The sequence below is a fragment of the Pleurodeles waltl genome, chromosome 3_1 (genome assembly GCF_031143425.1).
Source record: "Pleurodeles waltl isolate 20211129_DDA chromosome 3_1, aPleWal1.hap1.20221129, whole genome shotgun sequence".
Taxonomy (NCBI): Eukaryota; Metazoa; Chordata; class Amphibia; order Caudata; family Salamandridae; genus Pleurodeles; species Pleurodeles waltl.
In genome coordinates, this window is record NC_090440.1 from 678,700,487 (window position 1) to 678,844,665 (window position 144,179).

Sequence of the window (144,179 nt, forward strand, 5' to 3'; positions counted from 1 at the left end):
TGACAACTAACTCCAGTACACATGCAGATAGTGTGAGGAAAGCGAGGAAGCTATCCCTGAGTCAACAAAAGGAAGGGCTTTTATTTATTATTAAAGCAGTGGGGTGTGCCTCGACATTTTCTATTTAACTTTAAATACTTTAATTGCGCTAAATCCTCACTGACCTAAGTTCACATATGAAATTAAAATGTACTGCAAACAATTATCTAAAGTTCCGCATTCTCCGCCCTCTACACTACCTACATTGATTAGTAGGCAGGTGACGTTTACATTTCTGTGCATCACGAATTAATTTCACATCATTTTCCACATACTGGCACTGCCCATATCCCGACGTTTAAATGCAGGACCATGTTTTTCACCTATATCACACCCTAAACATTATTTTCTTATTACAGTTTAATAGGAGCCTTTAATTAAAATATATGAATACCAGGTGCAGTTCAAATAACAAATCATAGAAACGCCAAGAACCTAATGTTGTGCTCCTGCCTCTCCTTAGTTCGCAAGGCAACCCAACTAATAGCGATGCCCCCAAATGCCTGCTCACACCCACTGGAACCCCCATTCATGAGCAGCCCATCTTTCTACAGTCCATGCCATGAAGTTAATTAACCGTTTCCTAGTCCGAGGTGCTGTTACAGGAGGTGAGAACCTGCCTGCAATACATGCTTAGCTAACATGCCTAAAAATAGACAACTCTGCAGGATGTGTTCACAGCCATAGCAGTACAGATCCAATCAGGGTCCGACTGGCCTGTAGGCCAACCGGGCAGAGCCAGAAGGGCTGGTCTAACTGGTCAGAGTGAGGGCCGGTGTTTGGTCTTATGTTGCCTTGTTTTATGGTCTGCTGGACCGGTTTTTAATGTTTATTTTCCGGATATTACTACAAACGTTGGCTGCAGCATGCATGCATTTATGCAGTCTTCCATTCCTCGTAAAACAGCTATACCGAGTGTCTTTACACATTGAAACTGCCTCGTTTAGCAATTGTGAGCCCCATTTTTGCTATCCAATTCGCCAACGGAGGTAACTTTCATTTTGGTGCCCAGGGCTATTTTTGTCCCAGCCCGGTCTTGGACCCAAGCCATTTTTGCTTTGGCTTCATAAGAATGTTGCAATACGTGCTCAACTGCATCCCTTTAACTCTTGCCTCGCAGACGGTAATTGTCTGAGAAGCCTGTTCGTCTGCACATTACAGAAGAAGACGTACGAGAAGTGCAGGCGTGAATGGATATTCTGCTAGAGCCAACTGAGGCTCATTTCGAAAAGAATATCTGTTTTCAAGAAATCGTAACAAAGATGGTTTAGATTCGTTTAGTGAGCTTAATTAAACATGATTTATTTTCTTATAATGCATGTGGCTTCCCTAGGCGGGTTTACCGCTCTCAGTCAGTACTACATCTCAGGGCAATGAAGATGTACCCAACAATGTCCAGCAGGGTAAGAGTCCGTACTGAATCTGAGCACATGATACTTCCGAGCCCTTTGGAGAAACCCGCATTCAAGCTTGGCCACATGCAAACAAAAGACGCAAGGTCAGCCAGTCTCCCCACCTGCATCACGGTGAGGAATCTAAGCTCAAGGTGACTCAGGCCAAGGCATAGATGGCCTTGAAGCAGACTTTTTAATCAATAACTCTTCTTCATTTAGGACTGCACCTTCTTACTAAAATCTGTGGCTCCTGCTTCACATTTAGCTGCACCAATGCCATCGGTCTGTAAGTCAACTGTGCAGCACCCACAACACCGCCCCAAAGCTGGGTGATGATGAACCTCAGCACACCCTGTCAGAACTGTGCCAAAGAGGGTGCAGCATCAAAAGAGATCTGGACAAGTAACAGAGAACAAATGCAAATAAAAAACGAGTTGGAATAAAAGGGAGATCACAGAATTTCCTTCCCCACGTCAACATTCTAGTAAATACTGAACCAAGGTATGTATGTATGCCGTTTTTGTAAAGCGCATTCCGACTCACGCAGAGCATCGAAGTGCTAATGTAGAGGAGCAAAGGAAAAAAATACCCAGAATCCGCAGAACCCATCCCAAATATAGATAAAAACACTAAAAGAATTACTTAAATATCTGGACCAGGATCCTAAGTAGCTACTAACGGGGGAAGAGCCTTGTTTTAACCAATTTCCTGAATCTTAAATAGCAAGGTTCTTGCCGACTATTCAGGGGGAGTGAGTTCCAACTTTTGGCAGCAGCCACGGTGAAAGCTTTTTCCCCCCATTTGAACCTGAATTCGATAGGCATTCAAAGACCTCAGATTTCTTTTGGGAACATGCCAGCAAAGCTTGGTGGTAAGGTAGCGAGGACCAATCCCATGAGCAGCCTTATACATCAGGCAGAGTGATTTAAAAATAATACACTGAGCCACCGGAAGCCAGTGCAATTGTTTGAGACTCTCTCTAACCGATACCCGCCGTGAGAGGTTAAAAACCGCTCTAGCGGCTGCATTCTGTACCAATTGCAGTTTATTGATCGAGACCTTACCCAAATCCAGAAATAAGTCATTGCAATAATCTACCTTAGACATCAACAACGCTAGAATGGCCGAAACTCTGCAGTCATGCTGAAGATATGGGAAAAAATTCCTGAGCATTTTAATAAACCAGAGGCAAGTCTTTAAGATATGATTTACATGTTTTTTAAAGGATAGGCAGTCACCAAATAGAATGCCTAAATTTCTACTGACCGTAGAAGGGACAGGGAGCGTGCCGCATTCTGAGGGCCACAAGCGTGAGCTCCATAACTCTTTTCCTAATCCAAAACAGAGGATTTCAGTTTTGGTGGCATTCATTTTCAGCCAATTGGTCTGCATCCAGTTGCTAACCGCTTGCATACAGTTATTAAACCGATCCGTGACCTCCTCCCAAGGTTTTTTAATAGGGATGATAAGCGGAGTGTCATCTGCATATGAGGACGGGATGAAACCAAAGGAGCGGATCAGACTGGCAAATAAATCCAAACTCAAGGCCTAATTTTATTGATAATTTCAAAATAAAACAGAGTTTGAGGTTATGGGTTTGGTACTATAGACCCTAGTTAGCACAGTTTTCCAGTTAGCATGTAGCACAGCCACTGATTCACAGTAATGATGAAATCTATATTCTTTCGTGGCCAGTGAAAGCACACCATTAGCAAACATTAAAATTGTCACCTTGGTGCCTGCTATTCTTGGCATATTTTTTGACAACTCTTTTTATGGTATTTATCAACTCATTAAACCCCAACTTTTACAAAAGACTTGCAGACCATCAAAATGTCTTGCTTCCCTTGTTATTGAAAAGGGTCCTGTGAGATTGCCCTAAAAAACAAATCTCATCCCAATGTGCATGAATGCAGGTCTGCCAAGAGAAGAGCTGTATCAGCTGACGTGTAGAACATATGAAAGATAACTCCAGAAGTTCTGACTGTGTACCAGATTTTGGTCGCAAGACATTAATACATACATTAAAGATTCTTTATCTGGAAGGGATTGCCTTAACAGGTCCCTTCCAAATACCTACTTGTTATTTATTCCTAAGCCCCATAAGCGATTCAGTTAAGATTCGGTAACATTTTACCCAATCACAAACTGGGTTTGGTGAATAAAATATTACATTTTGCAGTCTGAATGGCTCTGATTTCACAAATTGGAGCCATACCGACCGCAAACTGATTTTATAAATAAGGGCCCTAGTCTAACAGTTTCTCCCTACAACCCCAGCATTTCAGCTCTCTCTTCCAAATCAAGAGTAGGCCCGGGCGAAATTTATAATTATTCCGGCATCATTTGCGTCATTTCAGCAATTGCTGAGCCCATTGTTACTAGAATTTCCGGAAATCACGCCGTTACACACTGTTCGTTGCAACTATTTACCATAACTGTACAAGAGTAACACACACGGTGAAAGTGTGACAGGCTTTTGCTCGTGCCACTGTGCGTTTTTTGTGCCGTTTTTGATGCAAATGTGTCTTTGTGTCCATAACTGACACAAGGATGCATGCTGTGCTAAAGTATAGCATTACATAACAGATTTGCATTACATGTAATTATGCACAATTTTGCATATGTTTCTTGACGTTTTACGTAATTACACAAAACCAAATTATACTAATTACGCACATCCCAAAGAGTCATCAGAGGATTCCTTAGAAGTAATGTGGATTTTATTGCGAGGCTACCACAGTAATTGGAATTGGATTCTAGATTCTGGCCAGTATCCCTTCACCAAACTCAGGCTATTACAAGCAAGCAGACAAGGAATGCGGAAGAAACTGAAGAATGGGATTTGCTAGGACCTTTTTTTCCAGATATTCCTGACTCCCGGCCATTTAACGGTCCCTGTTTCATTGCAATTTAGCTTCTGTTGGCAGCTGAAGCAGTTGAAGGTTTGGTATGCATAACGTGCATTTATTGTGCACTCGGAAGCAAAACAATAACAAAATCCACTTATGTAAATATATACGGGACGGCTCCTCCGCAATGGTGGAAGAGTGTCGTCCACATGACCAAGAGCCAGGAGATGAAAAATAAAATGATAGCTACACTATTGTTTTATTTTTCATCTGCTGGCTCAGGCAGCCGTACAGGGAGGGGTGGGGCTGGGCCATGGGAGGTGGGAGGGTGGAGGATTGGAGAGTGCACCTAAGTGCGCATGTGTGTTTGGCCGGCTGTCTGAGGGTGGCCAAACACAGATGTGCACTTAGGTTTCTCCAGCTCAGCTGTGTTTAACAGCTGGGTTGGAGAAACTGCACAGGCCCCAGGGCTGTGTCTGAGCAGCAGTCACTGTTGCTCAGACCAGTCCTGATTCTGTTTTCATGCTTGGTTTTGCACTAAAGCAGCACCAGGATAGCTGGGGAGCCTGTGCTGGTGTCCCAGTGAATGTTGGGACACCAGAAGAGGAGCGAGATGGCAGGGGGCAACAGAAGTCGGAGGAATAGTGAAAAGGCGAAGAAGGTAAGTTTTTGAATTTTTTCTTTCTTTAATTTTTTTGTTTACCCCCTCCTTGTCACCTCTCCCCACCATCTCCGCTTGACATTTGCGGCGGCCACTGCTGAGTCTAAGTAGCCTCGCCACAAAATGGCAAGATTGTGGAATCAAAATAAACTCTGCACCCAGTCCACCTGTTGCTCTCATCAACCCCTAAATAAAAGTTCCTAAGTAGGAGCAAACCGTATGTACACTTCCAAGCCTTGTTTTTGAAGGTAAACATTTCCCTTTATTGTGAAATATGCATGGTCAAACGTCAAGTAAACTTTTTTCCTAGGAGCATACCCCTGTGATCTGGGAGACATATAGATGTCACATTCAACACTAAGTCAAAACTTCCATGCTGTTCGAATGTGTTACACTTGCAAAGGCTTAGGATATGAGTTATGAGTCTGCATTAAGTCTCATAGGGACGTGATTCAGTATGGACAGAATATTCAGGTATGAGGGAAGTAACTGTATTATCCTAGCTTTTTCATTGTCCAACATAGATTTAAAATGCCCAGATAGAGCTTTCTTAAAGAATACAATAGGTCTTCCAGATGATTTCTAAGGAGCCAAGAAAAAGGAATTAGATGTCTGAATTACCCCCATATCAGCAGCCTGCTTCGACTCAACATAACCTCAATTGCTGCTTTGAATTTTACAGTTCGTAGATCTCCATGCGTCTTTACAGAATAAAAATATAGTGCATTTCAGTTTGGTCTTTACACTGAGAAATGCATTAAATGACTGTTTTCTGCAATTCTAGAAAAGTCAGAACCGTCACGTAAACAAGTACTTACAGTAAAAATGTAACTAGCTATGGGAGTTAAGTAACAAACTTATACTTTCAGCTTAGGAAATGATGACATACACGCCGAATCAAAGAACGCTTACCCTGAGGCATTTCAGTCTTGGTGTTGTTCAAAGTCTTCATCGACCATCATCATTATTATGTTTTTTATTCTTGATTTTTAAAACCATGTTATTGTAATACAAGAACAGTTTGCATCAAGAATTGCACCTTGATCAGGATTTGTCTCAAAGTGTTGTCAACTGAACAATGATCGAAATGTGATTGTAATTAGTGTGCTTGAGTGCAGTGATAAGGCTCAAATTCCCCCTTCAACGTCAGCCATTTTTATTTGGAATGATTGGAAAATATTATCCTTATCTTTATAGATTGCAAACACATTTACCTTTACCTTTGTAGGTGATGAAGTGGTGCAGATTTAGAAAACGTGTGAGATCATAAAATCAATGTTTTTTCAGCTCTGATATAAAGCTTGGAAATGTACCAACATTCACATTTAAACAGAAGTAAGAAGTAAGAAAGGGTTCAACTTCAGCCCACCTCTATTTAACTTTTACTTTTATGATCTGTCAGCCCCCTTCCATTCCGAGACAGCGGTGGAATGCATTGCGCGTACAGCTGACCTGCTTATTTCTTTCTATGTCAAAATTTGCCTTGAAAAGAAAACCTGGACCGCAACAGCCTTGATGCAACAAATTTAAAAATATAGGGGGTCATTACAACCCTGGCGGACTTTTTTTTTGGGGGATTTATGACCATGGCGCTTACCGCGTGTTTAAGTAATTTTTTAGAAGGGAATGCCTTCCTTGCATCTCATTGACGCAAGGCGGGTTCACGCATCCAGAAAATGGCTCACACTGTGATATTTTGACGTTAGACGGGTCTAGCGTCAAAGTATAAATATGGTGTTAAAGTTGCGCCAAATTAGCGTAAAAAAAATTACGTTAATCCGGCGCAAATGGAGTATAAGTATGGGCCTTAGAGTGACACTGAGAGGATCAGGTAATTTAGTTCATTTCTCCACAGCTATGACTACGGTCATTGGAATAATGCGGCATTAGGCCCAAATTATGCAGCAGGGTTGACTATTTTATGACACAAGGAAAGGCAAATTATGCTAAATAATGCAGCACATTTTTTCACAGTATTTCTTCATTATTTTGTCATTTTTTAGGTCGAGCATAGCAGCGTGCAAGTCCTGCTTTTCCTACCTGTTGTTATCTAGCTATGGCAGTGGTCTTCAAACTGGGGGGGTGGCATAGGAGGGGCTTCAACTGATCCCAGGGGGGGGTGCCAGACTGTGGCTAAAGGAAGCATTATTCAGATAAAGTGCATATTTTCAGCAGAAGCATGTTATTGCATTTTCAAAAAGGTACCAGCACTTAACTGCAATGTTTAAATAGGTCTACACATATTTAAAGATTGCCATCTTTATAAAATAATTGTGAAAAATTCTGAGGGGGCCCAATGATTTTTATTTTTCAACTGAGTGGGCGCGGCATTAAAAAGTTTGGATACCACTGCTCTATCAGCATTAACCACAAGCACCTCACGCCCATCATTTTCATTCATTAGTGGGCTTGCCTTTCAAAAGTCTCTTGACGTCACTGGTAAAAGCATTACGGTTGTCCCTCCTTGGGGCGGTTGTGTTACCCAGTTGGGGACCGACCCTGTTATATGGATAATTGCACAATTGTCGATATACTTCAGTGTGGGCAAACTCTTTATTTTTTCTTTTGTCTCACTGCTTCGTGCTCCATGGCGCTTACAGCGAAAACAATGCAAACTCTATCAGCAGTATTGGAGCGCTCGTGAAATTATTCACACTCTCTGAAGCAGTTGTAGTGTCCCCCAAAGAGGACAGCACTGTTACCTCATCTTGGCATTTATTCAGTGAAGACTACAGCTCCCTGACTGTCTGAAGACTGCCGGGCTGAAAAGATTTTGTGCTTTTTAGTCGGAGGGCGGAGTCGCAATAATGTAAACATAACAGTCTCTGCCTCTTGTGAGGCGATGCTGAAATGTAACACACAGAAAGGTAGGACAGAAACAAGATCCAGCTGTATCCCAAAACCAAACAGCTTGGTTGTTCTTTAACACAAGAGTGAGACTCTGCTTTCATAATACTTACCTTTAAAAAAAAATGTTTTAGTATGCCTATGTTTGCATGAAACGTTTGCACTTCCTGCACGTACAGCAATAGTGCAATAAATAGAACACAACCGACACATTAACATGCTGACTGGCACACACCGTGGAAGGTGGTTGACTCATATTAGCATTTAAATATTTAAATTGCAGGTTGTGCTCTCTACTTCATTGAATTTGTAATTTTCGTTGGTTATTTGCAAGATACTACTTTTTGACCCACTGCACCATATTCATTGTTAACATACCTTATATCACTTGTTGTGGAGCTTCAAAGTAATCTAAATACAAGCATGTGTGAAGAACACCCACCACAAGATCTCTATGTTTTTCCAGACAATTTGCCATGGTTACTTTTAGGACTTGACTGAGACACTGAGGGGCATATTTACACACTCTTTGTGCTGAATTATCGTAATTTTTTAAAGCTAATTCAGCGCAAGCTTAACTCCATATTTATATTTTGGCGCTACGCATGTCTAGCTCAAAAATAAAGGAGTTAAAGTCATTTTTTGCTTGCGTAAAACTACCTTGTGTTAATGAGACGCAAGGTAGGCGTTACCGGGCTAAAAATAACTCAAAGGCCCTAGCGCCTCATTTATCCTCCAGTGTAAAAATGGTGCACGGGACGGAGGGAGGTGGGCCTAAATAATGGCGATGAGCTTGCTTAGCGCCATTATTTAACACCTAGGTCAGGGCAGATGTTAGGGGACCTGTGGGCCCATTTCCATGGTGGAACACCATGGAATAAGGCCACACACAGGTGCCCGCCCCAGGGATACCCCCACCCACACCAAAGGGACAGTGAGGATGGGGTACCCCATACCCGGTAAGTACAGGTAACTAAAGGTAAGTATTTACCTTTTTTTAAAACTAAAAACTTGAGCCCCCCTACATGGCACTGCACCCAATGGCCATGACCAGGAGACTTAAGTCCCCTGGGTATGGCCATTGGGCTGGGGGGCATGCCTCCTTTCTTTTCTTAGACAGGAGTCATGACCATGGGGGTTGTGCGTCTAACAATGGTGCTAGTCAGGTTGGAGTCATTATTTTGACTCTAACCTGACTTGTGCCATTCTTTCACGCACAACTTCCATTTCCCTACGCCTCCCCCACCCGGTTAGCGTCATGTATCTTGACACTAACTGGGCCTTAGCGCCGGCTTGCGCCATTCCTTAGATATGGCGCCCGGCTGGCACTCTGGAATGGTGCAAACCGGCACTATACTTTTGTATGCAAACCTGCGCTAACGCAGGTTTGCGTCAAAAAGCATAAATCAGGGCCTGAGTAGTAGTTCTGGCTAATGCCATCATGTCAAACTTTCTGCTGAGCACTGCTATTTCTAGTTACATTTCTACCAAATAAGAGAAGGTCCCAATCTGAGATCAGACAAGAGTTGCCATGAGAAAAATGAAACGTTGTTCACTTCTCCATCGTAGTTGGTAAAACCTGAGAGTATAGTAGTAGATTTTTGAGGTCTGTGAGTTGTTCCTACCTCTTCTAGTATCAATGATTCCTATGTTCAGCCGAATTGGTGTATCAGTCCTAGCACCAGCAGAGACATCTGAGTAAGAAGGAGCCCACAATGGTCATATCTTGATGAGAGAAATGGAAAGACTGCTATTTACATATGAAGTCTATGCTTACTGTTCGTTTTCTATTAAATGAATGACGATCTGCCTGTTAGGTTTTAGGTCTGAAAGATCACACCTTACTTTTTTATTGTTGCCCACTTGCTTCAGGATATTACTCAGTTGAAGTTGAATCAATCTTAAAGCTGTGAATGTCAAGTGGAGTACATGAATACTCTGTCTTTCATGACAGGAAACCGGGATAAATTCGAGTGACCTGTCACCATAGGGATGATTACCTTACTGTTTCTCCCTTCAAAGAGAGATATTTGCCATGTTCTTTTCTATATTGCCTGTCTTTCTAACCCTCATGCTGCATTAATTCCTTAAGTACTTTTAACTCCATGAACAAAGCTATCCCTAGCTATCAAATCTAACATTTTATTGTATGACAGACAATTGCAAATTGAACCCTCCTAAACAATGGCTGTGCTTATATAGAAACACTGGGCGCTACATCAGTTACTTCAATATCTCTTCCCTCTCTTTCTGTCCTGATAATGACCCCCTGTATTAATATTACTAATGGTTTGGAACACTAGATGTTTATAACATGTATTGCTTCAGGCTGCTTGGCAGACTACACAATCTATGAATAATTTAATCTGGGTTTCATTGTAATTTCACTCAATAACACTCAAAACATTCTGTTGCTTCTCTTCCATGTTATACATAACTAAGCCTTATTCAGTGGTTTTCATCACGTAAATGTACAGTGCAGGTAGTCCCAATAATGGTGTTGTACCATTTGGTTTCTTTTAACATTTTGAATTTCATATAAATTTCATATAAAACTGTGCGTAGCCTGTTGTCCCAGCATAGTTTTGTGTAATATATTTGATTGCTCTTCTTGTCATGAACGTCTTCTCTGTTCAGGACATCCAACATCTCAAATACTGGCTGCAGCTTGTGACGGCCTGGATGTCCAGTGCCTACTTAAAGATCAACACAGCCAAAGCAGAATTCCTGTCATTTGTCATGAATGACAATGAAGAAATAGTATGAAACTGTCTAAGTGACATGAACTTTGATGGCCTCGAACCTCAACTTTCACCAAATGCCAAATCACATGGATTCACCTTGGACACCAACCCCAAAAACCGCATTGCCAAAAAAACAAAGCCGGTCTGCTAGCATCTCTCTCTGCTAAGGCACAGTGACACCATTTCTTTCTAAAAGTGGTTTCAGGACTGCTCTTCGAGAGTTCGTCCTCTCACTTCTAGATGGTGGTAAAGCTCTGCTCCATGTCTCTCACTAGCTTCAGACCAATGTAATTTCACAGGGATGAGAATGGAGAGTTGGAGTTAATCAAATTTTTTCAAAAATTAGACATCATGAATTCTCAAGACACAAGCTTCATAGTCCTGAGGAAACCTTCCAATATATTGCCATCCTGTCAATAAAGTTTCAATGGATGCCATAGACTTTGAAAAAACAGTCCTCAGGGAAGTAGACAAATTGGACTGCACAAGAAGTGCATTCAGTTGAATATTACTAAGTGTGAGTCTGAGGCCCGGTGTGGCTTAAGGCAACTAGATGAGATTATAATAAACTTGGCAGATAAGGGGGGTGCTATTGTGGTACAGGATAGACAGGAATATGAAGCTGAGGTAATGGATCAACTAAACAACACGTCATATTATCCTAAAATTACCTACCACACAAAAGCCAAACAAGAGGAGATAAAAACCATAATTGACAATGCACGTAAAGAAGGATGGATTCCAAATAATGAAGCTCAATACTTAAATGCTATACACATTGCCATAATTGCATAAGGACTCCAATAAACCAGCCGGTAATACCAATCAAATTAGGAGTAAATTCAATCCTGGAGCCCCTTGATAAGTATATTGACATTTTTAAAGGCGTTCATGAAGGAAGTTATATCATACATGAAAGACACAACAGATATCATCAACAAAATTGACACCCTGGGGTACGGTGGGGAATGGGATGCTTTGGTAATCATGGATGTGAAAAGTTTATACATTAACATACCACAAGAAACGGCTTTGGGACATTGAATTTTTTTCTGGATATGAGGGTATGTCGCCACCCGGTCCCCACCAAATTAATATTATATCTGGTAAAAATATGTGTAAAAAAATATTTTTTTCAGATTCAATCAAGTGTATTACATTCAGATCAAGGGGACAGTGATGGGATGCCTCTTCACAACAAGCTTGCAGTGCTCTTCATCGTACAGTATGTAGAAAAAATGGGCATATAACAACAACCAATACAGAGAGAAGATCTGCTTGTGGAAAAGATATATCGACAATGTTTGCAAATCTGGAGAGGAATTAATAAATTTCCATGACTGATCAATGCACCAACCCCTGACATTACATATTAAATTATGTGCAGCAAACGTGAAATAAATGTTTTGGACCTGTCCGTAAAACACCAGGATGGAAAAAAAATTAACACTGTATATAAAAAAGCTACTGGCAGGAATTCAATTCTCCTCTTCTCAAGCTTTCACCCACACAACCCTCCAACACAACCTGACATACCGTCAGTTTTCAAGAATCTGCAATGTCTTTCCTGGAATGTGAAGGGTCTCCGGGTTAAGCCCAGGAGGGACTATATTTTTCAGTATATAAGGGAATCTTCAGCCCAGATTATAATGTTGCAGGAATCTCATTTAGCAGGTATTGAGGTCCATGAAATTATTAAGTCTCAGAGGTGGGTGAAATATATGATTTGTTCAGGTAATACATTTCACTCTAGAGGAGTTATGATTTTGATTAAGACGCAGTTAAATGCTCAAGTTTTGCGGCAGAAGGTAGATGCCATGGGGAGATGGATTGTAGCAGATATTAAAATGAATGACAATATTTACACACTGGTTTGTTATTATGGTCCCAATATGGATGATATAGGTCCCCTACAGGAGTTATGCTCTAAGTTGTTAGATGCTCGATACTGTATTATAATGTCTGGGGATTTTAATGTGGTGTTAAATGATTTATTGGATAAATCAACTGGGAGTAGTTGTTTGGGGCATCAAAAGTCGCAAGGGTATGTTAAGGTCATTATGAAACAACTTTCTTTAATTGTTATATGGAGAGAGGCCCATGGTTGAAGTTGCGGTTTTACTTTCCATAACAAGAAGTATAAACAGCACTCAAGGATAGACTACTTCTTAATAGAAAGATCTCTTAAAGAATCTGTTCTCGATATTGAGCACATTCCTGCACACCTATCTGATCACGCAAAAGTGCTGTTAACATGGAAGTGTGCCCCAGATTGTGTTATTAGGAGATGGACATTGGATAGAGTACTTCTAAATGGCCCTAAAGTGCTGAGCCAATTGAGGTTGGAAACTGAGTCCTTCTTTGAGTCAAATCTGAGTTTGGCCCCCTCTTTCTGTAGTTTGGGATTCATATAAGGCCTTTATGATGGGGATTCTGATCAGCATTTCTGCTCGGAAGAACCGGGATTTTAAGGAGGAAATTCAGAATCTCAAACATTATATAGCTCGCTTAGAACAGGAACTGTTAGAACTACAGAGGATGGGTAGAGATGAGGAGTCTATTTTACTCAACTTGACGTCCAAGCGAGCCTCCCTACTAGCTGTAATTGAAGCCAGAGTAAAGGGTAGGTAGGCGGCAAGCAGATTAGCACATTTTAAATATGGTGAGGCAGCAGGGAAACTGCTGGCATGGAAGACAAAGTCAGATTTAGCAAGAAATGAGATCAGAGAAATAAAATGTTCTGCCTCTGGGGAGGTACTGAGGGAAACTGTAGAGATTCAGAAAACTTGTGTAAGTTTCTTTGAGGCTCTTTATACTGAAGTCTTACCAACTACACCGGCAAGCATATACCAGGGGTTAGAAGATTTGCGGATGAAGAAACTGGGCGACACTGATAAAATTTAATACGAAGATGAAATTTGAGTAGGAGAAATCGCTCAGGTCATTTCTAAAGGAAAAAAGGGGAAGTCTGCAGGACCGGATGGTTTACCACTTGAGTTTTATGTATGTTTAAAAGAAGTAGTAACTCCGATTTTAGTTATTCTGTTTAACAGTATACTTAAAGGTGAGAACTCCTTGCCTAAATCTTGGCATGAAGCAATAATCACTCTTATTTTGAAACCAGGGAAGGATCCTTTATTATGTGAATCTTACAGGCCAATCTCTTTGTTAAATAATGACTATAAACTTTTTGCTAACATTTTGGCTAACAGGTTGAGTTTAGTATTAGGCAGATTGATTCATGAGGATCAGAAGGGCTTTTTAAGGGGCAGATATATGCATGAGTTGTCTCATGAGTTGATTGGAACAATGGATTTAGCAACCACGTATAACTTACCGTTGGCAGTGATAATGTTGGATGCTACAAAAGCCTTTGATAGAGTGAATTGGGGCTTTGTAAATTCTATCTTAAAATATCTTAATTTTGGGGAGAATTTCTGTAGAGCTGTGAAGAACATCTATAGTACCCCTGTAGCTAGACTACTGCTAAATGGTGTTTTGACTGTACCATTTTGTATTACAAGAGGAACTAGACAGGGTTGCCCCTTTTCCCCGTTACTATTTAACTTACATATTGAACCTTTGGCTCTCATGATTAAGAGAGACCATCTGATTAAACCTTTTGCTTTTAATGGTTGGAAGAAGAAGATCTCTCTATACGCGGATGATATTATGATTTATACTGATAATCTGCCCCTTACATTGGAAAGGCTTGAAATATTAACATAAAAATTTGCTCAAATTTCGGGTTATGCAGTAAATATGGCTAAAACAGAAATTATGATTTGGAATTTAAGTAATAGGCATGGTTTAATAAAAAATAAGATAAAATATTTGGGGGTTAAGGTCTATAGTAAGCTGGAGGATATTCTGGTTAAGAATTTAAGACATATTTTACGAGAGATAAATAAATTACTGTTGAATTGGTCACACTTGCCATTAACATTATAAGGTAGAGCGAATCTGGTTAAAATGTATATCCTCCCTAAGATCTCTTTTCTTTTCAATATGATCCCGCTATCTTTTGATAAGATAGGAATAAAAAAACCTCGAGCTAAGATAGATAGTTTTATTTGGGCCTCCAAGGGGATTGGGATAGCCAGGAAAAAGCTTAGAAGAAAATATGATAAAGGAGGGATTACATTACCTGATTTTCAGTTATATGCTTGGGCTTTTCAATAAAAAAATGATAAGGGCCTATTGTCAGAGAACGGGTTGAGTTTGCTAGAGAGAGCTATGCTAATTTCTGAACGGGAAGATGGACAGAAATGTATGTATAAATTTGGTCACCCTAAATTCTTTAAAAAAATTAGATTAAAAGTGTTACAAGCCGCTGCTTGGCTTTGGGTACAGATAAGGAGAATCACAGGTCTGTTTTACTATAGTGTTTATGCTCCCATTTGGGACTCTCCAGGTACACCAGACTGTTTTAAAGATTCTCTTTCTTGACCTCTGAAAGAATCAGGTATAGTGGATTGGGGTCAGATATTTTATGAAGGTAAATTAAAATCTTGGAGGAATTTCTGTTCATGACAAGTGGATCTTTATCTAGATTTAAGTATCTTCAATTACAAAGTTGGTCACACTCCCTGCAAGAAGTGGGAACCCATACAAACGAGTTGGAGGAGGTACTGATTGATGGTTCTATTAGTAGGAAAGAAGTGGCGGTTTATTATGGTCTGTTCTTAAACATTCTGGAGCAGGACCAGGATTTTCCTAGCTCACTATGGGCCGATTTGATTTGCAGGGAAGAGATTAATATTTTATGGTCAACTTCATGGCAGCTGCTGTATAAGGTAGTAAAACCTGCTTCACTGAGGAAAAACCATCTCTTTATTCTACATAGGGTGTATAATACCCCTAGGAAGATAGGTAAATTTACTTTAAAAGGAAGCCCGGCTTGTAAGAAATTTGATGTTGTGGAGGCTGATGATCTTCATATGTTTTTGTTTTGTCCCAAGATCTTAAGTTTTTGGAGAGAGGTTTTTTAAATTATAAAGAAAGTATTTTCTGTACAGGTTGCCTGCTCGCCAGAACTAGTATTATTTGGTTGGTCCCCTAAGATAGGTTGTCTGAGGGGTTACAAGAGAAGTCTACTGTTCTATCTTATCTTGTTGGGTAGGAGGGAGATTTGTAAACATTGGTTATCTTTAATACCCCCGTCTCGGTTTAATTGGTTGTTATCTGTAACAAAAATATGTAAGTTAGATCTTAGCCGCCTTCATATTAAAGGAGTTGTGGATTTATGGAAGCCTTGGTTGGATTGGATGGATCATGGCATTTGAGTTATGATAAGAGGTATATAGGTAAAAGACGGTCCGATGATTAAGGCATACGAGCAGGACACCCCTCTCCTGTTGAAAGGGGCATTCCTATTGTTCTCGACTTCCCACTATGAAAAACGTGGCACTCTCTAGGGTAAATACTGGAATGCGGGCCTTGTTTTTTTTCTTCTTTTGAATGGAAGTTTATAAAAGAATATGAGGACCAAAAAAAAAAAAAGAATCTGCTGAAACAGCAACAGAACAGATGATTATTTTAAGCATGGAAATTAACTCCTTGAGAAATTAAGGGCTAGAAGTTACCCAAAAATCTCCTACACAAATCGTTCGAAAGAGCATGAGAGAGAGGCCCTATTGGAGGAGACGAATGAACAAAAAATGAATGATTGATTGGTGTGCATGACAATGTATCATTTTCATACCAATCAGATCGAGAAAATCATCAGAAAGAAATGGCACATAATGAAGAATTATTGACTCACAATGGGAGATCCCTTATATGCGTAATAAGAACATCCAAGCCGTGATTGCACATTCCAGTATGGAAATTAAAATTGAACCAACCACTCTAGCACAATGCTTAACCTGACAGCCATTAAGGGAGATAATAAGCGTGACAACTGTTCAGTATGCCAATTGAACATAGAAGCAACAGAAATGGTGCACAAACAATATACAATTTGACATCCACAGTTCAATGTCTCTGTAATAAGCCATATGTTGGGAAGATCTCACGGAAACCAATGATGCTCATTATCCAACACAAATCTTGACTTTGTAAGAAAGTATTGAGTGCTTCATTAGTCCAGCATTATATTGACCAAAACCACATTGTAAATGGCATAGCATTAAGTATTCCCAAATATATAACTTCTAGAAACAATTAAAATATAGAGGTGGAGAGTGGAAGCAAGAATGATCTTGAAGTAACATACAGCAGGGACAAATCATAAAAAGATATTTAAATAAAGAATTAATTTACCATCATCTCCACATAGCATTGTTGCCAAACTTCAATATTTTAGGGAGGGATGACAACACCAAAGAAATATGTTCAAAATATTCACAATTATGTTCACAAAACCCAACCCTTTGACCAAATGTTCAACAATAATTCTTTGTGGAATAAGACACTTTATCCACTGGTAAACTTGGAGATTTGTCATCAGAATACAAAGGGTTCTCCCTAGAACACCAAGTCATTATTGAACTAGACATTGGCTGAAGAATTGCCATACTTTTCTGAAAAATCTATTTATGAGGGAAATCAGCATGATAAAACGACATATACCAGGATCCTAATTGTCACTGTGTACAAAGAACGCTCAACTGCATCACCCGTGATTACATCCATTCTGGCCGCCACTTGAAGTGAACGCCAGATGGGTTTCAACAAGTCCATGGCAAAGCGACACAGGTTTGCCAACCACAAAAGACACATAAGCGTCCAGACGAAAGTGGAGCCACTTGTAATGCTCCATAACTACTGGATGGAATCTTGATATGTGAGGCAAAGATATTATGGATATTTGCAAATTAAGAACAACAGCGTCACAGTGATTTGAAAAGTAATCGAACCCTTTGCTACTCAAATTCTCTCTTTGTCATTTCTTTGTATAGTTTCTCCCCACAGTGAAAACTGCCAAACCACTAGGTGAGAGCCTCACCAATTTATCAACATGGCATGTTAGGTGAAAGAGGTCACAATTTTTAAAACATTATTTAGTGACTCAAGCCCTTTTTTAATACTGCTTTCTGTCTACCCACACTGAGGGGAATGCATAGGTACACATTACTGCAAAAAGGAATCACTAACGTTATGTTTTCTTTAAAAACAATCCCATTAATGACTGTTGCATTGATCGCTTTCATGCATTTCCAACTTATCCTGGATTTAAAACGTAACAGTCCTGATGAAGATCTTGAAAACCAATTGTCCCCAGAGAGATCGAAACACATTGGGTTAGCCCAAGGAGTGCTTTGGTGCCTCATTATTAAGAGACTCAACTATGATATGCTTAAGGAAACCATACAGCACCAGGGCAGGGGGCCGACTTCAAGAACTGGTTTACGATGAATACGATTATCTTATCACCATTGCAAATGGATGGGGAATTGTTCCCACATGAACTTTGTTAAACATTTTAAGAAATGATCTCTATAAGTGAAAATATTGTCCTCCTCTTGTGCACACAACAATGTTTTTGTTGTTTTGTCATTTTGTTGAATGTCAAATCTATCTAATGTGCTAAACACATACATTTATTCTAAAATAATTCTTCATTTTTTAGCCTCATTTCACTTTGGAAATATGACTTATTCCTTAGAAATTTTCAAAAGTTTGCTTTAATTCAAAGATTTTGACATGGTGAAAATGGTCTGCATGTCACCCCTATTTCAGAATGTGTAATAATCTATGGTGAATGAGGGTTACTTCTTCTATTAATGGCTAAGGGCCTGATTTAGTGTTTGAAGGAGGGGGCTACTCCATCACAATCATGACGGATATCCCGTCTGCTGCATTGCAGTTCCATTATAGCCTATGGACCTTGTAATACGGATATCTCTCACTTTTGTGACGGAGTAACTCCTCTATCAGACTCTAAATCAGGCCCTTGGTACCCACACCCTCATTCTCCTGAATGGGTCTACACGTACATTAGGAATACTGGGAAAGACGGTGACACTACAGTGGTTCTTTAGCCTTCATTCTATGGTTTGGCAGAATACCAGCTTACCTTTTTCTGAAAAATGGCTTTTAGCTCTTGTAGTTCAACAGGCAGAAAGAGTTCACCTATCCTTCCTCAGGTACTACAGTTGCTGCGCCACAGCAGCGTGCAAGGGCCACTGCAGCGCAATATGCTGGGAACGTGGCAGCCCACGGGCAGACTGCGGGGAAAGCCGCGGCTCGGATTCAGGGTCGCGACACACGCCGCGTCCCATTTCTCCGGCTGCCAGTTCCAGGGAAGGCACAGCAGGATAGGAGACCCCGAGTCGGGTCTCGATCCTTGCCGCGCTCAGATGAAACACATCAGGGATTCCCGGGAAACCCTCCTTGCCACCACTTACCTTTTACACGGCCAAAAGCAGTATACCTGCACATGACTCATTTTTATGCATGCTTTTCCCCTTCCCAGCATGCTGTTCACTTCCTCTCTTTCCTGCATGCATTATTTCTCTTTTCTTAGGAGCATGTTTTCTATTCTAGTTATGGTCTTTTCCCCAAACCAAGATGGTGGTTTTACTACTTCCTGTTTTCCACTTCCTATCTAGGGGTATATATGGGGAATCTATTTTTCTTCTCATTGCGTTGCAACACTCCTGTGGTGGTAGTCACGCTCCGGCTGGTTTCCTCCTGTGGCGCCAGTTGTTCTTGATCTGTCTTCCATCTCCAGAATTCCTGAATTCCAGAATCTTAAGTCCTAACGTCCTTGTGTCCTCCTTCTGTTTCAGGGAGTTCCTGTTGGAGGTTTTTTACCCTTTTGGGGTTTTTCCTCTGGGACTCCTTCTGGAGGGCACGAACTGTAGTGGCTTACTATTGTCAAACAGCACGGTGGCTACCGGAAGGGGTCGCCCCTACCTTGGCCAGAGCAGGACTTGCAGGAACCGGGGCCGCTCACCACCTCTCTCCAACCTCGACGGTAAGCTCAGGGTGAATCGTGAGAGATTGCAACGCCCAAAACTCCAGTTGCTGTCCAGAACCATGGAGTCCCGTGATGAGTAAAGAACCAACAAGCCAAACCCTGCTCTTGACTATACAACAACAGGCCCAAGAACTCCAACAGCTACGTACCGAAAACAGTCTACTGACAAGCCTTCGCCTCTAGAACCACTGATGTTCGTACGGTCTCCGCCACTACGCTTCACTTCTCCGGGGATCCTAACAAATTAAGAGAGTTCCTGGATGCCTTGACGGCCTATTTCGCATTCCGCCCCTCACAGTTTATGCAAGACAAGACCAAGGTGGGGTATTTGATTAGCGCCCTATCTGGCCCAGCTTTAGCATGGGCAACTCCTTTAGTGACAAGCAACGACCCTAGCTTGTCTAATTATTCCAGCTTTGTCACTGCCTTTAAGCAGCTGTTTGAGCGCCCTGGACTTGAGTCTTCAGCAGAAGAAGCTCTCTGCGATATTCAACAAGGAAATCAAGACGTATTACAATGCATCACTCGTTTCAGACAATTAGCAGCAGAGACTTCCTGGGTGGAGCGAACTTTGGTGACCCTGTTTCGCATCAGTCTCAGAGAGGACATTGAGGACGAACTGGTGCACTCTGCCAGAATAGAGAATCTTAAGGGGTTAATGGATCAGACCCTGACGATAGAATATCGGTTAAATGAGCGAAGAATGGAGAGAAAGAAGAGTCGCATACCATCACACTCGGTGACGTCCCGCACTCTTCCTCATCATTCCGAGGAGGTTCGTTCTGAAACTAAGGGTGCTACCGATGAAGAGCCTATGCAAATCAATATGGCTCGAGGGCTGTTATCATCTAGTGAGAGGGAAAACAAACTAAGGAATGGACTTTGTCTGTATTGTGGTGATGCTGGTCATCTAATTCGCACATGTCCTGTCCGTCCAGCCATGCCCTTGGGAAACGCCAATTCCCGTCCTCAGTGAGAAGGGTGAGGACGGGATATTGCGAAATACCTTCCATTTGTTCCTCAAGGGAGGAAGGAACTGCTCTTTTCCTTTTACCCGTTTACTCCACTTAACAGATGGCTGGGAAGAAAGGGCTCTGACCTTGCTGGACTGTGGAGCCAGTGGTATCTACCTAGACGAAGCATGGGCCAGGAAAAGACAGATTTTGCAGATACCTAAGGAAGTACCAGAACAAGTCCACACGGTGGATGGATCACTCTTGGCCTCAGGACCAGTACAGTATACCACCCCTACCCTATGTCTCCAGTTCAGGAAACATCAAGAAAACCTTTCTTTTGATTTGATTTCTTCACCACATCACGTTATGATCCTGGGAATTCCATGGCTCACTCGGCATAACCCTTACATTAACTGGGAAACAAGAACCATTTCTTTATCCTCTCACTTCTGCCAACACCACTGCTACTTAGCAGGAGACTATTGGTCCCCAAAGAGTCTCTTAACGGCACCCCCAAAGGTGGGATGTTCTATTAACGTCTTACAGGGAGTACCCAGACATTATCAAGAATATGTCGATGTATTCCAGAAACCAGAAAGACCTGAACTGCCACCCCATAGAGAATACGATTGCGCCATTCCTTTGGAACCAGATGCCGTTGTTCCTTTTGGGCGAAGGTACTCTCTAACAGAACCTGAGAAGCAGATCCTCAAGGAATACCTAGAGGAGAACATACAGAGTTGATTGATTGCTCCCTCCTCTTCACCTGCAGGGGCTCCTCTCTTCTTTGTGCCAAAGAAGATGAAAGATTTGCGTCCCTGTATTGATTTTAAAGGATTAAACAAGATCACTACGAAAGATCGGTACCCGCTACCTCTTATTAAGGACATCTTAGAAGCTATCAGAGGGGCAAAGAGATTCACAAAGTTGGATCTTAGAGGAGCATATCATCTTTTAAGGATAAAGGAAGTGGATGAGTGGAAGACCGCCTTCAGAACACCTTTCGGTCACTATGAATACCGAGTAATGCCATTTGGGATCACCAATGCCCCCTCCATTTTTCAAAGATTCATGGACTCTATTTTTTCCGATCTTCTACATTAAACAGTGGTTGTTTATCTAGACGACATTTTAATATTTTCTGTCCACCCAGAACAACACACTAAGCATGTTCTCCAAGTCCTAGAGAGGCTCAGACAACACCATTTATTCTGCAAACCAGAAAAATGCGAGTTTGATCGAACAGAGGTAAAATACCTGGGATATTGCTTTAACCAAACAGGTGTTGCCATGGATTCAGATAAGGTTCAAGCTATACTGGATTGGCCGTCCCCCTCTTCCATCAAACAAACTCAGGGTTTTTTGGGATTGGCCAATTTCTATCGACAATTTATAGCGGACTTTGCCCAGAGAACCAGTTATATTACTCCAACCCTTAAGAAAGACAATCTAAGGAAGGGTTTTTGTTGGACACAAGACGCAGAGTTGGGTTTTCAAGAATTGAAGAAAGCCTTCATTCAAGCTCCCATTTTACGGCACCCAGACACCAACAAACAGTTCATCGTTGTCGCAGACGCCTCAGAAAGAGCCATAGGAGCTGCATTACTACAGAAACAAGACGATGATGAGTTAGAGCATCCTGTATTCTACCTTTCACACATATTATCCGATTCAGAGCGGAATTATTCAGTGTTAGAGCGAGAGTTACTCGCCTTGATGACCGCTTGCACGGAATGGGGACACTTCCTGATGGGCTCGAAAGAACCTTTTGAAGCCTGGACAGATCACCAAAACTTACAATGCTTGAGAAACTTTCAGTGTCAGAATAGCCGGCAAGCTCGATGGGCTTTCTTTTTCAGTCAATATGATTTTTACATGACATACATCCCTGGTTCTCAGAATATCTTGGCTGATGCCTTGTCTCGGCGTTACCCTGAGTGTAGTGATTCTCCTGTACAGAACCTATTCGAAAGTAACAAGATCATTGGTTTAGTACAGACATTTCTAGACCAGGTCAAGTCCGAATATTCCCATCTGGAAACTACAGAAATGAACAAGTTGCGCCCGCAACTTTATATAGATCAAGGATACTATTACCATAACAAAGCCCTGTTCTTACCCACTAAGTCAGTTCAGACAGAAGCCCTACGTATGTGTCACGATTCCCCCATCGCAGGTCATCGCGGAGTGAAAGCCACCCAAGAGCTTCTGCTTCTCTCCTTCTGGTGGCCCACTCTCAAGACGGATACTGAAGTCTATGTGTCATCCTGTCCCATATGTGCACAAGCCAAGACACCCTGTATTAAACCAGTAGGATTACTTTGCCCATTATCTGTTCCCCCAGGTCCATGGCACACTATCTCCACTGATTTTATGTGCTCTTTACCGTCTTCAGTTGGAAATCGAGTGATAATGGTGACCGTTGATTCCTTCACTAAGATGGCACATTTCACGGCGTTAAGAAAACTACCAACGGCTAAGGAACTAAGCCAAATCTTTACGCAGGAGATCTTCCGGTTTCATGGTCTACCTCAGGTCATTATCTCAGATCAGGGTCCTCAATAAATCTCCCGGTTCTGGAAACAATTCTGTAAAACCTTGGGAATAGAAGTGGCCTTATCATCAGGGTTCCATCCTCAAACTAATGGACAGACGGAACGACTAAATCAAGGCCTCGAGCAATATTTGCGCAGCTTCTGCAATGCTACGCAGAGTAATTGGTCTACCTATTTACCACTTGCAGAATTCTCTTACAACAACTCAGTACACAGTGCCTCAAAAGTCTCCCCTTTCTATGGTTCTTATGGTTTCCATCCTAAGGCTTTTCCAACTCCTCTGAAAGATACTTCTAATCTTCCTGCCATTTCCTCATATGTTCGGCAACTACGGGGTGTCCAACGTGTTATCCATTCTAACCTTGTAGCCACTAAGACACGCATGAAAAGGATGGCTGATAAAAAGTGTTGTGAGGGTCCACAGTATCAGGTCCACGATAAAGTTTGGCTTTCTTCTAGATTTTTGCCTCTCCGACTTACCCAGAACAAATTTAAACCTCATTATTATGGTCCATTCCTGATTCTCCAGAAGATCAATCCGGTGTCTGTGCGCCTTCGTCTGCCCCTGACTTGGAAAATAATTCCTGTGTTCCATGTCTCACAACTCAAACCTTACCTTCCTGATCCTTTTCACAGACAATTCTCCTGTCCTCCCCCTCTGTTGATTGATAATGTGCCTGAATACGAGGTCCAGGAAATCTGTGACTCTCCGTTTTTCCATGGGCGCCTCCAATATCTTGTACATTGGAAGGGCTACCCTATGGGTGAGGGTTCCTGGGAAGATGCCCTTTCGGTTCATGCCCCTCATTTGGTCCGTCGTTTTTTCCGGCTTTTTCCTCACAAGCCTGGGGCCTCGGTGGGGGGGGGCCTACCGTTGCGCCGCGGCAGCGTGCAAAGGCCGCTGCAGCACAATATGCTGGGAACCCGGGAGCCCACTGGCAGACCGCGGGAAAGCCGCAGCTCGGCTTCAGGGTCGCAACACACGCCGCGGCCCATTTCTCCGGCCGCCAGTTCCAGGGAAGGCGCGGCAGGATAGGAGACCCCGAGTCGGGTCTCGATCCTTGCCACACTCAGCGCGCTGAGCGCGCGCATCACTTTTTACTTAATTAAAACACATCAGGGATTCCCGGGAAACCCTCCTTGCCACCACTTACCTTTTACACGGCCAAAAGCCGTATACCTGCACATAACTAATTTTTATGCATGCTTTTCCCCTTCCCAGCATGCTGTTCACTTCCTCTCTTCCCTGCATGCATTATTTCTCTTTTCTTAGGAGCATGTTTTCTATTCTAGTTATGATCTTTTCCCCAAACCAAGATGGTGGTTTTACTACTTCCTGTTTTCCATTTCCTGTCTAGGGGTATATAAGGGGAATCTATTTTTCTTCTCAGTGCGTTGCAACACTCCTGTGGTGGTAGTCATGCTCCAGCTGGTTTCCTCTTGTGGCGCCAGTTGTTCTTGATCTGTCTTCCGTCTCCAGAATTCCTGAATTCCAGAATCTTAAGTCCTAACGTCCTTGTGTCCTCCTTCTGTTTCAGGGAGTTCCTGTTGGAGGTTTTTCACCCTTTTGGGGTTTTTCCTCTGGGACTCCTTCTGGAGGGCACAAACTGTAGTGGCTTACTATTGTCAAACAGCACCGTGGCTACCGGAAGGGGTCGCCCCTACCTTGGCCAGAGCAGGACTTGCAGGAACCGGGGCCGCTCACCACCTCTCTCCAACCTCGACAGTAAGCCCAGGGTGAATCATGACAGATTGCTACGCCCAAAACTCCAGTTGCTGTCCGGAACCATGGAATCCTGTGATGAGTACAGAACCAACAAGCCAAACCCTGCTCTTGACTATACAACAACAGGCCCAAGAACTCCAACAGCTACGTCGGCCAGAGCAGGGCTTGCAGGAACCGGGGCCACGCACCACCTCTCTCCAACCTCGACGGTAAGCCCAGGGTGAATCGTGACAACAGTATACTTACACAGTCTACTCTGTACTTCTTCAGGAGCAAGCATAATCTTTATTTCTAGGTGGGTAATAGCCTATTTGGTAGTAGGAACCCAGTAGTGTTTGGTGATGCCTTGTGAGCCTATCAATGTGATAGCCCCTTTTGTCCACACCCCTAGTTTTCAAAGCTTTCTTTGCTTGTTTTTTTAATCAAAAATATTCTAGAAAGCATTATTATTCAACTATGGTAAGAAGCCTATAGAATGTTCAGTTCACTGGCCCTAAGGCTGATAAAATTCTAATTAGGTGCCTTCCTATCTGCTTCAAAGAGCACCTCTCTAAATGATCACCCTCTCTATTATTCCTAATTGGGTGCAAGGAACTGAGTTTCCCAAAGAACAGTGTACCACAAAAGGCACTTTTCAATCGGATCTCATAAGAGATGGGATACAAGGTCTTTCTGTTTGTCTTTGGGTGATAGATGCCCACTTTTCCACTTCCCATTCTCTCATAACAAGATTGTTATCTTCCTAACAGGACCCTTCTAAGTCTGTCCATGTAATGATAGGTGACCATCGCTCTGGGATGAGGCTCCAAACATAATGCAGGAACCTCCTTGGCTTCACAAATTCAGCTAGCAACTTTCAGTGAAGTGAAATGCCTTTCTAGAAATCATATTTGTCATATTGGAAATATAAATCTAACTCTAATAGATTCGAATTGTGCCGTATAGGAGAATATTTCAAAAAGCGCAGATTCTACTAGCAAGTGGTGAATGAGAGTCTTGATTTTATTCAAGACAAGGAGATCATTATTATTCCATACTCTTTTCTCACTGTTTATTCACAGCTTTTAAATGAAACAAGTACAGAACCCATAATGCATTTAGGTTCATAGAACAAAGAATGGCAACTAACAACCAAAAAAGGATCCGGTATAAATGGGCCCTGACTGTTGGCTCAGCATCTTTTCTTGATGTGAAAAAAGAAAAGTTGATCCTGAAAAAAGTAAATAATAATAAACGTCAAACAAAAATCCAAATAACATCATCCTATGATCCAAGGGGCCTGAAATAATCGCTTGAATTGAGACTGCTAGTAGCCCTTCTATCTTTGCTAAGTGGCAGAGGGAGACTAGTTGAAACTTTAACGTATTCTTGAGTTCTCCCCTGTTGGGCTTCAACTTCTTTTCAGGGAACTTTAATACTCCTTTTCTAAATCCACTAAAAAGTATTTAACGTCCTATTCCTAGAATTGACTATTTTGGATTTTTCTTGATTTATAAACTCCAGCCTTGGAATTTCCTGCTTTCTGAATGTGTTGTAGCAAAAGGATCATATCTTGACCCAATAAGATGGTGCTGTTTAAATAAACTATCATCCCTAGGGCGGGTGCCAATTTCATAAGCACCTTTGTAAAGCACCATGTAGCCAGCAACAAACTGAATGGGAGGGACTTGAATCTATACATCTGACTAAGCCATAGAAATTGAAGAACTTTCCTGTGTTGATGGCAGATAAGAATTGTTAAATAAGCACCCTTCAAGTACAATCTTACCATCCAATAAACTAAAACCCTTAAGGACACTAATGTCTCCATCTTGAAATGCCTGTTGTTTACAAAAATATTTAGGCCTTTCACATTTATGACCAGATTGAACTTTTGGTTCTTTTTCACAACTAAGCAAAGATATTGCTGGCAAAGCCTTTTGAATGCCTAGAATATTTTTCTGTTGCCCCTGTGTGAAGGAGCTATTTGACCTCTTCAGCAGTAAGAAGGGATACCTTTCCTCATCAACCGGAAAGTGACAGTTGTCCCGCCCCCTTGGAAATGATGTCATATCGGTTACCGGGACTTCCGGTGCCCCTGAGAGCCTGACCCAGAACTGACATAGGTGTAGGGGTTGTCACGTGGGTTGTGACATCATGGGGTCACGTATTAGTCATGTGCCAGGATCCTAGCCCCTGTGCTATGCAACCTGTTTCAGAGCCTAAGAGTACAAGTCTGGACATGCCAGACATTCAGGACCAAGTGGCTGCTTGGGGTCCTCCTCACAGGGTGGAGCATTGGGAATGTAAGGCCAAACCTCCACACTGCTGGCTAATCCAAAAAGAGGGACTGGGCGAATGTGGCATGGGTCCTGACATATGGTTAGCTTTACATGTAACCCCTCAACGTATCAGAGCCATCAAGAAGAGCATGTGACCGCTATGTGTGGTAGAGGCGTATGCCCTTTTTCAACCATTGAATACATATAAGGAGCCGGCTAGAGCAGCATGCCAAACCGTGAACCATCACTGAAATAGGTTGTCAAGGCATTATGAAGAGATACAATCCTCTCACCAGAAAAGACGCCTCCTCAGGGGCCCAGAACACTATCAATAGATCTTATAGGACCCTAAAACCTCTGGTGTTGGATGAGAATGCACAGCCGGCTTCCACTCAAGATGGGAGTTCTGACGTAACCGGTTTTCAAGAGGAACTTTGCCAGCGGCTTGAAAAGCTCAGCCTCAAGGATCTGCCGCAACTGATATCCCCTATTAAGGCTGACAGCAGCGCCAGCAAAGCCTTGAAAGACGAATTAAATGATGCAATCAACTTAATCGACACTGAAGATGATGAAGCAGGTATAGCACCATGGAATTTGCCAGTCTATGAAGATATGGGCTTTCAGGAGGACCCTGATCCAGAGGCAGTCGTCGTACAGCCGGCAAGTGTAAACTCTGAAGCCGCTTCTACACCAATGGTCCTATGCTAAACGTGACTCGCAAGATTTCAGAGCAGCTGCTGAGTCTAGCGAAAATGCTGAGGTTAGTAAAAAAAAAAAAACTCTATAGACAAATATCATGTATACGCTGATATCATACTTTTAACTAATAGTTTGTCTTTTGCTTTCTGTTTGAACCGTAGAAAACAACTGCAAAAAGAGATGCTCGAGAGGGGTCTACGCCAAAGGTTAACAACGTAAATTTTTACTGCTTATGCTGTTCCAGACAGTCTGAAAGTATTATAAGCCAGAACAAAGAGCCACGTAAGAAATGTGTTTGCACCTACAATAGCACTGATTTTGAAAAGGAAACTCCGGGCGTACCCTATGACAACATATGGCCTGTTAAAGGTTTTGGGGCGACAGTTGTGAACACGTGACCATTAAAACCTATGTTATGGGCATAAAATTAACAAGCCACAGCAGGAGGCTCACATGTCTATACGAGTCGTACACTGCAAGAACAATTCGACAAGTATGTAGCCGGTTATAGCCTTACAATGTATATAAGATGTTAAGGGTGGTGTACAGGTTGTCAGCTGTGAAGAAATGTGTCCACGCTGGTATGATTAAGGTCTTGGCAGCAGCGGTCAAATGAGAGCCGGTACGCGATTGAGCCCTGCTCAAAACTCGCACATATGCAGGGGCTGTGTACTTCTGACAAAAGATTGATAGAAAGGGTCATAGAAAGACAAATGTGTGATATTTATTATAAAAATAGAAGAATGAGGTCTTTAGCCCCACGAAAAGTGTTTAAAAAAATGCAGAGTGTCATGGTGCAAGATGTCTATGAGTTACACCCTGGATACATATCCATTGCCAGAATGGTATATGTGCTGCTTAAAGAAAGAATAGCTGAAATACACCCTGTAACTCTGCAGTATCTGAACATTTCTGAGCAGTCAACTACGGGTCTGTGCGACATTCCTGAATGTATAACCAAATGGTGTATCAATGCGTGGATGCCTACAATGGATAAATACTGGAGCATGTAGAAAGGGTGTATGTGCGAGTTAAGACTCTTGCCGACGACCGTGTTACGCACAGCTTTGGAACTTCTGACCGACGATTATTTAGCAAATAAGGGTTTTGTATTGTCAGATCTAGAACTGTACGAGCTTATAAATTCTATCAGTATCCTGAGTGTACAAAGTTATAGGAGGGGTGTGCGGGAAGTCATGTCTAGAACTATCAAGCTGCAGTAAGACCTATTAATGTATGTTGCACGTGTCATACTATGTAGGCGTAGTGAAATGTCAACATGGTGTACGGCAATGCCGCCCATAAGGCCAATAGCTAGAAACTGTAAAGTATGTTGTGTTTATGCTGTGCTAAGATTCTTTATTTTTAATAAAATGGCATTACACAAAACATTTGTCTTTTTTATTTCATGGCTTGTAACAGCTGATAACATGTCAGCTGGCGATGGGTTAAGGAAGCTTTATTACGATACAAGTGGTGTCGGTAGCTTCAGGGGTACCGAAGCAATGTTTAAAAGGACTCTAGTTGAAAAGGAGCCGGTAAGGAGAACCCAGGCGAAGACGTGGTTATCTGGGGAAGAGGCGTATTCACTCCATAAACCCACCCTGAAGCGGTTTAAGAGAAGACCTACAATCGTTAATGCTCAAGTAGATTATCAATGGCAGGCGGACATAATCAGTCTTCAAGATTTAGCAAAACACAATAACGTAGCTTGATATATGTTAACGGTCATAGATGTCTTATCTAAGTCCGCCTATGCAGAAGCCTTATTCAATAAATTTGGGAGCAGTGTGACCGACGCCTTCAAAGCCATCTGCAGGAAAGGCCAAACACCTCAAAACAACAAACAGATGCTGGAAAAGAGTTTTTAAACAGAACGCTTCAGAAATTACTAAAACAGCACAATGCTAAACATTTTGTAATGCACACTGAGGTAAAAGCTGCCGTTATAGAACGTTTTAACAGAACCTTAAAGTCTAAGATGTAGAGATATTTTACGGCCTATAATGCTTACAGATATGTGGATGTTCCACAGGCTTCTATAGACGTTTATAACGCCACTTACCACAGAACCATCAAAATGGCACCCATAAATGTAACAGCAGATAACTCATTAGAGGTGTGGAGAACCATGTACGGGACTCAGATAGCAGCAGGTATAAAGAAGCCGTTTCTAAAAGACGGCGACCATGTTAGGGATTCAAAATTAAAAGAGGTCTTAACGAAGGGTTACCAACAGACTTTTAGTGACAAGATATTTATAGTGGAAAGTCTGGAGCTTAAAGAGGATGTATATATTTACAGGCTAAAGGACTATGATGGGGAAAAAGTATTGGGCGTCTTTTACAAGGAGGAGCTATGAAGGTACCTAATGATCAACACAGGGTGTATAGGGTTGAAAAGATTCTAAATAGAAAAGGTTGCGGTGCTAATCATCAATTTTTGTCATATGGCGTGGGTGGCCAGAGAAATTTAACAGTTCGGTGTGGGCCAGTTCTGTGCAGGTTGTGTGAGTACGACAGTGTGTTGTAGACACCCAGATGGAGACATCATCGTTTTAAATTATGCTTCCGTCCAACGCCTCAAAGGACATGTTCCCTGACAATCACATTTTTAATTATACAGTGAAGTTGGCTAAACTAGTACACCTGAAAGGGGATTGGGAGGTTGCCCTAACTGAGATCCAATACTCAGGGCAACCTCCCAATGTTCCCGAACATGGAATACTTTTTCAGTGCTCGAGGCCAGATTTAATATAAAGCATGAGCAGTACGCTTTGAGCATCCACACAGTATTTCCTCAAGGCTATTACCTAACCATTGCATCAGTGGTCGACGCCATCAACAAATCTATAGGCAACATTGAAACGTATACAAATATTCATCTAGTAGATGATGTTAGACGGAAGGTGATTCTTAAATCTCCAAGTCGCGAGACTGTGAATAACTGTTCAGGTAAATTAAGAAGGGTTTTAGGGACAGTACAACATAACCGAAGTCAAATAGAACTGGACCAGTTGTACCCCGATATTAGCAGCGACTTCTATACACTCTACGTGTATAGCGACATTGTAGAGTCGCAGAGGATAGGGGATAGTTATTCGCTGTTGCTAAGATGGGTCCAAGTGCAGGGTAAAAATAACACAAAGGTTAATATACAATACTGTACACCAAACCCGACTACGTGTAAGTTTCTAAAAAACATTTTGACACCATTACAATCATGATCTACAACGATCAGTCTGAGCCGGTGTCCTTTAAATACGGGAACGTTATTGTTAAGCTTCATGTAAGACCGCAACACAACTATTATCAAGTCATCATGGTGATTATGAAAACATATGGTGAGCCCTCTATATATTGGGATTATTACAGAAACCAGGCTGGCTATGGAGCCCCACCGCCATACTTTTAAGAGGCCCCTGTTGTGTACAGGGCTGGTGTGGGGAGTTTCTTCTGCAGTTTGTTCAGAAGAGGCATGCCATTCTTGAGAAGAGGCTATGAAATTCCAAAACCGCACGTCAAAGCGGCGGCTTCAAACATTGCGCAGGATGTTGTGGGGTCCATGACGTCTGTGGTTGTCGAACATATCAAGAAACAGACTCAAGAAGGAGTGGGTTTGGTGCACAAATCTCGCACAAGCGTTAAAAGGAAGCGTATTGTTTTAAAGCGCAGGGGTCCGCCAGCCCCCTATAAAAAAAGACACCGTTCTTCAAAAACACTCACAAATGAAGATCTGTAAGTCAGAAGAAAGCTATAAAGAAGAGGAAGAGAAGGGACCCTAGCGTAAAAAAAAAATTAAATGCTGAATGCTGTGAAAACATGGCCTTTGTACACTATGCATCAGGTGAATGCGCTAAATCAAAGTTAGACATGTTTTCCCTCAATCCCACGCAGACTAGCATTGAAAACAGTTTTTTAATGGAGGTATCACCGCTAGCCGCTTTACGGCCTTTGGCGCCAATAGAGTTTTATGTGTCAGGGTCCATAGATATGTATCTGGATCTCAACAATACACTGCTGCACCTCATCTGTAAAATTGTAAAAGCGGATGGTTCCAACATAGTGAACAATGCTAAAATAGCGACGAACGGTTACCCCATAGCAACCATGTTTAATAAGGTGGACATCACCCTCAGGGATCGGCTTATCACGCAGAGTGATAACATGTATGCGCATAGGGCATACATTGAGAGTATTCTGAATTACAGCCTTGACACTCAATTTTCAGCATGACTCTTTGACAAAGATACTTACTCATTTCTAAGCTACGGCGTTGAATGGGCACAATTAGGGTTTTGTAAAAAGAGCAAACTTTGCCGCCGGCAGTATACAGTTTGACCTCTTAAGGCGCATATATCCAGACCTCTTCTACCAGGATAAGCTACTAGTCAACGGCATCAATCTTAAGATCAAACTAACCCGCAACAAGGACTCGTTCTGTCTCATCAGTGGGGATGCGGAACAGTATAAACTTGTTATACTGTCCGCCAGTTTGTTTGTAAAGAAAGTGAAAGTATCACCAAGCGTCAGACTGGCTTATGCAGAGGCCCTACAGCTATCAAACGATGGAAAGAGTGGCTCTGAAGATATTCAGCAAACCCACAGGTACCCCCTTAACTCAACAGCAACATTTATTTCTGGGTCAACTGGCAAAACTTGTTATCATAGGGTCTGTGGACAACACCGCTTTTAGTGGGCTGTATACCTCAAACCCTTTCAATTTCAAACACTAGGACAGCAACTATGCGGCACTGGTACAAGAGGGTGCTGTGATTTCTGCAAAGCCGTACACACTGAGTTTTAGAACATTCAATTTTATCAGGGAATATCTTGTCCTGGTGTCGATAACAGAAAAACACCTGAGGGACTCTGGAGTCGTCGTATCAAGAGAAAGGTATCAGGCAGGTTACATCCTTTTTGCTTTTGATTTGGTGCCCAACATGGAAGATGGGGATCACTATAATCTGATAAAAAAACGGAAATCTAAAAGCTGAATTACATTTTAGTCAACCCTTGGTTACCAATGTGAACATGGTTGTATTTGCGGTGTTATTATGTTTGACTATCTTTAAAACATTGAACAATGGACACTGTACAGATACGTGAGTTCTTAAGCAGGCATAAATATGTGAATAAATATTTCTAGATGTTTTCTCAAGCAATGGGCTACCCACGGAGATGGGCGTAGTAAGACCATGATCGTTAGTCTTTAACAGAGTTTCACATTACAAGGGTGGAACACACTGGGTGGGAGTGTTTCTGGATAACAACATGGTTACAGTATTTGACAGTTCAGCAGCATTCCCAAGGCATAGAATTTATACAAAACATGTATTCAAGTATCTAACAAAAGTGGCAGTTAGGGTCGAGTATAACAAGATGCAGGTGCAGGATCCACTAGCTATCACATGTGGGGAGCACTGTATATATTTTATTGGAAAAATGTATGAGGGTATGACATTTCGAAATTTTCAAAATTTGTATTCGAACGATTTAGTAAACAATGATAGTATTGTTGTGAAATATGTAAAAGAAAACACTAGGGTTATGTTGCACTCTGTCCAAATTACTTTTTAGCCACAGAAGGTAGGGGTTTGGTGCTTCATGAAGGGTGTAGTTGGGGGGTAGACGAGGGTTTCAAAACAGACGCTGATGGTGTACTTGGAGGGCTGTAAGTCGGATCTTTCAAACTTTCAAACAGCCTCCGGTGTTTGGTATTACCAACAAGCCTAGAAAGAATGTTGAGTTCAGCAGCGGCCTGTAGAAACTGGACCCATCCTCTAGGCACTTTCTGGGGTGGTAGGGTTTTGGGGTGTGTGAAACCTCTGACGAGGTCATACATATGAGACCCTGCAATTGGTTGCCCCTTGTAGAGGAATTCTCCCCATTCATTCCAAGAGGTTAGGTCTTTAGAAGCAGCCATTGTACTTAGTAACATTTGCGTTGCACCTCTGTTACTCTGACTTATATTTTATAAAATGTCCTCAACAGAGACGTCTGAGGCTGGGAGTGTTGGGACCAACAGCCGTTAGTGCTGTTGATCCTGAAGCGTTACAGGGGCTGGGTGCAGTGGCTCAGAGTCTTGGGAATATAGATTTAAGGTTTTTTTCAGACGTCCATTGATTATAGGTCTGTAGGAAGTTTTGAAGAGCTCTGGAGTAAAGATCGGCTTTGTCGTAAGGTTTTAAATCAGTCCTGTTTAAAACGTTTTTTATTTCGGCATCTAGGTGTAGTGTTTCATTTTTTCGTATACCCCAAGCATCGCTCGTAGATGGGCCCAACTGCTCAAGTTGCAGACATGGCATCAGGTACATCTTTTGGGCATAATCCATCAGTTCCCAGTTAGGATGTTTGTAATTAAATGTAGTGCTATGCCCAGGAGTGCTCCTATGAAGTCACTGGACTGTTTTACAAGTTTCTTCCTACAAATGAGCGACGTCCTTTTATTACTAAGATTTTTGATGAGGGCAGGCCTCTTCTTCAGCACGTGGAACTGACTCTCGAATATAGGGATGTTGCCTTTTAGGGTGTTTAGGGCTATTTCTGAAAGGGCTGACACTAAGTCGTCTGAAGCTGAGCAAAGGATGACTTTTCTTTGTTGGGGGCTAGCTGTGACCAGCATTTTTAGGAGTGTTAAATTAAGGTGTACATGTGCAGACATGGCCAATACCTTATATTATAAGGTTTAGAAAGTAAATGTTAGAAAAGTCTTTTTAACGAGTCTTTTTATACAACTTAGGTCTGGTTTTAGGGATGTAAGCTACAGGGAGATCTGGGGGGAAAATATCAGCACGTAGTCTGTATTCTTCTAGAGTCTTGGTTTTTAAGTCTACCAACAGGTACCTGTGAGGTCTAGCAGTGGCATGTTAAGGGCTTCTAGAAAAACTGTTTCCAGTGTACATCTGCTTAGCGATGATTGATATTGTCTAGGGCTTTTAAATAAAACAAGGTATGAGGTATTCAGAGTTATAGAACGACTGCTCTTACCCTTGTAAAACAAGTTCTGCACAATATAACATATGCTCAGGTTATGATGGTGTGAATATTGGGTAAAGCTTTTTCTATCTCTGGATGATCCCCACCCTCACGCATGAGATCGTCTGCAATCACCATGTTTACGAGGTGTGTAGGTAACAGTGCATCATTGTTGAGATTACCAGGTATGCCTTCCATAAATTTGATGTGCGGGAACCTTAGGGATAGTTCTGTATAAAGATCTTGCCAGCATGAATAAAGCCATACAATATTGTTTGGGTTTTGGGATAGAACATGGTGGGCATTTTCTAGCAACTTGTTTATAAAATAACTTTTACCACAATTTGAGGGGCCTGCTAGAACACAGTGGAACGGATGTTGCAAACAGGTGTCCATAGTTGTGGGAATTTTAGAGTCTAATGTCCTTTTAATAACCATACATTAGTGTTTTGTAGTCCTTAGTCAGGACCCTTTTATCAAACACTACACGTAAGGTTTTATGTAAAGGCTGGGTTGTGATTTCCCACCATTTTTTGGACCGCACTATGTTCAGCTGATGGCGTTGTTTGCTGATTTGTAGGAATAGGTCTTGGGGCCCTATGAAGTGTATTCTACTATGTAGTCATCATTATCTAATTCGCTGGTCAAATCTCCAAGATAGTCACCTAGAGGTGGGTCTTTGTCACCATCCATACTCACAAAAATAACAGAGTCTGTATCATGATACAGACACCTGTCCTGCAGTTTATCTAACACTCTGTGAAGCTCTAAACGGGCATGAGCAGTTGTAAAACATGCTATGAAGATGTTTATATTTTTACACACTGTAGGGTACTCTTTAGTGTACTTCCAACACAGAGCGGCTGTCTCATCATCGATAAACTCACAACCAGACACCTCATAACTGGAGGCAAAAAGGTTCTCAAACAACTCATCAGGACCTGTTATTATGGTCGGGTTTGACAAGTTTGTAAGCTGTGCGAATTTCTCCCATAATTAGTTTAGGCATAGTTTGGCTAACTGGTTGCAGGCAGGGTTGACCTTGATCAATTCAGGTCTCAAGCGTATACCTTTTTGAGTGTAGTAGTCATCTATGTACTTTTGTCTAGAAGCTTTATCAACACACCACTCTGGAAACCCCAAAGCCTCCCGTTTTTCTCTTAGAAACAGGTTGATATAGTTGGAAAAGAGCTGTGTAGTTGTCCTTTCAAAGTGCCATATTTACACTATTTTACCAAGCCTGTATCTTTTCTCTAGAGCCTTGTGTACCTCAATGCTACACCACGTTCTGGTCAGCATCCTTTTTTCTTCACTGTGACTACACACACTAGTCTCTTTAAATTCAGCGCATGTACTGTATAGTGGGAGCATCAGCTTACCGTTGACTCTGTTTAGTAGTACAGGGAAGTAAAGATGACGGGGTGGGTAGATTTGGCATTTAATGAGCCCAAAGTTTTCGCCAATGGGCTTAAAGTCCCGGTATATGATGGTTGGGTGGCCTAGAGGGTATAACTTATGCTTGTTCACAAACGGATACAGACTTGTGAAGTCATAATAGTGTATTTTCTCACCAGCGCCCACAGCCCTGTACAGCTGTGTAGCGTTTGTACGCCTCCCAAATAAGGCGCTGCAGGGTTCCAGAGGCTCTGGTAACTGGCGACTCTTAATGAAAGACACAAGCTCAACATTTGTTGTTAACATATCTAACCATTCATGCTCCCAAAGGGTTCTTATGACAAAGCTGCGGCTTTTAACATATTGCGCCTTCATCAGAGTGCGACGGTGTAGGTGCTCAAACTTGGTGCCCAACAGCCTGTTAAACTCATTGAGTTTGTAACAACGAGGACAACCATGGTAAAAACACCTGTTACATTCAAAGGCGGTTGGCATGCCATTAATCATGGCATAACCGTCAAGATAATAAGGCCCGAATCGGTATTCACCACCCTGTAATGCGTGTTGAATGGCTATGTTTTCTATGTCCGAGATATACAAGAGCCACTGGATTGAGGGGGTTGAATAGCACTTCTGTTTATCATTATACAGGTCTGGCGGTACTAGGGCGATGCTGTACAGTTTCAAAAACATGTGTTTGTAGATAGACATACACACGAAGCCAGAGTGATATTCTGGAAGGGGTCTTTGTATTCTACAGTCTTTGTCATCTGGAGCGTGTTGGGGTTTCATAACCTTCACCTTTTTGGTCATCTCCACCACTACATCTCTGAAAAGGTTACAGGCTTTTCGCAAGGTCATTACATCGGCCTGACAGTACGCTTTAAACTCGGTTTGAAAATGAAAGTTATTTTTATGGTTTTCATTGTACCATTGTAGAAAGCTCTCTTTCTCAGCAGGCATCATATACTCGACACCGTAGCTGAAGGGTGGAGGCATGGGACCCTCATAATTCTGGTTGGCCCATGTGTTGAAAAAGTGGGGAAAATAACATTTACAGCCTGTGAAACCAAAGGCTTTGGGTAATTTACTTAATTTAGTGGGTAGAGATTTAAGGTATCGATCAACCTCATTTGAAAAGGCACCGCCGTTAACAGCATTAATTTGGAGCCCTGGGTTATGAGTTCTGCAGCAATCTTTTCACCAATCATGGTCTGTAGCATAAAGAAGGAGTTGTACGCTTTAGAGTTATGAGCCAGCATAGAATACCCTTTGAATTTAGGCTGCATGAAAGTGGTGAGGAAGTCACTCACGCATGTGTGTCCTTCAAACTACCAGTTGTCGTTGGAAGTTAGATGATGAGCATAAATATAATTAGGCAGGTGGACACCTGTCTCCTGCGTACACTCCAAATCCAACACAATCTAGTCTTCAGTTTTGGTCAGAGGGAGCCCTTTAACCATGTCACACTTGTGCGCTGTCCCCGCCTGAAAATACACCTTACACCGGGGATATTTCATGCCTTCGCATTTATGCTCATAGGGGGTGTAAAGCCCGCAAGCCCCACAGTCTGTTTTAGGTAAGCAACACACAAGTCTGGTATGTATGCTCAATCAAGTTTGCGAGCGACAAAACAGATTACACGTGCAACACCGGACCTTCTGCTCAGCAACATCAATACAACCATCCCTCTGACACATTTTATAGTGCATTTCACACTGATGGGTTTTCTGTGTGTTGTAGACATGGTCACAGTGGGGGCATACGTACTTGGCTCCTAGAAAACCCCTCAGGTTCAAAACACCATACTGGAGAACTTAAACTGTCTTGTTTTTCACACGCTCCCCTGTTGTGAAGTACTTCCAGGAACCGTTGTGGGAAATAACTTTCACTGTAACAGCAAAATAGTTCTCAAATCTCAAAAAGCCCTAGGTCCCCGAAAACGACCATTCTGTCATGAGGTATTTCAAGAGCCCTGTGGGCTTCAACAGCTCCTGGCATAGTATGTGATTCGGCTTAGTTCGGTCCAACAGTAACCCCACTATGGTGGCTGCCGGACAGGTGTTAGTTGCTCCTGTGTTAAAATTGAGCAACCATTGTTTCTTATCAATGATCTAGCTAAACAAGATACTCTTTAAAGGTCTGGAAACACCACCTTCGCATCCCCTGACAATGAGGGCAATAACTCTAAAGGCATCTTATGCTAATATTTCTGGCTTAATCTGCAGCAGTTTACAGAGATTCTCTACAAATTCTACAGCATCAAACACATCCATGGGAGTTCTACGTGGAAACAAAGGACTGTCAATACCCTGCCCCTGAAAACAGAGTTGGAAGTAATCATTAGGGCCCACATTGTGTAACAACCTTTCTATTAGTGTTTGTACAGCTTGGTGGATGAATAAACCACCATGATCAGAGGAATTTATATGGTCTAGGTTAACAAACCGAAATTCCTTGTAGTGTTCTGTAGTGCTAAACCATTCTATAGTACGACTGTACCTTCTAACACTTTCTAAAAACACAGGTTCTGAATCCTCAGCTTGAGGATCACTACTAGCAGGTATGGCATCTTGAGTATCGTTCTGAGGTAGCGGACTAAGGCCCATATTTATGCTTTTTGACGCACAACTGCGCCAACGCAGTTGGACGTCAAAAATTTTACCGCCGGCTAACGCCATTCCAACGCGCCATGCGGGCGCCTTATTTATGGAATGACGTTAGCCGGCGCTGCGGACTGTTGTGCGTCAAAAAAAATGACTCACACCAGGCAGCGCCGGCGTATGGTAAAATGGGGGTTGTGTGTCAAAAAATGGGGCAGGTCAGGTCTGAGGCAAAATTCAGGCCTCAAACCGGATTTGCCCCATTTTTTTTCACTTCCAACCTCCATTGACATGACTCCTGTCTTAGCAAAGACAGGAGTCATGATGTCCCCTGGGCATGGTCATTGGGCATAGTGGCATGTAGGGGGGCCCAAATCAGGCCCCCCTATGCCACAAAAAAAAATCTGAAAAAATACTTATCAGAACTTACCTTTCCTTTCCTGGGATGGGTCCCTCCATCCTTGGGTGTCCTCCTGGGGTGGGCAAGGGTGGCAGGGGGTGTCCTTGGGGGCAGGGGAGGGCACCTCTGGGCTCCTTCCGAGCCCACAGGTCCCTTAACGCCTGCCCTGACCCAGGCGTTAAAAAACGGCGCCCATCAGGCTGTGCGTCGTTTTTTAAGGCCCACCCCCTCCTGCCCGTCAAAATGATGTCAGAGTATAAATATGGGGCACAGGCCTTAAAGTCATTTTTTGGAAGGGAACGCCTACCTGGCATATAATTAACGCAAGGCTGGTACCCCCTTCCAAAAAATGATGCACAGGGTGGTATTTTGACACCCGCGGGGTCGGACGTCAAAGTATAAATATGGAGCAGGGTTTGCGCAGATTGTGCGTCAAAATTTTTGACGCACATTCGGCGCAAACAGAGTATAAATATGCCCCTAAGGCTCTGTGCTGGAGTGTTTTTAAGCCTCCTTGTTACACATAGGCCCTTATTATGATCATGGCGGTTCAGACCCCCATGCTGGTGGTGGCGGAAATCACCGCCATTGGCATGGAAGTCTGGAGTGTTTTTAAGACTCCCTGTTACACAGAGGCCCTTATTATGAACATGATGGTTCAGACCGCCATGCTGGTGGTGGTGGAAATCACCGCCATCGGCATGGCGGTTTGGACCGCCATATTCTGAACAAGGGAGGGCCTCCACAGGTGGCCAGCTGCCACCACCAGGCTACCACCGACAGGCAGCCTGACGTGGCAGATTACTTTATCTGACAGGGCAGCGCTGCCCTCCGGATAAAGAACCCTTATTCCTCCAGCCTTTACCTGGCGGGTTCCCCCACCAGAGAAAGGCTGGTGGAAGGGGTGCTCTGGGGCCCTCCTGGGGGCCCTTGCACTTGGCATGGACAGTGCAGAGGCCCCCGGGCAGTGCCCCATCGCACAGGCCACTGCCAGATTTACAGGCAGGGATCTGCGCGACGGGTGCTGCTGCACCCGCCACACGGCAATGTCCCGGCCCAGCAGACTGTATATTATTCGGCCTGCGGAGTCTCAAAGGGGCTGGCGGTCTGTGATGAGGCCGCCAGCATGACCACAGAGGGGAATCCCGCTTTGTTCATAATGACCCCCCATAGTTTGGTTTTCTTTAATTGCCTTACTAGACACCTACGCTGTCTAGCGCTTTTAGCCCACTTCTGCTTATCACAAGACCACTTGCTTATAGGTAAGCGGCCATAGCCTATTTGATCAGCAGTTGGTATATATTCATGGGCTATGTGCCAGCAAATTTACCTGCGGCAATCATTGATAAGGACCCATCAGGGTGCTGGGGTACTACCGGGCTCTGAACAACAACCCTTGAGGTCCTAAAACAACCGATGTTTGGGTTGGTCCCTACGGTCTTTATGTCTTGAGACCTACCGGGGAACATTTTATACATCAAGGTATTGGATTTTGCGGATTTTAAGGATTCGTTGGAGGGTTCCACCACCCTTTTACTTTTGAGTGCCTTAGTGAGCATGTTTAGGGTTCTGTCTTTATATTTAGACCTTTGGACACCCTTTTTACAAAAAGCAGATCTTGCACTCCTACATGGTTGCCTAGTCACGCCAATATATGGTCTACGTCTGCCATAGCTGATTCACGAGCTATGACCACACCTCCCTTCTACACCTTGCTAACCGCAGGATTAACGATCTGTGGGATGGTCTGGAGAACTCAGTATCGACCCCCAACTTCCCCAGTTTTGAAGTCTTGAGGTTCAGGCGTGATTTTAGTTTCCTAACAGCCTGTTGTATTTCTTTCAGATATGTTTTCAAAACCCTGTTGGGGGTCAAGGTGCAACATTTTGTTCCGCTACGTGTGTCATTAGCTGTATGCTGCATATTACCCATAGTCACCCCAGGGTCTGATCACTGTTAACCGCAATAAGCCCTTTTTGAACGGGTGGGTCGGTACAGGTCAAAAGAACAGGGCCCCAGTGTGAACATCCCGGTGCTTGGGAGGCCTGATCATCGCCAGAGGGAGTTCCAAAACTCTGATTTTGTGAACCGCTACAGCCTGTACTGCTGGCAGGGTATATTGAGGAGGAGCGTGAAGACCATTGTGCGCAGGCACTTGGTGTCGGGCTGGTTGAGTCGTACACTCCAGGGGGTGTAATTGGTGACATTAGACATGGGGAAGTTAAATGCTGATCATAATAACTCAAGGCCTTGCATGCATAGAAAGCACTGTGGCTGGGTGTGGGTGATTGAGACCTTGGTGATTGCAACCCTGGGGTATGCACGTTAGAAGGGTCCCAGGGCATTGCTGTGGCTTTAGAACGCTCTACCAGACCAGCTAGTGCCTTTAGAAGTCCTATACACCCAGAATATGGATCCTCTATGGGACGATCATTTTCCAATTGTGTGTCCCAAAGACTAGGAGGGCTAGTTACACAGGCTGGTGGTACTAGGGCATTGACAGGTCCTGCTATTGTAGACCCCTCAAATGTTGAGCATTTAGAAAGCTGGGGGCTAGGTGGAACAGTCTGAGCCTTAACAACATTTTTAAAAGACAGGTCTAAAGGCAAGGCTTGTAACTCAGTGGTCTGCAGCTTCTTCTTACGGTTCTTTAAGGACAACTGATTTATTTTAGGCTTGTTTCACTGATTAGGGTCCCAACCATAGGTTCTACAATGTACAGGATGGAGTGTGTCTGAGGCTGTAAGCGCTACATTGTCAGATTGTCCAAATCCTTGTACATAGATAGTTACTGTAGAAGTGTTCGCTGTACAGGGCATAGCCTTTATTACTGTTGATGTGGTGTAGTTAAAGGCTGTACCTGGGCCATGACATCTGTATGTAGAGCCGATGCACGGTTTGTCCTGGTGCCCTGCGTTGTTCACGGATGCTGCTGGTGCCATGGGGTTTTGAAGGGTCGCTTTGTTGTCCTTTAAAGACAATGCCGTCCACTTAGCCTGATGGCTGACTCCTTCAGAGCTCTTTTGTGATAACTCTAGGATTTAAAGCTAACAAAATACATACTAGGTGTTGCTATAGCTGCTATATCATAGAGGTGAGAGAGGTTTGAGACACACTAAGGATTGAATTCATCTGGCTCTACAGTTTCTAAAAACTCACCTGATGTGTTCCGATGTGAGGGGCCTTTCTTTATAGGTGGACCTTCCTTAGATGCTGGGGCCTTCCTTTTGCGGACGGGGCGGGGGATTAAAAAAAAAGAATAAAATGTTACATTTAGAATATAATACACTTTTTACAGGGGCTTTTCAGTTTTTTTAGGTTTTCACAGCATTTACACAAGGACTCCTTTTATTTACCAGCAAAAGCTGCTCCTGAGACACTGTGCTTGGACCATCTTGAGCCTGGAGGATTTGTTGTAGAGCACCAACCGCCAGCTGTAGTTCTGCATCATAACCTGTAAAAGCATACAAACACATTGGAAGCTATTAATGGTAAAAAATAAATCAAAATAACAATCAAGACATCTTTGTTTAGGACGGATGATGTCATGGATCTCTGATCTATAAATCTCTAGATACATGTACCTTGTTGCAAGGCCTCCATTTCCTCTGGGGACAGCGTTAGCTCTTGGTGATCCTATGTACAGAAGAGACAAAGAGGACTTTTAGCCCCTAATGCTTTTTTATGCTACATTAATAATTGCAAAGTAGCCACGCAAATAAATATTAGTTGAAGCATTACCAATCCTCATGACTGTAAGCCTTATTAATTATCAGGGTATACACACACCTTTAGAGGTATATACTAGTACATATGTCACATTCAAGATTTCTTACATATACAATTAAAGATAAAATTAATTTTAAGCATTCTTTCTCATGATGCTAGCTGCTAAGTATCCTCGCAATCCATACATAGTTCCTGAAAGTGCAATACAGAAAAAAAGCCTATTGTTCACATTTCTCAAACACTCTTCCCTAAATAAATAAATAAGAAAAATACAGCTAATTGTATATATATATATATCTTATTATATATATATATATATATATATATATATATATATATATATATATATATATATATATATATATATATATATATATATATATCCATGGAGTTCCTGATGGCCTCTCCAATCCCCTTGGAGAATGCTAGGGCCCCCAAGTTTGGAGGCCCTGTTTTTGCACCCCTGTACCACAGGTATGTAAAGCCCCCCCCCCTTTGATTGGGGCCCCCAACTAGGATTACATATTTTTCATGTCTTTATTTTTATTATTTTGTATTCACTTATTTTAAAATGTATTTTTTAAACCCCCACTTGTGAGGGGGTCTGTATGGGAACCAAAACAGTGCTTCAGGCGCTGTGCAGGCCCCTCCTGGGGGTTGAACTGCACCTGAAGCGCTGTTCATGCCCCTCCTTGGGGCTTCAGGGGTGCTTGTTGGTGGTTGTGGGGCCCCCTGTTCATGTATGACCTAGGGGGCACCCTATAGTTCCACATACCCAGCTGATTATTTAAAAAAAAAAGAAACGGCGGTGGACCCGGGCCACGTTATGCGCCGATCCCCGACCGTCATTATATACATCATTGTTAGGACCGCATGGATCTTACAATGCTGTATATAATGGAGGCCGGGGACCCTGGCCACGCGCAGCTTTAAATACAGTGCTTTTATGACAGTATGGTCCTAACAATACTGTATACATTGGAGGCCGTGCCCCAGGGCTGCGTGCGTCCCGCGTCCCCGGCCACCATTGTAGGTACTGCTGTTAGGACCATGCGGGCCTAACAATAATGTATATAATGGAGGCCGGGGACCCGGGCTGCACACGTCCTGGGTCCACAGCCTTCATCATAGGCACTGCTGTTATGACCATGCGGTCATAGCAACATTATCTGTAATGGGGGTCTGGAGACCCGGGTCGTGCTCAGCCCAGGTCCCCACCCTCCATTACAGATAACCCCTGTCCTTACAGTATTATGGGTAATGGAGGTCTTGGGATCCGGGCCAACCGCGACCCGGGTCCCCAGACCTCCACTATAGATAACGAGTTTAGGACCACCTGGTCCTAGCAATATTATGCGTAATGGAGGTATGGGACCCCTGCTGCGCTCGGTCCGGATCCCCAGACCACCATTTCATATAACTTTCTTAGGACAGCGCGAGCCTCATACCTATGTCTGTAATGACGGTCAGGGTCCCCGGCCAGTGTGCGGCCCGGATCCTCAGCCGCCTTTCCAAATATAGATGTTAGGGCCTGCTTGGCCCTAACAGCGATATGTGTAATACAGGCTGGGGCCCCAGACCTGTGTGCGGTCAGAGTCCCCTGGCCTGCGTCAAAAACATCTATGTTAGGGCCATGCGGGCCCTAACATTGATATGTGTAATACTGGCCTGGGGGCCGGGACCGCGCAAGGGCCAGGTCTCCAGCCTGCTTTACACATAGTGATGTTAGGGGCCCCCAGACCACCATTCCAGTCCCCAGCCCCACCCACAAGCATCATAACAGTAAAATAACTGTAAGGTGCATAACTTATCTTCAAAGACCCACATTTCACATACAGTCATGTGTTTTACAGCGTTTGTCATGGATGGCTTTACTAAGCCACACATTTGTCCACATGAAAATATCGTTCTGCTCTTTGCAGCCGCATATTAATCCTTGCACTACTTTATAGGGAAGCATAGCTGCCTCTAGACAATACTCCTGCATGAACATTAATTACAAGTGATGTCTTGATATTATGAATGTTTCCTGAAAGCAGGATACCCAAGGAACTTTTCAATAGTTGTTTTTAGATTGCTAGTTTTATAAGTTATTGCTAAACATTGGGCCCCCATGAGACATGCGCCACCCAAACCACATCATCACCAACCCTATAGCAGACACTGCTAATAAACTTAAAAAAATAAAAATAAAATACTGGCCCTCATTACAACCTTGGCTTGGACCGCCGGGCAGCCGCCAATGCAGCCGCACTCCCGCCGCGGCCATCAGGAGATCCCCGCTGGGCCGGCGGGCGGAAACCTGGTTTGCCCGCCGGCCCAGCGGGGATCTCTGCCATAACACAGGAGCTGGCTCCAAATGGAGCCAGCGGTGTTGCGGCCGTGCGACAGGTGCAGTTGCACCATTGCGCTTTTCGCTGTATGCATGGCACGAGGCATGGGCAGTGCAGGGGCCGTGCGACTCCCCTTACCGCCAGCCTTTCCATGACCGTTCAAACCGCCATGAAAAGGCTGGTGGTAGGGGGACTCATAATCCCCTGGGCAGCCTGGCAGATTAAAACCGCCGGGAACACTGTGGCGGGAAACCGCCGGTCCCGGCGGTGAAACCGCAGCAGCGTAATTCCCTGTGAAGCACCGCCAGCCTGTTGACGGTGCTTCCTCCAGAACAGCCCTGGCGGTCTTTGACCACCAGGGTTGTAATGACCCCCACTATGTTTATAATCATTTTATTTGATTTTTTAAAAGCATAGTAGTAAAATTGTAGGGGCCTAACTACATATCTAGGTCTGTCAATATTTTTAAAAAAACATTTATTTATCATCTATATAGTACTATAGCTTTAGACACTTCTATTTTTAACACAACCCGCTGTTTTTTACACCTTTAAACATACTGTACCCCTCTACAAATGAAACAACTGTTTGAACACCTTATAAACGTATATCTCAGATACCTCTGAGTCAAAACATCAGCATTATGCTCTCATGTTACATTGTTGGAAAGGCAGTGTAACGTCAAGTTTAAACTACAATAGAACATACTTGCAACACATCATTACAGAGCTTAAGTAGAAGAGGATTAGCATCACCAATCTGTGTTCTGCCCTTCATGTTTTCAGGCTTGAGGTCCTGATGGTACCTGCTCTCCGCAAACTTCAAATATGTAGTTCAGAAAAAAAAGAGGTCTGTGAAGGTGGAGGCTTTTATACCAGCCTCCTTGTGCTAATTACGCCTAGGCTTTGTGTTGGATGGGGCTTAGAGATAGACATCTGTTTTAGGGGGGCACTGCCAACCCACTGTTTGTTTCAAGCTTTTAATTGCATGTTCAGTTTAAAATTTAACCTCTACGGAGACTCCTTTAAAGTCTGTCCTGGAAGGTCCTGGGGTATACCTCTCTTTTAGACTTGTGATACTTGTCTTCTGTCTATTTCAAAACTTTTTTAAATTGTCTGGGCACTTTATACAATGGCATCTCCTGAACACCTTTGAACCGATGCCTGGGAACTCTTAGGGCTACATCTGTTTTAGGTTTGCATTGCTTGTCTTCTGTCTATTTCAAAACTTTTTATTTTAATTGCCTGGTCACTTTATACTTTGACATCTGCTGAACACCTTTAACTCCTATTCCTGGGAATTTTGGAGCAAGCATCTGTTTTAGGTTTACATTTCTAAATTGATTGGCTGGCTCAAACAAAAGCAACATTTACCCATCCCCTCTTTTTGGATTAGCCAACAGTGTTGAGGTTTGGTCTTCCATTCCCAATGCTCCGCCCTGTGAGGAGGCCCCCAAGCAGCTACTTGGTCCTGAATGTCTGACATTTTCAGACTTGTATTCTTAGGCTCTGAAACAGGTTTCACACCAGCAAGGCCCTCATTTTACACTGCCCATACACCTAGACACAGGAGCTAGGACCCTGGCACATGACTAACATGTGACCCCATGATGTCACAACCCAGGTGACACCCCCTACACCTACGTCAGTTCTGGGGCGGGCTCCCAGGGGCACCGGAAGTCCCGGTAACGGATGTGACGTTATTTCCGAGGGGGCTGACCAACTGTCACTTTCCAGTTGATGAGGAAAGGTAACCCTTCTTACTCTCTTCTGAAATCATCTCTTTTCCAATCTGTGAAAAATGCATTTGTTGCAGCATTGTGAACTGTTAAGAGAAACTGGAAAAATCTATTTAAGTCCCTTTACTGTCTGTAAAACTCAAGTATCCTGGGATATGGACTCCCATTCCAGAGCAAAAAGGGTCAGCCTGCTACCTACCTTTGTGAAGGGAAGGGTAAGAACACTTACCTTGGGCACCCCAGCTTGTCCTCCAAACTAGCTAAATGAGCCTTACCCTCTTCTCTGTGGGAAAAAGACCATTCTTGAAGACACTCTGCGGAATATTGTAGAGCCTGAAAAAGTTGGTTTGGCTGGCGAGTCCGCCCTTGAAATTGCTGTCTCTGTGAGAGTTCTGTTCAAAAACCCTCATGAAACAATAATGAGTCTTACCTAATAAAGTAAAAGCATGTACATATTTGTTTACTTCTTTAATGTAGTCATCACCAAATAAGACACATTGAGCTGAGCAACCCATATCAGATTCTGCCACATTACCCAATTTAGCGTCAAACCAAAGTAGCATCATCTTTCACCTTTCAAACGAGATCCCAGAATGACGCTGACTAGGAGTTCAAAACCAGAACACAACAGACAGGCCAATCTCGGTAGCCACCAACTTAAACAAGCATTGGTAAATGCATTAGGTTTCGCCAATGTGATTAATAATAAGTTGTTTTTTGTTGTAAGTTGTAGTTTAGTGAGTAGTTGTGTAATTTAAGTTATTGTAAGATTTTTAAATGTTAGTTTTTATTTTTTAAGAAAGGCAATATAATGTGTCTTCCACCTGCCATATTATTGTTATTGATCGATTTCCGCCACACTTTGGGTGGATATCAGGCTGTAGCCTTGCTGACGGGCGGTGGCGTACTAGCGCTGCTACCACCTGTCCCACCCGTAGGACACCACCAGCTGTATTAAGACCATTCATATAGCTTAGCGGTGTCCTGCTTGGGGGGTGCTGCCAGCGGTGGCAGCGCCCCTTCTGTGGTACTGAAAATTCTGGACCCGTGTTATAAACATCGTCTTATCACAACGATTTTGGTATCAGCAGACCGAGAATGATTAGAATAGTATGCACAAGCATTGTATTCATATTCGGGTGCCGAAATCACCCGAATATCAGAGTTTCCGTCCTGAACTCTCGGGTTCCATTTAAACGACAGCCATTTTGTGATTGCCCTCACATAGGCCAATGACTAATGCCGAAAACGAGTCTGAAGGACACGTACATCTTTGCTGACTCCTCTGTGACCTGGGCAAGCTGACTCCACTGCCTGAAGCCAAACCTGTTCGGCCAGTTTCTTTCCCAGTGGCCGAATGAGATTAGTATCAAGGCACAACACATAATAAAACCTTTCATCACACACAAACCATGCCTAATCTTACACGCACCTGTCCCTGTTTCTTTCTTTATGACTTGCTTTACAAGGAGGAGGTGCCTGTTTATATTGGGGGTCCGTCGATATCTGATGAAAGTACTGAGCCTTGCCGGGTAATTGATTAAGGGCTGGACAAACTGAAATATGGGCTTGTCATCATAACCCTGCTATTTCTTTGTAGTGAAAATATGTGAATGGTCAACTGTAAAATAAGGAATGTTTGCCTAAAGCATAATATTTTGTATAAAAGAGAAGGTTAGCTTTGCAAGGGGAGTAGTCTCCTGAGAATATACACTGTGTTGTACTTCTAGGATACCTGTTACTGGCTGCAGCCAATAAACAAGATCTTTGACTTCACCAAGAAGACTCTGTGTTTCTGTAGTCTGAAACAGGAAGGACTCGAAGTCTTAGGGTGTGTTCCCTGGCACCACTGGGTTCTGAAAAACCCAGTACTTCAGTTGGCGCCCAACGTGGGGCGATTTCAGCGGTACCAGTCCAAGCCAGAGGTTCGTGAGGAGCTTCGTGTGAAAATTCTGGAGGGAGGCCGCCACTTCATCGACCCCTGTATGTCGACGTGGTCCGAAAGTCTTTGCTGCGAGGTTCCCCACTTCCCGACGGCTACGAAGGACTGCTGCCCTGACTATCGCCCTGTTTTGGACCCTTGATGATTTGGTAGAGCGAAACGATAAACGAGTCTTCTGGTGACGTCATCGATACCTCAGTTAAGTATAAGTGGAGCGTCTCCCAGTCCTTAGTTTGGTTCTTAGTTTGGTATCCCCTTGGGATCTTTGATTTGGAACTTGCAAGTACCAAAGCTGAGGGATTTGTGTATTCACGAGACTATCGTATTCGATAATCCTTTGAAGTTTGGAAGACTGGAGAGCGAAGATGCCTGGTCTTAGCAGACATGGAAATTTGTTTTGTCTTGGTTATAATAGGGATTCCCGATTGGAGGACTCGTGTCCGGTTCCTCCGATTGGAACTCCAACCTATGAACTATATGTGAAACATGGCATAGGCCCCCTCACATATAATGAAGTATGGATCCGATACACCAGGAAAGATGTTTGACTCTTTCCGCCTATGGCATAAGGAAGCCAAACAGAAGGAAATTAAATTAGCAAAGAGAAATAAGAGGGAAGAGGGTATCTCGATAATGCAAGCTGCCATGCAGTTTAAAGATGATGAAGAAGAACAGATGAATGAGCAGTTGCACAGGCATAAATGTTATCCAGTTTTTCCGCTTCTTCAGCAAGATGCAGAAAAAGAACTTGAGAAAGATCCTTTAATGTTACACCTGTTGAGTTCGCCACCCCCTTATGCACAGAATGCTACAGCACCCCGCAACCTTTAGCTGTTCAACCTCCGGTTATTGTGCCTCAGGTTCTTCCACAGCCACCAGCTCCTCTTCAGTTGGCTCCTACTACTATGGCGCAGCCCCTTCAAGGGCCGCCGACTTCGCTACCTGCTCCATCTGTACCTCCTACGACTTTATGTACTACATCGACTGCCTCTTCTGGTGTTCTTCCTGATACTGCCTCTGGGTCTGCTTCTGCGTCTGCCTTGCCTCCCTCTGTTTTTCCTCCTGTTCTTTCATCAACTTCTCCTTCTGTCCGACAGAGAATGACAGATACTGTTGCCAGCCTTATATTTCCTCTCTTTGGGTCGTCTGGTGTGACCCCAGATTCGGAGCGTAAGCAGTCGTGTAGTCAGCTGCCTAATTCTCGAGAGAGAGAAATGTTTGACCGTATGGTGCGTAAATGGGTTGTTTACCCTTTAAGATACGATGTAGAGTCTGTTATGGATGTCTTCCGTCAATGGGAAGCACCAAAACAAAGATACGTTTTTGAGAAAATGTGTGCTTTCCTTTGTGAGGAATTGGAGGATAATGATTTGGAAACAAATCCGCCTGATTTGTGCCGTGTACGGTTTGAGTTTGAAAAGGGCATGATTGTGGGTCCCGATGTTGAGAAAGCAGTTGCGACGTTGTTGTCCTTTAGGAATAAGGATCCTTCTCAGTCATTGTTCCAACATGACTCCTCTGTTAAAAAAAAGGTGCGACAGTACCCAATGAGAGAAGTCCCTCCGGTATGGAAGGACGCCGTTGCGGCTGATGTTGCTAATCAAATTGATGCTGTCCCAGCTCATTTTCAGCATGTTTGGGTACATGTTCTGTGGAAGCGAGCTGAAGTTTTAGCCCTTAAGCAGACTTTGCCTGATCCCCGTAAAAACCCTGCAGGGTATTATAAGGAATTATCACAGACTGCAGACTCATGCATTATGAATTTAGCCGACATAGACATGCTATTTGGGAATGTTGTTCCACAGCCTTTGTGGGGATTGATTCGCCATACAGATCATGCACAAGAGTTAGGTGACTCATGGGCTAATATTAGTGCTGCAAATGATAGACAAGTTGGTGGTGCCAAGCCTGAGCCTTTGGTAGCAGAACTGCCTGCTAGGATCATTACTTACATGAAGACTTTAGTGCCTGCGATGCGTGTGAATTGGGATAAATTGTCTGCGTGTAAGCAGAAGAAAGATGAAACAGTGTCTGATTTCTTCACCAGGTTTGAGGAAACGTTTATCGACCACAGTGGTCAAGATATGAGTACAGAAGGTGGTCAACGGTTGTTCGTCGACAAGTTTGTGCACAATTTGCTTGCCGAGCTGTGTAAGAAATTGAAGGATTCAGAGAGTTCTTGGGCCGTTTCCTCTTCAGCACAAATATTGGCTACTGCACAGTACTACGAAAATAGGGATAAAGATGAGAAGGATTGAGCAGACAAGAAAACTAAAGAATTAAAGACAAAGGTTCTTTTACAACAGGCGTATCCGCCATGTGGTGGTCAGAGTAACTATCAGCAACCTCAACAGTTCCAGAGAAACTCGCAAAGGTTCGAGTTTTCTCAACCACGTGTTCCTGTAGGTCCCAATCAGTGTTCATATTGTAAAGAAGAGGGTCATTTCAAGTATAGTTGTCCTATTTTGTTACAGCGTACGAATGGTGCTTCTGGCGCAAGAGGTCGAGGTGTTCAACAAGCTCCTAGAGGTAGAGGACGTGGAAGTTTCCCCAAGAACACGCGTTCCTTTCCGTCTCAAAACTCAATGAATCGTTTTGACCTGCAACATAACGCGTCTGGTAGGATGGCTCAGTACTATGCTGACGACTACTATGCAGAAGATGAGAATCTGGAAGGTAATAATTGCTAGGACAGCCATAGACGGAGAGAGGGAGTTTTTTTAGTTCCAGTAGATCAGAATGGACCTTATGTCAAGGTGATTACATCAGGTGTGTCGGAGCCTTTTCTGTTGGATACTGGTGCTACAAAAAGTTCTATTATGCACTCAAAACTCCCTGGCGCACCTTTGTCTGGCGAGATGAATGTTTCAGTAGGTTTTTCTGGCGCCCCGGTTAGGAACCCGATTTCTAGTCCTATGTCCCTTTCTGTTGGACCTTGTGAATTGGAAGCACCCCTTATTCTGACGACAGGTTGTGGTGAAAACTTGTTAGGATTGGATTTGTTGAAAAGATTGTATGCGACATTATATTGTTCTCCTTCGGGAGCACAACTTACACTGGGTAGGAAAATGGTCTCTCCAATGTATTTGTCGAAGGATAAACTTCCGACCGAATTGTCGTTTCTTCCTGATACCATTTGGGCTACTGGTCCTAATGATGTGGGTCTGTTGGAAATACCGACTTATGTTGTGACATTGAAAGCCAATGTTAAATTACCACGCATTCAACAATACAAGATCTCTAGTGAAGGTGAAAAGGCGTTGCTAGCGATCATTTATGATTTAATTGAAAAAGATGTAATTGAAGAGACAAGAGGCAACGTTTGTAATAGTCCTGTTCTGCCTGTTTTGAAACGTACTGACCCCTCTAAGCCACCTGTTTACAGGCTTGTGATTGATCTTAGAGAGTTAAATAAAATAGTTGTGCCACAGTTTCCAGTTGTTCCTAATATCACTGCCTTATTGACTATGATTCCAGCTTCCGCCACCTGGTTCTCGGTGATTGACTTAAAGAATGCTTTCTTCAGCATCCCGATTGCAGAGGAGAGCAGGTATATTTTTGGCTTCAGTTTAGGAGGCCGAAGTTTCCGCTTCAAACGCGCTCCACAAGGCTACTGTGAAAGTCCATCAATATATAGTCAGGCTTTAAAAACACAGCTTGATGCAATTGTTTTACCTGACGGCGCTACCCTTATTCAGTACGTCGATGATTTGCTAGTCGCTACAGATACTGAAGAGATTTGTAAAGAAGCCACCTTGTCGTTGTTGCGTCATTTGTCTGATTTACATCACAAAGTGTCCCTTTCAAAACTGCAATATTGTCGACAAGAAGTGACCTACTTAGGTCATCTCTTATCGAAGGAGGGAAGGAAACTGACCTCAGAAAGAATTCAGGCAATTGCAAAATTGAGTGTGCCAAGGACACAGAGAGAAGTACGTGCTTTCTTGGGCATTACATCATACTGCAGACAATGGATACCGAATTTTTCTTTGCTGACCAAACCTTTGGTAGCATTGACCTATAAAGATACACCGAACCCCGTTCCGTGGTCTGAAGATTGTCAGAAAAGTTTTTCCGAATTGCGTAATGCATTGTGTTTGGCTCCTGTGTTGGGTACCCCCGACTACAGTAAGCCCTTTACACTGTATGTCCATGAGAAAGAGGGTTGTGCATTGTCAGTGCTGACACAGTCTTTTGGAGACAAGCAGCGCCCATGCGCATATTTTTCGTCAACTTTGGATCCGGTAGCTAAAGCATTGCCGAGTTGCTTGAGAGCCACAGCGTCAGCAGCTGTTTCTATTCGACAGTCTGCTGGGTTAGTGATGAATAATATGTTGATTGTGATGGTTCCACATGCAGTGGACACGTTGTTAAACAGGACCAAGACACAGCATTTAACTAGTGCTCGATTGTCAGGTTACGAGTTGACACTGTTAGCGAGTCATGTGCACATAAAGAGGTGCAATACGTTGAATCCAGCCACGTTATTGCCGATTTCAGTAGAGACAGATGATGTTGAACAACATGATTGTTTTCTTAGGACAGAAGAAGAAACGAAAGGGAGAGTAGATCTTAAAGATACTCCTCTTGTAAAGTGTGATGGGACCTTATGGGTGGATGGTTCATGCTTCAATCTTCCGAATGGTGATACGACTGCAGCATATGCTGTCACAACTTTGCATACGATTGTTGAAGCTGCACGTATACCACATAATTCAGCTCAAGCAGCAGAGCTGATTGCACTTACGAGAGCGTGTGTGTTATCGAAAGGAATGAAAGTGACCATATATACCGACAGTCAGTATGCGTTTGGTGTGGCCCACAGTTTTGGACAATTGTGGAAAGAACGTGGGTTCCTGACTTCGCATGGAGCTAAAATTCAGCATGGTCAGTTGGTGAATGAGCTTCTTGAGTCACTGACCTTGACATTACAAGTTGCGATTGTGAAATGCAGTGCACACAAGAAGGTTACTGATGATGTTGGTCGTGGCAATGCATTTGCTGACGAAATCACAAAAGAAACAGCAAAAGATGTGATGAATCGAATGTATGTTGCAGGCCCCGCAAGATTGGTTGGTGACGTTGGAATGTGTGAAGATACGATAGAGGGTGTGAAGTCTCTTCAAGCTGAAGCTTCAGAGAAAGAGTTGAATGTGTGGAAAGAAAGTACGGGTAAATTGGATGAAAATGGTTGTTGGGTTGACTTGTCAGAACATCAGCGATGGTTGTTACCCGATGCGTATGTGCTTGCAGTGGTGACAATGGCTCATGGAATGGCCCATATCAGTGTGAAAGGGATTTGTAAGTTGTTGGCTCCAGTATGGCAAAATGCTGGAATTCCTAAATGTGCAGAGAATGTGGTCAAGAATTGCATGGTGTGTCTGAAATACAATCCTGGTAGGGGAACCCCAACTCCAGCTGGTCATTTTACACCTCCAACGTATCCGTTCGAGGTTTTGCAGCTAGATTTCATCCACATGGAAAGGTGCAACAATCTGAAATACGTACTCGTTGTTGTTTGTGCTTTTTCAAGATGGGTAGAAGCATATCCCTTAAAAGACAACACAGCCTTATCCACAGCTAAAGCCCTTGCCAAAGAATTCTTCCCTAGGTTTGGAATGCCGAGAATGGTCTGGAGTGATAATGGGAGTGAATTTGTGGGTCGAGTGATGAAAAAAGTATGTGAGGGGCTAGGTATCCAGCAAAAATTCCACGCTGCAAATCACCCCCAATCAGCTGGACTAGTAGAGTGCTATAATGGCACGCTAAAACTGAAATTGGCAAAGATACAAGCGAGCTCTGGTCTTAAATGGCCTGACGCTCTGCCTCTAGCACTCCTATCAACAAGAATGACTGTGCATTCGCGAGTGGGACTTAGTCCCTATGAAATTGTGTGCGGTCGCCCGGCCAACATATGGGGAGTGCCAAGACCAACAAAATTCAGTGAGATCGAACACCCTGTACTGCTTGATTATTTGTATGAATTGACGGCTAAATTGCGTGTTCTACACCAACAGGTTCACAATACTCTGCCTCAGGTCTCTGAAGCTCCAGGACATCTTATCGATCCTGGATCATGGGTGCTGGTCAAGAACTTCCAGCGGACAAAGAATGACCAGCCCCGTTGGACCTGCCCCCACCTCGTCCTTCTCTCAACAAGATCAGCTGTTCGAGTGGAAGGGAAAAAGAACTGGATCCACGGCGTACACTGCAAGAGGGTCCCTTTTCTCCTACCGTATGACCGGTGGGTCCAGGAAGGGATCGCTGACTCTGAGACTGTGCCTCATTTTTTGCCATTTAGCGATGCACGTGTAAAAGGAACAATTTCTGAACGAGAAAGTGACAATAATTTGCAAGAAGCTGTGCCACCGTCAATTCGATTGAACACTACAGAGCCTGAACTCTTGTTCCAGAACCAGACAGTACCTGGAAAAATGTGTTATAATTTGAGACCAAAAACTAAGGACAAATAATTTTTTTCCCGTTCCTTTGCTATTTTTTTTTAAAGTGCAGCTCTCTCATCTGAGAAACTTTCTTATTTTTGTTTTTTTTCTTTTCGAACCGCCATCCGGGTTCAGCTGTAGGGTCGTGGTTGCCCAAGTCTTTGGAGTGCAGCTGAAGACGTTAGGTCGACAGTTCTGGTCGGTCTAAGGGAGTTGCCCTAGACTGACAGAAGCATTCCCTAGCATAGAACACCCTACCACCGCGAGCAGCAATTAGAGAGGATGGAGTTTTTCAAGAATGAGAGACCTGCCAGACAGATGGACTTTAAAGCCAGAATGTGTATAATAATGACAAAGAAACGATTTTTGATATTATGTATTTTCATGTTGCTTAGTGTAATGACGTTTTTAATAGGATATGTTTTATTCTCTTTTCAAGTGACATTTGCACCCTTTACACAGCCCATACCTCCTTCTACTGTTTCCTCGCATTCTTTTCACCCCCTGCCTGAACACGAGTCTGCCCGAAGATTAGAATTTGTCAACAATTCATTCATTCAGCTTCTACACCAACACCAATTAGTAGTGAACACAACTAACTGTTGGGTGTGTGGTCTTATGCCTCATACTACTGATAAAGGTATCCCTTATCTGGTCCTGCCTTTCAGCCATAATGGTTCTGTATGGGCATATAGAACGGTGTTCATATACGCGTATGAAGCCAACCCCCTACGTTCTGTGAAAGATAATCCTAAGAATAGTGCTCTAGCTAAGGGTATAGTAGATATGATTAGGGAAGATATTTCCTATGAGACTATCCCGAGAGATGAGACACTAGCATATATTGGATGGAACATAACAGGATATGGAGTTACTCTGAGTGGGAACCAGCGAGCAACGAGATCCTCCCCGATTTGGATTGTACCCCATCAGGGTCACCTATGTCTGCAAGGTAATGGCAAGAATCCCAGAGCTCAGTTAGGGAAAAGTATCTGCACTGAAACATATGTTTTTGCGTCTCAGATCTCTCCTTCGTTATTAGCAGCTAAGGGTACCTATTTCATCTGCCATAATAGAGCCTATACATGGTTGCCCCCTGACTTCTCAGGCACATGTTTTGTTTCGTTCCTGTTACCTCCCACTTACACGGCCGTGGCAGATTACCATAAGACAAGGATAGTTAGAGGTGTCATAAGTAAAGAAGACACTACAGGACAAGAATTTGGAGATTTCGTAAAGGGTATTCTGCCGTTTTGGGGTCCTATGGTTAACAGCAGGAACATAAGGCAATTGACAAAGGTGGTTGAATCCACGGTAGTTGAAACCGCCAGTGCCCTTGGTAATTTGACTGCTGAGCTCCAGTCGGATCGCCTTATGACTCTTCAGAACAGGGTCGCATTAGACGTCATACTTGCAGACCGAGGTGGGGTATGTAAAGTGATCCAATCAAGTTGCTGTGTTTTCATCCCAGATAACGCTCCGACAGTCTACCAGGCCATTTCCAAACTGCATAAGATCTCCGAATCTATTCACGTGGATAAAGGAGATTGGTCATTGATGGGGTGGTTCTGGGAGCTGATATCCGCCTGGGGATGGAAGACTCTGGTAGTCATTGGGATGATCTTAGCCATTCTTTTCCTGTCCTGTCTGTGTGTACAGTGTGCTCCTGCAATATGTGGCCTCTGTGCTACATCGTGTGTAAGGAAACCTGTATCAAAAGACGAGCTAGGTAATAGGATGATGCTACAGCAACATCTCAACGACTTTATGAATATAGACCTGGACTCAGATTAGCGTGAGTATAGGTTATTGCCTATGTAAGGGCAAAAGGAGGGTCTGTGGTACTGAAAATTCTGGACCCGTGTTATAAACATCGTCGTATCACAACGATTTTGGTATCAGCAGACCGAGAATGATTAGAATAGTATGCATAAGCATTGTATTCATATTCGGGTGACGAAATCACCCGAATATCAGAGTTTCCGTCCTGAACCCTTGGGTTCCATTTAAACGACAGCCATTTTGTGATTGCCCTCACATAGGCCAATGACTAATGCCGAAAACGAGTCTGAAGGACACGTACATCTTTGCTGACTCCTCTGTGACCTGGGCAAGCTGACTCCACTGCCTGAAGCCAAACCTGTTCGGCCAGTTTCTTTCCCAGTGGCCGAATGAGATTAGTATCAAGGCACAACACATCATAAAACCTTTCATCACACACAAACCATGCCTAATCTTACACGCACCTGTCCCTGTTTCTTTCTTTATGACTTGCTTTACAAGGAGGAGGTGCCTGTTTATATTGGGGTTCCGTCGATATCTGATGAAAGTACTGAGCCTTGCCGGGTAATTGATTGAGGGCTGGACAAACTGAAATATGGGCTTGTCATCATAACCCTGCTATTTCTTTGTAGTGAAAATATGTGAATGGTCAACTGTAAAATAAGGAATGTTTGCCTAAAGCATAAAATTTTGTATAAAAGAGAAGGTTAGCTTTGCAAGGGGAGCAGTCTCCTGAGAATATACACCGTGTTGTACTTCTAGGATACCTGTTACTGGCTGCAGCCAATAAACAAGATCTTTGACTTCACCAAGAAGACTCTGTGTTTCTGTAGTCTGAAACAGGAAGGACTCGAAGTCTTAGGGTGTGTTCCCTGGCACCACTGGGTTCTGAAAAACCACTTCACTTCCCTGACGGACAACCTCGTTGCCGGACAAGGTAAGTCAGGCGTCCGACAGGGGAGGTCGGTGGGAGGGTGCGGGTTATTGTGTGTGAGTGTGTGGTGTCTGCCTGTGTGTATGAATGTGTGTGTGAATGCGATTGTGAATGTTGTGGTGTATGCATGGTTGTATGCATGTGAGTGAATGCGTGTATGAATGTTGAAGTGAGTGCGTGACTTCATGTCAGTGTGTATACATGTGAGAATGCATGTTTGGATGTTTATGTGAATGCGTGTATGGATGAGTGTGAGTATGTGTCAGTGCATGTGTGTAGGGATGAGTGTGAGTAGATGCGTGTGTGGAAGTGTAGGTGAATGGGTGTTTGCGCGGTGCATGTAGATGTCTGTGTGCATGTATGAGGGGAGGGGCGCTATGTGACTGGGGGTTGGGGTGCTATGTGAGTATGGGGGGCACTATGTGAGTAGGGGGGTGGTGGGTGCTGTGACTGTAGGGGGGTGGGAGGGTCAGGTGCTTTCTTGGGGGGCTGCAGGAGCCGTATACTGGTGACAGGGAAGGAATTCCCTGTCACCGGTAGCCCTACCTCTATGGTTTTCGTGGTGGTGCTCCCACCGCAGAAACCATGGCAGTAGGCCAGCTCCTAATACCGCCAGCGGTCCTCCTTGGACAGCCGGGTCAGAGATGAACATCGCCGGGCCGGCTGTTCATACTGCCATGACGGTATGAGTGGAGATGTGATGGGTTGGCTGCGGCCAACCCGCCACACTCATAAAGTGGCGGTCTTCACATTCACCCTGGTGGTCGGTAGATCGCCAGGGTCATAATGACCACTTATGTATGCCCAGGGCCTGTAAATCAAATGCTACTAGTGAGCTAGCAGCACTGATTGCGCCACCCACATGAGTAGCCCTGTAAACATAACTCAGACCTGCCACTGCAGAGTCTGGGTATGACGTTTTGCACTGCCAATTCGACATGGCAAGTGTACCCACTTGCCAGGCCCAAACCTTCCCTTTTACTACATGTAAGTCATCCCTAAGGTAGGTCCTAAGTAGCCCCATGGGCAGGGAGCAGAGTATGTAAAAGGTAGGACATGTACTTGTGTGTTTTTACGTGTCCTGATAGTGAAATACTGCCAAATTTGTTTTTGACGATTGCAAGACCCATCCCTCTCGTAGGTTAACATGGGGACTGCCTTGGACTATCTTTTAAATGCAGTTTTCCATTGAGAGCAGATTGAGATTTGGAGTTTGGGGTCTCTGAACTCACAATTTAAAAATACATCTTTTAATAGAGTTGTTTCTTAGACTGTTTGTTTGAAAATGCCACTTTTAGAAAGTGGGCATTTTCTTGCTTAACCATTCTGTGTCTGTGTTGGGCTATTTGTGAATTCCCTCTAGATGGTGAAACAAAGGGATCTTAGGTGTGTTATGTATATCCTGATGAGTCTACTGGGCTAGGGAGGTGAGGGAGGAGCAGGCACCTGCACCTGAAAGGGATGGACCTGAAAGGGATGTGGCAGGTGCCTGCTCCTCCCACAATGCAGGCTCCAACTCCCTGGAGTGTGTCTGGGGCCAGGCTTTGACAAGGCAGGATCTTGTAAACAACTTTCCTTCAAAGACAGAAATGAGCATAAGTAGTGGACACTAAACCCAAGACTTTTAGATTATTCTGGATCAAGAGAAACCTCTGGCAAGGAGAAGAGCTTGATGCTTGAGGAGGACCTTCCACTCTGCCTGTTGCTTTGCTGTGCGAGCCTGCCGGTGCTGCTTCTGCCATAAGAGGAAAAAGACTGGACTTTGCTTTCTGAAATCCTGCTTGTGAAGTTTCTCCAAAGGCTTGGACTGAGCTTGCCTCCTGTTAAGAAGTCTCAGGGACATCAAAGACTTCACCTACCAGCCTGTGAGTCTGTTTGCTGTGAACCCTAACTTGCCAGATGGTACCTATTCCAGTTGTTGGGTTCCTGGGAGTGAAAGCTGACCTCACAACAAGAAGAACCAGGTGTACCGACTCCAGGCGACTTCACGTCCGACACCACTGCCTGACTCCGCAACTGTGGTCCCCGCTGGAGTGTAACCACCACGACTGAAACCAGAAGCCTGACACCGCCACAGGCCCACTGACATCCTGCAACTTCTTGAGTCCCGAGTGCCATGACAGCCAACTTTGCTGAGGCGCCTGTAGCCCCGTGGCATGACTGTGCCCCGTGAGGTCACTCAACGCGTCTTGACCCACTGGATACATCGATCTCATTGGATCATCAAGGACTGACAACTCGCACTGATGCCACATCACCTCCCCTGCTCTGCAGTAAGGAACCAACACCGCTTTGGATCCAGCGACAACACACCTCCCTGTCTCTGTGCACTGGCTTGTTTTCTTCATTACCAAAGGTACTGTACCTTGGGGTCCATGTGACTGCATTACTGGCGCAGCCCTCCCCGTGAATGGCATTGTACTGTTGGAAATGACTCTGTCAATGATGTTGTGATAGTCCCAGTTGGAACTATTGTGTTTTTCTGTGTTTTTATAAGGACTTAAGCTCTCATTATGACTTTGGTGGTCTTTTCAGAATACCAACGTGGTGATGGCCGCCAACAGACTGCCGCAGAGGTGGAAATCCATCTTCCAGATCATGACTCTCAAACACAAAACTGCCAGAAAGCAGCCAAAACAACAATCCTGCCAGCCCTAACGAAGGCGAAAAACAGTCGGTCCCACCACCCTTCCCTCCACGCCTGCAACACACCACCCTCCAAATAATGACCCACAAATCACCACAGTGGGCACTCAACGGCGGTTACCCATTGGTGGTGCGGACCTCCGGGGTCGATTTGGCCACACAACACCAACAGAAGCCAACATTGGCCAGATTGAAAAACTCACACCTGACACATATACACACACCGTACACATCCACCAACAGCACTATAAAACACCCCCCATACTACACACGTCTTTGCACACACAAAAACCTAGCTACACGTTGCCAGCCCAAACATCTACAGAACTGCACACACAAACCACAACCACCTATACACCTGTCACACATCACACACCATATCTCAAAACCTAACACACAACAACACCGGACACAATCACTACTCCACAGCATCCCACATACACATACACCCTGCATCCTGACCAAACATTCCACCTTCTGAACAACACACACACTGCACCCACTACACAATAGGTCCGTTTCATTGATGAGGAGTTGCGGGTGATGGTAGGCAAAATTGCAAGGGTTGAGCCACAGTTCTTCGGTGCACAGGTCCAGCAGATATCCATTTCGAGGAAGATGGCGGAAGATCATGGACGAGGTGAACTCCGTGGGTACCTATCTACACACGAGGGACGACATAAGAAAGAGGTGGAACGACCTACTGGGGAAGGTGCGTGCAATGTTATCCAGGCACCACATTGCCCGCATGAAGATTGGCGGTCCCTCTCCCCCTCACCCCCACAATTGACAACATGAGAGGAGAAAGTCTTGGCTATCCTGCATCCAGAGGGCCTCACTGGAATCACTGGAGGGCAGGACACTGGCAAGTCACCATTACTACCCCACCAACACCGATACCTCAGTTGCATGTCAACCCGTCACCCTGACTCCCTTCACCCCACTCCATCCCAAACAGAAATCCAGCCCCATAAGCACCCTCAACTGTGTACCCCTGCATGCCCTACCCACTGCAAGCACACCCCTCTAAGCTCAGCAGGCAGACACAACAGTAATGCATGGGCAGCACGTAGCACTACCAATCCCACAATCCATCACCATACACAAACCAAAGGTGGAAGAACAACACCCATCCCATAGGGGAAGCCAGAAATGCTGAATATGTAACTGGCACTGACAGTAACACATATCATACATGTCCACATGTACCCCAGCCAATGTCAGCGGCCAGGATGTGCCTTGTCGACCGAGTCCTCCACCAGAAGACAGCAACTCTGGATGTCTGGATTTGGATGATCTCCCTGGCCCATCTGGGACCACTGGTCAGTCGAATACCAGAGGCAACACCCAGTCAACCACAGGGCACCCTACATCAGACTCCAATACCACAGCAGCCACCCAAAGTCCCCAAACCTCTGTCCCCAGGACAAGTCAATCAACAGTGTGCACACCTGTACAGGGACTCAAGTCGACACCAAACAGGCAAGGCAATGAAGGTCCTGGTGTCAGTGGGAGTGGGCACACATTTCAGGGGACACAGGCACAGGGGGGCCAGGGACAATGGGAGTATAGCTGTGTGCCAAGGGGTGGGCCAAACCAGGGAACCGACTGCCCAGGAGGCACTCTTACATGTCCTGGGAGTGTACCAGAAATCCCAGGACAGGATGGGCCAGATACTTACCATCTTGCAGGAGAACCAGAGGCTGCAGGGGGAACACCGCCAGGGGGTCATGCAGCAATTGCAGGTCTTAAATGCCAACATGGCCTCCATTGCAGGGTTGCTGAGTGACATGACTCCCATCATGCTTGAGTACACAACACACCAGCGGGCCCCTTCCACTAGCCAGTATACTGACCAGCCTTCCACATCTGCTGTAACTAGTGGACAGGATGACCTGCCACTGGACTGACAAGCCACTAGCACCCCTCCCTCTGCAGCAGAAGAACCACCCCACAAACGTTCCCTGCGACCCAGACAGCCACCAGAGACTGTAATCAAGATCCAAACCACTTCCAGGAAGTGAACCCCTCCTAAATGTCTCCCTTGTGTGCCACTGAGACAGCTTGTTTACTTAGGACTGCCATTGCTCCTTTACTTATAGCCCCTTGGATACTGGACCCGTGCTACAAACCAACTGGGCCACTACACTGAAGATTTCGTCCACCATCACCCCACTCTTTTGCACTATCCCTTCCCTTTTTTATCAATTCAATAAACACACTTAAACACAACTGAAGGTTTTGTGCTTTTATTATCACAATATGCAATGTCTTAACCTTTATGATCCTGTGCAAATGTACCGTATTGTGTGAATCTATCCAATGGACAGTCAGTTTGGGGTACACATAACCAGTGTGAGAGCATGCCACAAGTCACCATCCACCAAACTGTATGAAAGCAGACTGTGGGCATCACATGAGGTCACAGTAGTGACCACACCAACATGTGCAAAAAGGGAAATGATTAGTGACATTCAAATGAGAAGTAAAGGAAGTAGAGCAACATGAGCCCCTGTAACATTACAGCCTTCATTCAGCTATTCACTTCAACTCAGAAATGTGCACAGTATTTGACTCCAGACACCATAAGTGAGGAGAAACAACTCATTTCAGGCTCTCACACAAGATACCACAGTATTAGCAATTCTATGTTGTCAGTATACTAATCCCTTCTCTGGACAGTCTAGTCTGTGCCACACTGTCATGGAAATTGAATTCACAGAGCGGTACATTGTAACTCATATTGCATTCCCAGCAAAAAATGCTAAGTACTGTAGGGAATGAGGATACAGTTTGCAGCGGGTATATATTAGAAAATACTAAACTACTGATACATTGCATGGCTGAATAAGCTTGATCACTATCACCATAACAATAGGTGACCAGGTTCTGTTACCCAGAATCCTTTGCAAACCTTAAAATTTTGCTAAAAGAACACATTTTTCTCACATTTCGGTGACAGAAAGTTGTGGAATCTGAGAGGAGCCACAAATTTCCTTCCACCCAGCGTTCCCCCAAGTGTCCCGATAAAAATGACACCTCACTTGTGTGGGTAGGCCTAGCGCCCGCGTCAGGAAACGCCCCAAAACACAACGTGGACACATCACATTTTTTGAAAGAAAACAGAGGTGTTTTTTGCAAAGTGCCTACATGTAGATTGTGGCCTCTACCACAGCCGGCACCTAGGGAAACCTACCAAACCTGTGCATTTTTTAAAACAAGAGACCTAGGGGAATCCAAGATGGGGTGACTTGTGGGGCTCTGACCAGATTCTGTTACCCAGAATTCTTTGCAAACCTCAAAATTTGGCTAAAAAAACACATTTTTCTCACGTTTCGGTGACAGCAAGTTTTGGAAACTGAGAGGAGGGACAAATTTCCTTCCACCCAGCGTTCCCCCAAGTCTCCCAATAGAAATGGTACCTCACTTGTGTGGGTAGGCCTAGCACCCGCAACAGGACATTCCCCAAAACACAACGTGAACACATCCCATTTTTTCACAGAAAACAGAGGTATTTTTTGCAAAATGCCTACCTGCAGATTTTGGCCTCTAGGTCAGCGGGCACCTAGGGAACCTACCAAACCTGTGCATTTTTGAAAACTAGAGACCTAGGGGAATCCAAGATGGGGTGACTTGTGGGGCTCTGACCAGGTTCTGTTACCCAGAATCCTTTGCAAACCTCAAAATGTGTCTAAAAAAACACATTTTCCTCTCATTTCGTTGACAGCAAGTTCTGGAATCTGAGAGGAAGGACACATTTCCTTCCACCCAGCGTTCCCCCAAGTCTCCCGATAAAAATGGTACCTCACTTGTGTGGGTAGGCCTAGCGCCCGCGACAGGATATGCCCCAAAACACAACGTGAACACATCCCATTTTTTCACAGAAAGCAGGGCTGTTTTTTGCAAAGTGCCTACCTGTAGATTTTGGCCTCTAGCTCAGCCGGCACCTAGGGAAACCTACCAAACCTTTGCATTTTTGAAAACTAGAGACCTAGGGGAATCCAAGATGGGGTGATTTGTGGGGCTCTGACCACTTCTGTTACCCAGAATCCTTTGCAAACCTCAAACTTTGGCTAAAAAAACACATTTTCCTCAAATTTTGGTGACAGTAAGTCCTGGAATCAGAGAGGAGGCACAAATTTCCTTCCACCCAGCGTTCCCCCAAGTCTCCCGATAAAAATTATACCTCACTTGTGTGGGTAGGCCTAGCGCCCGTGACAGGAAACACCCCAAAACACAACGTGGACACATCACATTTTTTGAAAGAAAACAGAGGTATTTTTTGCAAAATGCCTACCTGTAGATTTTGGCCTCTAGGTCAGCCGGCACCTAGGGAACCTACCAAACCTGTGCATTTTTTTAAACTAGAGACCTAGGGGAATCCAAGATGGGGTGACTTGCCAGAATCCTTTGCAAACCTCAACATTTGGCTAAAAAAACACATTTTCCTCACATTTCGGTGACAGCAAGTTTTGGAAACTGAGAGGAGGGACAAATTTCCTTCCACCCAGCGTTCCCCCAAGTCTCCCAATAGAAATGGTACCTCACTTGTGTGGGTAGGCCTAGCACCCGCAACAGGACATTCCCCAAAACACAACGTGAACACATCCCATTTTTTCACAGAAAACAGAGGTATTTTTTGCAAAATGCCTACCTGCAGATTTTGGCCTCTAGGTCAGCGGGCACCTAGGGAACCTACCAAACCTGTGCATTTTTGAAAACTAGAGACCTAGGGGAATCCAAGATGGGGTGACTTGTGGGGCTCTGACCAGGTTCTGTTACCCAGAATCCTTTGCAAACCTCAAAATGTATCTAAAAAAACACATTTTCCTCTCATTTCGTTGACAGCAAGTTCTGGAATCTGAGAGGAAGGACACATTTCCTTCCACCCAGCGTTCCCCCAAGTCTCCCGATAAAAATGGTACCTCACTTGTGTGGGTAGGCCTAGCGCCCGCGACAGGATATGCCCCAAAACACAACGTGAACACATCCCATTTTTTCACAGAAAGCAGGGCTGTTTTTTGCAAAGTGCCTACCTGTAGATTTTGGCCTCTAGCTCAGCCGGCACCTAGGGAAACCTACCAAACCTGTGCATTTTTGAAAACTAGAGACCTAGGGGAATCCAAGATGGGGTGATTTGTGGGGCTCTGACCACTTCTGTTACCCAGAATCCTTTGCAAACCTCAAACTTTGGCTAAAAAAACACATTTTCCTCAAATTTTGGTGACAGTAAGTCCTGGAATCAGAGAGGAGGCACAAATTTCCTTCCACCCAGCGTTCCCCCAAGTCTCCCGATAAAAATTATACCTCACTTGTGTGGGTAGGCCTAGCGCCCGTGACAGGAAACACCCCAAAACACAACGTGGACACATCACATTTTTTGAAAGAAAACAGAGGTATTTTTTGCAAAATGCCTACCTGTAGATTTTGGCCTCTAGGTCAGCCGGCACCTAGGGAACCTACCAAACCTGTGCATTTTTTTAAACTAGAGACCTAGGGGAATCCAAGATGGGGTGACTTGCCAGAATCCTTTGCAAACCTCAACATTTGGCTAAAAAAACACATTTTCCTCACATTTCGGTGACAGAAAGTTCTGGAATCAGAGAGGAGGCACAAATTTCCTTCCACCCAGCGTTCCCCCAAGTCTCCCGATAAAAATTATACCTAACTTGTGTGGGTAGGCCTAGCGGCTGTGACAGAAAACGCCCCAAAACACAACGTGGACACATCCCATTTTTTTAAAGAAAACAGAGGTGTTTTTTGCAAAGTGCCTACCTGTAGATTTTGGCCTCTAGCTCAGCCGGCAGTTAGGGAACCTACCAAACCTGTGCATTTTTGAAAACTAGAGACCTAGGGGATTCCAAGATGGGGTGACTTGTGGGGCTCTGACCAGGTTCTGTTACCCAGAATCCTTTGCAAACCTCAAAATTTGGCTAAAAAAACACATTTTCTTCACATTTCGGTGACAGAAAGTTCTGGAATCTGAGAGGAGCCACAAATTTCCTGCCACCCAGCGTCCCCCCAAGTCTCCCGATAAAAATGATACCTCACTTGTGTGGGTAGGCCTAGCGCCCGCGACAGGAAACGCCCCAAAACACAACGTGGACACATCACATATTTTGAAAGAAAACAGAGGTGTTTTTTGCAAAGTGCCTACCTGTAGATTTTGGCCTCTAGCTCAGCCGGCACCTAGGGAAACCTACCAAACCTGTGCATTTGTGAAAACTAAAGACCTAGGGGAATCCAAGATGGGGTGACTTGTGGGGCTCTGACCAGGTTCTGTTACCCAGAATCCTTTGCAAACCTTAAAATTTTGCTAAAAGAACACATTTTTCTCACATTTCGGTGACAGAAAGTTGTGGAATCTGAGAGGAGCCACAAATTTCCTTCCACCCAGCGTTCCCCCAAGTATCCCGATAAAAATGACACCTCACTTGTGTGGGTAGGCCTTGCGCCCACCACAGGAAACGCCACAAAACACAACGTGGACACATCACATTTTTTTAAAGAAAACAGAGGTATTTGTTGCAAAATGCCTACCTGTAGATTTTGGCCTCTAGGTCAGCCGCACCTAGGGAACCTACCAAACCTGTGCATTTTTTTAAACTAGAGACCTAGGGGAATGCAAGATGGGGTGACTTGCCAGAATCCTTTGCAAACCTCAACATTTGGCTAAAAAAACACATTTTCCTCACATTTCGGTGACAGAACGTTCTGGAATCTGAGAGGAGCCACAAATTTCCTTCCGCCCAGCGTTCCTCCGAGTCTCCCGATAAAAATGATACCTCACTTGTGTAGGTAGGCCTAGCGCCTGTGACAGGAAACGCCCCAAAACACAATGTGGACACATCACATTTTTTTAAAGAAAACATAGGTGTTTTTTGAAAAAGTGCCTACCTGTAGATTTTGGCCTCTAGCTCAGCCAGCACCTAGGGAAACCTACCAAACCTGTACATTTTTTAAAACTAGAGACCTAGGGGAATCCAAGATGGGGTGACTTGTGGGGCTCTGACCACTTCTGTTACCCAGAATCCTTTGCAAACCTCAAACTTTGGCTAAAAAAACAAATTTTCCTCTTAGTTTGGTGACAGTAAGTCCTGGAATCAGGGAGGAGACACAAATTTCCTTCCACCCAGCGTTCCCCCAAGTCTCCCGATAAAAATTATACCTCACTTGTGTGGGTAGGCCTAGCGCCCGTGACAGGAAACGCCCAAAACACAACATGGACACATCACATTTTTTTTAAGAAAACAGAGGTGTTTTTTGCAAAGTGACTACCTGTAGATTTTGGCCTCTAGCTCAGCCGGCACCTAGAAAACCTACCAAACCTCTGCATTTTTGAAAACTAGAGACCTAGGGGAATCCAATAAGGGGTGACTTGTGGGGCTCTGACCAGGTTCTGTTACCCAGAATCCTTTGAAAACCTCAAAATTTGGCTAAAAAAACACATTTTCCTCACATTTCGGTGACAGAAAGTTCTGGAATCTGAGAGGAGCCACAAATTTCCTTCCGCCCAGCGTTCCCCCAAGTCTCCCGATAAAAATGATACCTCACTTGTGTGGGTAGGCCTAGCGCCCGTGCCAGGAAACGCCCCAAAACACATCGTGGACACATCACATTTTTTTAAAGAAAACAGAGGTGTTTTTTGCAAAGTGCCTACCTGTAGATTTTGGCCTCTAGCTCAGCTGGCACCTAGGGAAACCTACCAAACCTGTGCATTTTTTTAAACTAGAGACCTAGGGGAATCCAAGATGGGATGACTTGTGGCGCTCTGACCAGGTTCTGTTACCCAGAATCCTTTGCAAACCTCAAAATTTGGCTAAAAAAACACATTTTCCTCACATTTCGGTGAAAGCAAGTTTTGGAATCTGGGAGGAGGGACAAATTTCCTTCCACCCAGCGTTCCCCCAAGTCTCCCAATAGAAATGGTACCTCACTTGTGTGGGTAGGCCTAGCGCCCGCGACAGGATATGCCCCAAAACACAACGTGAACACATCCCATTTTTTCACAGAAAACAGAGGTGTTTTTTGCAAAATGCCTACCTGTAGGTTTTGGCCTCTAGCTCAGCCGGCACCCAGGGAAACCTACCAAACCTGTGCATTTTTGAAAACTAGAGACCTAGGGGAATCCAAGATGGGATGACTTGTGGGGCTCTGACCAGGTTCTGTTACCCAGAATCCTTTGCAAACCTCAAAATTTGGCTAAAAAAACACATTTTCCTTAACTTTTGGTGACAGAAAGTCCTTGAATCAGAGGGGAGGCACAAATTTCCATCCACCCAGCGTTCCCCCAAGTCTCCCGATAAAAATTATACCTAACTTGTGTGGGTAGGCCTAGCGGCCGTGACAGGAAACGCCCCAAAACACAACGTGGACACATCCCATTTTTTTAAATAAAACAGAGGTGTTTTTTGCAAAGTGCCTACCTGTAGATTTTGGCCTCTAGCTCAGCCGGCAGTTAGGGAACCTACCAAACCTTTGCATTTTTGAAAACTAGAGACCTAGGGGATTCCAAGATGGGGTGACTTGTGGGGCTCTGACCAGGTTCTGTTACCCAGAATCCTTTGCAAACCTCAAAATTTGGCAAAAAAAACAAATTTTCCTCACATTTCGGTGACAGAAAGTTTTGGAATCTGAGATGAGCCACAAATTTCCTGACAACCAGTGTTCCCCCAAGTCTCCCGATAAAAATGACACCTCACTTGTGTGGGTAGGCCTAGCGCCCGCGACAGGAAACGCCCCAAAACACAACGTGGACACATAACATATTTTGAAAGAAAACAGAGGTGTTTTTTGTAAAGTGCCTACCTGTAGATTTTGGCCTCTAGCTCAGCCGGCACCTAGGGAAACCTGCAAAACCTGTGCATTTGTGAAAACTAGAGACCTAGGGGAATCCAAGATGAGGTGACTTGTGGGGCTCTGACCAGGTTCTGTTACCCAGAATCCTTTGCAAACCTCAAAATTTGGCTAAAAAAACACATTTTCCTCACATTTCGGTGACAGAAAGTTCTGGAATCTGAGAGGAGCCACAAATTTCCTTCCGCCCAGCGTTCCCCCAAGTCTCCCGATAAAAATGATACCTCACTTGTGTGGGTAGGCCTAGCGCCCGTGCCAGGAAACGCCCCAAAACACAACGTGGACACATCACATTTTTTTAAAGAAAACAGAGGTGTTTTTTGCAAAGTGCCTACCTGTAGATTTTGGCCTCTAGCTCAGCCGGCACCTAGGGAAACATACCAAACCTGTGCATTTTTTTAAACTAGAGACCTAGGGGAATCCAAGATGGAATGACTTGTGGGGCTCTGACAAGGTTCTGTTACCCAGAATCCTTTGCAAACCTCAAAATTTGGCTAAAAAAACACATTTTCCTCACATTTCGGTGAAAGCAAGTTATGGAATCTGAGAGGAGGGACACATTTCCTTCCACCCAGCGTTCCCCCAAGTCTCCCAATAGAAATGGTACCTCACTTGTGTGGGTAGGCCTAGCGCCCGCGACAGGATGTGCCCCAAAACACAACGTGAACACATCCCATTTTTTCACAGAAACAGAGCTGTTTTTTGCAAAATGCCTACCTGTAGATTTTGGCCTCTAGCTCAGCCGGCACCTAGGGAAACCTACCAAACCTGTGCATTTTTGAAAACTAGAGACTTAGGGGAATCCAAGATGGGATGACTTGTGGGGCTCTGACCAGGTTCTGTTACCCGGAATCCTTTGCAAACCTCAAACTTTGGCTAAAAAAACACATTTTCCTTAAATTTTGGTGACAGAAAGTCCTTGAATCAGAGAGGAGGCACAAATTTCCTTCCACCCAGCGTTCCCCCAAGTCTCCCGATAAAAATGATACCTAACTTGTGTGGGTAGGGCTAGCGGCCGTGACAGGAAACGCCCCAAAACACAACGTGGACACATCCCATTTTTTAAAATAAAACAGAGGTGTTTTTTGCAAAGTGCCTACCTGTAGATTTTGGCCTCTAGCTCAGCCGGCAGTTAGGGAACCTACCAAACCTGTACATTTTTGAAAACTAGAGACCTTGGGGATTCCAAGATGGGGTGACTTGTGGGGCTCTGACCAGGTTCTGTTACCCAGAATCCTTTGCAAACCTCAAAATTTGGCAAAAAAAACACATTTTCCTCACATTTCGGTGACAGAAAGTTCTGGAATCTAAGATGAACCACAAATTTCCTGCCACCCAGTGTTCCCCCAAGTCTCCTGATAAAAATGATACCTCACTTGTGTGGGTAGGCCTAGCGCCCGCGACAGGAAACGCCCCAAAACACAACTTGGACACATCACATATTTTGAAAGAAAACAGAGGTGTTTTTTGTAAAGTGCCTACCTGTAGATTTTGGCCTCTAGCTCAGCCGGCACCTAGGGAAACCTACAAAACCTGTGCATTTGTGAAAACTAGAGACCTAGGGGAATCCAAGATGGGGTGACTTGTGGGGCTCTGACCAGGTTCTGTTACCCAGAATCCTTTCCAAACCTTAAAATTTGGCTAAAAGAACACATTTTCCTCACATTTCGGTGACAGAAAGTTGTGGAATCTGAGAGGAGCCACAAATTTCCTTCCACCCAGCGTTCCCCCAAGTCTCCCGATAAAAATGACACCTCACTTGTGTGGGTAGGCCTAGCGCCCGCGACAGGAAACGCCCCAAAACACAACGTGGACACATCCCATTTTTTTAAAGAAAACAGAGGTGTTTTTTGCAAAGTGCCTAGATGTAGATTGTGGCCTCTACCTCAGCCGGCACCTAGGGAAACCTACCAAACCTGTGCATTTTTTAAAACAAGAGACCTAGGGGAATCCAAGATGGGGTGACTTGTGGGGCTCTGACCAGATTCTGTTACCCAGAATTCTTTGCAAACCTCAAAATTTGGCTAAAAAAACACATTTTTCTCCCGTTTTGGTGACAGCAAGTTTTGGAAACTGAGAGGAGGGACAAATTTCCTTCCACCCAGCGTTCCCCCAAGTCTCCCAATAGAAATGGTACCTCACTTTTGTGGGCAGGCCTAGCACCCGCAACAGGATATGCCCCAAAACACAACGTGAACACATCCCATTTTTTCACAGAAAACAGAGCTGTTTTTTGCAAAGTACCTACCTGTAGATTTTGGCCTCTACCTCAGCCGGCACCTAGGGAAACCTACCAAACCTTTGCATTTTTTTAAACTAGAGACCTAGGGGAATCCAAGATGGGGTGACTTGTGGTGATCTGACCAGGTTCTGTTACACAGAATCCTTTGTAAACCTCTACATTTGGCTAAAAGAACACATTTTCCTCACATTTCGGGGACAGAAAGTTCTGGAATCTGAGAGGAGCCACAAATTTCCTTCCACCCAGCGTTCCCCCAAGTCTCCCGATAAAAATTATACCTCACTTGTGTGGGTAGGCCTAGCGCCCGTGACACGAAACGCCCCAAAACACAACGTGGACACATCACATTTTTTGAAAGAACACTAGAGACCTAGGGGAATCCAAGATGGGGTGACTTGTGGGGCTCTGACCAGGTTCTGTTACCCAGAATCCTTTGCAAACCTCAAAATGTGTCTAAAAAAACACATTTTCCTCACATTTCGTTGACAGCAAGTTCTGGAATCTGAGAGGAGGGACAAATTTCCTTCCACCCAGCGTTCCCCCAAGTCTCCCAATAAAAATTATACCTCACTTGTGTGGGTAGGCCTAGCGCCCGCGACAGGAAATGCCCCAAAGCACAACGTGGACACATCCCATTTTTTTATAGAAAACAGAGCTGTTTTTTGAAAAGTGCCTACCTGTAGATTTTGGCCTCTAGCTCAGCCGGCACCTAGGGAAACCTACCAAACCTGTGCATTTTTGAAAACTAGAGACCTAGGGGAATCCAAGATGGGGGGACTTGTGGGGCTCTGACCAGGTTCTGAACCCAGAATCCTTTGCAAACCTCAAAATTTGTCTAAAAAAACACATTTTCCTCACATTTCGTTAAAAGCAAGTTCTGGAATCTGAGAGGAGGGACAAATTTCCTTCCACCCAGCGTTCCCCCAAGTCTCCCGATAAAAATGGTACCTCACTTGTGTGGGTAGGCCTAGCGCCGGCGACAGGATATGCCTCAAAACACAACGTGAACACATCCAATTTTTTCACAGAAAACAGGGCTGTTTGTTGCAAAGTGCCTATCTGTAGATTTTGCCCTCTAGCTCAGCCGGCACCTAGGGAAACCTACCAAACCTGTGGATTTTTTAAAACTAGAGACCTAGGGAATCCCAGATGGGGTGATTTGAGGGGCTCTGACCACTTCTGTTACCCAGAATCCTTTGCAAACTTCAAACTTTGGCTAAAAAAACACATTTTCCTCAAATTTTGGTGACAGTAAGTCCTGGAATCAGAGAGGAGGCACAAATTTCCTTCCACCCAGCGTTCCCCCAAGTCTCCCGATAAAAATTATACCTCACTTCTGTGGGTAGGCCTAGCGCCAGTGACAGGAAACACCCCAAAACCCAACGTGGACACATCACATTTTTTATAAGAAAACAGAGGTTTTTTTGCAAAGTGCCTACCTGTAGATTTTGGCCTCTACGTCAGCCGGCACCTAGGGAACCTACCAAACCTGTGCATTTTTTAAAACTAGAGACCTAGGGGAATCCATGATGGGGTGACTTGTGGGGCTCTGACCAGGTTCTGTTACCCAGAATCCTTTGCAAACCTCAACATTTGGCTAAAAAAACACATTTTCCTCACATTTCGGTGACAGAAAGTTCTGGAATCTGAGAGGAGCCACAAATTTCCTTCCGCCCAGCGTTCCTCCGAGTCTCCCGATAAAAATGATACCTCACTTGTGTAGGAAGGCCTAGTTCCTGTGACAGGAAACGCCCAAAAACACAACGTGGACACATCACATTTTTTTAAAGAAAACATAGGTGTTTTTTGCAAAGTGCCTACCTGTAGATTTTGGCCTCTAGCTCAGCCGGCACCTAGGGAAACCTACCAAACCTGTACATTTTTTTAAACTAGAGACCTAGGGGAATCCAAGATGGGGTGACTTGTGGGGCTCTGACTAGGTTCTTTTTCCCAGAATCCTTTGCAAACTTCAAAATTTGGTTAAAAAAACACATGTTCCTCACACTTCTGTGACAGAACGTTCTGGAATCTGAGAGGAGGCACAAATTTTCTTCCACCCAGCGTTCCCCCAAGTCTCCCGATAAAAATGACACCTCACTTGTGTGGGTAGGCCTAGTGCCCGCGACAGGAAATGCCCCAAAGCACAACATGGACACATCCCATTTTTTGACAGAAAACAGAGGTGTTTTTTGCAAAGTGCCTTCGTGTAGATTTTGGCCTCTAGCTCAGCCGGCACCTAGGGAAACCTACCAAACCTGTGCATTTTTTAAAATTAGAGACCTAGGGGAATCCAAGATGGGATGACTTGTGGGGCTCTGACCAGGTTCTGTTACCCAGAATCCTTTGCAAACCTCATAATTTGGCTAACAAAACAAATTTTCCTCGCATTTCGGGGACATAAAGTTCTGGAATCTGAGAGGAGCCACAAATTTCCTTCCACCCAGCGTTCCCCCAAGTCTCCCGATACAAATTATACCTCACTTGTGTGGGTAGGCCTAGCGCCCGTGACAGGAAAAGCCCCAAAACACAACGTGTACACATCACATTTTTTGAAAGAAAACAGAGGTGTTTTTTGCAAAGTTCCTACCTGTAGATTTTGGCTTCTAGCTCAGCCAGCACCTAGGGAAACCTACCAAACCTGTGCATTATTTAAAACTAGAGACCTAGGGGAATCCAAGAGGGGGTGACTTGTGGGGCTCTGACCAGATTCTGTTACCCAGAATCTTTTGCAAATGTCAAAATGTGGCTAAAAAACACATGTTCCTCATATTTCTGTGACAGAAAGTTCTGGAATCTGAGAGGTGGCAAAAATGTCCTTCCACCCAGCGTTCCCCCAAGTCTGCCGATAAAAATGATACCTCACTTGTGTGGGTAGGCTTAGTGCCCGCGACAGGAAATGCCCCAAAGCACAACGTGGACACATCCCATTTTTTGACAGAAAACAAAGCTGTTTTTTGCAAAGTGCATACCTGTAGATTTTGGCCTCTACCTTAGCCGGCACCTAGGGAAACCTACCAAACCTGTGCATTTTTTAAAACTAGAGACCTAGGGGAATCCAAGATGGGGTAACTTGTGGGGCTCTGACCAGGTTCTGTTACCCAGAATCCTTTGCAAACCTCAAAATTTGTCTAAAAAAACACATTTTCCTCACATTTCGTTGACAGCAAGTTCTGGAATCTGAGAGGAGGGACAAATTTCCTTCCACCCAGCGTTCCCCCAAGTCTCCCGATAAAAATGATACCTCACTTGTGTGGGTAGGCCTAGCGCCCGCGACAGGATATGCCCCAAAACCCAACGTGAACACATCCCATTTTTTCACAGAAAACAGAGCTGTTTTTTGCAAAGTGCCTACCTATAGATTTTGGCCTCTAGCTCAGCCGGCACCTAGGGAAATCTACCCAACCTGTGCATTTTTGAAAACTAGAGACCTAGGGGAATCCAAGATGGGGTGATATTTGGGGCTCTGACCACTTTGTTACCCAGAATCCTTTGCAAACCTCAAACTTTGGCTAAAAAAACACATTTTCCTCATAATTTGGTGACAGTAAGTCCTGGAATCAGAGAGGAGGCACAAATTTCCTTCCACCCAGCGTACCCCCAAGTCTCCTGATAAAAATTATGCCTCACTTGTGTGGGTAGGCCTAGCGCCCGTGACAGGAAACGCCCAAAAACACAACGTGGACACATCACATTTTTTTAAAGAAAACATAGGTGTTTTTTGCAAAGTGCCTACCTGTAGATTTTGGCCTCTAGCTCAGCCGGCACCTAGGGAAACCTACCAAACCTGTACATTTTTTTAAACTAGAGACCTAGGGGAATCCAAGATGGGGTGACTTGTGGGGCTCTGACTAGGTTCTTTTTCCCAGAATCCTTTGCAAACTTCAAAATTTGGTTAAAAAAACACATGTTCCTCACACTTCTGTGACAGAACGTTCTGGAATCTGAGAGGAGGCGCAAATTTTCTTCCACCCAGCGTTCCCCCAAGTCTCCCGATAAAAATGACACCTCACTTGTGTGGGTAGGCCTAGTGCCCGCGACAGGAAATGCCCCAAAGCACAACATGGACACATCCCATTTTTTGACAGAAAACAGAGGTGTTTTTTGCAAAGTGCCTTCGTGTAGATTTTGGCCTCTAGCTCAGCCGGCACCTAGGGAAACCTACCAAACCTGTGCATTTTTGAAAACTAGAGACCTAGGGGAATCCAAGATGGGATGACTTGTGGGGCTCTGACCAGGTTCTGTTACCCAGAATCCTTTGCAAACCTCATAATTTGGCTAACAAAACAAATTTTCCTCGCATTTCGGGGACATAAAGTTCTGGAATCTGAGAGGAGCCACAAATTTCCTTCCACCCAGCGTTCCCCCAAGTCTCCCGATACAAATTATACCTCACTTGTGTGGGTAGGCCTAGCGCCCGTGACAGGAAAAGCCCCAAAACACAACGTGTACACATCACATTTTTTGAAAGAAAACAGAGGTGTTTTTTGCAAAGTTCCTACCTGTAGATTTTGGCTTCTAGCTCAGCCAGCACCTAGGGAAACCTATCAAACCTGTGCATTATTTAAAACTAGAGACCTAGGGGAATCCAAGAGGGGGTGACTTGTGGGGCTCTGACCAGATTCTGTTACCCAGAATCTTTTGCAAATGTCAAAATGTGGCTAAAAAACACATGTTCCTCATATTTCTGTGACAGAAAGTTCTGGAATCTGAGAGGTGGCAAAAATGTCCTTCCACCCAGCGTTCCCCCAAGTCTGCCGATAAAAATGATACCTCACTTGTGAGGGTAGGCTTAGTGCCCGCGACAGGAAATGCCCCAAAGCACAACGTGGACACATCCCATTTTTTGACAGAAAACAAAGCTGTTTTTTGCAAAGTGCATACCTGTAGATTTTGGCCTCTACCTTAGCCGGCACCTAGGGAAACCTACCAAACCTGTGCATTTTTTAAAACTAGAGACCTAGGGGAATCCAAGATGGGGTAACTTGTGGGGCTCTGACCAGGTTCTGTTACCCAGAATCCTTTGCAAACCTCAAAATTTGTCTAAAAAAACACATTTTCCTCACATTTCGTTGACAGCAAGTTCTGGAATCTGAGAGGAGGGACAAATTTCCTTCCACCCAGCGTTCCCCCAAGTCTCCCGATAAAAATGATACCTCACTTGTGTGGGTAGGCCTAGCGCCCGCGACAGGATATGCCCCAAAACCCAACGTGAACACATCCCATTTTTTCACAGAAAACAGAGCTGTTTTTTGCAAAGTGCCTACCTATAGATTTTGGCCTCTAGCTCAGCCGGCACCTAGGGAAATCTACCCAACCTGTGCATTTTTGAAAACTAGAGACCTAGGGGAATCCAAGATGGGGTGATATTTGGGGCTCTGACCACTTTGTTACCCAGAATCCTTTGCAAACCTCAAACTTTGGCTAAAAAAACACATTTTCCTCATAATTTGGTGACAGTAAGTCCTGGAATCAGAGAAGAGGCACAAATTTCCTTCCACCCAGCGTACCCCCAAGTCTCCCGATAAAAATTATGCCTCACTTGTGTGGGTAGGCCTAGCGCCCGTGACAGGAAACGCCCCAAAACACAACGTGGACACATCACATTTTTTGAAAGAAAACAGAGGTGTTTTTTGCAAAGTGCCTACCTGTAGATTTTGGCCTCTAGCTCAGCCGGCAGCTTGGGAACCTACCAAACCTGTGCATTTTTTAAAGTTAGAGGCCTAGAGGAATCCAAGATGGGGTGACTTGTAGGGGTCTGACCAGGTTCTGTTACCCAGAATCCTTTGCAAACCTCAAAATTTGGCTAAAAAAACAAATTTTCCTCACATTTTGGTGACAGAAAGTTCTGGAATCTGAGAGGAGCCACAAATTTCCTGCCACCCAGCGTTCCCCCACGTCTCCCGATAAAAATGATACCTCACTTGTGTGGGTAGGCCTAGCGCCTGCGACAGGAAACGCCCCAAAAGACAATGTGGACACATCACATATTTTGAAAGAAAACAGAGGTGTTTTTTGCAAAGTGCCTACCTGTAGATTTTTGCCTCTAGCTCAGCCGGCACCTAGAGAAACCTCCAAACCTGTTCATTTTTTAAAACTAGAGACTTAGGGGAATCCAGGAGGGGGTGACTTGTGGGGCTCTCACCAGGTTCTGTTACCCAGAATCCTTTGCAAACCTCAAAATTTGGCTAAAAAAAACACATGTTCCTCACATTTCTGTGACAGAAAGTTCTGGAATCTGAGAGGAGGCACAAATTTCCTTCCACCCAGCGTTCCCCCAAGTCTCCCGATAAAAATGATACCTCACTTGTGTGGGTAGGCCTAGCACCCGCGACAGGAAATGCCCCAAAGCACAACGTGGACACATCCCATTTTTTGACAGAAAACAAAGCTGTTTTTTGCAAAGTGCCTACATGTAGATTTTGGCCTCTACCTTAGCCGGCACCTAGGGAAACCTACCAAACCTGTGCATTTTTTAAAACTAGAGACCTAGGGGAATCCAAGATGGGGTAACTTGTGGGGCTCTGACCAGGTTCTGTTACCCAGAATCCTTTGCAAACCTCAAAATTTGTCTAAAAAAACACATTTTCCTCACATTTCGTTGACAGCAAGTTCTGGAATCTGAGAGGAGGGACAAATTTCCTTCCACCCAGCGTTCCCCCAAGTCTCCCGATAAAAATGATACCTCACTTGTGTGGGTAGGCCTAGCGCCCGCGACAGGATATGCCCCAAAACCCAACGTGAACACATCCCATTTTTTCACAGAAAACAGAGCTGTTTTTTGCAAAGTGCCTACCTGTAGATTTTGGCCTCTAGCTCAGCCGGCACCTAGGGAAATCTACCCAACCTGTGCATTTTTGAAAACTAGAGACCTAGGGGAATCCAAGATGGGGTGATATTTGGGGCTCTGACCACTTTGTTACCCAGAATCCTTTGCAAACCTCAAACTTTGGCTAAAAAAACACATTTTCCTCATAATTTGGTGACAGTAAGTCCTGGAATCAGAGAGGAGGCACAAATTTCCTTCCACCCAGCGTACCCCCAAGTCTCCCGATAAAAATTATGCCTCACTTGTGTGGGTAGGCCTAGCGCCCGTGACAGGAAACGCCCCAAAACACAACGTGGACACATCACATTTTTTGAAAGAAAACAGAGGTGTTTTTTGCAAAGTGCCTACCTGTAGATTTTGGCCTCTAGCTCAGCCGGCAGCTTGGGAACCTACCAAACCTGTGCATTTTTTAAAGTTAGAGGCCTAGAGGAATCCAAGATGGGGTGACTTGTAGGGCTCTGACCAGGTTCTGTTACCCAGAATCCTTTGCAAACCTCAAAATTTGGCTAAAAAAACAAATTTTCCTCACATTTTGGTGATAGAAAGTTCTGGAATCTGAGAGGAGCCACAAATTTCCTGCCACCCAGCGTTCCCCCACGTCTCCCGATAAAAATGATACCTCACTTGTGTGGGTAGGCCTAGCGCCTGCGACAGGAAACGCCCCAAAAGACAATGTGGACACATCACATATTTTGAAAGAAAACAGAGGTGTTTTTTGCAAAGTGCCTACCTGTAGATTTTTGCCTCTAGCTCAGCCGGCACCTAGAGAAACCTTCAAACCTGTTCATTTTTTAAAACTAGAGACTTAGGGGAATCCAAGAGGGGGTGACTTGTGGGGCTCTCACCAGGTTCTGTTACCCAGAATCCTCTGCAAACCTCAAACTTTGGCTAAATAAAACACATTTTCCTTAAATTTTGGAGACAGAAAGTCCTTGAATCAGAGAGGAGGCACAAATTTCCTTCCACCCAGCGTTCCCCCAAGTCTCCCGATAAAAATGATACCTCACTTGTGTGGGTAGGCCTAGCGCCCGCGACAGGAAACGCCCCAAAACACAACGTGGACACATCACATTTTTTGAAAGAAAACAGAGGTGTTTTTTGCAAAGTGCCTACATGTAGATTGTGGCCTCTACCTCAGCCGGCACCTAGGGAAACCTACCAAACCTGTGCATTTTTTAAGACTAGAGACCTAGGGGAATCCAAGATGGGGTGACTTGTGGGGCTCTGACCAGGTTCTGTTACCCAGAATCCTCTGCAAACCTCAAACTTTGGCTAAATAAAACACATTTTCCTTAAATTTTGGAGACAGAAAGTCCTTGAATCAGAGAGGAGGCACAAATTTCCTTCCACCCAGTGTTCCCCCGAGTCTCCCGATAAAAATTATGACTCACTTGTGTGGGTAGGCCTAGCGCCCGTGACAGGAAGCGCCCCAAAACACAACGTGGACACATCACATTTTTTTAAAGAAAACAGAGGTGTTTTTTGCAAAGTGCCTACCTGTAGAGTTTGGCCTCTAGCTCAGCCGGCAGCAAGGGAACCTACCAAACCTGTGCATTTTTGAAAACTAGAGGCCTAGGGGAATCCAAGATGGGGTGACTTGTGGGGCTCTGACCAGGTTCTGTTACCCAGAATCCTTTGCAAACCTCAAAATTTGGCTAACAAAACACATTTTCTTCATATTTTGGTGACAGAAAGTTCTGGAATCTGAGAGGAGCCACATATTTCCTGCCACCCAGCGTTCCCCCAAGTCTCCCGATCAAAATGATACCTCACTTGTGTGGGTAGGCCTAGCGCCCGCGACAGGATACGCCCCAAAAGACAACGTGGACACATCACATATTTTGAAAGAAAACAGAGGTGTTTTTTGCAAAGTGCCTACCTGTAGATTTTGGCCTCTAGCTCAGCCGGCACCTAGGGAAACCTACAAAACCTGTGCATTTGTTAAAACTAGAGACCTAGGGGAATCCAAGATGGGGTGACTTTTGGGGCTCTGACTAGGTTCTGTTATCCAGAATCCTTTGCAAACCTCAAAATATGGCTAAAAGAACACATTTTCCTCACATTTCGGTGACAGAAAGTTTTGGAATCTGAGAGGAGCCACAAATTTCCTTCCACCCAGCGTTCCCCCAAGTCTCCCAATAGAAATGGTACCTCAATTGTGTGAGTAGGCCTAGCATCCACTACAGGAAACGCCCCAAAACACAACGTGGACACATCACATTTTTTTAAAGAAAACAGAGGTGTTTTTTGCAAAGTGCCTACATGTAGATTGTGGCCTCTACCTCAGCCGGCACCTAGGGAAACCTACCAAACCTGTGCATTTTTGAAAACTAGAGACCTAGGGGAATCCAAGATGGGGTGACTTGTGGGGCTCTGACCAGATTCTGTTACCCAGAATTCTTTGCAAACCTCAAAATTTGGCTAAAAAAACAAATTTTCCTCACGTTTCGGTGACAGCAAGTTTTGGAAACTGAGAGGAGGGACAAATTTCCTTCCACCCAGCGTTCCCCCAAGTCTCCCAATAGAAATGGTACCTCACTTGTGTGAGTAGGCCTAGCATCCACGACAGGATATGCCCCAAAACACGTGAACACATCCCATTTTTTCACAGAAAACAGAGCTGTTTTTTTGCAAAGTGCCTACCTGTAGATTTTGACCTCTAGCTCAGCCGGCACCTAGGGAAACCTACCAAGCCTGTGCATGTTTGAAAACTAGAGACCTAGGGGAATCCAAGATGGGGTGACTTGTGGGGCTCTGACCAGGTTCTGTTACACAGAATCTGTTGCAAACCTCTACATTTGGCTAAAAGAACAAATTTTCCTCACATTTCGGGGACAGAAAGTTCTGGAATCTGAGAGGAGCCACAAATTTCCTTCCACCCATCGTTCCCCCAAGTCTCCCGATAAAAATTATACCTCACTTGTGTGGGTAGGCCTAGCGCCCGTGACAGGAAACGCCCCAAAACACAAAGTGGACACATTCCATTTTTTGACAGAAAACAGAGGTGTTTTTTGCAAAGTGCCTTCCTGTAGATTTTGGCCTCTAGCTCAGCCGGCACCTAGGGAAACCTACCAAACCTGTGCATTTTTGAAAACTAGAGACCTAGGGGAATCCAAGATGGGATGACTTGTGGGGCTCTGACCAGGTTCTGTTGCCCAGAATCCTTTTCAAACCTCATAATTTGGCTAACAAAACAAATTTTCCTCACATTTCTGGGACATAAAGTTTTGGAATCTGAGAGGAGCCACAAATTTCCTTCCACCCAGCGTTCCCCCAAGTCTCCCGATACAAATTATACCTCACTTGTGTGGGTAGGCCTAGCGCCCGTGACAGGAAAAGCCCCAAAACACAACGTGTACACATCACATTTTTTGAAAGAAAACAGAGGTGTTTTTTGCAAGGTTCCTACCTGTAGACTTTGGCTTCTAGCTCAGCCAGCACCTAGGGAAACCTCCCAAACCTGTGCATTATTTAAAACTAGTGACCTAGGGGAATCCAAGAGGGGGTGACTTGTGGGGCTCTGACCAGATTCTGTTACCCAGAATCCTTTGCAAACGTCAAAATGTGGCTAAAAAACACATGTTCCTCATATTTCTGTGACAGAAAGTTCTGGAATCTGAGAGGTGGCAAAAATGTCCTTCCACCAAGCGTTCCCCCAAGTCTCCCGATAAAAATGATACCTCACTTGTGAGAGTAGGCTTAGTGCCCGCGACAGGAAATGCCCCAAAGCACAACGTGGACACATCCCATTTTTTGAGAGAAAACAAAGCTGTTTTTTGCACAGTGCCTACCTGTAGATTTTGGCCTCTAGCTTAGCCGGCACCTAGGGAAACCTACCAAACCTGTGCATTTTTTAAAACTAGAGACCTAGGGGAATCCAAGATGGGGTAACTTGTGGGGCTCTGACCAGGTTCTGTTACCCAGAATCCTTTGCAAACCTCAAAATTTGTCTAAAAAAACAAATTTTCCTCACATTTCGTTGACAGCAAGTTCTGGAATCTGAGAGGAGGGACAAATTTCCTTCCACCCAGCGTTCCCCCAAGTCTCCCGATAAAAATGGTACCTCACTTGTGTGGGTAGGCCTAGCGCCCGCGACAGGATATGCCCCAAAACACAACGTGAACACATCCCATTTTTTCACAGAAAACAGAGCTGTTTTTTGCAAAGTGCCTACCTGTAGATTTTGGTCTCTAGCTCAGCCGGCACCTAGGGAAATCTACCCAACCTGTGCATTTTTGAAAACTAGAGACCTAGGGGAATCCAAGATGGGGTGATATTTGGGGCTCTGACCACTTTGTTACCCAGAATCCTTTGCAAACCTAAACTTTGCCTAAAAAAACAAATTTTCCTCATAATTTGGTGACAGTAAGTCCTGGAATCAGAGAGGAGGCACAAGTTTCCTTCCACCCAGCGTTCCCCCAAGTGTCCCGATAAAAATTATGCCTCACTTGTGTGGGTAGGCCTAGTGCCCGTGACAGGAAACGCCCCAAAACACAACGTGGACACATCACATTTTTTGAAAGAAAACAGAGGTGTTTTTTGCAAAGTGCCTACCTGTAGATTTTGGCCTCTAGCTCAGCCGGCAGCTTGGGAACCTACCAAACCTGTGCATTTTTTAAAGTTAGAGGCCTAGAGGAATCCAAGATGGGGTGACTTGTAGGGCTCTGACCAGGTTCTGTTACCCAGAATCCTTTGCAAACCTCAAAATTTGGCTAAAAAAACAAATTTTCCTCACATTTTGGTGACAGAAAGTTCTGGAATCAGAGAGGAGCCTCAAATTTCCTGCCACCCAGCGTTCCCCCACGTCTCCCGATAAAAATGATACCTCACTTGTGTGGGTAGGCCTAGCGCCTGCAACAGGAAACGCCCCAAAAGACAATGTGGACACATCACATATTTTGAAAGAAAACAGAGGTGTTTTTTGCAAAGTGCCTACCTGTAGATTTTTGCCTCTAGCTCAGCCGGCACCTAGAGAAACCTCCAAACCTGTGCATTTTTTAAAACTAGAGACTTAGGGGAATCCAAGAGGGGATGACTTGTGGGGCTCTCTCCAGGTTCTGTTACCCAGAATCCTTTGCAAACCTCAAAATTTGGCTAAAAAAACACATGTTCCTCACATTTCTGTGACAGAAAGTTCTGGAATCTGAGAGGAGGCACAAATTTCCTTCCACCCAGCGTTCCCCCAAGTGTCCCGATAAAAATTATGCCTCACTTGTGTGGGTAGGCCTAGTGCCCGTGACAGGAAACGCCCCAAAACACAACGTGGACACATCACATTTTTTGAAAGAAAACAGAGGTGTTTTTTGCAAAGTGCCTACCTGTAGATTTTGGCCTCTAGCTCAGCCGGCAGCTTGGGAACCTACCAAACCTGTGCATTTTTTAAAGTTAGAGGCCTAGAGGAATCCAAGATGGGGTGACTTGTAGGGCTCTGACCAGGTTCTGTTACCCAGAATCCTTTGCAAACCTCAAAATTTGGCTAAAAAAACAAATTTTCCTCACATTTTGGTGACAGAAAGTTCTGGAATCAGAGAGGAGCCTCAAATTTCCTGCCACCCAGCGTTCCCCCACGTCTCCCGATAAAAATGATACCTCACTTGTGTGGGTAGGCCTAGCGCCTGCAACAGGAAACGCCCCAAAAGACAATGTGGACACATCACATATTTTGAAAGAAAACAGGTGTTTTTTGCAAAGTGCCTACCTGTAGATTTTTGCCTCTAGCTCAGCCGGCACCTAGAGAAACCTCCAAACCTGTGCATTTTTTAAAACTAGAGACTTAGGGGAATCCAAGAGGGGATGACTTGTGGGGCTCTCTCCAGGTTCTGTTACCCAGAATCCTTTGCAAACCTCAAAATTTGGCTAAAAAAACACATGTTCCTCACATTTCTGTGACAGAAAGTTCTGGAATCTGAGAGGAGGCACAAATTTCCTTCCACCCAGCGTTCCCCCAAGTCTCCCGATAAAAATGATACCTCACTTGTGTGGGTAGGCCTAGCACCCGTGACAGGAAATGCCCCAAAGCACAACGTGGACACATCCCATTTTTTGACAGAAAACAGAGCTGTTTTTTGCAAAGTGCCTACCTGTAGATTTTGGCCTCTAGCTCAGCGGGCACCTAGGGAAACCTACCAAACCTGTGCATTTTTTAAGACTAGAGACCTAGGGGAATCCAAGATGGGGTGACTTGTGGGGCTCTGACCAGGTTCTGTTATCCAGAATCCTTTGCAAACCTCAAAATTTGGCTAAAAGAACACATTTTCCTGACATTTCGGTGACAGAAAGTTTTGGAATCTGAGAGGAGCCACAAATTTCCTTCCACGCAGCGTTCCCCAAAGACTCCCGATAAAAATGATACCTCACTTGTGTGGGTAGGCCTAGCGCCCGCGACAGGAAACGCCCCAAAACACAACGTGGACACATCACATTTTTTTAAAGAAAACAGAGGTGTTTTTTGCAAAGTGCCTACATGTAGATTGTGGCCTCTACCTCAGCCGGCACCTAGGGAAACCTACCAAACCTGTGCATTGTTTAAGACTAGAGACCTAGGGGAATCCAAGATGGGGTGACTTGTGGGGCTCTGACCAGATTCTGTTACCCAGAATTCTTTGCAAACCTCAAAATTTGGCTAAAAAAACAAATTTTCCTCACGTTTCGGTGACAGCAAGTTTTGGAAACTGAGAGGAGGGACAAATTTCCTTCCACCCAGCGTTCCCCCAAGTCTCCCAATAGAAATGGTACCTCACTTGTGTGAGTAGGCCTAGCATCCACGACAGGATATGCCACAAAACACGTTAACACATCCCATTTTTTCACAGAAAACATAGCTGTTTTTTGCAAAGTGCCTACCTGTAGATTTTGGCCTCTAGCTCAGCCGGCACGTAGGGAAACCTACCAAGCCTGTGCATGTTTGAAAAATAGAGACCTAGGGGAATCCAAGATGGGGTGACTTGTGGGGCTCTGACCAGGTTCTGTTACACAGAATCCGTTGCAAACCTCTACATTTGGCTAAAAGAACACATTTTCCTCACATTTCGGGGACAGAAAGTTCTGGAATCTGAGAGGAGCCACAAATTTCCTTCCACCCATCGTTCCCCCAAGTCTCCCGATAAAAATTATACCTCACTTGTGTGGGTAGGCCTAGCGCCCGTGACAGGAAACGCCCCAAAACACAAAGTGGAAACATCAAATTTTTTTAAAGAAAACAGAGGTGTTTCTTGCAAAGTGCCTACCTGTAGATTTTGGCTTCTAGCTCAGCCAGCACCTAGGGAAACCTACCAAACCTGTGCATTATTTAAAACTAGAGACCTAGGGGAATCCAAGAGGGGGTGACTTGTGGGGCTCTGACCAGATTATGTTACCCAGAATCCTTTGCAAACGTCAAAATGTGGCTAAAGAAACACATGTTCCTCATATTTCTGTGACAGAAAGTTCTGGAATCTGAGAGGAGGCAAAAATGTCCTTCCACCCAGCATTCCCCCAAGTCTCCCGATAAAAATGATACCTCCCTTGTGTGGGTAGGCCTACTGCCCGCGACAGGAAATGCCCCAAAGCACAACGTGGACACATCCCATTTTTTGACAGAAAACAGAGCTGTTTTTTGCAAAGTGCCTATCTGTAGATTTTGCCCTCTAGCTCAGCCGGCACCTAGGGAAACCTACCAAACCTGTGGATTTTTTAAAACTAGAGACCTAGGGAATCCCAGATGGGGTGATTTGAGGGGCTCTGACCACTTCTGTTACCCAGAATCCTTTGCAAACTTCAAACTTTGGCTAAAAAAACACATTTTCCTCAAATTTTGGTGACAGTAAGTCCTGGAATCAGAGAGGAGGCACAAATTTCCTTCCACCCAGCGTTCCCCCAAGTCTCCCGATAAAAATTATACCTCACTTCTGTGGGTAGGCCTAGCGCCAGTGACAGGAAACACCCCAAAACCCAACGTGGACACATCACATTTTTTTATAAGAAAACAGAGGTTTTTTTGCAAAGTGCCTACCTGTAGATTTTGGCCTCTACGTCAGCCGGCACCTAGGGAACCTACCAAACCTGTGCATTTTTGAAAACTAGAGACGTAGGGGAATCCAAGATGGGGGAACTTGTGGGCTCTGACAAGGTTCTGTTACCCAGAATCCTTTGCAAACCTCAAAATGTGTCTAAAAAAACACATTTTCCTCACATTTCGTTGACAGCAAGTTCTGGAATCTGAGAGGAGGGACAAATTTCCTTCCACCCAGCGTTCCCCCAAGTCTCCCGATAAAAATGGTACCTCACTTGGGTGGGTAGGCCTAGCGCCCGCGACAGAATACGCCCCAAAAGACAACGTGGACACATCACATATTTTGAAAGAAAACAGAGGTGTTTTTTGCAAAGTGCCTACATGTAGATTGTGGCCTCTACCTCAGCCGGCACCTAGGGAAACCTACCCAACCTGTGCATTTTTGAAAACTAGAGACCTAGGGGAATCCAAGATGGGGTGATATTTGGGGCTCTGACCACTTTGTTACCCAGAATCCTTTGCAAACCTAAACTTTGCCTAAAAAAACACATTTTCCTCATAATTTGGTGACAGTAAGTCCTGGAATCAGAGAGGAGGCACAAATTTCCTTCCACCCAGCGTTCCCCCAAGTGTCCCGATAAAAATTATGCCTCACTTGTGTGGGTAGGCCTAGTGCCCGTGACAGGAAACGCCCCAAAACACAACGTGGACACATCACATTTTTTGAAAGAAAACAGAGGTGTTTTTTGCAAAGTGCCTACCTGTAGATTTTGGCCTCTAGCTCAGCCGGCAGCTTGGGAACCTACCAAACCTGTGCATTTTTTAAAGTTAGAGGCCTAGAGGAATCCAAGATGGGGTGACTTGTAGGGCTCTGACCAGGTTCTGTTACCCAGAATCCTTTGCAAACCTCAAAATTTGGCTAAAAAAACAAATTTTCCTCACATTTTGGTGACAGAAAGTTCTGGAATCAGAGAGGAGCCTCAAATTTCCTGCCACCCAGCGTTCCCCCACGTCTCCCGATAAAAATGATACCTCACTTGTGTGGGTAGGCCTAGCGCCTGCAACAGGAAACGCCCCAAAAGACAATGTGGACACATCACATATTTTGAAAGAAAACAGAGGTGTTTTTTGCAAAGTGCCTACCTGTAGATTTTTGCCTCTAGCTCAGCCGGCACCTAGAGAAACCTCCAAACCTGTGCATTTTTTAAAACTAGAGACTTAGGGGAATCCAAGAGGGGATGACTTGTGGGGCTCTCTCCAGGTTCTGTTACCCAGAATCCTTTGCAAACCTCAAAATTTGGCTAAAAAAACACATGTTCCTCACATTTCTGTGACAGAAAGTTCTGGAATCTGAGAGGAGGCACAAATTTCCTTCCACCCAGCGTTCCCCCAAGTCTCCCGATAAAAATGATACCTCACTTGTGTGGGTAGGCCTAGCACCCGTGACAGGAAATGCCCCAAAGCACAACGTGGACACATCCCATTTTTTGACAGAAAACAGAGCTGTTTTTTGCAAAGTGCCTACCTGTAGATTTTGGCCTCTAGCTCAGCGGGCACCTAGGGAAACCTACCAAACCTGTGCATTTTTTGAGACTAGAGACCTAGGGGAATCCAAGATGGGGTGACTTGTGGGGCTCTGACCAGGTTCTGTTATCCAGAATCCTTTGCAAACCTCAAAATTTGGCTAAAAGAACACATTTTCCTGACATTTCGGTGACAGAAAGTTTTGGAATCTGAGAGGAGCCACAAATTTCCTTCCACGCAGCGTTCCCCAAAGACTCCCGATAAAAATGATACCTCACTTGTGTGGGTAGGCCTAGCGCCCGCGACAGGAAACGCCCCAAAACACAACGTGGACACATCACATTTTTTTAAAGAAAACAGAGGTGTTTTTTGCAAAGTGCCTACATGTAGATTGTGGCCTCTACCTCAGCCGGCACCTAGGGAAACCTACCAAACCTGTGCATTGTTTAAGACTAGAGACCTAGGGGAATCCAAGATGGGATGACTTGTGGGGCTCTGTCCAGATTCTGTTACCCAGAATTCTTTGCAAACCTCAAAATTTGGCTAAAAAAACAAATTTTCCTCACGTTTCGGTGACAGCAAGTTTTGGAAACTGAGAGGAGGGACAAATTTCCTTCCACCCAGCGTTCCCCCAAGTCTCCCAATAGAAATGGTACCTCACTTGTGTGAGTAGGCCTAGCATCCACGACAGGATATGCCACAAAACACGTTAACACATCCCATTTTTTCACAGAAAACATAGCTGTTTTTTGCAAAGTGCCTACCTGTAGATTTTGGCCTCTAGCTCAGCCGGCACGTAGGGAAACCTACCAAGCCTGTGCATGTTTGAAAACTAGAGACCTAGGGGAATCCAAGATGGGGTGACTTGTGGGGCTCTGACCAGGTTCTGTTACACAGAATCCGTTGCAAACCTCTACATTTGGCTAAAAGAACACATTTTCCTCACATTTCGGGGACAGAAAGTTCTGGAATCTGAGAGGAGCCACAAATTTCCTTCCACCCATCGTTCCCCCAAGTCTCCCGATAAAAATTATACCTCACTTGTGTGGGTAGGCCTAGCGCCCGTGACAGGAAACGCCCCAAAACACAAAGTGGAAACATCACATTTTTTTAAAGAAAACAGAGGTGTTTCTTGCAAAGTGCCTACCTGTAGATTTTGGCTTCTAGCTCAGCCAGCACCTAGGGAAACCTACCAAACCTGTGCATTATTTAAAACTAGAGACCTAGGGGAATCCAAGAGGGGGTGACTTGTGGGGCTCTGACCAGATTCTGTTACCCAGAATCCTTTGCAAACGTCAAAATGTGGCTAAAGAAACACATGTTCCTCATATTTCTGTGACAGAAAGTTCTGGAATCTGAGAGGAGGCAAAAATGTCCTTCCACCCAGCATTCCCCCAAGTCTCCCGATAAAAATGATACCTCCCTTGTGTGGGTAGGCCTACTGCCCGCGACAGGAAATGCCCCAAAGCACAACGTGGACACATCCCATTTTTTGACAGAAAACAGAGCTGTTTTTTGCAAAGTGCCTACCTGTAGATTTTGTCCTCTAGCTCAGCCGGCACCTAGGGAAACCTACCAAACCTGTGCATTTTTGAAAACTAGAGACGTAGGGGAATCCAAGATTGGGGAACTTGTGGGCTCTGACCAGGTTCTGTTACCCAGAATCCTTTGCAAACCTCAAAATTTGTCTAAAAAAACACATTTTCCTCACATTTCGTTGACAGCAAGTTCTGGAATCTGAGAGGAGGGACAAATTTCCTTCCACCCAGCGTTCCCCCAAGTCTCCCGATAAAAATGGTACCTCACTTGGGTGGGTAGGCCTAGCGCCCGCGACAGAATACGCCCCAAAAGACAACGTGGACACATCACATATTTTGAAAGAAAACAGAGGTGTTTTTTGCAAAGTGCCTACATGTAGATTGTGGCCTCTACCTCAGCCGGCACCTAGGGAAACTTACAAAACCTGTGCATTTGTGAAAACTAGAGACCTAGGGGAATCCAAGATGAGGTGACTTTTGGGGCTCTGACCAGGTTCTGTTATCCAGAAATCTTTACAAACCTCAAAATTTGGCTAAAAGAACACATTTTCCTCACATTTCGGTGACAGAAAGTTCTGGAATCTGAGAGGAGCCACAAATTTCTTTCCACCCAGCGTTCCCCCAAGACTCCCGATAAAAATGATACCTCACTTGTGTGGGTAGGCCTAGCGCCCGCGACAGGATATGCCCCAAAACACAACGTGAACACATCCCATTTTTTCACAGAAAAAAGAGCGGTTTTTTGCAAAGTGCCTACCTGTAGATTTTGGCCTCTAGCTCAGCCGGCACCTAGGGGAACCTACCAATCCTGTGCATTTTTTAAGACTAGAGACCTAGGGGAATCCAAGATGGGGTGACTTGTGGGGCTCTGACCAGGTTCTGTTACCCAAAATCCTCTGCAAACCTCAAACTTTGGCTAAAAAAAACAAATTTTCCTTAAATTTTGGTGACGGAAAGTCCTTGAATCAGAGAGGAGGCACAAATTTCCTTCCACCCAGTGTCCCCCAAGTCTCCCGATAAAAATTATGCCTCACTTGTGTGGGTAGGCCTAGCGCCCGTGACAGGAAACGCCCCAAAACACAACGTGGACACATCACATTTTTTGAAAGAAAACAGAGGTGTTTTTTGCAAAGTGCCTACCTGTAGATTTTGGCCTCTAGCTCAGCCGGCAGCTAGGGAACCTACCAAACCTGTGCACTTGTGAAAACTAGAGACCTAGGGGAATCCAAGATGGGGTGACTTTTGGGGCTCAGACCAGGTTCTGTTATCCAGAATCCTTTGCAAACCTCAAAATTTGGCTAAAAGAACACATTTTCCTCACCTTTCGGTGACAGAAAGTTCTGGAATCTGAGAGGAGCCACAAATTTCCTTCCACCCACCGTTCCCCCAAGTCTCCCGATAAAAATGATACCTCACTTGTGTGGGTAGGCCTAGCGCCCGCGACAGGAAACGCCCCAAAACACAACATGGACACATCACATTTTTTTAAAGAAAACAGAGGTGTTTTTTGCAAAGTGCCTACATTGAGATTGTGGCCTCTACCTCAGCCGGCACCTAGGGAAACGTACCAAACCTGTGCATTTTTGAAAACTAGAGACCTGGGGGAATCCAAGATGGGGTGACTTGTGGGGCTGTGACCAGATTCTGTTACCCAGAATTCTTTGCAATCCTCAAAATTTGGCTAAAAAAACAAATTTTCCTCACGTTTCGGTGACAGCAAGTTTTGGAAACTGAGAGGAGGGACAAATTTCCTTTCACCCAGCGTTCCCCCAAGTCTCCCAATAGAAATGGTACCTCACTTGTGTGGGTAGGCCTAGCACCCGCAACAGGATATGCCCCAAAACACGTGAACACATCCCATTTTTTCACAGAAAACAGAGCTGTTTTTTGCAAAGTGCCTACCTGTAGATTTTGGCCTCTAGCTCAGCCAGCACCTAGGGAAACCTACCAAACCTGTGCATTTTTAAAAACTAGAGACCTAGGGGAATCCAAGATGGGGTGACTTTTAGGGCTCAGACCACGTTCTGTTATCCAGAATCCTTTGCAAACCTCAAAATTTGGCTAAAAGAACACATTTTCCTCACATTTCGGTGACAGAAAGTTCTGGAATCTGAGAGGAGCCACAAATTTCCTTCCACCCAGCGTTCCCCCAAGTCTCCAGATAAAAATGATACCTCACTTGTGTGGGTAGGCCTAGCGCCCGCGACAGGAAACGCCCCAAAACACAACATGGACACATCACATTTTTTTAAAGAAAACAGAGGTGTTTTTTGCAAAGTGCCTACATGTAGATTATGGCCTCTACCTCAGCCGGCACCTAGGGAAACCTACCAAACCTGTGCATTTTTGAAAACTAGAGACCTAGGGGAATCCAAGATGGGGTGACTTGTGGGGCTCTGACCAGATTCTGTTACCCAGAATTCTTTGCAAACCTCAAAATTTGGCTAAAAAAACAAATTTTCCTCACGTTTCGGTGACAGCAAGTTCTGGAATCTGAGAGGTGGGACAAACTTCCTTCCACCCAGCGTTCCCCCAAGTCTCCCGATAAAAATGGTACCTCACTTGTGTGGGTAGGCCTAGCGACCGCGACAGGATATGCCCCAAAACACAACGTGAACACATCCCATTTTTTCACAGAAAACAGAGCTGTTTTTTACAAAGTGCTTACCTGTAGATTTCTGCCTCTAGCTCAGCCGGCACCTAGGGAAACCGACCAAACCTGTGCATTTTTGAAAACTAGAGACCTAGGGGAATCCAAGATGGGGTGACTTGTGGGGCTCTGACCAGGTTCTGTTACACAGAATCCATTGCAAAACTCTACATTTGGCTAAAAGAACACATTTTCCTCACATTTCGTTGACAGAAAGTTCTGGAATCTGAGAGGAGCCACAAATTTCCTTCCACCCAGCATTCCCCCAAGTCTCCTGATAAAAATGATACCTCACTTGTGTGGGTAGGCCTAGCGCCCGCGACAGGAAACGCCCCAAAACACATCATGGACACATCACATTTTTTTAAAGAAAACAGAGGTGTTTTTTGCAAAGTGCCTACATTGAGATTGTGGCCTCTACCTCAGCCGGCACCTAGGGAAACGTACCAAACCTGTGCATTTTTTAAAACTAGAGACCTGGGGGAATCCAAGATGGGGTGACTTGTGGGGCTGTGACCAGATTCTGTTACCCAGAATTCTTAGCAAACCTCAAAATTTGGCTAAAAAAACAAATTTTCCTCACGTTTCGGTGACAGCAAGTTTTGGAAACTGAGAGGAGGGACAAATTTCCTTCCACCCAGCATTCCCCCAAGTCTCCCAATAGAAATGGTACCTCACTTGTGTGGGTAGGCCTAGCACCCGCAACAGGATATGCCCCAAAACACGTGAACACATCCCATTTTTTCACAGAAAACAGAGCTGTTTTTTGCAAAGTGCCTACCTGTAGATTTTGGCCTCTAGCTCAGCCAGCACCTAGGGAAACCTACCAAACCTGTGCATTTTTAAAAACTAGAGACCTAGGGGAATCCAAGATGGGGTGACTTTTAGGGCTCAGACCACGTTCTGTTATCCAGAATCCTTTGCAAACCTCAAAAATTGGCTAAAAGAACACATTTTCCTCACATTTCGGTGACAGCAAGTTTTGGAAACTGAGAGGAGGGACAAATTTCCTTCCACCCAGCATTCCCCCAAGTCTCCCAATAGAAATGGTACCTCACTTGTGTGGGTAGGCCTAGCACCCGCAACAGGATATGCCCCAAAACACGTGAACACATCCCATTTTTTCACAGAAAACAGAGGTGTTTTTTGCAAAGTGCCTACATGTAGATTATGGCCTCTACCTCAGCCGGCACCTAGGGAAACCTACCAAACCTGTGCATTTTTTAAAACTAGAGACCTACGGGAATCCAAGATGGGGTGACTTGTGGGGCTCTGACCAGATTCTGTTACCCAGAATTCTTTGCAAACCTCAAAATTTGGCTAAAAAAACAAATTTTCCTCACGTTTCGGTGACAGCAAGTTTTGGAAACTGAGAGGAGGGACAAATTTCCTTCCACCCAGCGTTCCCCCAAGTCTCCCAATAGAAATGGTACCTCACTTGTGTGGGTAGGCCTAGCACCCGCGACAGGATATGCCCCAAAACACGTGAACACATCCCATTTTTTCGCAGAAAACAGAGCTGTTTTTGCAAAGTGCCTACCTGTAGATTTTGGCCTCTAGCTCAGCCGGCACCTAGGGAAACCTACCAAACCTGTGCATTTTTGAAAACTAGAGACCTAGGGGAATCCAAGATGGGGTGACTTGTGGGGCTCTGACCAGGTTCTGTTACACAGAATCCGTTGCAAACCTCTACATTTGGCTAAAAGAACACATTTTCCTCACATTTCGGGGACAGAAAGTTCTGGAATCTGAGAGGAGCCACAAATTTCCTTCCACCTAGCTTTCCCCCAAGTCTCCCGATAAAAATTATGCCTCACTTGTGTGGGTAGGCCTAGCGCCCGTGACAGGAAGCGCCCCAAAACACAACGTGGACACATCACATTTTTTTAAAGAAAACAGAGGTGTTTTTTGCAAAGTGCCTACCTGTAGATTTTGGCCTCTAGCTCAGCCGGCAGCTAGGGAAACCTACCAAACCTGTGCACTTGTGAAAAATAGAGGCCTAGGGGAATCCAAGATGGGGTGACTTGTGGGGCTCTGACCAGGTTCTGTTACCCAGAATCCTTTGCAAACCTCAAAATTTGGCTAAAAAAACACATTTTCCTCATATTTTGGTGACAGAAAGTTCTGGAATCTGAGAGGAGCCACAAATTTCCTGTTACCCAGCGTTCCCCCAAGTCTCCCGATAAAAATGATACCTCACTTGTGTGGGTATGCCTAGCGCCCGCGACAGGATACGCCCCAAAAGACAACGTGGACACATCACATATTTTGAAAGAAAACAGAGGTGTTTCTTGCAAAGTGCCTACCTGTAGATTTTGGCCTCTAGCTCATCCGGCACCTAGGAAACCTACAAAACCTGTGCATTTGTGAAAACTAGAGACCTAGGGGAATCCAAGATGGGGTGACTTTTGGGGTTCTGACCAGGTTCTGTTATCCAGAATCCTTTGCAAACCTCAAAATTTGGCTAAAAGAACACATTTTCCTCACATTTCGGTGATAGAAAGTTCTGGAATCTGAGAGGAGCCACAAATTTCCTTCCACCCAGCGTTCCCCCAAGTCTCCTGATAAAAATGATACCTCACTTGTGTGGGTAGGCCTAGCGCCCGCGACAGTAAAAGACCCAAAACAAAACGTGGACACATCACATTTTTTGAAAGAAAACAGAGGTGTTTTTTGCAAAGTGCCTACATGTAGATTGTGGCCTCTACCTCAGCCGGCACCTAGGGAAACCTACCAAACCTGTGCATTTTTGAAAACTAGAGACCTAGGGGAATCCAAGATGGGGTGACTTGTGGGGATCTGACCAGATTCTGTTACCCAGAATTCTTAGCAAACCTCAAAATTTGGCTTTAAAAACAAATTTTCCTCACGTTTCGGTGACAGCAAGTTTTGGAAACTGAGAGGAGGGACAAATTTCCTTCCACCCAGCGTTCCCCCAAGTCTCCCAATAGAAATGGTACCTCACTTGTGTGGGTAGGCTTAGCACCCACGACAGGATATGCCCCAAAACACGTGAACACATCCCATTTTTACACAGAAAACAGAGCTGTTTTTTGCAAATTGCCTACCTGTAGATTTTGGCCTCTAGCTCAGCCGGCACCTAGGGAAACCTACCAAACCTGTGCATTTTTTAAAACTAGAGACCTAGGGGAATCCAAGATAAGGTGACTTGTGGGGCTCTGACCAGGTTCTGTTGCACAGAATCCATTGCAAACCTCTACATTTGGCTAAAAGAACACATTTTCCTCACATTTCGGGGACAGAAAGTTCTGGAATCTGAGAGGAGCCACAAATTTCCTTCCACCCAGCGTTCCCCCATGTCTCCCGATAAAAATTATACCTCACTTGTTTGGGTAGGCCTAGCGCCCGTGACAGGAAACGCCCCAAAACACAATGTAGACACATCACATTTTTGGAAAGAAAACAGAGGTGTTTTTTGCAAAGTGCCTACCTGTAGATTTTGGCTTCTAGCTCAGCCAGCACCTAGGGAAACCTACCAAACCTGTGCATTATTTAAAACTAGAGACCTAGGGGAATCCAAGAGGGGGTGACTTGTGGGGCTCTGACCCGATTCTGTTACCCAGAATCCTTTGCAAACGTCAAAATGTGGCTAAAAAAACACATGTTCCTCATATTTCTGTGACAGAAAGTTCTGGAATCTGAGAGGAGGCAAAAATGTCCTTCCACCCAGCGTTCCCCCAAGTCTCTCGATAAAAATGATACCTCACTTGTGTGGGTAGGCCTAGTGCCCGCGACAGGAAATGCCCCAAAGCACAACGTAGACACATCCCATTTTTTGACAGAAAACAGAGCTGTTTTTTGCAAAGTGCCCACCTGTAGGTTTTGGCCTCTAGCTCAGCCGGCACCTAGGGAAACCTACCAAACCTGTGCATTTTTGAAAACTAGAGACCTAGGGGAATCCAAGATGGGGTAACTTGTGGGGCTCTGACCAGGTTCTGTTACCCAGAATCCTTTGCAAACGTCAAAATGTGGCTAAAAAAACACATTTTCCTCACATTTCGTTGACAGCAAGTTCTGGAATCTGAGAGGTGGGACAAATTTCCTTCCACCCAGCGTTCCCCCAAGTCTCCCGATAAAAATGGTACCTCACTTGTGTGGGTAGGCCTAGCGCCCGCGACAGGATATGCCCCAAAACACAACGTGAACACATCCCATTTTTTCACAGAAAACAGAGCTGTTTTTTACAAAGTGCCTACCTGTAGATTTCTGCCTCTAGCTCAGCCGGCACCTAGGGAAACCGACCAAACCTGTGCATTTTTGAAAACTAGAGACCTAGGGGAATCCAAGATGGGGTGATTTATGGGGCTCTGACCACTTCTATTACCCAGAATCCTTTGCAAACCTCAAACTTTGGCTAAAAAAACACATTTTCCTCATATTTTGGTGACAGTAAGTCCTGGAATCAGAGAGGAGGCACAAATTTCCTTCCACCCAGCGTTCCCCCATGTCTCCCGATAAAAATTATTCCTCACTTTTGTGGGTAGGCCTAGCGCCCGTGACAGGAAACGCCCCAAATCACAACGTGGACACATCACATTTTTTTAAAGAAAACAGAGGTGTTTTTTGCAAAGTGCCTACCTGTAGATTTTGTCCTCTAGCTCAGCCGGCAGCTACGGAACCTACCAAACCGGTGCAATTTTGAAAACTAGAGGCCTAGGGGAATCCAAGATGGGGTGACTTGTGGGGCTCTGACCAGGTTCTGATACCCAGAATCCTTTGCAAACTTCAAAATTTGGCTAAAAAAACACATTTTCCTCACATTTTGGTGACAGAAAGTTCTGGAATCTGAAAGGAGCCACAAATTTCCTGCCACCCAGCGTTTCCCCAAGTCTCCCGATAAAAATGATACCTCACTTGTGTGGGTAGGCCTAGCGCCCGCGACAGGAAACGCCCCAAAAGACAACGTGGACACATGACATATTTTGAAAGAAAACAGAGCTGTTTTTTGCAAAGTGCCTACCTGTAGATTTTGGCCTCTAGCTCAGCCGGCACCTAGGGAAACCTACCAAACCTGTGCATTTTTTAAGACTAGAGACCTAGGGGAATCCAAGATGGGGTGACTTGTGGGGCTCTGACCAGGTTCTGTTACCCAGAATCCTCTGCAAACCTCAAACTTTGCCTAAAAAAAACAAATTTTCCTTAAATTTTGGTGACGGAAAGTCCTTGAATCAGAGAGAAGGCACAAATTTCCTTCCACCCAGTGTCCCCCAAGTCTCCCGATAAAAATTATGCCTCACTTGTGTGGGTAGGCCTAGCGCCCGTGACAGGAAACGCCCCAAAACACAACGTGGACACATCACATTTTTTAAAAGAAAACAGAGGTGTTTTTTGCAAAGTGCCTACCTGTAGATTTTGGCCTCTAGCTCAGCCGGCAGCTAGGGAACCTACCAAACCTGTGCACTTGTGAAAACTAGAGACCTAGGGGAATCCAAGATGGGGTGACTTTTGGGGCTCAGACCAGGTTCTGTTATCCAGAATCCTTTGCAAACCTCAAAATTTGGCTAAAAGAACACATTTTCCTCACATTTCGGTGACAGAAAGTTCTGGAATCTGAGAGGAGCCACAAATTTCCTTCCACCCAGCGTTCCCCAAGTCTCCCGATAAAAATGATACCTCACTTGTGTGGGTAGGCCTAGCGCCCGCGACAGGAAATGCCCAAAAACACAACATGGACACATCACATTTTTTTAAAGAAAACAGAGGTGTTTTTTGCAAAGTGCCTACATGTAGATTGTGGCCTCTACCTCAGCCGGCACCTAGGGAAACCTACCAAACCTGTGCATTTTTTAAAACTAGAGACCTAGGGGAATCCAAGATGGGGTGACTTGTGGGGCTCTGACCAGATTCTGTTACACAGAATTCTTTGCAAACCTCAAAATTTGGCTAAAAAAACAAATTTTCCTCACGTTTCGGTGACAGCAAGTTTTGGAAACTGAGAGGAGGGACAAATTTCCTTCCACCCAGCGTTCCCCCAAGTCTCCCAATAGAAATGGTACCTCACTTGAGTGGGTAGGCCTAGCACCCGCGACAGGATATGCCCCAAAACACGTGAACACATCCCATTTTTTCACAGAAAACAGAGCTGTTTTTTGCAAAGTGCCTACCTGTAGATTTTGGCCTCTAGCTCAGCCGGCACCTAGGGAAACCTACCAAACCTGTGCATTTTTTTAAACTAGAGACCTCGGGGAATCCAAGATGGGGTGACTTGTGGGGCTCTGACCAGGTTCTGTTACCCAGAATCATCTGCAAACCTCAAACTTTGGCTAAAGAAAACACATTTTCCTTACATTTTGGTGATAGAAAGTCCTTAAATCAGAGAGGAGGCACAAATTTCCTTCCACCCAGCGTTCCCCCAAGTCTCCCGCTAAAAATTGTGCCTCACTTGTGTGGGTAGGCCTATCGCCAGTGACAGGAAACGCCCCAAAACACAATGTGGACACATCACATTTTTTGAAAGAAAACAGAGGTGTTTTTTGCAAAGTGCCTACCTGTAGATTTTGGCTTCTAGCTCAGCCAGCACCTAGGGAAACCTACCAAACCCGTGCATTATTTAAAACTAGAGACCTAGGGGGATTCAAAAGGGGTGACTTGTGGGGCTCTGACCAGATTCTGTTACCCAGAATCCTTTGCAAACGTCAAAATGTGGCTAAAAAAACACATGTTCCTCATATTTCTGTGACAGAAAGTTATGGAATCTGAGAGGAGGCAAAAATGTCCTTCCACCCAGCGTTTCCCCAAGTCTCCCGATAAAAATGGTACCTCACTTGTGTGGGTAGGCCTAGCGCCCGCGACAGGATATGCCCCAAAACACAACGTGAACACATCCCATTTTTTCACAGAAAACAGAGCTGTTTTTTGTAAAGTGCCTACCTGTAGATTTTGGCCTCTAGCTCAGCCGGCACCTAGGGAAACCTACCAAACCTGTGCATTTTTGAAAACTAGAGACCTAGGGGAATCCAAGATGGGGTGATTTGTGGGGCTCTGACCACTTCTGTTACCCAGAATCCTTTGCAAACCTCAAACTTTGCGTAAAAAAACACATTTTCCTCATATTTTGGTGACAGTAAGTCCTGGAATCAGAGAGGAGGCACAAATTTCCTTCCACCCAGCGTTCCCCCAAGTCTCCCGATAAAAATTATGCCTCACTTGTGTGGGTAGGCCTAGCGCCCGTGACAGGAAACGCCCCAAAACACAACGTGGACACATCACATTTTTTTAAAGAAAACAGAGGTGTTTTTTGCAAAGTGCCTACCTGTAGATTTTGGCCTCTAGCTCAGCCGGCAGCTAGGGAACCTACCAAACTTGTGCATTTTTTAAGACTAGAGACCTAGGGGAATCCAAGATGGGGTGACTTGTGGGGCTCTGACCAGGTTCTGTTACCCAGAATCCTTTGCAAACCTCAAAATTTGGCTAAAAAATCACATTTTCCTCATATTTTGGTAACAGAAAGTTCTGGAGTCTGAGAGGAGCCACAAATTTCCTGCCACCCAGCATTCCCCCAAGTCTCCTGATAAAAATGATACCTCACTTGTGTGGGTAGGCCTAGCGCCCGCGACAGGATACGCCCCAAAAGACAACGTGGACACATCACATATTTTGAAAGAAAACAGAGGTGTTTTTTGCAAAGTGCCTACCTGTAGATTTTGGCCTCTAGCTCAGCCGGCACCTGGGGAAACCTACAAAACCTGTGCATTTGTGAAAACTAGAAACCTAGGGGAATCCAAGATGGTGTGACTTGTGGGGATCTGACGAGATTCTGTTACCCAGAATTCTTAGCAAACCTCAAAATTTGGCTAAAAAAACAAATTTTCCTCACGTTTCGGTTACAGCAAGTTTTGGAAACTGAGAGGAGGGACAAATTTCCTTCCACCCAGCGTTCTCCAAGTCTCCCAATAGAAATGGTACCTCACTTGTGTGGGTAGGCCTAGCACCCGCGACAGGATATGCCCCAAAACACGTGAACACATCCCATTTTTTCACAGAAAACAGAGCTGTTTTTTGCAAAGTGCCTACCTGTAGATTTTGGCCTCTATCTCAGCCGGCACCTAGGGAAACCTACCAAACCTGTGCATTTTTGAAAACTAGAGACCTAGGGGAATCCAAGATGGGGTGACTTTTAGGGCTCAGACCACGTTCTGTTATCCAGAATCCTTTGCAAACCTCAAAATTTGGCTAAAAGAACACATTTTCCTCACATTTCGGTGACAGAAAGTTCTGGAATCTGAGAGGAGCCACAAATTTCCTTCCACCCAGCGTTCCCCCAAGTCTCCAGATAAAAATGATACCTCACTTGTGTGGGTAGGCCTAGCGCCCGCGACAGGAAACGCCCCAAAACACAACATGGACACATCACATTTTTTTAAAGAAAACAGAGGTGTTTTTTGCAAAGTGCCTACATGTAGATTATGGCCTCTACCTCAGCCGGCACCTAGGGAAACCTACCAAACCTGTGCATTTTTGAAAACTAGAGACCTAGGGGAATCCAAGATGGGGTGACTTGTGGGGCTCTGACCAGATTCTGTTACCCAGAATTCTTTGCAAACCTCAAAATTTGGCTAAAAAAACAAATTTTCCTCATGTTTCGGTGACAGCAAGTTCTGGAATCTGAGAGGTGGGACAAACTTCCTTCCACCCAGCGTTCCCCCAAGTCTCCCGATAAAAATGGTACCTCACTTGTGTGGGTAGGCCTAGCGACCGCGACAGGATATGCCCCAAAACACAACGTGAACACATCCCATTTTTTCACAGAAAACAGAGCTGTTTTTTACAAAGTGCTTACCTGTAGATTTCTGCCTCTAGCTCAGCCGGCACCTAGGGAAACCGACCAAACCTGTGCATTTTTGAAAACTAGAGACCTAGGGGAATCCAAGATGGGGTGACTTGTGGGGCTCTGACCAGGTTCTGTTACACAGAATCCATTGCAAAACTCTACATTTGGCTAAAAGAACACATTTTCCTCACATTTCGTTGACAGAAAGTTCTGGAATCTGAGAGGAGCCACAAATTTCCTTCCACCCAGCATTCCCCCAAGTCTCCTGATAAAAATGATACCTCACTTGTGTGGGTAGGCCTAGCGCCCGCGACAGGAAACGCCCCAAAACACATCATGGACACATCACATTTTTTTAAAGAAAACAGAGATGTTTTTTGCAAAGTGCCTACATTGAGATTGTGGCCTCTACCTCAGCCGGCACCTAGGGAAACGTACCAAACCTGTGCATTTTTTAAAACTAGAGACCTGGGGGAATCCAAGATGGGGTGACTTGTGGGGCTGTGACCAGATTCTGTTACCCAGAATTCTTAGCAAACCTCAAAATTTGGCTAAAAAAACAAATTTTCCTCACGTTTCGGTGACAGCAAGTTTTGGAAACTGAGAGGAGGGACAAATTTCCTTCCACCCAGCATTCCCCCAAGTCTCCCAATAGAAATGGTACCTCACTTGTGTGGGTAGGCCTAGCACCCGCAACAGGATATGCCCCAAAACACGTGAACACATCCCATTTTTTCACAGAAAACAGAGCTGTTTTTTGCAAAGTGCCTACCTGTAGATTTTGGCCTCTAGCTCAGCCAGCACCTAGGGAAACCTACCAAACCTGTGCATTTTTAAAAACTAGAGACCTAGGGGAATCCAAGATGGGGTGACTTTTAGGGCTCAGACCACGTTCTGTTATCCAGAATCCTTTGCAAACCTCAAAAATTGGCTAAAAGAACACATTTTCCTCACATTTCGGTGACAGCAAGTTTTGGAAACTGAGAGGAGGGACAAATTTCCTTCCACCCAGCATTCCCCCAAGTCTCCCAATAGAAATGGTACCTCACTTGTGTGGGTAGGCCTAGCACCCGCAACAGGATATGCCCCAAAACACGTGAACACATCCCATTTTTTCACAGAAAACAGAGCTGTTTTTTGCAAAGTGCCTACATGTAGATTATGGCCTCTACCTCAGCCGGCACCTAGGGAAACCTACCAAACCTGTGCATTTTTTAAAACTAGAGACCTACGGGAATCCAAGATGGGGTGACTTGTGGGGCTCTGACCAGATTCTGTTACCCAGAATTCTTTGCAAACCTCAAAATTTGGCTAAAAAAACAAATTTTCCTCACGTTTCGGTGACAGCAAGTTTTGGAAACTGAGAGGAGGGACAAATTTCCTTCCACCCAGCGTTCCCCCAAGTCTCCCAATAGAAATGGTACCTCACTTGTGTGGGTAGGCCTAGCACCCGCGACAGGATATGCCCCAAAACACGTGAACACATCCCATTTTTTCGCAGAAAACAGAGCTGTTTTTGCAAAGTGCCTACCTGTAGATTTTGGCCTCTAGCTCAGCCGGCACCTAGGGAAACCTACCAAACCTGTGCATTTTTGAAAACTAGAGACCTAGGGGAATCCAAGATGGGGTGACTTGTGGGGCTCTGACCAGGTTCTGTTACACAGAATCCGTTGCAAACCTCTACATTTGGCTAAAAGAACACATTTTCCTCACATTTCGGGGACAGAAAGTTCTGGAATCTGAGAGGAGCCACAAATTTCCTTCCACCTAGCTTTCCCCCAAGTCTCCCGATAAAAATTATGCCTCACTTGTGTGGGTAGGCCTAGCGCCCGTGACAGGAAGCGCCCCAAAACACAACGTGGACACATCACATTTTTTTAAAGAAAACAGAGGTGTTTTTTGCAAAGTGCCTACCTGTAGATTTTGGCCTCTAGCTCAGCCGGCAGCTAGGGAAACCTACCAAACCTGTGCACTTGTGAAAAATAGAGGCCTAGGGGAATCCAAGATGGGGTGACTTGTGGGGCTCTGACCAGGTTCTGTTACCCAGAATCCTTTGCAAACCTCAAAATTTGGCTAAAAAAACACATTTTCCTCATATTTTGGTGACAGAAAGTTCTGGAATCTGAGAGGAGCCACAAATTTCCTGTTACCCAGCGTTCCCCCAAGTCTCCCGATAAAAATGATACCTCACTTGTGTGGGTATGCCTAGCGCCCGCGACAGGATACGCCCCAAAAGACAACGTGGACACATCACATATTTTGAAAGAAAACAGAGGTGTTTCTTGCAAAGTGCCTACCTGTAGATTTTGGCCTCTAGCTCATCCGGCACCTAGGAAACCTACAAAACCTGTGCATTTGTGAAAACTAGAGACCTAGGGGAATCCAAGATGGGGTGACTTTTGGGGTTCTGACCAGGTTCTGTTATCCAGAATCCTTTGCAAACCTCAAAATTTGGCTAAAAGAACACATTTTCCTCACATTTCGGTGATAGAAAGTTCTGGAATCTGAGAGGAGCCACAAATTTCCTTCCACCCAGCGTTCCCCCAAGTCTCCTGATAAAAATGATACCTCACTTGTGTGGGTAGGCCTAGCGCCCGCGACAGTAAAAGACCCAAAACAAAACGTGGACACATCACATTTTTTTAAAGAAAACAGAGGTGTTTTTTGCAAAGTGCCTACATGTAGATTGTGGCCTCTACCTCAGCCGGCACCTAGGGAAACCTACCAAACCTGTGCATTTTTGAAAACTAGAGACCTAGGGGAATCCAAGATGGGGTGACTTGTGGGGATCTGACCAGATTCTGTTACCCAGAATTCTTAGCAAACCTCAAAATTTGGCTTTAAAAACAAATTTTCCTCACGTTTCGGTGACAGCAAGTTTTGGAAACTGAGAGGAGGGACAAATTTCCTTCCACCCAGCGTTCCCCCAAGTCTCCCAATAGAAATGGTACCTCACTTGTGTGGGTAGGCTTAGCACCCACGACAGGATATGCCCCAAAACACGTGAACACATCCCATTTTTACACAGAAAACAGAGCTGTTTTTTGCAAATTGCCTACCTGTAGATTTTGGCCTCTAGCTCAGCCGGCACCTAGGGAAACCTACCAAACCTGTGCATTTTTTAAAACTAGAGACCTAGGGGAATCCAAGATGGGGTGACTTGTGGGGCTCTGACCAGGTTCTGTTACACAGAATCCATTGCAAACCTCTACATTTGGCTAAAAGAACACATTTTCCTCACATTTCGGGGACAGAAAGTTCTGGAATCTGAGAGGAGCCACAAATTTCCTTCCACCCAGCGTTCCCCCATGTCTCCCGATAAAAATTATACCTCACTTGTTTGGGTAGGCCTAGCGCCCGTGACAGGAAACGCCCCAAAACACAATGTAGACACATCACATTTTTGGAAAGAAAACAGAGGTGTTTTTTGCAAAGTGCCTACCTGTAGATTTTGGCTTCTAGCTCAGCCAGCACCTAGGGAAACCTACCAAACCTGTGCATTATTTAAAACTAGAGACCTAGGGGAATCCAAGAGGGGGTGACTTGTGGGGCTCTGACCCGATTCTGTTACCCAGAATCCTTTGCAAACGTCAAAATGTGGCTAAAAAAACACATGTTCCTCATATTTCTGTGACAGAAAGTTCTGGAATCTGAGAGGAGGCAAAAATGTCCTTCCACCCAGCGTTCCCCCAAGTCTCTCGATAAAAATGATACCTCACTTGTGTGGGTAGGCCTAGTGCCCGCGACAGGAAATGCCCCAAAGCACAACGTAGACACATCCCATTTTTTGACAGAAAACAGAGCTGTTTTTTGCAAAGTGCCCACCTGTAGGTTTTGGCCTCTAGCTCAGCCGGCACCTAGGGAAACCTACCAAACCTGTGCATTTTTGAAAACTAGAGACCTAGGGGAATCCAAGATGGGGTAACTTGTGGGGCTCTGACCAGGTTCTGTTACCCAGAATCCTTTGCAAACGTCAAAATGTGGCTAAAAAAACACATTTTCCTCACATTTCGTTGACAGCAAGTTCTGGAATCTGAGAGGTGGGACAAATTTCCTTCCACCCAGCGTTCCCCCAAGTCTCCCGATAAAAATGGTACCTCACTTGTGTGGGTAGGCCTAGCGCCCGCTACAGGATATGCCCCAAAACACAACGTGAACACATCCCATTTTTTCACAGAAAACAGAGCTGTTTTTTACAAAGTGCCTACCTGTAGATTTCTGCCTCTAGCTCAGCCGGCACCTAGGGAAACCGACCAAACCTGTGCATTTTTGAAAACTAGAAACCTAGGGGAATCCAAGATGGGGTGATTTGTGGGGCTCTGACCACTTCTATTACCCAGAATCCTTTGCAAACCTCAAACTTTGGCTAAAAAAACACATTTTCCTCATATTTTGGTGACAGTAAGTCCTGGAATCAGAGAGGAGGCACAAATTTCCTTCCACCCAGCGTTCCCCCATGTCTCCCGATAAAAATTATTCCTCACTTTTGTGGGTAGGCCTAGCGCCCGTGACAGGAAACGCCCCAAATCACAACGTGGACACATCACATTTTTTTAAAGAAAACAGAGGTGTTTTTTGCAAAGTGCCTACCTGTAGATTTTGTCCTCTAGCTCAGCCGGCAGCTACGGAACCTACCAAACCGGTGCAATTTTGAAAACTAGAGGCCTAGGGGAATCCAAGATGGGGTGACTTGTGGGGCTCTGACCAGGTTCTGATACCCAGAATCCTTTGCAAACTTCAAAATTTGGCTAAAAAAACACATTTTCCTCACATTTTGGTGACAGAAAGTTCTGGAATCTGAAAGGAGCCACAAATTTCCTGCCACCCAGCGTTTCCCCAAGTCTCCCGATAAAAATGATACCTCACTTGTGTGGGTAGGCCTAGCGCCCGCGACAGGAAACGCCCCAAAAGACAACGTGGACACATGACATATTTTGAAAGAAAACAGAGCTGTTTTTTGCAAAGTGCCTACCTGTAGATTTTGGCCTCTAGCTCAGCCGGCACCTAGGGAAACCTACCAAACCTGTGCATTTTTTAAGACTAGAGACCTAGGGGAATCCAAGATGGGGTGACTTGTGGGGCTCTGACCAGGTTCTGTTACCCAGAATCCTCTGCAAACCTCAAACTTTGCCTAAAAAAAACAAATTTTCCTTAAATTTTGGTGACGGAAAGTCCTTGAATCAGAGAGAAGGCACAAATTTCCTTCCACCCAGTGTCCCCCAAGTCTCCCGATAAAAATTATGCCTCACTTGTGTGGGTAGGCCTAGCGCCCGTGACAGGAAACGCCCCAAAACACAACGTGGACACATCACATTTTTTAAAAGAAAACAGAGGTGTTTTTTGCAAAGTGCCTACCTGTAGATTTTGGCCTCTAGCTCAGCCGGCAGCTAGGGAACCTACCAAACCTGTGCACTTGTGAAAACTAGAGACCTAGGGGAATCCAAGATGGGGTGACTTTTGGGGCTCAGACCAGGTTCTGTTATCCAGAATCCTTTGCAAACCTCAAAATTTGGCTAAAAGAACACATTTTCCTCACATTTCGGTGACAGAAAGTTCTGGAATCTGAGAGGAGCCACAAATTTCCTTCCACCCAGCGTTCCCCAAGTCTCCCGATAAAAATGATACCTCACTTGTGTGGGTAGGCCTAGCGCCCGCGACAGGAAATGCCCAAAAACACAACATGGACACATCACATTTTTTGAAAGAAAACAGAGGTGTTTTTTGCAAAGTGCCTACATGTAGATTGTGGCCTCTACCTCAGCCGGCACCTAGGGAAACCTACCAAACCTGTGCATTTTTTAAAACTAGAGACCTAGGGGAATCCAAGATGGGGTGACTTGTGGGGCTCTGACCAGATTCTGTTACCCAGAATTCTTTGCAAACCTCAAAATTTGGCTAAAAAAACAAATTTTCCTCACGTTTCGGTGACAGCAAGTTTTGGAAACTGAGAGGAGGGACAAATTTCCTTCCACCCAGCGTTCCCCCAAGTCTCCCAATAGAAATGGTACCTCACTTGAGTGGGTAGGCCTAGCACCCGCGACAGGATATGCCCCAAAACACGTGAACACATCCCATTTTTTCACAGAAAACAGAGCTGTTTTTTGCAAAGTGCCTACCTGTAGATTTTGGCCTCTAGCTCAGCCGGCACCTAGGGAAACCTACCAAACCTGTGCATTTTTTTAAACTAGAGACCTCGGGGAATCCAAGATGGGGTGACTTGTGGGGCTCTGACCAGGTTCTGTTACCCAGAATCATCTGCAAACCTCAAACTTTGGCTAAAGAAAACACATTTTCCTTACATTTTGGTGATAGAAAGTCCTTAAATCAGAGAGGAGGCACAAATTTCCTTCCACCCAGCGTTCCCCCAAGTCTCCCGCTAAAAATTGTGCCTCACTTGTGTGGGTAGGCCTATCGCCAGTGACAGGAAACGCCCCAAAACACAATGTGGACACATCACATTTTTTTAAAGAAAACAGAGGTGTTTTTTGCAAAGTGCCTACCTGTAGATTTTGGCTTCTAGCTCAGCCAGCACCTAGGGAAACCTACCAAACCCGTGCATTATTTAAAACTAGAGACCTAGGGGGATTCAAAAGGGGTGACTTGTGGGGCTCTGACCAGATTCTGTTACCCAGAATCCTTTGCAAACGTCAAAATGTGGCTAAAAAAACACATGTTCCTCATATTTCTGTGACAGAAAGTTATGGAATCTGAGAGGAGGCAAAAATGTCCTTCCACCCAGCGTTCCCCCAAGTCTCCCGATAAAAATGGTACCTCACTTGTGTGGGTAGGCCTAGCGCCCGCGACAGGATATGCCCCAAAACACAACGTGAACACATCCCATTTTTTCACAGAAAACAGAGCTGTTTTTTGTAAAGTGCCTACCTGTAGATTTTGGCCTCTAGCTCAGCCGGCACCTAGGGAAACCTACCAAACCTGTGCATTTTTGAAAACTAGAGACCTAGGGGAATCCAAGATGGGGTGATTTGTGGGGCTCTGACCACTTCTGTTACCCAGAATCCTTTGCAAACCTCAAACTTTGCGTAAAAAAACACATTTTCCTCATATTTTGGTGACAGTAAGTCCTGGAATCAGAGAGGAGGCACAAATTTCCTTCCACCCAGCGTTCCCCCAAGTCTCCCGATAAAAATTATGCCTCACTTGTGTGGGTAGGCCTAGCGCCCGTGACAGGAAACGCCCCAAAACACAACGTGGACACATCACATTTTTTTAAAGAAAACAGAGGTGTTTTTTGCAAAGTGCCTACCTGTAGATTTTGGCCTCTAGCTCAGCCGGCAGCTAGGGAACCTACCAAACTTGTGCATTTTTTAAGACTAGAGACCTAGGGGAATCCAAGATGGGGTGACTTGTGGGGCTCTGACCAGGTTCTGTTACCCAGAATCCTTTGCAAACCTCAAAATTTGGCTAAAAAATCACATTTTCCTCATATTTTGGTAACAGAAAGTTCTGGAGTCTGAGAGGAGCCACAAATTTCCTGCCACCCAGCATTCCCCCAAGTCTCCTGATAAAAATGATACCTCACTTGTGTGGGTAGGCCTAGCGCCCGCGACAGGATACGCCCCAAAAGACAACGTGGACACATCACATATTTTGAAAGAAAACAGAGGTGTTTTTTGCAAAGTGCCTACCTGTAGATTTTGGCCTCTAGCTCAGCCGGCACCTGGGGAAACCTACAAAACCTGTGCATTTGTGAAAACTAGAGACCTAGGGGAATCCAAGATGGTGTGACTTGTGGGGATCTGACGAGATTCTGTTACCCAGAATTCTTAGCAAACCTCAAAATTTGGCTAAAAAAACAAATTTTCCTCACGTTTCGGTTACAGCAAGTTTTGGAAACTGAGAGGAGGGACAAATTTCCTTCCACCCAGCGTTCTCCAAGTCTCCCAATAGAAATGGTACCTCACTTGTGTGGGTAGGCCTAGCACCCGCGACAGGATATGCCCCAAAACACGTGAACACATCCCATTTTTTCACAGAAAACAGAGCTGTTTTTTGCAAAGTGCCTACCTGTAGATTTTGGCCTCTATCTCAGCCGGCACCTAGGGAAACCTACCAAACCTGTGCATTTTTGAAAAGTAGAGACCTAGGGGAATCCAAGATGGGGTGACTTGTGGGGCTCTGACCAGGTTCTGTTACACAGAATCCATTGCAAACCTCTACATTTGGCTAAAAGAACACATTTTCCTCACATTTCGGGGACAGAAAGTTCTGTAATCTGAGAGGAGCCACAAATTTCCTTCCACCCAGCGTTCCCCCATGTCTCCCGATAAAAATTATACCTTACTTGTGTGGGTAGGCCTAGCGCCTGTGACAGGAAACGCCCCAAAACACAACGTGGACACATCACATTTTTGGAAAGAAAACAGAGGTGTTTTTTGCAAAGTGCCTACCTGTAGATTTTGGCTTCTAGCTCAGCCAGCACCTAGGGAAACCTACCAAACCTGTGCATTTTTGAAAACTAGAGACCTAGGGGAATCCAAGATGGGGTGACTTGTGGGGCTCTGACCAGATTCTGTTACCCAGAATTCTTTGCAAACCTCAAAATTTGGCTAAAAAAACAAATTTTCCTCACGTTTCGGTGACAGCAAGTTTTGGAAACTGAGAGGAGGGACAAATTTCCTTCCACCCAGCGTTCTCCAAGTCTCCCAATAGAAATGGTACCTCACTTGTGTGGGTAGGCCTAGCACCCGCGACAGGATATGCCCCAAAACACGTGAACACATCCCATTTTTTCACAGAAAACAGAGCTGTTTTTTGCAAAGTGCCTACCTGTAGATTTTGGCCTCTAGCTCAGCCGGCACCTAGGGAAACCTACCAAACCTGTGCATTTTTGAAAACTAGAGACCTCGGGGAATCCAAGATGGGGTGACTTGTGGGGCTCTGACCAGGTTCTGTTACCCAGAATCCTCTGCAAACCTCAAACTTTGGCTACAAAATACATTTTCCTTACATTTTGGTGATAGAAAGTCCTTGAATCAGAGAGGAGGCACACATTTCCTTCCACCCAGCGTTCCCCCAAGTCTCCCGCTAAAAATTGTGCCTCACTTGTGTGGGTAGGCCTAGCTCCCGCGACAGGAAATGCCCCAAAGCACAATGTGGACACATCCCATTTTTTAATAGAAAACAGAGCTGTTTTTTGCAAAGTGCCTACGTGTAGATTTTGGCCTCTAGCTCAGCTGGCAGCTAGGGAAACCTAGCACACCTTTGCATTTTTGAAAACTAGAGACCTAGGGGAATCCAAGATGGGGTGACTTGAGGGGCTCTGACCAGGTTCTGTTACCCAGAATCCTTTGCAAACCTGAAAATTTGGCTAAAAGAACACATTTTCCTCACATTTCGTTGACAGGAAGATCTGGAATCTAAGAGGAGGCACAAATTTCCTGCCACCCAGTGTTCCCCCAAGTCTCCCGATAAAAATGATAACTCACTTGTTTGGGTAGGCCTAGCGCCCGCGACAGGAAATGCCCCAAAACACAACGTGGACACATCCCATTTTTTGACAGAAAACAGAGGTGTTTTTTGCAAAGTGCTTACCTGTAGATTTTGGCCTCTAGCTCAGCCGGCACCTTGGGAAACCTACCAAACCTGTGCATTTTTTAAAACTAGAGACATAGGGGAATCAAAGATGAGGTGACTTTTGGGACTCTGACCAGGTTCTGTTACCCAGAATCCTTTGAAACCTCAAAATTTGGCTAAAAAAACACATTTTCCTCAAGTTTCGGTGACAGCAAGTTTTGGAAACTGAGAGGAGGGACAAATTTCCCTCCACCCAGCATTCCCCCAAATCTCCCAATAGAAATGGTACCTCACTTGTGTGGGTAGGCCTAGCACCCGCAACAGGATATGCCCCAAAACACAACGTGAACACATTCAATTTTTTCACAGAAAACAGAGCTATTTTTGCAAAGTGTCTACCTGTAGATTTTGGCCTCTAGCTCAGCCGCCAACTGGGGAAAACTCCAAACCTGTGCATTTTTCATAACTACAGACTTAGGGGAATCCAAGAGGGGGTGACTTGTGGGGCTCTCACCAGGTTCTGTTACCCAGAATCCTTTGCAAACCTCAAAATGTGGCTAAAAAAACACATATTCCTCACATTTCTGAGACAGAAAGTTCTGGAATGTGAGAGGAGGCACGAATTTCCTTCCACCCAGTTTTCCCACAAGTCTCCCGATAAAAATTATGCCTCACTTGTGTGGGTAGGCCTAGCGCCCGTGACAGGAAACGCCCCAAAACACAACGTGGACACATCACATTTTTTTAAAGAAAACAGAGGTGTTTTTTGCAAAGTGCCTACCTGTAGATTTTGGCCTCTAGCTCAGCCGGCAGCTAGGGAACCTACCAAACCTGTGCACTTGTGAAAACTAGAGACCTAGGGGAATCCAAGATGGGGTGACTTGTGGGGCTCTGACCAGGTTCTGTTACACAGAATCCATTGCAAACCTCTACATTTGGCTAAAAGAACACATTTTCCTCACATTTCGGGGACAGAAAGTTCTGTAATCTGAGAGGAGCCACAAATTTCCTTCCACCCAGCGTTCCCCCATGTCTCCCGATAAAAATTATACCTCACTTGTGTGGGTAGGCCTAGCGCCCGTGACAGGAAACGCCCCAAAACACAACGTGGACACATCACATTTTTGGAAAGAAAACAGAGGTGTTTTTTGCAAAGTGCCTACCTGTAGATTTTGGCTTCTAGCTCAGCCAGCACCTAGGGAAACCTACCAAACCTGTGCATTTTTGAAAACTAGAGACCTAGGGGAATCCAAGATGGGGTGACTTGTGGGGCTCTGACCAGATTCTGTTACCCAGAATTCTTTGCAAACCTCAAAATTTGGCTAAAAAAACAAATTTTCCTCACGTTTCGGTGACAGCAAGTTTTGGAAACTGAGAGGAGGGACAAATTTCCTTCCACCCAGCGTTCTCCAAGTCTCCCAATAGAAATGGTACCTCACTTGTGTGGGTAGGCTTAGCACCCGCGACAGGATATGCCCCAAAACATGTGAACACATCCCATTTTTTCACAGAAAACAGAGCTGTTTCTTGCAAAGTGCCTACCTGTAGATTTTGGCCTCTAGCTCAGCCGGCACCTAGGGAAACCTACCAAACCTGTGCATTTTTTAAAACTAGAGACCTCGGGGAATCCAAGATGGGTGACTTGTGGGGCTCTGACCAGGTTCTGTTACACAGAATCCATTGCAAACCTCTACATTTGGCTAAAAGAACACATTGTCCTCACATTTCGGGGACAGAAAGTTCTGTAATCTGAGAGGAGCCACAAATTTCCTTCCACCCAGCGTTCCCCCATGTCTCCCGATAAAAATTATACCTCACTTGTGTGGGGAGGCCTAGCGCCCGTGACAGGAAACGCCCCAAAACACAACGTGGACACATCACATTTTTGGAAAGAAAACAGAGGTGTTTTTTGCAAAGTGCCTACCTGTAGATTTTGGCTTCTAGCTCAGCCAGCACCCAGGGAAACCTACCAAACCTGTGCATTTTTGAAAACTAGAGACCTAGGGGAATCCAAGATGGGGTGACTTGTGGGGCTCTGACCAGATTCTGTTACCCAGAATTCTTTGCAAACCTCAAAATTTGGCTAAAAAAACAAATTTTCCTCACGTTTCGGTGACAGCAAGTTTTGGAAACTGAGAGGAGGGACAAATTTCCTTCCACCCAGCGTTCCCCCAAGTCTCCCAATAGAAATGGTACCTCACTTGAGTGGGTAGGCCTAGCACCCGCAACAGGATATGCCCCAAAACACGTGAACACATCCCATTTTTTCACAGAAAACAGAGCTGTTTTTTGCAAAGTGCCTACCTGTAGATTTTGGCCTCTAGCTCAGCCGGCACCTAGGGAAACCTACCAAACCTGTGCATTTTTGAAAACTAGAGACCTAGGGGAATCCAAGATGGGGTGACTTTTAGGGCTCAGACCACGTTCTGTTATCCAGAATCCTTTGCAAACCTCAAAATTTGGCTAAAAGAACACATTTTCCTCACATTTCGGTGACAGAAAGTTCTGGAATCTGAGAGGAGCCACAAATTTCCTACCACCCAGCGTTCCCCCAAGTCTCCAGATAAAAATGATACCTCACTTGTGTGGGTAGGCCTAGCGCCCGCGACAGGAAACGCCCCAAAACACAACATGGACACATCACATTTTTTTAAAGAAAACAGAGGTGTTTTTTGCAAAGTTCCTACATGTAGATTGTGGCCTCTACCTCAGCCGGCACCTAGGGAAACCTACCAAACCTGTGCATTTTTGAAAACTAGAGACCTAGGGGAATCCAAGATGGGGTGACTTGTGGGGGTCTGACCAGATTCTCTTACCCAGAATTCTTTGCAAACCTCACAATTTGGCTAAAAAAACAAATTTTCCTCACGTTTCGGTGACAGCAAGTTTTGGAAACTGAGAGGAGGGACAAATTTCCTTCCACCCAGCGTTCCCCCAAGTCTCCCAACAGAAATGGTACCTCACTTGTGTGGGTAGGCCTAGCACCCGCGACAGGATATGCCCCAAAACACGTGAACACATCCCATTTTTTCACAGAAAACAGAGCTGTTTTTTGCAAAGTGCCTACCTGTAGATTTTGGCCTCTAGCTCAGCCGGCACCTAGGGAAACCTACCAAACCTGTGCATTTTTGAAAACTAGAGACCTAGGGGAATCCAAGATGGGGTGACTTGTGGGGCTCTGACCAGGTTCTGTTACACAGAATCCGTTGCAAACCTCTACATTTGGCTAAAAGAACACATTTTCCTCACATTTCGGGGACAGAAAGTTCTGGAATCTGAGAGGAGCCACAAATTTCCTTCCACCCAGCTTTCCCCCAAGTCTCCTGATAAAAATTATGCCTCACTTGTGTGGGTAGGCCTAGCGCCCGTGACAGGAAGCGCCCCAAAACACAACGTGGACACATCACATTTTTTGAAAGAAAACAGAGGTGTTTTTTGCAAAGTGCCTACCTGTAGATTTTGGCCTCTAGCTCAGCCGGCAGCTAGGGAAACCTACCAAACCTTTGCACTTGTGAAAACTAGAGGCCAAGGGGAATCCAAGATGGGGTGACTTGTGGGGCTCTGACCAGGTTCTGTTACCCAGAATCCTTTGCAAACCTCAAAATTTGGCTAAAAAAACACATTTTCCTTATATTTTGGTGACAGAAAATTCTGGAAGTCTGAGAGGAGAAACAAATTTCCTGTTACCCAGCGTTCCCCCAAGTCTCCCGATAAAAATGATACCTCACTTATGTGGGAAGGCCTAGCGCCCGCGACAGGATACGCCCCAAAAGACAACGTGGACACATTACATATTTTGAAAGAAAACAGAGGTGTTTCTTGCAAAGTGCCCATCTGTAGATTTTGGCCTCTAGCTCAGCCGGCACCTAGGGAAACCTACCAAACCTGTGCATTTTTGAAAACTAGAGACCTAGGGGAATCCAAGATGGGGTGACTTGTGGGGCTCTGACCAGGTTCTGTTACACAGAATCCGTTGCAAACCTCTACATTTGGTTAAAAGAACACATTTTCCTCACATTTCGGGGACAGAAAGTTCTGGAATCTGAGAGGAGCCACAAATTTCCTTCCACCCAGCGTTCCCCCAAGTCTCCCGATAAAAATTATACCTCACTTGTGTGGGTAGGCCTAGCGCCTGTGACAGGAAACGCCCCAAAACACAACGTGGACACATCACATTTTTTTAAAGAAAACAGAGGTGTTTTTTGCAAAGTGCCTACCTGTAGATTTTGGCTTCTAGCTCAGCCAGCACCTAGGGAAACCTACCAAACCGGTGCATTATTTAAAACTAGAGACCTAGGGAAATCCAAGAGGGGGTGACTTGTGGGGCTCTGACCAGATTCTGTTACCCAGAATCCTTTGCAAACGTCAAAATGTTGCTAAAAAAACACATGTTCCTCATATTTCTGTGACAAAAAGTTCTGGAATCTGAGAGGAGGCAAAAATGTCCTTCCACCCAGCGTTCCCCCAAGTCTCCCGATAAAAATGATACCTCACTTGTGTGGGTAGGCCTAGTGCCCGCGACAGGAAATGCCCCAAAGCACAACGTGGACACATCCCATTTTTTGACAGAAAACAGAGCAGTTTTTTGCAAAGTGCCTACCTGTAGATTTTGGCCTCCAGCTCAGCCGGCACCTAGGGAAACCTACCACACCTGTGCATTTTTGAAAACTAGAGATCTAGGGGAATCCAAGATGGGGTAACTTGTGGGGCTCTGACCAGGTTCTGTTACCCAGAATCCTTTGCAAACCTCAAAATTTGTTTAAAAAAACACATTTTCCTCACATTTCGTTGACAGCAACTTCTGGAATCTGAGAGGAGGCACAAATTTCCTTCCACCCAGCGTTCCCCCAAGTCTCCCGATACAAATGATACCTCACTTGTGTGGGTAGGCCTAGCACCCGCGACAGGAAATGCCCCAAAGCACAACGTGGACACATCCCATTTTTTGACAGAAAACAGAGCTGTTTTTTGCAAAGTGCCTACCTGTAGATTTTGGCCTCTACCTCAGCCGACACCTAGGGAAACCTACCAGACCTGTGCATTTTTGAAAACTAGAGACCTAGGGGAATCCAAGATGGGGTGACTAGTGGGGCTCTGACCAGATTCTGTTACCCAGAATTCTTTGCAAACCTCAAAATTTGGCTAAAAAAACATATTTTCCTCACGGTTTGGTGACAGCAAGTTTTGGAAACTGAGAGGAGGGACACATTTTCCTTCCACCCACCGTGCCCCCAAGTCTCCCAATAGAAATGGTACCTCACTTGTGTGGGTAGGCCTACCACCTGCGACAGGATATGCCCCAAAACACGTGAACACATCCCATTTTTTCACAGAAAACCGAGCTGTTTTTTGCAAAGTGCCTACCTGTAGATTTTGGCCTCTAGCTCAGCCGGCACCTAGGGAAACCTTCCAAACCTGTGCATTTTTGAAAACTAGAGACCTAGGGGAATCCAAGATGGGGTGACTTGTGGGGCTCTGACCAGGTTCTGTTACACAGAATCCGTTGCAAACCTCTACATTTGGCTAAAAGAACACATTTTCCTCACATTTCGGGGACAGAAAGTTCTGGAATCTGAGAGGAGCCACAAATTTCCTTCCACCCAGCGTTCCTCCAAGTCTCCCGATAAAAATTATACCTCACTTGTGTGGGTAGGCCTAGCGCCCGTGACAGGAAACGCCCCAAAACACAACGTGGACACATCACATTTTTTTAAAGAAAACAGAGGTGTTTTTTGCAAAGTGCCTTCCTGTAGATTTTGGCCTCCAGGTCAGCCGGCACCTAGGGAAACCTACCAAACCGGTGCATTTTTTAAAACTAGAGATCTAGGGGAATCCAAGATGGGGTGACTTGTGGGGCTCTGACCAGGTTCTGTTACCCAGAATCCTCGGCAAACCTCAAACTTTGGCTAAAAAAACCAAATTTTCCTTAAATTTTGGTGATAGAAAGTCCTTGATTCAGAGAGGAGGCACAAATTTCCTTCCACCCAGCGTTCCCCCAAGTCTTCCGATACAAATGATACCTCACTTGTTTGGGTAGGCCTAGCGCCCGCGACAGGAAACACCCCAAAACACAACGTGGACACATCCCATTTTTTGACAGAAAACAGAGGTGTTTTTTGCAAAGTGCCTACCTGTAGATTTTGGCCTCTAGCTCAGCCGCCACCTAGGGAAACCTACCAAACCTGTGCATTTTTTAAAACTAGAGACCTAGGGGAATCCAAGATGGGGTGATTTGTGGGGCTCTGACCACTTCTGTTACCCAGAATCCTTTGCAAACCTCAAACTTTGGCTAAAAAAACACATTTTCCTCATATTTTGGTGATAGAAAGTCCTTGATTCAGAGAGGAGGCACAAATTTCCTTCCACCCAGCGTTCCCCCAAGCCTTCCGATACAAATGATACCTCACTTGTTTGGGTAGGCATAGCGCCCGCGACAGGAAACACCCCAAAACACAACGTGGACACATCCCATTTTTTGACAGAAAACAGAGGTGTTTTTTGCAAAGTGCCTACCTGTAGATTTTGGCCTCTAGCTCAGCCGGCACCTAGGGAAACCTACCAAACCTGTGCATTATTTAAAACTAGAGACCTAGGGGAATGCAAGAGGGGGTGACTTGTGGGGCTCTGACCAGATTCTGTTACCCAGAATCCTTTGCAAACGTCAAAATGTGGCTAAAAAAACACATGTTCCTCAAACTTCTGTGACAGAAAGTTCTGGAATGTGAGAGGAGGCACAAATTTCCTTCCACCCAGCGTTCCCCCAAGTCTCCCGATACAAATTATACCTCACTTGTGTGGGTAGGACTAGCACCTGCGACAGGAAATGCCCCAAAGCACAACGTGGACACATCCCATTTTTTGACAGAAAACAGAGCTGTTTTTTGCAAAGTGCCTACCTGTAGATTTTGGCCTCTAGCTCAGCCGGCACCTAGGGAAACCTACCAAACCTGTGCCTCTTTGAAAACTAGAGATCTAGGGGAATCCAAGATGGGGTGACTTGTGGGGCTCTGACCAGGTTCTGTTACCCAGAATCCTCTGCAAACCTCAAACTTTGGCTAAAAAAAACACATTTTCCTTAAATTTTGGTGACAGAAAGTCCTTGATTCAGAGAGGAGGCACAAATTTCCTTCCACCCAGCGTTCCCCCAAGTCTCCCGATAAAAATGATACCTCACTTGTTTGGGTAGGCCTAGCGCCCGCGACAGTAAACGCCCCAAAACACAACGTGGACACATCCCATTTTTTCACAGAAAACAGAGCTGTTTTTTGCAAAGTGCCTACCTGTAGATTTTGGCCTCTAGCTCAGCTGGCACCTAGGGAAACCTAGCACACCTGTGCATTTATGAAAACTAGAGACCTAGGGGAATCCAAGATGGGGTGACTTGAGGGGCTCTGACCAGGTTCTGTTATCCAGAATCCCTTGCAAACCTCAAAATTTGGCTGAAGGAACACATTTTCCTCACATTTCGTTGACAGAAAGTTCTGGAATCTAAGCGGAGGGACAAATTTCCTTCCAGCCAGCGTTCCCCCAAGTCTCCCGATAAAAATGATATCTCACTTGTGTGGGTAGGCCTCGCGCCCGTGACAGGAAACGCCCCAAAACACAACATGGACACATCACATTTTTTTAAAGAAAACAGAGGTGTTTTTTGCAAAGTGCCTACCTGTAGGTTTTGGCCTCTAGCTCAGCTGGCACCTAGGGAAACCTACCAAACCTGTGCATTTTTTAAAACTAGAGACTTAGGGGAATCCAAGAGGGGGTGACTTGTGGGGCTCTGACCAGGTTCTGTTACCCAGAATCCTTTGCAAACCTCAACATTTGGCTTAAAAAACACATGTTCCTCACATTTCTGTGACAGAAAGTTCTGGAATCTGAGAGGAGGCACAAATTTCCTTCCACCCAGCGTTCCCCCAAGTCTCCCGATAAAAATGATACCTCACTTGTGTGGGTAGGCCTAGCACCCGCTACAGGAAATGCCCCAAAGCACAACGTGGACACATCCCATTTTTTGACAGAAAACAGAGCTGTTTTTTGCAAAGTGCCTTCCTGTAGATTTTGGCCTCTAGCTCAGCCGGCACCTAGGGAAACCTACCAAACCGGTGCATTTTTTAAAACTAGAGATCTAGGGGAATCCAAGATGGGGTGACTTGTGGGGCTCTGTCCAGGTTCTGTTACCCAGAATCCTCTGCAAACCTCAAACTTTGGCTAAAAAAAACACATTTTCCTTAAATTTTGGTGATAGAAAGTCCTTGATTCAGAGAGGAGGCACAAATTTCCTTCCACCCAGCGTTCCCCCAAGTCTCCCGATACAAATGATACCTCACTTGTTTGGGTAGGCCTAGCGCCCGCGACAGGAAACGCCCCAAAAGACAACGTGGACACATCACATTTTTTTAAAGAAAACAGAGGTGTTTTTTGCAAAGTGCCTACCTGTAGATTTTGGCCTCTAGCTCAGCCGGCACCTAGGGAAACCTACCAAACCTGTGCATTTTTGAAAACTAGAGACCTAGGGGAATCCAAGATGGGATGACTTGTGGGGCTCTGACCAAGTTCTCTTACCCAGAATCCTTTGCAAACCTCAAAATTTGGCTAAAAAAACACATTTTCCTCACATTTCGGTGAAAGCAAGTTTTGGAATCTGAGAGGAGGGACAAATTTCCTTCCACCCAGTGTTCCCCCAAGTCTCCCAATAGAAATGGTACCTCACTTGTGTGGGTAGGCCTAGGGTTCGCAACAGGATATGCCCCAAAACACAACGTGAACACATCCCATTTTTTCACAGAAAACAGAGCTGTTTTTTGCAAAGTGCCTACCTGTAGATTTTGGCCTCTAGCTCAGCCGGCACCTAGGGAAACCTAGCACACCTGTGCATTTTTTAAAACTAGAGACCTAGGGGAATCCAAGATGGGGTGACTTGTGGGGCTCTGACCAAGTTCTGTTACCCAGAATCCTCTGCAAACCTCAAACTTTGGCTAAAAAAAACACATTTTCCTTAAATTTTGGTGACAGAAAGTCCTGGAATCTGAGAGGAGGCACAAATTTCCTTCCACCCAGCGTTCCCCCAAGTCTCCCGATAAAAATGATACCTCACTTGTGTGGGTAGGCCTAGCACCCGCGACAGGAAATGCCCCAAAGCACAACGTGGACACATCCCATTTTTTGACAGAAAACAGAGCTGTTTTTTGCAAAGTGCCTTCCTGTAGATTTTGGCCTCTAGGTCAGCCGGCACCTAGGGAAACCTACCAAACCGGTGCATTTTTTAAAACTAGAGATCTAGGGGAATCCAAGATGGGGTGACTTGTGGGGCTCTGACCAGGTTCTGTTACCCAGAATCCTCGGCAAACCTCAAACTTTGGCTAAAAAAAACAAATTTTCCTTAAATTTTGGTGATAGAAAGTCCTTGATTCAGAGAGGAGGCACAAATTTCCTTCCACCCAGCGTTCCCCCAAGTCTTCCGATACAAATGATACCTCACTTGTTTGGGTAGGCCTAGCGCCCGCGACAGGAAACACCCCAAAACACAACGTGGACACATCCCATTTTTTGACAGAAAACAGAGGTGTTTTTTGCAAAGTGCCTACCTGTAGATTTTGGCCTCTAGCTCAGCCGCCACCTAGGGAAACCTACCAAACCTGTGCATTTTTTAAAACTAGAGACCTAGGGGAATCCAAGATGGGGTGATTTGTGGGGCTCTGACCACTTCTGTTACCCAGAATCCTTTGCAAACCTCAAACTTTGGCTAAAAAAACACATTTTCCTCATATTTTGGTGATAGAAAGTCCTTGATTCAGAGAGGAGGCACAAATTTCCTTCCACCCAGCGTTCCCCCAAGCCTTCCGATACAAATGATACCTCACTTGTTTGGGTAGGCATAGCGCCCGCGACAGGAAACACCCCAAAACACAACGTGGACACATCCCATTTTTTGACAGAAAACAGAGGTGTTTTTTGCAAAGTGCCTACCTGTAGATTTTGGCCTCTAGCTCAGCCGGCACCTAGGGAAACCTACCAAACCTGTGCATTATTTAAAACTAGAGACCTAGGGGAATGCAAGAGGGGGTGACTTGTGGGGCTCTGACCAGATTCTGTTACCCAGAATCCTTTGCAAACGTCAAAATGTGGCTAAAAAAACACATGTTCCTCAAACTTCTGTGACAGAAAGTTCTGGAATGTGAGAGTACGCACAAATTTCCTTCCACCCAGCGTTCCCCCAAGTCTCCCGATACAAATTATACCTCACTTGTGTGGGTAGGACTAGCACCTGCGACAGGAAATGCCCCAAAGCACAACGTGGACACATCCCATTTTTTGACAGAAAACAGAGCTGTTTTTTGCAAAGTGCCTACCTGTAGATTTTGGCCTCTAGCTCAGCCGGCACCTAGGGAAACCTACCAAACCTGTGCCTCTTTGAAAACTAGAGATCTAGGGGAATCCAAGATGGGGTGACTTGTGGGGCTCTGACCAGGTTCTGTTACCCAGAATCCTCTGCAAACCTCAAACTTTGGCTAAAAAAAACACATTTTCCTTAAATTTTGGTGACAGAAAGTCCTTGATTCAGAGAGGAGGCACAAATTTCCTTCCACCCAGCGTTCCCCCAAGTCTCCCGATAAAAATGATACCTCACTTGTTTGGGTAGGCCTAGCGCCCGCGACAGTAAACGCCCCAAAACACAACGTGGACACATCCCATTTTTTCACAGAAAACAGAGCTGTTTTTTGCAAAGTGCCTACCTGTAGATTTTGGCCTCTAGCTCAGCTGGCACCTAGGGAAACCTAGCACACCTGTGCATTTATGAAAACTAGAGACCTAGGGGAATCCAAGATGGGGTGACTTGAGGGGCTCTGACCAGGTTCTGTTATCCAGAATCCCTTGCAAACCTCAAAATTTGGCTGAAGGAACACATTTTCCTCACATTTCGTTGACAGAAAGTTCTGGAATCTAAGCGGAGGGACAAATTTCCTTCCAGCCAGCGTTCCCCCAAGTCTCCCGATAAAAATGATATCTCACTTGTGTGGGTAGGCCTCGCCCCCGTGACAGGAAACGCCCCAAAACACAACATGGACACATCACATTTTTTTAAAGAAAACAGAGGTGTTTTTTGCAAAGTGCCTACCTGTAGGTTTTGGCCTCTAGCTCAGCTGGCACCTAGGGAAACCTACCAAACCTGTGCATTTTTTAAAACTAGAGACTTAGGGGAATCCAAGAGGGGGTGACTTGTGGGGCTCTGACCAGGTTCTGTTACCCAGAATCCTTTGCAAACCTCAGCATTTGGCTTAAAAAACACATGTTCCTCACATTTCTGTGACAGAAAGTTCTGGAATCTGAGAGGAGGGACAAATTTCCTTCCAGCCAGCGTTCCCCCAAGTCTCCCGATAAAAATGATATCTCACTTGTGTGGGTAGGCCTCGCGCCCGTGACAGGAAACGCCCCAAAACACAACATGGACACATCACATTTTTTTAAAGAAAACAGAGGTGTTTTTTGCAAAGTGCCTACCTGTAGGTTTTGGCCTCTAGCTCAGCTGGCACCTAGGGAAACCTACCAAACCTGTGCATTTTTTAAAACTAGAGACTTAGGGGAATCCAAGAGGGGGTGACTTGTGGGGCTCTGACCAGGTTCTGTTACCCAGAATCCTTTGCAAACCTCAACATTTGGCTTAAAAAACACATGTTCCTCACATTTCTGTGACAGAAAGTTCTGGAATCTGAGAGGAGGCACAAATTTCCTTCCACCCAGCGTTCCCCCAAGTCTCCCGATAAAAATGATACCTCACTTGTGTGGGTAGGCCTAGCACCCGCTACAGGAAATGCCCCAAAGCACAACGTGGACACATCCCATTTTTTGACAGAAAACAGAGCTGTTTTTTGCAAAGTGCCTTCCTGTAGATTTTGGCCTCTAGCTCAGCCGGCACCTAGGGAAACCTACCAAACCGGTGCATTTTTTAAAACTAGAGATCTAGGGGAATCCAAGATGGGGTGACTTGTGGGGCTCTGTCCAGGTTCTGTTACCCAGAATCCTCTGCAAACCTCAAACTTTGGCTAAAAAAAACACATTTTCCTTAAATTTTGGTGATAGAAAGTCCTTGATTCAGAGAGGAGGCACAAATTTCCTTCCACCCAGCGTTCCCCCAAGTCTCCCGATACAAATGATACCTCACTTGTTTGGGTAGGCCTAGCGCCCGCGACAGGAAACGCCCCAAAAGACAACGTGGACACATCACATTTTTTTAAAGAAAACAGAGGTGTTTTTTGCAAAGTGCCTACCTGTAGATTTTGGCCTCTAGCTCAGCCGGCACCTAGGGAAACCTACCAAACCTGTGCATTTTTGAAAACTAGAGACCTAGGGGAATCCAAGATGGGATGACTTGTGGGGCTCTGACCAAGTTCTCTTACCCAGAATCCTTTGCAAACCTCAAAATTTGGCTAAAAAAACACATTTTCCTCACATTTCGGTGAAAGCAAGTTTTGGAATCTGAGAGGAGGGACAAATTTCCTTCCACCCAGTGTTCCCCCAAGTCTCCCAATAGAAATGGTACCTCACTTGTGTGGGTAGGCCTAGGGTTCGCAACAGGATATGCCCCAAAACACAACGTGAACACATCCCATTTTTTCACAGAAAACAGAGCTGTTTTTTGCAAAGTGCCTACCTGTAGATTTTGGCCTCTAGCTCAGCCGGCACCTAGGGAAACCTAGCACACATGTGCATTTTTTAAAACTAGAGACCTAGGGGAATCCAAGATGGGGTGACTTGTGGGGCTCTGACCAAGTTCTGTTACCCAGAATCCTCTGCAAACCTCAAACTTTGGCTAAAAAAAACACATTTTCCTTAAATTTTGGTGACAGAAAGTCCTGGAATCTGAGAGGAGGCACAAATTTCCTTCCACCCAGCGTTCCCCCAAGTCTCCCGATAAAAATGATACCTCACTTGTGTGGGTAGGCCTAGCACCCGCGACAGGAAATGCCCCAAAGCACAACGTGGACACATCCCATTTTTTGACAGAAAACAGAGCTGTTTTTTGCAAAGTGCCTTCCTGTAGATTTTGGCCTCTAGGTCAGCCGGCACCTAGGGAAACCTACCAAACCGGTGCATTTTTTAAAACTAGAGATCTAGGGGAATCCAAGATGGGGTGACTTGTGGGGCTCTGACCAGGTTCTGTTACCCAGAATCCTCGGCAAACCTCAAACTTTGGCTAAAAAAAACAAATTTTCCTTAAATTTTGGTGATAGAAAGTCCTTGATTCAGAGAGGAGGCACAAATTTCCTTCCACCCAGCGTTCCCCCAAGTCTTCCGATACAAATGATACCTCACTTGTTTGGGTAGGCCTAGCGCCCGCGACAGGAAACACCCCAAAACACAACGTGGACACATCCCATTTTTTGACAGAAAACAGAGGTGTTTTTTGCAAAGTGCCTACCTGTAGATTTTGGCCTCTAGCTCAGCCGCCACCTAGGGAAACCTACCAAACCTGTGCATTTTTTAAAACTAGAGACCTAGGGGAATCCAAGATGGGGTGATTTGTGGGGCTCTGACCACTTCTGTTACCCAGAATCCTTTGCAAACCTCAAACTTTGGCTAAAAAAACACATTTTCCTCATATTTTGGTGATAGAAAGTCCTTGATTCAGAGAGGAGGCACAAATTTCCTTCCACCCAGCGTTCCCCCAAGCCTTCCGATACAAATGATACCTCACTTGTTTGGGTAGGCATAGCGCCCGCGACAGGAAACACCCCAAAACACAACGTGGACACATCCCATTTTTTGACAGAAAACAGAGGTGTTTTTTGCAAAGTGCCTACCTGTAGATTTTGGCCTCTAGCTCAGCCGGCACCTAGGGAAACCTACCAAACCTGTGCATTATTTAAAACTAGAGACCTAGGGGAATGCAAGAGGGGGTGACTTGTGGGGCTCTGACCAGATTCTGTTACCCAGAATCCTTTGCAAACGTCAAAATGTGGCTAAAAAAACACATGTTCCTCAAACTTCTGTGACAGAAAGTTCTGGAATGTGAGAGTACGCACAAATTTCCTTCCACCCAGCGTTCCCCCAAGTCTCCCGATACAAATTATACCTCACTTGTGTGGGTAGGACTAGCACCTGCGACAGGAAATGCCCCAAAGCACAACGTGGACACATCCCATTTTTTGACAGAAAACAGAGCTGTTTTTTGCAAAGTGCCTACCTGTAGATTTTGGCCTCTAGCTCAGCCGGCACCTAGGGAAACCTACCAAACCTGTGCCTCTTTGAAAACTAGAGATCTAGGGGAATCCAAGATGGGGTGACTTGTGGGGCTCTGACCAGGTTCTGTTACCCAGAATCCTCTGCAAACCTCAAACTTTGGCTAAAAAAAACACATTTTCCTTAAATTTTGGTGACAGAAAGTCCTTGATTCAGAGAGGAGGCACAAATTTCCTTCCACCCAGCGTTCCCCCAAGTCTCCCGATAAAAATGATACCTCACTTGTTTGGGTAGGCCTAGCGCCCGCGACAGTAAACGCCCCAAAACACAACGTGGACACATCCCATTTTTTCACAGAAAACAGAGCTGTTTTTTGCAAAGTGCCTACCTGTAGATTTTGGCCTCTAGCTCAGCTGGCACCTAGGGAAACCTAGCACACCTGTGCATTTATGAAAACTAGAGACCTAGGGGAATCCAAGATGGGGTGACTTGAGGGGCTCTGACCAGGTTCTGTTATCCAGAATCCCTTGCAAACCTCAAAATTTGGCTGAAGGAACACATTTTCCTCACATTTCGTTGACAGAAAGTTCTGGAATCTAAGCGGAGGGACAAATTTCCTTCCAGCCAGCGTTCCCCCAAGTCTCCCGATAAAAATGATATCTCACTTGTGTGGGTAGGCCTCGCCCCCGTGACAGGAAACGCCCCAAAACACAACATGGACACATCACATTTTTTTAAAGAAAACAGAGGTGTTTTTTGCAAAGTGCCTACCTGTAGGTTTTGGCCTCTAGCTCAGCTGGCACCTAGGGAAACCTACCAAACCTGTGCATTTTTTAAAACTAGAGACTTAGGGGAATCCAAGAGGGGGTGACTTGTGGGGCTCTGACCAGGTTCTGTTACCCAGAATCCTTTGCAAACCTCAGCATTTGGCTTAAAAAACACATGTTCCTCACATTTCTGTGACAGAAAGTTCTGGAATCTGAGAGGAGGCACAAATTTCCTTCCACCCAGCGTTCCCCCAAGTCTCCCGATAAAAATGATACCTCACTTGTGTGGGTAGGCCTAGCACCCGCTACAGGAAATGCCCCAAAGCACAACGTGGACACATCCCATTTTTTGACAGAAAACAGAGCTGTTTTTTGCAAAGTGCCTTCCTGAAGATTTTGGCCTCTAGCTCAGCCGGCACCTAGGGAAACCTACCAAACCGGTGCATTTTTTAAAACTAGAGATCTAGGGGAATCCAAGATGGGGTGACTTGTGGGGCTCTGACCAGGTTCTGTTACCCAGAATCCTCTGCAAACCTCAAACTTTGGCTAAAAAAAACACATTTTCCTTAAATTTTGGTGATAGAAAGTCCTTGATTCAGAGAGGAGGCACAAATTTCCTTCCACCCAGCGTTCCCCCAAGTCTCCCGATACAAATGATACCTCACTTGTTTGGGTAGGCCTAGCGCCCGTGACAGGAAACGCCCCAAAACACAACGTGGACACATCCCATTTTTTGACAGAAAACAGAGGTGTTTTTTGCAAAGTGCCTACCTGTAGATTTTGGCCTCTAGCTCAGCCGGCACCTAGGGAAACCTACCAAACCTGTGCATTTTTTAAAACTAGAGACCTAGGGGAATCCAAGATGGGGTGACTTGTGGGGCTCTGACCAGGTTCTGTTACCCAGAATCCTCTGCAAACCTCAAACTTTGGCTAAAAAAACACATTTTCCTCACATTTCGGGGACAGAAAGTTCTGGAATCTGAGAGGAGCAACAAATTTCCTGCCACCCAGTGTTCCCCCAAGTCTCCCGATACAAATGATACCTCACTTGTGTGGGTAGGCCTAGCGCCCGCGACAGGAAACGCCACAAAAGACAACGTGGACACATCACATATTTTGAAAGAAAACAGAGGTGTTTTTTGCAAAGTGCCTACCTGTAGATTTTGGCCTCTAGCTCAACCGGCACATAGGGAAACCTACAAAACCTGTGCATTTGTGAAAACTAGAGACCTAGGAGAATCCAAGGTGGGGTGACTTGTGGGGCTCTGACCAGGTTCTGTTATCCAGAATCCTTTGCAAACCTCAAACTTTGGCTAAAAAAAACACATTTTCCTTAAATTTTGGTGATAGAAAGTCCTTGAATCAGAGAGGAGGCACAAATTTCCTTCCACCCAGCGTTCCCCCAAGTCTCCCGATAAAAATGATACCTCACTTGTGTGGGTAGGCCTAGCGCCCACGACAGGAAACGCCCCAAAAGACAACGTGGACACATCACATATTTTGAAAGAAAACAGAGGTGTTTTTTGCAAAGTGCCTACCTGTAGATTTTGGCGTCTAGCTCAGCCGGCACCTAGGGAAACCTACCAAACCTGTGCATTTTTGAAAACTAGAGACCTAGGGAAATCCAAGATGGGGTGATTTGTGGGGCTCTGACCACTTCTGTTACCCAGAATCCTTTGCAAACCTCAAACTTTGGCTAAAAAAACACATTTTCCTCATATTTTGGTGATAGAAAGTCCTTGATTCAGAGAGGAGGCACAAATTTCCTTCCACCCAGCGTTCCCCCAAGTCTTCCGATACAAATGATACCTCACTTGTTTGGGTAGGCCTAGCGCCCGCGACAGGAAACACCCCAAAACACAACGTGGACACATCCCATTTTTTGACAGAAAACAGAGGTGTTTTTTGCAAAGTGCCTACCTGTAGATTTTGGCCTCTAGCTCAGCCGGCACCTAGGGAAACCTACCAAACCTGTGCATTATTTAAAACTAGAGACCTAGGGGAATCCAAGAGGGGGTGACTTGTGGGGCTCTGACCAGATTCTGTTACCCAGAATCCTTTGCAAACGTCAAAATGTGGCTAAAAAAACACATGTTCCTCACATTTCTGTGACAGAAAGTTCTGGAATCTGAGAGGAGGCACAAATTTCCTTCCACCCAGCGTTCCCCCAAGTCTCCCGATACAAATGATACCTCACTTGTGTGGGTAGGCCTAGCACCCGCGACAGGAAATGCCCCAAAGCACAACGTGGACACATACCATTTTTTGACAGAAAACAGAGCTGTTTTTTGCAAAGTGCCTACCTGTAGATTTTGGCCTCTACCTCAGGGAAACCTAGGGAAACCTACCATACCTGTGCATTTTTGAAAGCTAGAGACCTAGGGGAATCCAAGATGGGGTGACTTGTGGGGCTCTGACCAGATTCTGTTACCCAGAATTCTTTGCAAACCTCAAAATTTGGCTAAAAAAACAAATTTTCCTCACGGTTTGGTGACAGCAAGTTTTGGAAACTGAGAGGAGGGACACATTTTCCTTCCACCCAGCGTTCCCCCAAGTCTCCCAATAGAAATGGTACCTCACTTGTGTGGGTAGGCCTAGCACCTGCGACAGGATATGCCCCAAAACACGTGAAAACATCCCATTTTTTCACAGAAAACAGAGCTGTTTTTTGCAAAGTGCCTACCTGTAGATTTTGGACTCTAGCTCAGCCGGCACCTAGGGAAACCTTCCAAACCTGTGCATTTTTGAAAACTAGAGACCTAGGGGAATCCAAGATGTGGTGAGTTGTGGGGCTCTGACCAGGTTCTGTTACACAGAATCCGTTGCAAACCTCTACATTTGGCTAAAAGAACACATTTTCCTCACATTTCGGGGACAGAAAGTTCTGGAATCTGAGAGGAGCCACAAATTTCCTTCCACCCAGCGTTCCCCCAAGTCTCCCGATAAAAATTATACCTCACTTGTGTGGGTAGGCCTATCACCCGTGACAGGAAACGCCCCAAAACACAACGTGGACACATCACATTTTTTGAAAGAAAACAGAGGTGTTTTTTGCAAAGTGCCTACCTGTAGATTTTGGCTTCTAGCTCAGCCAGCACCTAGGGAAACCTACCAAACCTGTGCATTATTTAAAACTAGGGACCTAGGGGAATCCAAGAGGGGGTGACTTGTGGGGCTCTGACCAGATTCTGTTACCCAGAATCCTTTGCAAACGTCAAAATGTGGCTAAAAAAACACATGTTCCTCAAACTTCTGTGACAGAAAGTTCTGGAATGTGAGAGGAGGCACAAATTTCCTTCCACCCAGCGTTCCCCCAAGTCTCCCGATAAAAATGATATCTCACTTGTGTGGGTAGGCCTCGCGCCCGTGACAGGAAACGCCCCAAAACACAACATGGACACATCACATTTTTTTAAAGAAAACAGAGGTGTTTTTTGCAAAGTGCCTACCTGTAGGTTTTGGCCTCTAGCTCAGCTGGCACCTAGGGAAACCTACCAAACCTGTGCATTTTTTAAAACTAGAGACTTAGGGGAATCCAAGAGGGGGTGACTTGTGGGGCTCTGACCAGGTTCTGTTACCCAGAATCCTTTGCAAACCTCAACATTTGGCTTAAAAAACACATGTTCCTCACATTTCTGTGACAGAAAGTTCTGGAATCTGAGAGGAGGCACAAATTTCCTTCCACCCAGCGTTCCCCCAAGTCTCCCGATAAAAATGATACCTCACTTGTGTGGGTAGGCCTAGCACCCGCTACAGGAAATGCCCCAAAGCACAACGTGGACACATCCCATTTTTTGACAGAAAACAGAGCTGTTTTTTGCAAAGTGCCTTCCTGTAGATTTTGGCCTCTAGCTCAGCCGGCACCTAGGGAAACCTACCAAACCGGTGCATTTTTTAAAACTAGAGATCTAGGGGAATCCAAGATGGGGTGACTTGTGGGGCTCTGACCAGGTTCTGTTACCCAGAATCCTCTGCAAACCTCAAACTTTGGCTAAAAAAAACACATTTTCCTTAAATTTTGGTGATAGAAAGTCCTTGATTCAGAGAGGAGGCACAAATTTCCTTCCACCCAGCGTTCCCCCAAGTCTCCCGATACAAATGATACCTCACTTGTTTGGGTAGGCCTAGCGCCCGTGACAGGAAACGCCCCAAAACACAACGTGGACACATCCCATTTTTTGACAGAAAACAGAGGTGTTTTTTGCAAAGTGCCTACCTGTAGATTTTGGCCTCTAGCTCAGCCGGCACCTAGGGAAACCTACCAAACCTGTGCATTTTTTAAAACTAGAGACCTAGGGGAATCCAAGATGGGGTGACTTGTGGGGCTCTGACCAGGTTCTGTTACCCAGAATCCTCTGCAAACCTCAAACTTTGGCTAAAAAAACACATTTTCCTCACATTTCGGGGACAGAAAGTTCTGGAATCTGAGAGGAGCAACAAATTTCCTGCCACCCAGTGTTCCCCCAAGTCTCCCGATACAAATGATACCTCACTTGTGTGGGTAGGCCTAGCGCCCGCGACAGGAAACGCCACAAAAGACAACGTGGACACATCACATATTTTGAAAGAAAACAGAGGTGTTTTTTGCAAAGTGCCTACCTGTAGATTTTGGCCTCTAGCTCAACCGGCACATAGGGAAACCTACAAAACCTGTGCATTTGTGAAAACTAGAGACCTAGGAGAATCCAAGGTGGGGTGACTTGTGGGGCTCTGACCAGGTTCTGTTATCCAGAATCCTTTGCAAACCTCAAACTTTGGCTAAAAAAAACACATTTTCCTTAAATTTTGGTGATAGAAAGTCCTTGAATCAGAGAGGAGGCACAAATTTCCTTCCACCCAGCGTTCCCCCAAGTCTCCCGATAAAAATGATACCTCACTTGTGTGGGTAGGCCTAGCGCCCACGACAGGAAACGCCCCAAAAGACAACGTGGACACATCACATATTTTGAAAGAAAACAGAGGTGTTTTTTGCAAAGTGCCTACCTGTAGATTTTGGCGTCTAGCTCAGCCGGCACCTAGGGAAACCTACCAAACCTGTGCATTTTTGAAAACTAGAGACCTAGGGAAATCCAAGATGGGGTGATTTGTGGGGCTCTGACCACTTCTGTTACCCAGAATCCTTTGCAAACCTCAAACTTTGGCTAAAAAAACACATTTTCCTCATATTTTGGTGATAGAAAGTCCTTGATTCAGAGAGGAGGCACAAATTTCCTTCCACCCAGCGTTCCCCCAAGTCTTCCGGTACAAATGATACCTCACTTGTTTGGGTAGGCCTAGCGCCCGCGACAGGAAACACCCCAAAACACAACGTGGACACATCCCATTTTTTGACAGAAAACAGAGGTGTTTTTTGCAAAGTGCCTACCTGTAGATTTTGGCCTCTAGCTCAGCCGGCACCTAGGGAAACCTACCAAACCTGTGCATTATTTAAAACTAGAGACCTAGGGGAATCCAAGAGGGGGTGACTTGTGGGGCTCTGACCAGATTCTGTTACCCAGAATCCTTTGCAAACGTCAAAATGTGGCTAAAAAAACACATGTTCCTCACATTTCTGTGACAGAAAGTTCTGGAATCTGAGAGGAGGCACAAATTTCCTTCCACCCAGCGTTCCCCCAAGTCTCCCGATACAAATGATACCTCACTTGTGTGGGTAGGCCTAGCACCCGCGACAGGAAATGCCCCAAAGCACAACGTGGACACATACCATTTTTTGACAGAAAACAGAGCTGTTTTTTGCAAAGTGCCTACCTGTAGATTTTGGCCTCTACCTCAGGGAAACCTAGGGAAACCTACCATACCTGTGCATTTTTGAAAGCTAGAGACCTAGGGGAATCCAAGATGGGGTGACTTGTGGGGCTCTGACCAGATTCTGTTACCCAGAATTCTTTGCAAACCTCAAAATTTGGCTAAAAAAACAAATTTTCCTCACGGTTTGGTGACAGCAAGTTTTGGAAACTGAGAGGAGGGACACATTTTCCTTCCACCCAGCGTTCCCCCAAGTCTCCCAATAGAAATGGTACCTCACTTGTGTGGGTAGGCCTAGCACCTGCGACAGGATATGCCCCAAAACACGTGAAAACATCCCATTTTTTCACAGAAAACAGAGCTGTTTTTTGCAAAGTTCCTACCTGTAGATTTTGGACTCTAGCTCTGCCGGCACCTAGGGAAACCTTCCAAACCTGTGCATTTTTGAAAACTAGAGACCTAGGGGAATCCAAGATGTGGTGAGTTGTGGGGCTCTGACCAGGTTCTGTTACACAGAATCCGTTGCAAACCTCTACATTTGGCTAAAAGAACACATTTTCCTCACATTTCGGGGACAGAAAGTTCTGGAATCTGAGAGGAGCCACAAATTTCCTTCCACCCAGCGTTCCCCCAAGTCTCCCGATAAAAATTATACCTCACTTGTGTGGGTAGGCCTATCACCCGTGACAGGAAACGCCCCAAAACACAACGTGGACACATCACATTTTTTGAAAGAAAACAGAGGTGTTTTTTGCAAAGTGCCTACCTGTAGATTTTGGCTTCTAGCTCAGCCAGCACCTAGGGAAACCTACCAAACCTGTGCATTATTTAAAACTAGGGACCTAGGGGAATCCAAGAGGGGGTGACTTGTGGGGCTCTGACCAGATTCTGTTACCCAGAATCCTTTGCAAACGTCAAAATGTGGCTAAAAAAACACATGTTCCTCAAACTTCTGTGACAGAAAGTTCTGGAATGTGAGAGGAGGCACAAATTTCCTTCCACCCAGCGTTCCCCCAAGTCTCCTGATACAAATTATACCTCACTTGTGTGGGTAGGACTAGCACCTGCGACAGGAAATGCCCCAAAGCACAACGTGGACACATCCCATTTTTTGACAGAAAACAGAGCTGTTTTTTGCAAAGTGCCTACCTGTAGATTTTGGCCTCTAGCTCAGCCGGCACCTAGGGAAACCTACCAAACCTGTACCTCTTTGAAAACTAGAGATCTAGGGGAATCCAAGATGGGGTGACTTGTGGGGCTCTGACCAGGTTCTGTTACCCAGAATCCTCTGCAAACCTCAAACATTGGCTAAAAAAAACAAATTTTCCTTAAATTTTGGTGACAGAAAGTCCTTGATTCAGAGAGGAGGCACAAATTTCCTTCCACCCAGCGTTCCCCCAAGTCTCCCGATAAAAATGATACCTCACTTGTTTGGGTAGGCCTAGCGCCCGCGACAGTAAACGCCCCAAAACACAACGTGGACACATCCCATTTTTTTACAGAAAACAGAGCTGTTTTTTGCAAAGTGCCTACCTGTAGATTTTGGCCTCTAGCTCAGCTGGCACCTAGGGAAACCTAGCACACCTGTGCATTTATGAAAACTAGACACCTAGGGGAATCCAAGATGGGGTGACTTGAGGGGCTCTGACCAGGTTCTGTTATCCAGAATCCCTTGCAAACCTCAAAATTTGGCTGAAGGAACACATTTTCCTCACATTTCGTTGACAGAAAGTTCTGGAATCTAAGCGGAGGGACAAATTTCCTTCCAGCCAGCGTTCCCCCAAGTCTCCAGATAAAAATGATATCTCACTTGTGTGGGTAGGCCTCGCGCCCGTGACAGGAAACGCCCCAAAACACAACATGGACACATCACATTTTTTTAAAGAAAACAGAGGTGTTTTTTGCAAAGTGCCTACCTGTAGGTTTTGGCCTCTAGCTCAGCTGGCACCTAGGGAAACCTACCAAACCTGTGCATTTTTTAAAACTAGAGACTTAGGGGAATCCAAGAGGGGGTGACTTGTGGGGCTCTGACCAGGTTCTGTTACCCAGAATCCTTTGCAAACCTCAACATTTGGCTTAAAAAACACATGTTCCTCACATTTCTGTGACAGAAAGTTCTGGAATCTGAGAGGAGGCACAAATTTCCTTCCACCCAGCGTTCCCCCAAGTCTCCCGATAAAAATGATACCTCACTTGTGTGGGTAGGCCTAGCACCCGCTACAGGAAATGCCCCAAAGCACAACGTGGACACATCCCATTTTTTGACAGAAAACAGAGCTGTTTTTTGCAAAGTGCCTTCCTGTAGATTTTGGCCTCTAGCTCAGCCGGCACCTAGGGAAACCTACCAAACCGGTGCATTTTTTAAAACTAGAGATCTAGGGGAATCCAAGATCGGGTGACTTGTGGGGCTCTGACCAGGTTCTGTTACCCAGAATCCTCTGCAAACCTCAAACTTTGGCTAAAAAAAACACATTTTCCTTAAATTTTGGTGATAGAAAGTCCTTGATTCAGAGAGGAGGCACAAATTTCCTTCCACCCAGCGTTCCCCCAAGTCTCCCGATACAAATGATACCTCACTTGTTTGGGTAGGCCTAGCGCCCGCGACAGTAAACGCCCCAAAACACAACGTGGACACATCCCATTTTTTCACAGAAAACAGAGCTGTTTTTTGCAAAGTGCCTACCTGTAGATTTTGGCCTCTAGCTCAGCTGCCACCTAGGGAAACCTAGCACACCTGTGCATTTATGAAAACTAGAGACCTAGGGGAAACCAAGATGGGGTGACTTGAGGGGCTCTGACCAGGTTCTGTTATCCAGAATCCCTTGCAAACCTCAAAATTTGGCTGAAGGAACACATTTTCCTCACATTTCGTTGACAGAAAGTTCTGGAATCTAAGCGGAGGGACAAATTTCCTTCCAGCCAGCGTTCCCCCAAGTCTCCCGATAAAAATGATATCTCACTTGTGTGGGTAGGCCTCGCGCCCGTGACAGGAAATGCCCCAAAACACAACATGGACACATCACATTTTTTTAAAGAAAACAGAGGTGTTTTTTGCAAAGTGCCTACCTGTAGGTTTTGGCCTCTAGCTCAGCTGGCACCTAGGGAAACCTACCAAACCTGTGCATTTTTTAAAACTAGAGACTTAGGGGAATCCAAGAGGGGGTGACTTGTGGGGCTCTGACCAGGTTCTGTTACCCAGAATCCTTTGCAAACCTCAACATTTGGCTTAAAAAACACATGTTCCTCACATTTCTGTGACAGAAAGTTCTGGAATCTGAGAGGAGGCACAAATTTCCTTCCACCCAGCGTTCCCCCAAGTCTCCCGATAAAAATGATACCTCACTTGTGTGGGTAGGCCTAGCACCCGCTACAGGAAATGCCTCAAAGCACAACGTGGACACATCCCATTTTTTGACAGAAAACAGAGCTGTTTTTTGCAAAGTGCCTTCCTGTAGATTTTGGCCTCTAGCTCAGCCGGCACCTAGGGAAACCTACCAAACCGGTGCATTTTTTAAAACTAGAGATCTAGGGGAATCCAAGATGGGGTGACTTGTGGGGCTCTGACCAGGTTCTGTTACCCAGAATCCTCTGCAAACCTCAAACTTTGGCTAAAAAAAACACATTTTCCTTAAATTTTGGTGATAGAAAGTCCTTGATTCAGAGAGGAGGCACAAATTTCCTTCCACCCAGCGTTCCCCCAAGTCTCCCGATACAAATGATACCTCACTTGTTTGGGTAGGCCTAGCGCCCGTGACAGGAAACGCCCCAAAACACAACGTGGACACATCCCATTTTTTGACAGAAAACAGAGGTGTTTTTTGCAAAGTGCCTACCTGTAGATTTTGGCCTCTAGCTCAGCCGGCACCTAGGGAAACCTACCAAACCTGTGCATTTTTTAAAACTAGAGACCTAGGGGAATCCAAGATGGGGTGACTTGTGGGGCTCTGACCAGGTTCTGTTACCCAGAATCCTCTGCAAACCTCAAACTTTGGCTAAAAAAACACATTTTCCTCACATTTCGGGGACAGAAAGTTCTGGAATCTGAGAGGAGCAACAAATTTCCTGCCACCCAGTGTTCCCCCAAGTCTCCCGATAAAAATGATACCTCACTTGTGTGGGTAGGCCTAGCGCCCGCGACAGGAAACGCCACAAAAGACAACGTGGACACATCACATATTTTGAAAGAAAACAGAGGTGTTTTTTGCAAAGTGCCTACCTGTAGATTTTGGCCTCTAGCTCAACCGGCACATAGGGAAACCTACAAAACCTGTGCATTTGTGAAAACTAGAGACCTAGGAGAATCCAAGGTGGGGTGACTTGTGGGGCTCTGACCAGGTTCTGTTATCCAGAATCCTTTGCAAACCTCAAACTTTGGCTAAAAAAAACACATTTTCCTTAAATTTTGGTGATAGAAAGTCCTTGAATCAGAGAGGAGGCACAAATTTCCTTCCACCCAGCGTTCCCCCAAGTCTCCCGATAAAAATGATACCTCACTTGTGTGGGTAGGCCTAGCGCCCACGACAGGAAACGCCCCAAAAGACAACGTGGACACATCACATATTTTGAAAGAAAACAGAGGTGTTTTTTGCAAAGTGCCTACCTGTAGATTTTGGCGTCTAGCTCAGCCGGCACCTAGGGAAACTTACCAAACCTGTGCATTTTTGAAAACTAGAGACCTAGGGAAATCCAAGATGGGGTGATTTGTGGGGCTCTGACCACTTCTGTTACCCAGAATCCTTTGCAAACCTCAAACTTTGGCTAAAAAAACACATTTTCCTCATATTTTGGTGATAGAAAGTCCTTGATTCAGAGAGGAGGCACAAATTTCCTTCTACCCAGCGTTCCCTCAAGTCTTCCGATACAAATGATACCTCACTTGTTTGGGTAGGCCTAGCGCCCGCGACAGGAAACACCCCAAAACACAACGTGGACACATCCCATTTTTTGACAGAAAACAGAGGTGTTTTTTGCAAAGTGCCTACCTGTAGATTTTGGCCTCTAGCTCAGCCGGCACCTAGGGAAACCTACCAAACCTGTGCATTATTTAAAACTAGAGACCTAGGGGAATCCAAGAGGGGGTGACGTGTGGGGCTCTGACCAGATTCTGTTACCCAGAATCATTTGCAAACGTCAAAATGTGGCTAAAAAAACACATGTTCCTCACATTTCTGTGACAGAAAGTTCTGGAATCTGAGAGGAGGCACAAATTTCCTTCCACCCAGCGTTCCCCCAAGTCTCCCGATACAAATGATACCTCACTTGTGTGGGTAGGCCTAGCACCCGCGACAGGAAATGCCCCAAAGCACAACGTGGACACATACCATTTTTTGACAGAAAACAGAGCTGTTTTTTGCAAAGTGCCTACCTGTAGATTTTGGCCTCTACCTCAGGGAAACCTAGGGAAACCTACCATACCTGTGCATTTTTGAAAGCTAGAGACCTAGGGGAATCCAAGATGGGGTGACTTGTGGGGCTCTGACCAGATTCTGTTACCCAGAATTCTTTGCAAACCTCAAAATTTGGCTAAAAAAACCAATTTTCCTCACGGTTTGGTGACAGCAAGTTTTGGAAAGTGAGAGGAGGGACACATTTTCCTTCCACCCAGCGTTCCCCCAAGTCTCCCAATAGAAATGGTACCTCACTTGTGTGGGTAGGCCTAGCACCTGCGACAGGATATGCCCCAAAACACGTGAAAACATCCCATTTTTTCACAGAAAACAGAGCTGTTTTTTGCAAAGTGCCTACCTGTAGATTTTGGACTCTAGCTCAGCGGGCACCTAGGGAAACCTTCCAAACCTGTGCATTTTTGAAAACTAGAGACCTAGGGGAATCCAAGATGTGGTGAGTTGTGGGGCTCTGACCAGGTTCTGTTACACAGAATCCGTTGCAAACCTCTACATTTGGCTAAAAGAACACATTTTCCTCACATTTCGGGGACAGAAAGTTCTGGAATCTGAGAGGAGCCACAAATTTCCTTCCACCCAGCGTTCCCCCAAGTCTCCCGATAAAAATTATACCTCACTTGTGTGGGTAGGCCTATCACCCGTGACAGGAAACGCCCCAAAACACAACGTGGACACATCACATTTTTTGAAAGAAAACAGAGGTGTTTTTTGCAAAGTGCCTACCTGTAGATTTTGGCTTTTGCTCAGCCAGCACCTAGGGAAACCTACCAAACCTGTGCATTATTTAAAACTAGAGACCTAGGGGAATCCAAGAGGGGGTGACTTGTGGGGCTCTGACCAGATTCTGTTACCCAGAATCCTTTGCAAACGTCAAAATGTGGCTAAAAAAACACATGTTCCTCAAACTTCTGTGACAGAAAGTTCTGGAATGTGAGAGGAGGCACAAATTTCCTTCCACCCAGCGTTCCCCCAAGTCTCCCGATACAAATTATACCTCACTTGTGTGGGTAGGACTAGCACCTGCGACAGGAAATGCCCCAAAGCACAACGTGGACACATCCCATTTTTTGACAGAAAACAGAGCTGTTTTTTGCAAAGTGCCTACCTGTAGATTTTGGCCTCTAGCTCAGCCGGCACCTAGGGAAACCTACCAAACCTGTACCTCTTTGAAAACTAGAGATCTAGGGGAATCCAAGATGGGGTGACTTGTGGGGCTCTGACCAGGTTCTGTTACCCAGAATCCTCTGCAAACCTCAAACTTTGGCTAAAAAAAACAAATTTTCCTTAAATTTTGGTGACAGAAAGTCCTTGATTCAGAGAGGAGGCACAAATTTCCTTCCACCCAGCGTTCCCCCAAGTCTCCCGATAAAAATGATACCTCACTTGTTTGGGTAGGCCTAGCGCCCGCGACAGTAAACGCCCCAAAACACAACGTGGACACATCCCATTTTTTCACAGAAAACAGAGCTGTTTTTTGCAAAGTGCCTACCTGTAGATTTTGGCCTCTAGCTCAGCTGGCACCTAGGGAAACCTAGCACACCTGTGCATTTATGAAAACTAGAGACCTAGGGGAATCCAAGATGGGGTGACTTGAGGGGCTCTGACCAGGTTCTGTTATCCAGAATCCCTTGCAAACCTCAAAATTTGGCTGAAGGAACACATTTTCCTCACATTTCGTTGACAGAAAGTTCTGGAATCTAAGCGGAGGGACAAATTTCCTTCCAGCCAGCGTTCCCCCAAGTCTCCCGATAAAAATTATACCTCACTTGTGTGGGTAGGCCTATCACCCGTGACAGGAAACGCCCCAAAACACAACGTGGACACATCACATTTTTTGAAAGAAAACAGAGGTGTTTTTTGCAAAGTGCCTACCTGTAGATTTTGGCTTTTGCTCAGCCAGCACCTAGGGAAACCTACCAAACCTGTGCATTATTTAAAACTAGAGACCTAGGGGAATCCAAGAGGGGGTGACTTGTGGGGCTCTGACCAGATTCTGTTACCCAGAATCCTTTGCAAACGTCAAAATGTGGCTAAAAAAACACATGTTCCTCAAACTTCTGTGACAGAAAGTTCTGGAATGTGAGAGGAGGCACAAATTTCCTTCCACCCAGCGTTCCCCCAAGTCTCCCGATACAAATTATACCTCACTTGTGTGGGTAGGACTAGCACCTGCGACAGGAAATGCCCCAAAGCACAACGTGGACACATCCCATTTTTTGACAGAAAACAGAGCTGTTTTTTGCAAAGTGCCTACCTGTAGATTTTGGCCTCTAGCTCAGCCGGCACCTAGGGAAACCTACCAAACCTGTACCTCTTTGAAAACTAGAGATCTAGGGGAATCCAAGATGGGGTGACTTGTGGGGCTCTGACCAGGTTCTGTTACCCAGAATCCTCTGCAAACCTCAAACTTTGGCTAAAAAAAACAAATTTTCCTTAAATTTTGGTGACAGAAAGTCCTTGATTCAGAGAGGAGGCACAAATTTCCTTCCACCCAGCGTTCCCCCAAGTCTCCCGATAAAAATGATACCTCACTTGTTTGGGTAGGCCTAGCGCCCGCGACAGTAAACGCCCCAAAACACAACGTGGACACATCCCATTTTTTCACAGAAAACAGAGCTGTTTTTTGCAAAGTGCCTACCTGTAGATTTTGGCCTCTAGCTCAGCTGGCACCTAGGGAAACCTAGCACACCTGTGCATTTATGAAAACTAGAGACCTAGGGGAATCCAAGATGGGGTGACTTGTGGGGCTCTGACCAGATTCTGTTACCCAGAATTCTTTGCAAACCTCAAAATTTGGCTAAAAAAACCAATTTTCCTCACGGTTTGGTGACAGCAAGTTTTGGAAAGTGAGAGGAGGGACACATTTTCCTTCCACCCAGCGTTCCCCCAAGTCTCCCAATAGAAATGGTACCTCACTTGTGTGGGTAGGCCTAGCACCTGCGACAGGATATGCCCCAAAACACGTGAAAACATCCCATTTTTTCACAGAAAACAGAGCTGTTTTTTGCAAAGTGCCTACCTGTAGATTTTGGACTCTAGCTCAGCGGGCACCTAGGGAAACCTTCCAAACCTGTGCATTTTTGAAAACTAGAGACCTAGGGGAATCCAAGATGTGGTGAGTTGTGGGGCTCTGACCAGGTTCTGTTACACAGAATCCGTTGCAAACCTCTACATTTGGCTAAAAGAACACATTTTCCTCACATTTCGGGGACAGAAAGTTCTGGAATCTGAGAGGAGCCACAAATTTCCTTCCACCCAGCGTTCCCCCAAGTCTCCCGATAAAAATTATACCTCACTTGTGTGGGTAGGCCTATCACCCGTGACAGGAAACGCCCCAAAACACAACGTGGACACATCACATTTTTTTAAAGAAAACAGAGGTGTTTTTTGCAAAGTGCCTACCTGTAGATTTTGGCTTTTGCTCAGCCAGCACCTAGGGAAACCTACCAAACCTGTGCATTATTTAAAACTAGAGACCTAGGGGAATCCAAGAGGGGGTGACTTGTGGGGCTCTGACCAGATTCTGTTACCCAGAATCCTTTGCAAACGTCAAAATGTGGCTAAAAAAACACATGTTCCTCAAACTTCTGTGACAGAAAGTTCTGGAATGTGAGAGGAGGCACAAATTTCCTTCCACCCAGCGTTCCCCCAAGTCTCCCGATACAAATTATACCTCACTTGTGTGGGTAGGACTAGCACCTGCGACAGGAAATGCCCCAAAGCACAACGTGGACACATCCCATTTTTTGACAGAAAACAGAGCTGTTTTTTGCAAAGTGCCTACCTGTAGATTTTGGCCTCTAGCTCAGCCGGCACCTAGGGAAACCTACCAAACCTGTACCTCTTTGAAAACTAGAGATCTAGGGGAATCCAAGATGGGGTGACTTGTGGGGCTCTGACCAGGTTCTGTTACCCAGAATCCTCTGCAAACCTCAAACTTTGGCTAAAAAAAACAAATTTTCCTTAAATTTTGGTGACAGAAAGTCCTTGATTCAGAGAGGAGGCACAAATTTCCTTCCACCCAGCGTTCCCCCAAGTCTCCCGATAAAAATGATACCTCACTTGTTTGGGTAGGCCTAGCGCCCGCGACAGTAAACGCCCCAAAACACAACGTGGACACATCCCATTTTTTCACAGAAAACAGAGCTGTTTTTTGCAAAGTGCCTACCTGTAGATTTTGGCCTCTAGCTCAGCTGGCACCTAGGGAAACCTAGCACACCTGTGCATTTATGAAAACTAGAGACCTAGGGGAATCCAAGATGGGGTGACTTGAGGGGCTCTGACCAGGTTCTGTTATCCAGAATCCTTTGCAAACCTCAAAATTTGGCTGAAGGAACACATTTTCCTCACATTTCGTTGACAGAAAGTTCTGGAATCTAAGCGGAGGGACAAATTTCCTTCCAGCCAGCGTTCCCCCAAGTCTCCCGATAAAAATGATATCTCACTTGTGTGGGTAGGCCTCGCGCCCGTGACAGGAAACGCCCCAAAACACAACATGGACACATCACATTTTTTTAAAGAAAACAGAGGTGTTTTTTGCAAAGTGCCTACCTGTAGGTTTTGGCCTCTAGCTCAGCTGGCACCTAGGGAAACCTACCAAACCTGTGCATTTTTTAAAACTAGAGACTTAGGGGAATCCAAGAGGGGGTGACTTGTGGGGCTCTGACCAGGTTCTGTTACCCAGAATCCTTTGCAAACCTCAACATTTGGCTTAAAAAACACATGTTCCTCACATTTCTGTGACAGAAAGTTCTGGAATCTGAGAGGAGGCACAAATTTCCTTCCACCCAGCGTTCCCCCAAGTCTCCCGATAAAAATGATACCTCACTTGTGTGGGTAGGCCTAGCACCCGCTATAGGAAATGCCCCAAAGCACAACGTGGACACATCCCATTTTTTGACAGAAAACAGAGCTGTTTTTTGCAAAGTGCCTTCCTGTAGATTTTGGCCTCTAGCTCAGCCGGCACCTAGGGAAACCTACCAAACCGGTGCATTTTTTAAAACTAGAGATCTAGGGGAATCCAAGATGGGGTGACTTGTGGGGCTCTGACCAGGTTCTGTTACCCAGAATCCTCTGCAAACCTCAAACTTTGGCTAAAAAAAACACATTTTCCTTAAATTTTGGTGATAGAAAGTCCTTGATTCAGAGAGGAGGCACAAATTTCCTTCCACCCAGCGTTCCCCCAAGTCTCCCGATACAAATGATACCTCACTTGTTTGGGTAGGCCTAGCGCCCGTGACAGGAAACGCCCCAAAACACAACGTGGACACATCCCATTTTTTGACAGAAAACAGAGGTGTTTTTTGCAAAGTGCCTACCTGTAGATTTTGGCCTCTAGCTCAGCCGGCACCTAGGGAAACCTACCAAACCTGTGCATTTTTTAAAACTAGAGACCTAGGGGAATCCAAGATGGGGTGACTTGTGGGGCTCTGACCAGGTTCTGTTACCCAGAATCCTCTGCAAACCTCAAACTTTGGCTAAAAAAACACATTTTCCTCACATTTCGGGGACAGAAAGTTCTGGAATCTGAGAGGAGCAACAAATTTCCTGCCACCCAGTGTTCCCCCAAGTCTCCCGATAAAAATGATACCTCACTTGTGTGGGTAGGCCTAGCGCCCGCGACAGGAAACGCCACAAAAGACAACGTGGACACATCACATATTTTGAAAGAAAACAGAGGTGTTTTTTGCAAACTGCCTACCTGTAGATTTTGGCCTCTAGCTCAACCGGCACATAGGGAAACCTACAAAACCTGTGCATTTGTGAAAACTAGAGACCTAGGAGAATCCAAGGTGGGGTGACTTGTGGGGCTCTGACCAGGTTCTGTTATCCAGAATCCTTTGCAAACCTCAAACTTTGGCTAAAAAAAACACATTTTCCTTAAATTTTGGTGATAGAAAGTCCTTGAATCAGAGAGGAGGCACAAATTTCCTTCCACCCAGCGTTCCCCCAAGTCTCCCGATAAAAATGATACCTCACTTGTGTGGGTAGGCCTAGCGCCCACGACAGGAAACGCCCCAAAAGACAACGTGGACACATCACATATTTTGAAAGAAAACAGAGGTGTTTTTTGCAAAGTGCCTACCTGTAGATTTTGGCGTCTAGCTCAGCCGGCACCTAGGGAAACCTACCAAACCTGTGCATTTTTGAAAACTAGAGACCTAGGGAAATCCAAGATGGGGTGATTTGTGGGGCTCTGACCACTTCTGTTACCCAGAATCCTTTGCAAACCTCAAACTTTGGCTAAAAAAACACATTTTCCTCATATTTTGGTGATAGAAAGTCCTTGATTCAGAGAGGAGGCACAAATTTCCTTCCACCCAGCGTTCCCCCAAGTCTTCCGATACAAATGATACCTCACTTGTTTGGGTAGGCCTAGCGCCCGCGACAGGAAACACCCCAAAACACAACGTGGACACATCCCATTTTTTGACAGAAAACAGAGGTGTTTTTTGCAAAGTGCCTACCTGTAGATTTTGGCCTCTAGCTCAGCCGGCACCTAGGGAAACCTACCAAACCTGTGTATTTTTTAAAACTAGAGACCTAGGGGAATCCAAGATGGGGTGATTTGTGGGGCTCTGACCACTTCTGTTACCCAGAATCCTTTGCAAACCTCAAACTTTGGCTAAAAAAACACATTTTCCTCATATTTTGGTGACAGTAAGTCCTGGAATCAGAGAGGAGGCACAAATTTCCTGCCACCCAGCGTTCCCCCAAGTCTCCCGATAAAAATGATACCTCACTTGTGTGGGTAGGCCTAGCGCCCGCGACAGGAAACGCCCCAAAAGACAACGTGGACACATCACATTTTTTTAAAGAAAACAGAGGTGTTTTTTGCAAAGTGCCTACCTGTAGATTTTGGCCTCTAGCTCAGCCGGCACCTAGGGAAACCTACCAAACCTGTGCATTTTTGAAAACTAGAGACCTAGGGGAATCCAAGATGGGATGACTTGTGGGGCTCTGACCAAGTTCTGTTACCCAGAATCCTCTGCAAACCTCAAACTTTGGCTAAAAAAAACACATTTTCCTTAAATTTTGGTGACAGAAAGTCCTGGAATCTGAGAGGAGGCACAAATTTCCTTCCACCCAGCGTTCCCCCAAGTCTCCCGATAAAAATGATACCTCACTTGTTTGGGTAGGCCTAGCGCCCGCGACAGTAAACGCCCCAAAACACAACGTGGACACATCCCATTTTTTCACAGAAAACAGAGCTGTTTTTTGCAAAGTGCCTACCTGTAGATTTTGGCCTCTAGCTCAGCTGGCACCTAGGGAAACCTAGCACACCTGTGCATTTATGAAAACTAGAGACCTAGGGGAATCCAAGATGGGGTGATTTGAGGGGCTCTGACCAGGTTCTGTTATCCAGAATCCCATGCAAACCTCAAAATTTGGCTGAAGGAACACATTTTCCTCACATTTCGTTGACAGAAAGTTCTGGAATCTAAGCGGAGGGACAAATTTCCTTCCAGCCAGCGTTCCCCCAAGTCTCCCGATAAAAATGATATCTCACTTGTGTGGGTAGGCCTCGCGCCCGTGACAGGAAACGCCCCAAAA